The 138,802-nt window shown below is 41.3% G+C and overlaps 2 protein-coding genes across 23 annotated transcripts; both read left to right on the forward strand.

The window, feature by feature from the left end:
* The first annotated feature begins 24,374 nt into the window (after positions 1-24,374).
* On the forward strand, positions 24,375-91,127 carry CFLAR (CASP8 and FADD like apoptosis regulator). 16 transcript variants are annotated; one of them, XM_007190510.3, is made up of 11 exons: positions 26,260-26,911; positions 27,108-27,170; positions 43,133-43,544; positions 45,661-45,766; positions 47,337-47,472; positions 48,339-48,424; positions 51,372-51,429; positions 54,740-54,789; positions 55,475-55,556; positions 70,602-71,112; positions 73,136-83,376. In XM_007190510.3, exons 3-11 carry the CDS (start codon positions 43,183-43,185, stop codon positions 73,272-73,274), a joined length of 1,530 nt encoding a protein of 509 aa, XP_007190572.2. In that variant the 5' UTR covers positions 26,260-26,911; positions 27,108-27,170; positions 43,133-43,182; the 3' UTR covers positions 73,275-83,376. The 16 variants fall into 16 exon arrangements, with proteins under 16 accessions (XP_057407115.1, XP_007190578.1, XP_007190579.1 ...); XM_007190515.2 differs by lacking the exon at positions 26,260-26,911 and adding an exon at positions 90,980-91,127 and having other exon boundaries at positions 26,929-27,170; positions 73,136-73,216; XM_057551132.1 differs by lacking the exons at positions 26,260-26,911; positions 27,108-27,170 and adding an exon at positions 24,375-24,442.
* CASP10 (caspase 10) lies at positions 90,994-120,949 on the forward strand. 7 transcript variants are annotated; one of them, XM_007190504.3, is made up of 11 exons: positions 90,994-91,132; positions 92,422-92,775; positions 94,133-94,226; positions 99,501-99,636; positions 102,503-102,520; positions 103,318-103,427; positions 109,642-109,681; positions 111,471-111,547; positions 112,382-112,490; positions 113,354-113,846; positions 116,083-120,949. In XM_007190504.3, exons 2-11 carry the CDS (start codon positions 92,429-92,431, stop codon positions 116,234-116,236), a joined length of 1,578 nt encoding a protein of 525 aa, XP_007190566.2. In that variant the 5' UTR covers positions 90,994-91,132; positions 92,422-92,428; the 3' UTR covers positions 116,237-120,949. The 7 variants fall into 7 exon arrangements, with proteins under 7 accessions (XP_007190566.2, XP_007190567.2, XP_007190568.2 ...); XM_007190505.3 differs by having other exon boundaries at positions 109,645-109,681; XM_007190506.3 differs by lacking the exon at positions 102,503-102,520.
* Positions 120,950-138,802: the final 17,853 nt, after the last annotated feature.

Below are 138,802 nucleotides of genomic sequence, written 5' to 3' on the forward strand. Positions count from 1 at the left end.
GATTAAACTCAAGGTATTAATTCCTTCATTCATGGCTTATAAATGCTCCCTTATATTTGGCCTGGGTTTATCAGCAATTATAATTCTAATAAGTCAATTTCTACATTTATAAGTAAATGAAAGAAATTTTTTACAGCCTTAAACCCTAAACATATTTCTATTATAGCACTAATCGTAATGCGTCTTAATTATTCACTCAGTGTCTGACTCCCTCATTAAATCATGGCCTCCTTGAAGACAGGGACTGTACCTTTGTGATGGGTATTTAGGCAGTGTCTGTTGAATGAATGAATTCAAAATTAGAGATCTAGGGCTTCCCTGGTGGCACAGTGGTTAAGAATCCGCCTGCCAATTCAGGGGACACGGGTTCCAGCCCTGGTCCAGGAAGATACCACATGCCGGGAAGCAACTAAGCCTGTGCGCCACAGCTACTGAGCCTGTACTCTAGAGCCTGACTGCCACAACTACTGAGCCCACGTGCCACAACTACTGAAACCCACGTGCCTAGAGCCTGTGCTCCGCAACAAGAGAAGCCACTGCAATGAGAAGCCCGTGCACCGCAACAAAGAGTAGGCCCCACTCACTGCAACTAGAGAAAGCAACGAAGACCCAACGCAGCCAAAAATAAATAAATAAAATAAATAAATGTATTAAAAAAAGTTCATATTAAAAAAACAAAATTAGAGATCTAAATATACAAGTGAGGTAATAGAGATGATTAGTCACAGATTAACACCTCATCTATGAATCAATAAAGGGTTAGTGGGAATGAAGGATTGGAGAGGGTCACATATTTTCCAATGTCTAAGAGGCTTCATTGGTTCCAATTGCCTACAAGAAAACTGAGATCATTTACAAAAGGCCTGTGATGGTAACCTGGGCACATATTCCAGGACTGGGAGGCATTTCCCCAATCCCTTGGCAAGGATGTTAGAACTGAGCTATGCCTAAGCTTTCTGACACATGCTATGTAACCTTCCCCTACTTGCTGATGAGTTGGTAATAAAAATACTAACCATCAGAGGTCAAGACTAATTTCTGCTAAATGCAACCAAACAATTACCCTATGGCTGCATGCAATAAATATTTCTCATTCAATACATTGGTCATTTTTTGTTTTGTTTTCTCAAGATTACAAGGAACATAACCCCTGCATGCAAATAAGGCATGCTTGCCCAACCTTCCTCCAAAGTTCAAGTCAAGAAGCTTCAGGGAGTTACAACTAGAAAAGAGACATCTCAGCTCCTTTTCTTCGAATTTTATTCATTCACTTAAATATTTAGTGAGCACCTCCTAGGTACCAGGGATCTTTATGGCACAAAGTATACATCAATGAACAAAACAGACGAATTTCTCTCCTCTTGGTACTTACATACGGGTGCAGGATTATCATTACTAATAGTGGGTCTATTCTCTACCTGGCAGGCATGAGAGACATTTTGTCCACATGCAGTATATTTTGTCAACCAAACTTTTTTTTTTCCTAATACTATAAAGCTGATATTGCAGTTTGTCAGTGAGTCTTGATTCTTGATAATGATCTTTCCCTCCTATAAATTGCTCAGAACTTTGTACCCTCCTAGTAAAATATATCTTGCCTTACCTTGTAACTCAGTTACTTTTATACTTGCTTTATTCTCTAGCAGATTTTAAATTCTTGAAAATCTTACCTTATTTATTCTTTTATCTGCTACACAGTGCCTTACACATGATAAATGTTCAACAAATGTTTAATCTGGACTTAATTCTGGTTTTTAGAATGGAGGCATAGTTAACATACAACATTACATTAGTTTCAGATGTACAACACAATGATTTGATATTTGTATATATTGTGAAGTGATCACCACAATGTCTAGTTCATATCCATCATCATACATAGACACAGAATTTTTTTTCTTATGATGAGAACGTTTAAGATTTACTCTCTTGCGGACTTCCCTGGTGGCGCAGTGGTTAAGACTCTGTGTTCCCTATGCAGGAGCCTGGGTTTGATCCCTGGTCAGGGAACTAGATTCTACATGCATGCTGCAACTAAAAATTCGCATGCCACAATTAAGGGGCTGGCGAGCTGCAATTAAGGAGCCTGCCTGCCTCAACTAAGACCCAGTGCAACTTAATTAATTAATTGATTAATTAATTAATTAAATATTAAAAAAAAGATTTACTCTCTTAGCAGCTTTCAGATATACAATACAGTATTGCTAACTATAGTCACCATGCTGTACACCACATCCCCATGACTTATTTATTTGATAACTGGAAGTTTGTATTTTTGACTCCCTTCACCCATTTCCCCCCATCCTCCCACCCTTTGCCTCTGGCAACCACCAATCTCTTCTCTGTACCTATGAGCTTGGCTGGTTTGTTTTTCTTTTTTTTTCCTTTTTGAATTGCACATATAAGTGAGATCACATGGTATTTGTCTTCCTCTGTCTGACTTATTTCACTTAGCATAAAACCCTCAAGATCCATTTCTATTGTCACAAATGGCAAGATTTTGTTCTTTTTTATGACTGAATAATGTTCCATTGTACATATACATACCACATTGTCTTTATTTATTCATCTGTCAATGGACACATATTGTTTCTATATCTTGGCTCCTGCAAATAATGCTGCAATGAACATGGGGGTGCAGATATCTTTTCAAGTTAGTGTTTTTGTTTTCTTTGGATAAATACCCAGAAGTAGACTTGCTAGATGATACAGTATTTCTATTTAAAAATTTTTGAGAAACCTCCACACTGTTCTCCATAGTGGCTGCACCGATTTACATTCCCACCATCTGTGTACGAGGGTTCCCTTTTCTCTCCATCCTTGACAACACTTGTTATTTCTTGGTTTTTTTGTTTGTTTGTTTGTTTGTTTTTGATAATAGCCATTCTAACAAGTGTGAGGTGATATCTCATTGTCTGATTTTCATTCCCCTGATGATTAGTGATGTTGAGTATCTTTTCATGAACCTGTGGGCCATCTGTATGACTTCTTTGAAAAAACGTCTATTCATTACTTCTGTTTTTTAACAAAGACTTTATCACAATTCTTATAATGAGTATAATTCTCATTTACGCTATTTATACACAATTAGACTACTTTTCTTTCACAGTGCTTTGTGAAAAGGAAACTCTCAATAAATATTTGCTGAACAGAATTGAACATGCTTCAAGTAATTTTACTTACTTAAAATTTTTTAAAATCAGTTCTTATGAGGACTATAAATTCCTCTTTTGCCTAACCACCTAAAATCAATCCTTTAAAAAGGAAAGAAATAAATAACTGAGGAAATAAAAACATAACCATCAGATTTTTTTTTTTAATTGGGGTATGGTTGCTTTATAATGTTGTGTTAGTTTCTCCTGTACAACAAAGTGAATCAGCTATATGTATGCATATATCTCCTCCTTCTTGGACCTCCCTGCCACCCGCCTAGGTCACCACAGAGCATGGAGCTGAGCTCCCTGGGCTATACAGCAGGTTCCCACTAGCTATCTGTTTTACACATGGTAGTGTATATATGTCAATCCCAATCTCCCAATTCATCCCAATTCCCCTTCCCCCCTCCCCACTCTGTGTCCACACATCCGTTCTCTATGTCTGCGTCTCTATTCCTGCCCTGCAAATAGGTTCATCTGTACCATTTTTCTAGATTCCACATATATGCATCAATATATATTTGTTTTTCTCTTTCTGACTTACTTCACTCTGTATGACAGACTCTAGGTCCATCCACATCTCTACAAATGACCCGATTTCATTCCTTTTTATGGCTGAGTAATATTCCATCGTATATATGTGCAACATCTTCTTTATCCATTCATCTGTCGATGGACACTTAAGTTGCTTCCATGTTCTAGCTATTGTAAATAGAACTGCAATGAGCATTGTGGTACATGACTCTTTTTGAATTATGGTTTTCTCAGGGTATATGCCCAGTAGTGGGATTGCTGGGTCATATGGTAGTTCTATTTTTAGTTTTTAAGGAACCTCCATACTGTTCTCCATAGTGGCTGTATCAATTTACATTCCCACCAACAGTGCAAGAGGGTTCCCTTTTCTCCACACCCTCTCCAGCATTTGTTGTTTGTAGATTTTTTTGAAGATGGCCATTCCGACCGGTGTGTGGTGATACCTCATTGTAGTTTTGATTTGCATTTCTCTAATAATTAGTGATGTTGAGCATCTTTTCATGTACCTCTTGGCCATCTGTATGTCTTCTTTGGAGAAATGTCTATTTAGGTCTTCTGCCCATTTTTTGATTGGGTTATTTTTTTTTTTGATATTGAGCTGCATGAGCTGTTTGTGTATTTTGGAGATTAATCCTTTGTCAGTTTCTTCGTTTGCAAATATTTTCTCCCATTCTGAGTGTTGTCTTTTTGTCTTATTTACAGTTTTCTTTGCTGTGCAAAAGCTTTTAAGTTTAATTAGGTCCTATTTGTTTATTTTTGTTTTTATTTTCATTACTCTAGGAGATTGGTCAAAAAAGATATTGCTGTGATTTATGTCAAAGTGTGTTCTTCCTATGTTTTCCTCTGAGAGTTTTATAGTGTCTGGACTTACATTTAGGTCTTTAATCCATTTTGAGTTTATTTTTGTGTATGGTGTTAGGGAGTGTTCTAATTTCATTCTTTTATATGTAGCTGTCCAATTTTCCCAGCACCACTTATTGAAGAGACTGTCTTTTCTCCATTGTATATCCTTGCCTCCTTTGTCATAGATTAGGTGACCATAGGTGCATGGGTTTATCTCTGGGCTTTCTATCCTGTTCCATTGATCTATATTTCTGTTTTTGTGCCACTACCATATTGTCTTGATTACTGTAGCTTTGTAGTATAGTCTGAAGTCAGGGAGCCTGATTACTCCAGCTCTGTTTTTCTTTCTCAAGATTGCTTTAGGTATTCGGGGTCTTTTGTGTTTCCATATAAATTGTAAAATCTTGTGTTGTAATTTTGTGAAAAATGCCATTGGTAATTTGATAGGGATTGCATTGAATCTGTAGATTGCTTTGGGTAGTAAAGTCATTTTCACAATATTGATTCTTCCAGTCCAAGAACATGGTATATCTCTCCATCTGTTTGTGTCATCTTTGATTTCTTTCATCAGTGCTTTATAGTTTTCTGAGTACAGGTCTTTTGCCTCCTTAGGTAGGTTTATTCCTAGGTATTTTATTTTTTTGTTGTGATGGTAAATGGGATTGTTTCCTTAATTTCTCTTTCTGATCTTTTGTTGTTAGTGTATAGGAATGCAAAAGATTTCTGCACATTAATTTTGTATCCTGCAATTTTACCAAATTCATTGATTAGCTCTAGTAGTTTTCTGGTGGCATTTTTAGGATTTTCTATGTATAGTATCATGTCATCTGCAAACAGTGACGATTTGGGGTTTTTTTTAAAGTTTAGGAAAGTAAGTTTTTGTTTTTTGGGTTTTTTTGGCTGTGTTGGGTCTTCATTGCTGCATGCGGGCTTGTTCTAGTTGCAGCGAGCGGGGGCTACTCTTCGTTGTGGTGCACAGGCTTCTCATTGTCGTGGCTTCTCTTGTTGCGGAGCATAGGCTCTAGGCACTTGGGCTTCAGTAGTTGTGGCACACAGGCTCAGTAGTTGTGGCTCGCAGGCTCTAGAGCTCAGGCTCAGTAGTTGTGGAGCACGGGTTTAGTTGCTCCGCGGCATGTGGGATCTTCCCAGACCAGGGATTGAACCCATGGCTCCTGCATTGGCAGGCAGATTCTTAACCACTGTGCCACCAGGGAAGTCCCAACAGTGACAGTTTTACTTCTTCTTTTCCAATTTGTATTCCTTTTATTTCTTTTTCTTCTCTGATTGCTGTGGCTACGACTTCCAAAACTACGTTGAATAATAGTGGTGAGAGTGGACATCCTTGTCTTGTTCCTGATCTTAGAGGAAATGCTTTCAGTTTTTCACCATTGAGAATGATGTTTGCTGTGGGTTTGTCATATATGGCCTTTATTATGTTGAGGTAGGTTGCCTCTATGCCTAATTTATGGAGAGTTTTTATCATAAATGGGTGTTGAATTTTATCAAAAGCTTTTAACCATCAGATTTTGAAAGTTTCATAATATGTCAGAAATCTTCATCTTGATCAAACTAGAGAATTTCACCCAATTTATACATTGATCTCCTCTCTATTTTTAAAATCTACTTAAGCATTTACCATACTTGTTGCATATATTACATCATTTCTTTCCCCTTTCCATTATCCTTCAAAGTCAATTGATTATTCTTGCTAAAGGTAATAAAGACCATAATAAAATGTATAATTCCGAAGAGTTACAAAAGCTAAAATAATGAAGTGGCCTACATTTGCAGATATGTAGTGGGTTTGCGTGGCAGTCTGGGCTACGTGAGAGGTGGCCTGAGTATGTCAATCATAGAGTGGGGCTGACCTGGTCATGTAGATTAATAGGAAGCACTCTTGTCTGTGCTCAAGGTCCTATGGTCACCATAGGCCACAGGAGACAGTGAGACATCTGTTTGCTAAGCCATGAGTCACATAGATTTAGCTGCAGTGCCACAATCATTCCAAAGCTCAACATCTAGCAACTGTTTGAAGCCCCAGGCTGTTTTCTCTGATGTCCCACATTCCTTTTCACTCCCTGTCTTACTTACTGGAACCTAATTCCTGCCATAAATGTAATAAGTCCCATTTCTTCAAGCCCTCAGCACAATGCTTATACTCAATTTACAATTTATCTCATTCTACTTTGTATGACTCTTATCTTGCCTCTAGATTGTTAACTCCTTGAGACTAAGACTAGGTATTTTCATCTTTATCATCTCACTACTCCCCTGTCATCCCATTGTAGGTCCAGATGGTCCAGATGTTCACCAAAATAAAAATAAAGTTGTGTTCTAGAACTTCTTTGGTTTTAGCCTCCTTTGGTACCACTAGAGCTGCACCACCCATTCTGGTTTATTTTAGGGTTGAGCACATAAGCCACATATGACTACATAGACATGTAAGCATTGTTTATTCAGCAGAAGGGTGCCCAAGTGTTTTTTGTTTGTTTGTTTGTTTCCCAACAGTGAATATTTATTTCTCACTCAGGTAAAGCACAAATGGACTTTTTTTTTGGTAGAGTTGGGAAAATTTCTGCTCTCCATAATCATAATCAATTTTTTCTGTCTTAAGTCATGGTTGCCATCTCCACCCAATGGCTCCCAAGGCAAACTGGGGTGGGGGTGTGGGGAACAGATTTGCACTTCAGAACCACAGGGCATAAAAAGTCAGCAGGAATGCATGGAAGGTTTTTTTTTTTTTTTTTCTTGTGGCCTGGCCTGGAATTAATGTTTATTGCTTGTGTTCAAATTCTCCTGGCCACAGGTCAGTTATATGGTCCCACCCACAGTAAAGGAAGGCTGAAAAATGCAGGTTAACTGTGTGCCCCAAAGAAAAAGAAAGTGAGTTTGGGTGTACATATAGCCAGTCTCTTCCATACATGATTTCTTCTCTGTGTGAGTCCTCTGATGTTTGCTGAGGTGTGATTTCTTGTCCAAGTGTTTTTAATGAAGAGCAACATGATTAGAAATCCATGTGTGTAGAAGGCTAATTTTTTAATGACAACTATAGAAGTCAACAATTCCAAAAATTAATTTTTTCAGTAGTATAAAAGATGTCCAAAAATACTTTCTTCAACTTTATTTATACAAAAGTGCCCTGCTGTAGAGTTAGCATTTGTGCCAATAGCATTAGCAGTTATTGCTCAATTGTGACTGAGGCAGCAAGAATACAGTTATTTCTCATAAGGCATATTTGATGTGAGGATATATTTCAATTCAGGTTCCAAATTTATATGGCAAATTCTACTGAAATTCTCAACTTTCAGCTTGATGAAACTTTCACAGCAACCGGGTGGATCCCAACATTGCCTGCTTAGAGTTTGGTCACACGGTTAGAAAGTTTAAATTAATTCTGTAAATCGTTTTATTGAGATATAATTGACATGTAACATTGTATTTGTTTTAGGTGTACAACGTAATGATTTGGTATATGTATATATTACAAAATGATTACCAGAATAAGTTTAGTTAACATCCATCATCTCACATAGTTACACTTTTTTTTCCTTGCGATGAGAACTTTTAAGACCTATTCCCTTAAAATTTCCTGGAAATTTTTCACAGGAAAACTGGTAGGAATGGTGTGTGGCCTATCTGGTATAGCTCCTGAGGACTGGGGTACAGGGCATTTACCAAGTCAGGTCTGAAGAGAGTGCTGAAAGCCAGAGGCAGAAAATCCTGTCCAAATGGATTGTGCAATTACAAAGAATGTGTGCATAAATTAAAATTCAAGGGGATTGTCAAGCCAGGCAGGCAAAGAAAATAAATGGGACAATTCTGGACAATAAATGACAGGCCATCTGAATGAAAGCTGGTGACAGCTGGTATTGCCTGAGGCTGGATCTCACATTTTAGGGCTGATCTGATTCATTTAAAGAGCCTGGGATGGAGCAGACACTAAACTTCATATTCTGGCGAAGTTCCAGCAATACTGTGTCTGTAGTTCGGTTAGTTCCAGTCCAAAGGAAAGTTATGGGACAGATTGATCGCTCAGTCATTTCATGTCACTGGTTTAAAGCAATTTATCATGTTATTTGGTATCATTTTATCCATCTTTCTTGTACTTGGGTTTCATTGAGTTTCTTTGATCTATGGGTTATAGTTTTTATCTAATTTGAAGTTTTCAGTCATTTTTTCTTCAAGTATTTTTTTCTGTCTCCCACACCCTTTTTTCAGAGACTCCAGTTACATGTATGTTAGGTTGCTTAAAGTTATATTACAGCTTCCCTGACACTGTTGTTTTTTTTTAATCTGTGTGTTTCGTTTTGGATAGTTTCTGTTGTTATGCCTTCAGAGTCACTAATCTTTTCTTCTTGAGTATTTCATCTGCTGCTAACTTCATGCAATATATTTTTCACCTCAGACATTGTAGTTTGCATCTAGGACTTTAATGTGGGTCTTTTAATCTTTCATATATTGACTTAACATGCTCAATTTTTCCTCTGTCTTCTTGAACATATGGAATAGTATCTGTTTTAATATCCCTGTCTACTACTTCTATGATCTGTGGCATTTCTGAGTCTAATTCTAGTAATTGATTGTTGTCTTCATTATAGATTGTATTTTCCTGGTTCCTTGCATTTTTGTAATTCTCTGATTAAGTGCCAGACATTGTGAACTTTACCTTGTTGGGGCTGGGTATTTTTGTATTCCTATAAATATTTTTGAGCTTTGTTCTAGAAATACAGTTAAATTATTTATAAACAGTTAAATCTTGTTGAGGCTTGCTCTTCAGCTTTGTTATGTGGGGCTAGAGTTGCCTTTAGTCTAGGGCTAATTTTCCTCCACTACTCAGAACCATGAATTATAAGATTTTCCATTCTGTCTGGTATGAACTTGAACTATTCTTGTCCTTGTATGAGCTTCGAGAATTGTTTCCTTTGCTCCTTTCAGGTAGTTCTTCCCCAGACTTGGATGGTTTCCTTCCTTGTATGCACTGATTAGTATTCAGCTGAAAACTTGAGGGAGACTATCTGAAATTCCCTAGAGCAGTCTCTCTGTGCAGGTCTCTCACCTCTGAGACTTCGCCCTGTGAACTCTAGCCACTGTGGCTCCCTGGACTCTGTCTCGTCAATTTAAAGAGACTACCAGGCTCTGCTTGAGTTCTCTCTCCCTGTGTCATGACCTGGAAACTCTTTCTAGGCAGCATGCTAGGGTAATCATAGGGCTCACCTCTCTGGAGGATCACTGTCCTGCACTGCTTGATGCCCAATGTCTGAAAATTATTGTTTTTTACATTTTGTCCATCTGGTTTTTTAGTTGTCTCAGGCAGGAGGGTACTCCAGGCCTTGTTACTACATTTTGCCAGAGAACTTATAAAGTCAACAAAACCACCAGTGGTTGCATGGACTGCATCTGAGCTCCTCCACATCCTGAGATTTACATGGTATTACATTTGCAAAGAGTACAGCAGACCTAGAAACTTTATCCATTCATTCAGCAAATATTTAAACACTGATAGAGATGGCTAGCTGTCCACTACAGTCTGCCCCCTTTCTATATTACAGAATTGTCTTTGGGAAGTGGCTGCCAGGCCAGGGACTATGGTTTTCCAGACACCCTCCCCCACCACACACACACCTTGCTTTCTCAGTGGCCATATGTCTAGTTTTCACCAATGAAATGTGAGTGGAAATGAGGTGTGTCATTTTTAGGGCAAGGATTTTAAGAAGCAGATATGTTTCTTCACACTCTTTCCCCTTCTGCTGACTGAATGCTGAGGATAACAAGTACCCTTGGAATGGTGAGGCCAAAACATGAAAGGAGTCTCAGTCCCTGAAATCACTGCATGGAGGGAAGCTGCCTGCCGGAAACACCTGTATTGATCAGCTAGGTGATGATGAAACAAACTTCCATTGTGTTAAGCTACTGCTATTTTGGGGTTACTTTGTTGAAGCAGTGAGTGTTATCCGACTAATACAGGGACCTACTGTGCACCAAGCAGTGTGTTAAATGCTGGATGTTCAATGAGAAACAAAAATGTAATGATCCCTAGCTCATGGATCTTAAAGGTTAGTCAAGAAAGATAAACAAGGAAAGAAACATATATATAGTCACACCCTGCAAAGCACCTCCCTAGTTCATGTCTTCCTAGTAGAATACATCTTGCTTTTAATACCCAAACTTCAAAGAATATATTTTCCTTTATACAGTGTTTTTGACTAACATTTGTATAGGAAATGTTTATACTTGTATCCTCCCCAAAGTCAATACAACATTTTAAAACAAAATGATGTGTGTGAAAAATCTTGTATTGCATTTTGAATACAATTGGTAGGATATCAGAATCACAAATAGATATTTTTCCAATTTTTTATTTTCAAGCATTTCAAATATGTAAATCAGAAAGGTTTAAAGAATACACATATATCTTTCACCTAGAGTCACCAATTGATAACATTTAGCCACTTTGTTTCATTTTTCTTGAGACACACACACACACAAACTTTGCTAAACCATTTGAAAGTAACTTGCAGGCACTGTGATACTTTACCTCTAAATATTTCAGTATTTATCTCCTGTGAACAAGGACATTCTCCTACATAATAAAATTACCACTATTACACCCAAGAAATTTAAAATAAATACACGGTATTATCTAACACAGTCTATGCTAAAATCTCCCTTTGCCTGTAGCTGATTTTAATTAACTTATTATCCTTTTATCTCCTACTCCTATAACTCCTACTCCCCAATAGGTATAGGTCCTCTCCAGAACTAAACCAATCCCAACTTGATCTATAGATTCAGTGGATTCCCAATCAAAATACCAGAAAATTATTTTATGAATATCAGCAAACTGATTCTAAATTTCATGTGGAGAGGCAAAAGACCCAGAATACTCAACATAATATTGCAGAAGAACAAAGCTGGGGGACTGATGCTACCTGACTTCAAGACTTACTGTAAAGCTCCAGTAATGAAGACAGTGTGGTATTGGCAAAAGAGTAGACAAATAGATCAATGGGATGGAATAGAGATCCCAGAAATAGACCCCCATAAACATAGTCAACTAATCTTTGACAAAGGGACAAAGATAATACAATGGAGCAAAAAATAGTCTCTTTAGCAGGTGCTGCTGGAAGAATTGGACATACACATGCCAAAAATTAATACAGACACAGACCTTACACCTTTCACAAAAATTAACTCAAAGGATCACAGACTTAAATATAAAATGTAAAACCATAAAACTCCTGGAAGATAACATCAGACAAAACCTAAGTGACCTTGGATTTGGCAGTCACTTTTTACATACAACACTAAAGGCACATCTATGAAAGAAATAATTGATAAGCTGGACTTCATTAACATTTAAAGACTTCTGCTCTATAAAAGACAATATTGGGCTTCCCTGGTGGCGCAGTGGTTGGGAATCTGCCTGCCAATGCAGGGGACACGGGTTCGAGCCCCAGTCTGGAAGGATCCCATATGCCGCGGAGCAACTAGGCCCGTGAGCCACAATTACTGAGCCTGTGCGTCTGGAGCCTGTGCTCGGCAACAAGAGAGGCCGCGATGGTGAGAGGCCCGCGCACCGCGATGAGGAGTGGCCCCCGCTTGCCGCAACTAGAGACAGCCCTCGCACAGAAACGAAGACCCAACACACCCATAAATAATAAAAAAAAAAAAAAAAAAAAAAAAAAGACAATATTAAGAGAATAAGAAGAGAAGTCACAGACTGGGAGAAAATATTTGCAAAAGACGCATATGATAAAGAACTATTATTCAAAATATAAAAAGAAATCTTAAAACCTAACAACAAGGAAACAATCTGATTTTAAAAAGGGCCAAAGATCTTTTTAAAAAAAATACTTAATTTATTTTGGCCATGCGGTTTGCAAGATATTAATTCCCCAGCCAGGGATTGAGCTCGGGCCACAGCAGTGAAAACACGAAAGCACCAAGTCCTAACCGCTGGACCGCCAGAGAATTCCCATAAAAAGGGCCAAAGATCTTAGCAGACATCTCACCAAAGAAGACATACAGATGGCAAATAAGCATATGAAAAGATGCTCCAATATATACAATGGAATAATAAAAAAGAATGAGATAATGCTATTTGCAGCAACATGGATGGACCTAGAGATTATCATACTAAGTGAAGTAAGTCAGAAAGAGAATGACAAATATCATATGATATCATTAATATGTGGAATCTAAAATGTGATACAAATGAACTTATGTACAAAACAAAAACAGATTCACCGACACAGAAAACAAACTTATGTTTACCAAACGGGGAAAGGGGTGGGGGAGGATAAATTAGGAGTTTGGGATTAGCAGATACAAACTACTATATATAAAATAGATAAGCAGGGACTTCCTTGGTGGCGTAGTGGTTAAGAATCCGCCTGCCAATGCAGGGGACATGGGTTCCATCCCTGGTCCAGGAGGATCCCACATGCCAAGGAACAACTAAGTCCGGGCACCACAGCTACTGAGCCTGTGCTCCAGAGCCCATGAGCCACAACTACTGAGCCCACGTGTCACAAATACGGAAGCCCGAGTGCCTAGAGCCAGTGCTCTGCAACAAGAGAAGCCACCGCAATGAGAAGCCCACACACCTCAACGAAGAATATCCCCTGCTCGCTGCACTAGAGAAAGCCCATGTGCAGCAACGAAGACCCAACGCAGCCAAAAATAAAATAAATAAATAGATAAATTTATAAAAAAATAAAATAGATAAACAACAAGGTCCTACTATATAGCACAGGGAACTATATTCAATATCCTGTGATAAACCATAATGGAAAAGACTTTTTAAAAAAGGAAAAAAAGAAAACCTGCTCCACATCATATGTTGGGGAAAATGCAAATTGAAACAATAATACGATACCACTACACACCTATTAGAATGGCCAAAATCTGGGACATTGACAACACCAAATGCTGGTAAGGATGTGGAGCAACAGGAATTCTCATACATTGCTGGTGAAAATGCAAAATGGTACTGATACTTTGAAAGACAGTTTAGGGGTTTCTTAAAAAATTCAACATACTCTTGCCATACCATCCGGCAATTGTGCTCCTTGGTAGTTACCCAAAGAAGTTGAAAACTATGTCCATGCAAAAACCTGCATATAGATGCTTATAGCAGCTTTCATAATTGCCAAAACTTGGAAGCAGCCAAGATGTCCTTCAGTAGGTGAATGGATAAACTGTGGTACAACCAGATAATGGAATATTATTCAGTGCTAAAAAGAAATGATCTATTAAGTCATGAAAAGACATGGAAGAACCTTAGATGTAAATTACTAAGTGAAAGAAGCCAATCTGAAAAGGCTACATACTATATGATTCTAACTGTGTGGCATCATAGAGAAGACAATGGAGACAATAAAAAGATCAGTGGTAGCAGTATCTCTGTATGAGGTGGGAGTAGGTGGTACCTGCATTCCCAACATGGCCATCTCTTTGGTTAAGAGCAGGCAATAGACCTCTCCTACAGCCTGGGCTCGAGAGTTACACTCCCTGCTTGTGAACCCTAGCTCTGCCAATTATTACCTGTATGACTTTAAACTCTGGTTACCTAATTAATTAGCCTCTCTAAGCCTAAGTTTCCCCATTAGTAAAGTGGACACAATGGTCCCTACCAGGGAATTATATGAGTTGATGTACATAAAAAGCATGTTAATAGGTCTAGGATAAAATAATAGCTACCACTTACTGCATGCCTACTTTCTTTTTTTTAAAAATAAATTTATTTATTTGTTTTTATTTTTGGCTGAGTTGGATCTTCGTTGCTGTGCGCGGGCTTCCTCTAGTTGCGGCGAGCAGGTGCTACTCTTCGTTGCGGTGCGCAGGCTTCTCATTGCGGTGGCTTCTGTTGTTGCGGAGCGCGGGCTCTAGGTGTACGAGCTTCAGTAGTTGTGGCTCACGGGCTCTAGAGCGCAGGCTCAGTAGCTGTGGCGCCCGGGCTTAGTTGCTCCGTGGCACGTGGGATCCTCCCGGGCCAGGGCTCGAACCCTTGTCGCCTGCATTGGCAGGCGGATTCTTAACCATTGCACTACCAGGGAAGCTCCTGCATGCCTACTTTCAAACGATGGCTCTCCTTGTCAATGTCTCCTTGCAGGCCCCAGGAGGGCATATGTGTGTGACAGATTCTCCCCTGGAGTCTGTGCCCTGAGCTACACTTCAGTTTAGGTATTGAAACAGTATGTATTCTTTGGTGTCTGACTTCTTGCACTTAGCCCAATGTTTTAACATTTTATTATAAAATGTTCAGTCATCAGGAAGGGAAAACCAGGGTGCCCGAGCATTTATTTTGTGTTGGGAAAGGGCTCCTTGCTGTGGAGCAACAGCATGGAAATAGCTCATCACAAGTAAGGAACAGCAGCAGGATGACACAGAAATGATACATCTGTACCGAGGCTTGGCCTCCATCTGTGTTAGCATCTTCCTCCAAGCCTGGGACATTGCTGAACCAGCTGGTGGCCTTTGGGCTCTGATGATTTTTCTCTCCTCTGACCTTGATTGTCTCTCTCTGTCACATTCTGTACTCAACACATTTCTTTAGTGCTTCACAAAGGCAGATGACAGATAGAAACTCCAACAGACCATGGAGGAAATCAGATGTACATGGAAACTAGAAAAACAGTAGAGGGATGCATGATCATTAAAACAAAAGATAATTAAATCCTGGTTGACAAAAAGAAGAGAGTCAAAGACAGAACCAATATTTAAGGGGCAAAAAAATGAAAGGAAGTCTGTAAAGAGACTGAGAAGGAAAGATCAGAGAAGTGGGAGATAAATCTGGAGAGAGTTGGATCCTAGAAGCAAAGGAAGTAAGGGTTTCAATAAGAGGGACATGTCAAGAGTATCCAACTAAGATGAAGTATGCCTATTGGATTACCTCATCAATCTTCTCTCACTCCACTCTAGAAGCTCTCGCAACCAGGCCTTACCTCTGCAGGCAGGAGATTAGAAGAGTCACCTCTGCTAAATCTGACCAACTGAAAAGGAAAACTTTGAAAATACTGACAATGGGGGTTCCCCAAGGACATAGCCATATCATCCACTGAGATGCTCAGAATGGATTAGACCCACTTAGGAGCTCAGTGCTTCCAATTCATTTTTGTCTGTTTTATTTATTTATTTATTTAACAACATTTGTCTTTTTTTAAAGATTTATTTATTATTTATTTATTTTTGGCTCTGTCGGGTCTTAGTTGTGGTGCATGGGCTTCTCTCTAGTTGTGGCTTATGGGTTTTCTCTTCTCTAGTTGTGACGTGCAGGCTCCAGGGTGCATGGGCTCTGTAGTCTGCGCATGCAGGCTCTCTAGTTGAGGCGGGTGGGCTTAGTTGCCCCACGGCATGTGGGATCTTAGTTCCCTGACCAGGGATCAAACCCACATCCCCGGCATTCTAAGGCGGATTCTTTACCACTGGACCACCAGGGAAGTCCTTGTCTTTTGTTTTAAAATGAACTTTATCAGGATTCCCTGGTGGTCCAGTGGTTAGGACTCTGTGCTTTCCCTGCTGAGGGCCCAGGTTTGATCCCTGCTTGGGGAACTAAGATTCCCGCAAGCTGCACCATGTGGCAAAAAAAAAAAAAAAAAAAAAAAAAAAAATCAAATTTATCAATGTGTAATTTATATAAATAAATACATTTTAAGTGTACAGTTTTTTGACAAATATATATTTTCCATGTAACTATCATACAATCAATCTACAGAATATTTCCATTACTCCAAAATTTCCTCATGACTTTGTACAATCAACACTTCTCCCAGGCAACCACTGATGAACTTTCTGTCACTATAGATTTGTTTTGTTTGTTCTAAAATTTTTTTTACAAATAAACCATACAGTGTGTACTTTTTGTGTACCTGGATTCTTTCACTCACACAGTGTTTTCTTCACAAGCTTTTTGTTATAAATTGGTCAATCACAAAGCAAAGCTGCGAGAATTTTACAGTGACATATGTCTACAGTTACATATATCTACCACTAGATTATACCATTACATTCTACAACACTTGCTTTAACACATCCATTTTTCCATTTGTCTGTCAATCCATCTTATTTTTGATGTATTTTAAAGACATCAGCACAATTCCCTTAAATACTTTAGCATGTATGTTGGGCATAATTATCCATGTTGTTGCATGCATCAGTTGTTTCTTCCTTTTTACTGCTGACTACTATTCCGTTATATGAATATATTTAACATGGTTTATCCATTTGCCTGTTGTTTTTTAAAAATATTTATTTATTTATTTGGTTGCGCACAGTCTTAGTTGTACAGGCAGGCTCCTTAGTTGTGGCATGCAAACTCTTAGTTGCAGCATGCATGTGGGATCTGGTACCCTGACCAGGGATTGAAGCCAGGCCCCCTGCATCGGGAGTGAGGAGTCTTAATCACTGCGCCACCAGGGAAGTCCTTATCCATTTGCCTGTTGATGAATATTTAAGTTATTCCCAGTTTGGGGTTATTATTAGCAAAGCTGCTATAAACATTCATATGCAAGTCTTTGTATAGATATATGCTTTTATTTCTCTTGAGTAAGGACTTAAAAGTGCTTTTGCTTGGTTATATGCTAAGTGTACTTTATAGCAAATAGCCAAACTGGTTTCCAAGTTGTATTATGTTACATTTCTGCCAGCAATGTATTAGAGTTGTTATTTCACATTCTCACTGATTCTTTGTATTGTCAGCTGTTTTGATTTTAGCCATTCCTGTAGGCTTTTAATTTTTATTTCCCTGATAACTAATGATATTGAATAGCTTTTCATGTACTTATTGGCCATTGTGTATCCTATTTTGTGAGGTGTCTGTTCAGATCGTTTGCCCATTTATTTTATTTTATTATTTTTAAATATTTATTTATTTATTTATTGGCTGCGCCAGGTCTTAGTTGCAGCACGCAGGATCTTCGTTCAGCATGTTTAGTTGTGGCATGTGGGCTTCTTAGTTGCGGCATGCATGTGGGGTCTAGTTCCCCAACCAGGGATCGAACCTGGGCCCCCTGCATTGGGAGCGTGGAGTCTTACCCACTGGACCACCAGAGAAGTCCCCTCTTTTGCCCATTTTAAAAATGGGTCATTTGTTTTATTTTTCAGAGTAAGAATTCTTCATATATTCAAGCTTTATGTCCTTTGAGAGATATATATTGAAAATATATTCCCCTAGTCTATGGTTTGCCTTTTCATTTTCTTAATGAGAGTCTTTTTTTTTATGGACAGGAATTTTATTTTTTATTTTTAAATTTTTATTTCTTTTTATTTTTTGGCTGCACTGAGCAGCATGTGGGATCTTAGTTTCCCAACAAGGGATGGAACCCACAACCTCTGCAGTGGAAGCGCAGAGTCGTAAACACTGGACCACCAGGGAAGTCCAATCTTTATCTCTTTAATGAGGGTCTTTTGAAGAACAGATTTTTGATGGATACCAATTTGTAAGTGTTTTCTTTTATGATTTGTGCTTTTTTATGTCTTGTCTAACAAACCTCTGCCTACCCCAAAATTTCAAAGATGTTCTAAGAATTTTGTAGTATACAGCAATGAAAATCAATTAACTATACAGACATACAACACAATAAATCTCAATGAACATAATATTGAGCATAAAAAGGAAGGCACAAAAGAATACAGTTTATTTTCATTCATATAGAGTGCAAAAATAGCCAAAACTAAGCTATACTGTTTAGAGATGCATATGTAAGTGGTAAAACTTATAAAGTCAAGAAAATCATTATCTCCAAAGTTGGGATAGTGGTTACCTCTAGGGGGAGGAAGTGGGTTATGATCAGGGAGGGACACACAGGGGACCTCTGAGATGTTTCTGTTTTGTGCCTTGGGTGGTGGTTACATGGATGTTTGATTTATAATTCTTTATTAATGTGTGTATTTATGTTTCATACACTTTTTTGAATTCTTTTACATTTCACAGTTTTTAAAAATTCAAGGAGCCCTAACTTCATTATAATTCTTAACTCTGGGATTAAAAAAAGAAAAGAAAACCTCAATAGAAGGGTTAGAAAATAGAAGTGTCCCAAAAAGTAGAGGTAAAAGACAAAGAAAAAAGGAGAAAATAGAACAAAAAATACAGAGCAAGTTAAGGAGGGACAAAGAAAGAAAGAAAGAAAGAAAGAAGGAAAGAAGGAAAGAAGGAAAGAAAGAAAGAAAGAAAGAAAGAAAGAAAGAAAGAAAGAAAGAACGAAAGAAAGAAAGAAAGAAAGAGAAAAGAAACAGAGAAGGAAGAGGGAACGGGAAAAGAAACAGAGAAAAATGGGTAGGACAAATCACCAGCTAAATGCTTAAAGTCTTCTAGAACTGAAGGATGTATTTCCAGATTGAAGACTCTGAGTGCCCAGCACAGTGAATGCAAATTGTGGATGTACAGCATATACTGTGAAATTTCAGAATACTAAGAACAGTGAGAAGATGCTACACACTTCTTATATTAGTCAGGGTTCTCCAGAGAAATAGAACCAATAGGGTATAAAGAAATTTAAAGAAAGAGGTTTATTATGAGGGATTGGCTCATTGGTTATGGAATCTTCGTCCCACGATCTGCAAGCTAGAGGCCCAGGAAAGCCGGTGGTGTAAGTCCCAGTCCAAGTCTGAAAGTCCAAGAACTGGGAACACCAATGTTTGAGGGCAGGAGAAGATGGACATCCCAGCTAAGGAAGAGATAGAATTCATGCTTCCTCTGCCTTTTTTTTCTATTCAGGTCCTCAAAAGATTGGATGATGCCCACCACTCTTCTTTCCTGAATCTACCAATTCAAATGCTTATCTCTTTCAGAAACATTCTCACAGACACACCCAGAAATAATGTTTTGCCAGCTATCTGGGCTTCCCTTAGCCCAGTGAAATTGACACACAAATTAAGGATCACACTTCCAGAGAGGGGAGTGGGGGAAAAGTTCACATATAAAATAGGAATGAAAATGTCTTTGGATGATTCAATAGCAAAACTGATAGAAGACAATGGGAGAAATGCTTTTCTCATTCTGAAAAAAACTTATTCCCAATCTAGAATGTCTATGCCCAGAATGAAGATAATAAAGACATTTACAGACTGTAAATTCTCACCCATTTTCAGGAAACTACAGTGGGATGCTGCTGAAGCATAATGAGGGAACAAACCAAGAAAGAGAAAGACATGGAGTCCATGATACAGAAGATACACATAAAAAGGAGATAAAAGGAATTTCCAGGCTGATGGTTAAGGGAGATCCCAGGATGACAGCTGGGTACTCTTTGTAGAGGAAAACCAGCACAGACTGGAGCATGTCCAACAGCTTTGGAAGTCACTTCTCCAGGAACCTGACATTAATTATATACCTTATGTGTCAATAAATTGAAGCAAACTTTGGATAAGTGACAAAGAGTCTAGGTTTGAATTACTTAGAAAACCAAACAAAACAAGACAATTATTAACTCCAGGGAAAACTAAAAGTAATGCAGGGAAGGAAAAGTAATCATAGGTTCTCACATGACTTTGCTGTGACTATCATTTGTATGATTATAATAGCGTACTAAAATTGATCTAATCAAAATCAGAATATAACTATCTTAGGAACATGGTGATATTAGAAAGGTTGGAGGGAACATCGAGTGGAGTTTATGGAAAAAGAGAGCTATAGTCTCATCTTGTATAATACGAAGTCAATAGGAAATACCCAAACCTAAAAAAATCGAGAAGTAACAATGTAAGCATGTTATTTAGAAACACAAATAAAATAATAATCTAAAAGAAGTGAAAGGTTGCCTCTGGAGAAGGGCTAACTAGATGCAGGAAAAGCACTTTATTAAATTCAGCATTCATTCATGGTTAAAAAAATAAATTCTGTTCCTTCTTTCCTTCCCCTCTTCCTTCCTGATAATCCAGCCTTAAAGCCCCACTATGTGGGGCAGAGAAGAATAGTCATCCAAGCAGAGTGGCTGTCTGGTGTGCAGTATTAGAGCCCAAACAAGCTGTGGGGGTATCTATGGGGGGATAGAGGGGAGGCAGGGGTGGTTATCTCAAATGTATTTTAGCCATTTATACTTCCTCTTCTGGGAATTGTCTATTTATATATCTTTTCCACAGCCTCCATAATAAGCATTTCTCTTTTTAATTGTAAGAGTTTATATAAACTATACACACACACACACACACACACACACACACACACACACACACAATTAGCAGGATTTTTCAAGGTTCATCCATATTATGCCATGTATCAGTACTTTATTATTTTTCATGACTGAGTAATATTCCATTGTATGAACATAACACGTTTTGTTTAAATATTCATTAGTTGATGGACATTTGGGTTGTTCTTGGCTATAATACTACTATAAGCATTTGTGTATAAGTATTTGCATGGACATATGTCTATTTCTTTTGAGTTTATACCTAGAAGTAGAATTGCTGGTACATATAGTAACTCTATGTTTAATCATTTGTGGAACTGCCTGGCTGTTTTCCAAAGTGATTGCTCCATTTCACATCCCCACTAGCAGTATATGAGGGTTCCAATTTCTCCACATCCTTACCAACACTTGTTATTACCTGACTTTTTGATTCTAGCCATCCTAGTGAGTATTAAATGGTATCTCATTGTGGGTTTGACTTGCATTTCCTTGATGACTAATGATGTTGAACATCTTTTCATGTGCTTATTGGCTATTTGTATATTTTCCTTGGAGAAATATCTATTCAGATCCTTTGCCCATTTAAAAATTCTTTTATTTATCTCTTTATTATTGAGTTGTAAGAGTTCTTTGTATATTCTGGATATAAGTCCCTTATTGATACAGAGTTTGCAAATATTTTCTCCCATTCTGTAGGTTGTATTTTCATTTTCTTGATTGTGTCATTTGAAGCACAAAAGGTTTTGATTTTGAGGAAGTCAAATTTATCTATTTTTTCCCTTGTTGCTGAGGCTTTGGGGGGTCATATCTAAGAATCCTTTGCCAAATCCAATGTCATTAAGTTTTACTACTATATTTTCTTCTAAGAATGTTATAGTTTTAGCTCTTACATTTAGGTCTTTGATTCATCTCAAATTGATTTTTATATATGGTATGAAGTAGTGGTCCAACTTTATCCTTTGGCATGTGGAAATCCATTTGTCCCAGCACCATTTGTTGAAAAGACTATTATCCCCACTGGATAATCTCAGTACTCTTGTCTAAAATCAGTTGACCATACATATATGGGTTTATTTCTGGGCTCTTACTTCTGTTTCATTGATCTATATATCTATCCTTGTGCCAGTACCACACTACTTTATACTTTTTATGTTAAACTTATTCCTAAGTTTAGATGCCCTTTCTAAAGTTGTGGAGTCCCCTTCTATCTCTAGTTTGTTGAGTGTTTTTATCATGAAACCATGCTGGAATTTGTCAGATGCTTTTTCTGTGTCTATTGCAATGGTCATGTGAATTCTATTTTTTATTCTATTGATATAATGTATTACATTAATTGATTTTCAGACGTTAAACCAATCTTGCAGTCCTGGGATAAATCCCACTTGGTTATGGTGGATAATTATTTTTACATGTTGCTGGATTCAGTTTGCTAGTATTTTGTTGAGGGCTTTTGCATCCACATGCACAAGATATTGGTCTGCACATTCCTTTGCCTGTGAGGTCTTTGTCTGGTTTTGGTATCATAGTAATAATGGCCTCATGAGTTGGGGAGTGTTCCTTTCTTGTTATGGGCTGAATTGTGTCCTACCCCTCTACCCCTACCCCCAGTTCATATGTTAAAGTCCTAACTCCTAGTACCTCACAATGTTACTGTAGTCATAGATAAGGTCTTTAAAGAGGCAAAGTTAAAATGAGGCTATTAGGGTCGTCCCTAATCCAATATGACTGGTGTTCTTATAAGAAGAGAACACATAGAAGGACACTAAGGATGTGTGCATACAGAGGAAAGACCATGTGAGGACACAGCAAGAAGACTGCTATCTAAAGTCCAGGGTATAGGCCTCAGAAGAAACCAAACTCACTGATGTCTTGACTTCAAACTTCTAGCCTCCAGAACGGTGAGAAATAAATTTCTGTTGTTTAAGTCACCTAGTCTGTGGTATTTTGTTATGGCAACCCTAGCAAACTAACACACTCCTCTTCTGTTTTTTGATAGTTTGTGAAGAATATTCTTCCTTAAAAGTTTGGTAGAATTTACAAATGAAGCTGTCTGGGCCTGGGCTTTTCTTTGTGGGTAGATTTATAAATTTCTTCACTTTGTATAGGTCTACTCAAATTGTCTATTTCTTCTTGAGTCAGTTTTGATAGTTTGTGTCTTTCTAGGGATTTGTCCATCTAGGTTATCTAATTTGTTGTAGTACAATTATTCATAGTGTTCCTTTATAGTCCTTTTTATTTCTGTAGGGTCAGTGGTAATGTACCCGCTTTCTTTTTCTTCTTTTTTGAAAAATATAATTAATTTTTTATTTAATTTTTAATAAAATTATATTTTATTTATTTATTTTTTATACAGTAGGTTCTTATTAGTTATCTATTTTATACATATTAGTGTATATATGTCAGTCCCAATCTCCCAATTCATTCATTCTCTCTCTTTCATTTCTTATTCTAGTAATTTTGAGCCTTCTTTTTCTCTTGGTCAATGTAGCAAAAGGTTTGCAATTTTGTTCACCTTTTCAAAAAATCAGCTTTTGGTTTAATTGATTTTCTCTATTGTTTTTCTATTCTATATTTTATTAATTTCCACTTTAATCCTTTTTAAAAATTTTATTTATTTTATTTATTTATTTTTCGCTGCATTGGGTTTTCGGTTGCTGTGAGCGGGTTTTCTCTAGTTGCAGTGAGTGGGGGCTACTCTTCGTGCGGTGTGCCGGCTTCTCATCCTGGTGGCTTCTCTTGTTGCAGAGCACGGGCTCCAGGTGCGGGGGCTCAGTATTTGTGGCTCGCGGGCTCTAGAGCACAGGCTCAAGTTGTGGCGCACAGGCTGATCTTCCCGGACCAGGGCTCGAAACCATATCCCCTGCATTGGCAGGCGGATTCTTAACCACTGTGCCACCAGGGAAGCCCCTTCCACTTTAATGTTTATTATTTTCTTCCTTCTGGCTGCTTTAGGTTTAGTTTGCTCTCCTTTTACCAGTACACATATATTAATTTCTATATGTTATAGGCACAACAATCCATTATATTATTTTATACAATTGCTTTTAAAATCAGTTAAGAGTAGGAAAAATGTTCATTTATACTGTCTCATAATTATATAATTGCCTTTTCTTTTTTTTTATTAATCTTTATTGGAGTATGGTTGCTTTACAACGTTGTGTTAGCCTCCACTGCACAACAAAATGAATCAGCCATACCCATACAGATATCCCCTCCCTTTTGGACTTCGCTCCCATTTAAGTTACCATAGTGCATTAGGTACAGTTCCCTGTGCTATACAGTATGTTCCCATCAGTTATCTATTTTATATATAGTACCAATAATGTATATGTGTCAATCCCAGTCTATAACTGCCTTTTCTGATGGTTTTTTTTTTTTTTTTTGGTATGAATTTGAATTACTGTCTGGGGTTATTTGCTTTCAACCTGAGAAACTTCCTTTAGTGTTTCTTGTAAGGCAGGTCTGCTAGCACAAATTCACTCAGTTTTTGTTTATTTGGGAAAATTTCACCTTATTTCACCAACTTATTTTCATAAGATTGTTTCTTGGATGGAGCACTTTGAATATGTTATCTCATTGCCTTCTGGTTTCTCTTGTTTTTCCTGAGAAGTCAGTTATTAATCTTACTGGAATTTATTTGTAAGTAATGAGTCATTTTTCTTTTGCTGCTTTCAAGATTTCTTCCTTGTCTTTGACTTTCAGCATTTTTGGTCTATTGTGTCTGTAGATCTCTTGGAATCCTATTTGGAATATTTGGAATTTGTTGAACTTCCTGGATATGTAAGTTATAGTTTTTCAATAAATTTGGAAAGTTTTTAGCCATTATTTCTTTGGATTTTTTTCTGCTCCTTCTTCACTTTCCTCTCCTTCTAGCGCTCCTATTATGCACATGTTCGTGTGCTTACTGATGTCCCACATTTCTCTGAGGCTCTTTACATTTTTCTCTGTTCTTTGGCTTGCATAATCCCTATCTATCTACCTTCAAGACAGCTTATTCTTTCTTCTGCCAGTTCAAGTCTCCTGTTAAGCCCCTAATGAAATTATTTCAGTTATTGTACTTTTCAACTCCAGAGTTTCTATTTAGTTCATTTTAATGATTTCTGAGTCACATCCCTGTTCTAGGGGCTGAATATCTATTGATATTTTCTATTTGGTATGACGTTGTCATCATACTCTAACCATGTTTTTCTTTAGTTCTGTGACCATGTTTATATTAGCTATAATACTTTGAATTTTTTTTTCTGATAAATCCAACATCCTGTTGCTCTTAAAGCAGTTTCTGTTGCCTGCTATTTTTCCAATGTATGGGTCATACTTTCCTGTTTGCTTGAATGCCTCATAATTTTTTGTTGGAAACTGGACATTTTAGATAATGTATTGTAGCAACTCTGGGTACTTGTTTCCTCCCCACTCCCCACCCTCTCCACCCTCCCCACCCTCCCCAACCTTCTTATTGTTATTTGCTTGTACATATATTGTTCTACAAATAAATCCAATCAAAATCTGGCCCCTTTGAAGCAAAAGTTTATGAGGTCAGTGTTTAATATTTGTCTTACCCCAGGAGGGCTTCTCTCAGCTGTCTTTATCTTTGTTTCTTTCCTGCAAACTAGCCAGTTTACAATTTAGCTCATATCTTGAATCTCCTCCCAATTGCCTATCACCACAACCTCCAGGTTTTTGAGAGCGCCCCTTGGCTTGTATTTCTCCACATTCTGTTGCAAATGAAGTCAGTTTCTATGGGAAGAGATTAAGAGCTATCTGTTTTATGGACCCACCCATAAAACATCGGGGGGGGGGGGCACAATCACTAAGTCTGGGCTTTGGAGCAGGAGGTGGAACAATGGCAAGCCTCTCTCAGACTCACATCCCTGTTCTAGAGGCTGAATTCTAGGTGAGGATGCGGTAGCGGCCCGAGGTTCTCTTGGCTTTTTTCTTCTGGCTTGAACCACTACTACAGCAGCTGAGGTAAGGGTGATTAGGACCCCAGTATTCTCAGCGCTCCAGCCCGAGGTAGAGCCTCTGTTGCATGAGTGGGGCTGGATGGAAGAAAGAATCCTCCATCTCTCAACCACATTTATACAGGACTTAGGCTCGGTATCAGGTAGCCAGGGGCAGGCAGGGTGAGAATTGTTGACATCTGCCCCTCCCACTGGGAGCCTGGGAAGAGGAGGCCCAGTGCTCCCGGTTTAAAGACAGAGTGGGGACTCTGCTTTGCAGTTGGGAGGGCAAAGAGAGGAAGAGTGCTTGGTTAAAATACCACAGATTCTCGCCTTTCTTACCAATTTTTCCTAGATTTTCTTGAATAGATATTTATTTGCTCTTTTAGGAATATTTCCAAGGTTTTAAATGGTTGTTTTTGCTTGTCTTAAAATAATTTTCATCAGTTTCATTAGGGAGTGGGTCAGCAGAGCTCCTCATGCTGTCATGCGGTGGTGAATTTTTCTTGGTATTATTTTTGCAACTTTCCTGTAAGTTTAAATATATTTAAGAAAAGTTTAGAAACTTTAAAAAAATCACAAGAAAGTAGTTACGAGGAATAAAGCATAAAGCGCTTTTACATATGCTCTTTATTATCTTTCCAAGACATTAGTAACAAACACTAGAAGTGCTGTTAAGGAGCAGGACCCCATGGGGGCCTTCCCGTGGAACAGGCCTCCCTCCCCATTTCCTCTGCTTTAGCTCCTCTCTGAAGTACCTCGATAATAGTATTTGACGCACATTTCCTGAGTTGTTTTGCAGATGTAAAAACCCCCCCTCTTCAACAAACGTAAGATGTTAACTATTTGACGACCATGAGCACAGAGCCCCAGGCCTCCTGAAGCCTAAGGACTGATCATGTTCACCCCTGTGACACCACCCCCCTACCTCACCATCAGCCAATCAGAGAATTGTGTACGAGCTGATCACGTATCCTGCGACACCTCCACCCCCTACTTGGCTTTTAAAAGTGCCGAAACCCTTTGGGGAGCTCCAGGCTTTTTAGGGCACGGGCCACCTCCTCTTCTTGCATGGCCTTGCAAAAAACCTTTCTCTGCTCCAAACTCTAAAGTTTCCGTTTGTTTGGCCTCACTGTGCTCTTGGACACAAGAGCTTGTGTTCACAGTTTGTTCTGTCCATAGTGACAAGTAGTCAGCGTACTTAGGCAACCACCCAGAGTTCACAGCAAGCCCAGTCAGAGCGGGTGTAAACAGGAAACAGCAGGCAGGCGGGTTGTTGAACAGCACGGCAGTGTTTCAACTCAAAGGGCTGGTGAGTGGGGGGGGGGGGTTCTCTGGGTCTAACACAGTGAATGTCAGACCATCAACCTTTTAGAGGGTTAAAGCTTTTGTACGATGCGAGAGAAGTCCAGGGTGAGCAAGGCGAGCGCATGCGGGACGGGGCAGGAAAGCCACATCCGCTTTCAGGCTTTCGGTTTCTTTGCCTCCATCTTGCCTGCGATTTTCAGGTATCAGAGGAGTGAAGTCTTGGCGGGTCGCAGCCAAAGGACAGCCTAGCCGCGGGCAGGACGGTACGTGCCCGCGCGGGACCCCGCAGCTCCCAACCCTCCCCAGCTCCCCGCCGGACGCCAGGCCCCGCATCTTCTCGCGTTCCCGGACTCGCGCTTCCTCGCACTCGGCCTGGGCGGGGGGGTGCCTGGCAGGGGCCAGGGGAGGGGTGGTCCTTCTGGCAGGTGACTCAGTCCCGCCGATCTCTTATCTCCGATTTGCCCCGCGGGCACCAGGCGGGCCGGAGCGCCCCCGCCCTCGATTCTCTGGAGGGGCGCTTGAGTCTTCCGGGATTCTGGTGCGGTCGGAGCGGCGGATCGCCCAGACCCAGTGACTCTCGCCCCAAACTGAAGCACCAGAAAACGGGCCGTGAGCTTTGTGGCAGGTCCCCGGTGTCCTGCCTAAGGACACCGGGGACCTGCCTAAGAACATCCTGAGGGTTGCTCAATTCTGGGGGTGACCTGCTCAAAAGATCTGGCAGTCTTCCTTTGGCAAAGTTGATGAGAACTAGGACTTTTTGTGCAGTAGTGTGTGTCTTGGCGGAAGCAACAGGAGAGACAAGAATACTTACTCTCTCTGGTGAAGTAGGTCAGGGTTGCTATTTCTTATACCAGTGAGATGCGCATTTTGGCAAACAGGAGGAATAGCTTGCCTTGGGAAGGTTCGGAATGACTGACAAAAGATTTTTTTGTAAAGCCTTGAAATAAACTTGTCCTCCCCCCCGCCCCCCTTTTTCTCTTAAGGGTCTGGGGAATGTCTGGTCAGGGCATATTCTTTTTAAATATTAACAGTGGAATGCAATAGAACAAAGACCATTGAAATTCAGAACAAATTTTTGGTTCAAATAACAGGAAGTAAGTTCAAGGACGCTAAAGCTCTCGAATATTTTCATTTGTTGACATTTGAAATTTATTTACGAAACGAGAGGTAGTGCCAATAGGGAATCTAAAAACTAACACCAGACCGGTCTCTGGCAGGCTTGACCTTCTTCAGATGAGAGATTTCAGATAAGAGAAACTGAATTTTTGGTAATTTCCCTCCGGTGGTTCCCCTAAATAATCTTTAAAAAGTTTCATGGGGAGAGGCTAAAAATTTGGACCAACTCCAAAATTAAAAAAAAAAAAAAAAAAAAGAGAGAGAGGCTCGGGTTTGGAAGGGACTTTTGAATGTGTCTGCCATACAGAAGTTGCATTTTTAATATTAATACTTATTTTACTTACAGCTTCTGAGTTGGACGTCCTGATTAAAATGGCTTTTCCTAACGACTTCTTGTTTTACATTTGTTTGTAACTGCCATTTACACTTCATTTAACAGTATTACTACCTGGCACCCGCTCTCGAAGGTGAATCCACCTGCAGGCCCGCAGGGGCTGGGTGCCCCTCGCCCCCTGCCCGCTGGGAATCTTGCGCGACTGGAGTGTCGGGAGGGTAGTCGGCGGCAGTTTTTTTTGAGCGGTGGCCGAGGGCCGATTGACAGCTGAAACGGAAGCAGGTTTGATCCCTGGGGGCAGGCGGGTCCCAGCCCGGCTCTCAGTGGGGTGGTGGAGCGCAGCGGCCACGCCCACTGGTTCTTGACCTGACGCAAGTAATTCCCCGCAATGCCAGGTGGGCTCTTTGCCCACACAAGGGAGAGTTTACTTTCTAGAGGGACACCCGTGTGTTCCTGTGGAGTTTTTAAGGTGTAGGGGCGGAGGGTTCTGGAGCAGGAAGTTTCGTTTGGGCTGTGCGTTCCTGGCGGGCTGCTGGGAGGAAGCGCACAGAGGCTTTATGCCTGACTTGGAAGCCACCTCTTGGCGCCTGCGATGCTCTCCTCCAGTTCCTGGTCCTGTCTGGAGTACAAGTAAGTCCCCTACATACAAACCGGAGCACGTTGGTAAGTCCAGCGTTAGCCTAGGTACCCAACTAACACAATTGGCTATATAGTACTGTACTGTAATAGGTTTATAATACTTTTCACATAAATAATACATACAAAACAAACACAAAAAATAAAACATTTTTAATCTTACAGTACAGTACCTCGAAAAGTTTAGTAGTACAGTACAACAGCTGGCACAGGGGCTTGCATCGAGTGAACTTCCTGGGCTTGAAATAAAGATACTGTACTACTGTACTCTATACAGTACTGTACCATAAAGTATACAAAAGTATAACCACTTATCGAAGTGCACGCATGTATGCCAGACACCTGAACTAACTTACGTGATTGGACACGCCAACGCACGTTCGCACCTTTGAAAGTTTTCAACTTGAAGGTTCGTATGTAGGGGACTTACTGGAAATATTTCCAACTCTGGTTTTCCGGAGCGTCAGGTCTGTCGTGTCCGGCAAGGGTGGGCGAGGTTCCCGGCGGAAGTCATCGGGAAGAGCAGGCGGCTGCCCGGGGGTGAATAGACGGAGAACCCTTTCTCCCGACCTGCGCCCCCTGCTGGCGTCGCCCTCAGCTCTGGGAGCGTCGGGGCACTGTCCTCTGATCCCGGCAAAAAAAGCTTGAGTCTCCCGCTTTCAGCCCTTCCTTGAGCCTCCTTGGGACTCACCCACAGCACTCCAAGTCGCCAGGAGTGTCTTTCGCTTTTTACAATTTCAGGAATGAATTCTTTTTGGTTATTTCTTCCTTACAGGACTCCAAAGGCTAATTAAACTCGTGTTTATGGACTGAAATGCCTCCTTTCCTTTAATTCAGTATAAATATATATTGTACTCTTCAAGGCCAGGCAGAGTTCTGGGTGCTGGGAACATAGAGATGGATCTGAACTTGTTTTCTTTTCCCCACAGAGAAAAAAATCACTGAGTGGTTGGGGAGACCCAGCAAAATTACCTGCAAAGTTAATTTGGATTCAAAGCAGCCTAGAAAAGGGTCTAGAATCAACAGCAGCCTAGAAAAGGGTCTAGAATCAAATGGGAGGAGGCCGGTTGGGCCAGGTTGGGGAAGTGATAACAAGTTACAGAGTAAATCAGTTATGTAAGAAACACTATGATTGAAATGACCTATTTCTCCTTTATATTCGGCTACTGCCACCTCCTCGAGAAAGACTTCACAACCATCCATAGAGGAAGTAAGGATTCCCTTCCTCTGTACTTTCCTATACTCAGGGACTATCTTTGCACTTACCATAGGATTGCATTTAACACTCTGTGTTGTAATATTTTTTCTCAAAAAATTTTCAGTCAAATTGTATTATAATTATCTGGGTTAAAATACATGCAAAGTAAATAGAGAAAGTCTGCAGGGGTCCATTCCCTAAGATAACCAAAAGTTGCAGTTTATTGTCTTTTCCAGACATTTATGCACTTAAATACAGTCTAAGTATTTTTTAAAAAATATGTAGTTTGCTCTCTTTTATTTTTCTTATTTTGTATGATGCTATCAGTAATCATGGGGATGTCAGAGGACTGTCCTACTTGAGGAAAAACTAGTTTAAATTTTAGGCACTTTTGAGTCCATACTACACACAGAGGACTGGTCTGGAGGTTTGGCAAAATGAAAACTCTCACCCATAAATCTTAGAGTTTTAGAACTTGTGATAAGTGCAAAGGATAAATTTTTAGCCAAATGTACTGGGGAGATGTACGTTTTGCTAAAAGGCCAGGGGATGTCTGGTGAGCTTGGCTGGAGACATTGTATTCTGTCTGTTCATGATGAGGTCCTGTCTGCTCCCAGGAAGCCCTGCATGGTACGTCACCCAGCTCTTAAACAACACCATTGTTACCCCCATAGAATTGCAAAAACTTCCTTTCATGAGCTCTGTCTCCTGGATCTAACAACCAGTTTCCAAGTATGGTTCTTACTCCACCACCAGCTCCATATTCATTGTAGATTATGAAAGGATGAGTAGGCATTACACAAGTACAGGCCTGCTGGAGCTCTGTAATGATGACCAGTCTGTTCAAGGCCTAGGAGGGTGAGCTTGGTGATTGTGGTCAGCACCCACTACAGCCTAATGCAGATGAGTGGGAGCTTATCATATATGATAGTACTCAAGAAGAAAGTAAAAACAGTGCTATGAAGCAGGAGGAGATGACCTGATTTAGGAATCAAGACAACTTTAGGAAGAGATGCCTTGAAAGATGGGATAGAATTTCAATAGGCAGAGACTGAAAAGAGGGAAGGGGCTTTCCAACTGGAGGCAAGTGCTTGAGCAAAGATGTTGGGACAGAAAAGCACTGTCCAGGGAACACTGAGATAAGTGTCTTGAATTAGATTACGGGTCGGGCAGAGGAGGGGTGGTACTCTGAGGTGCTTGGGCTCTGTATGAGAAGTTTGCCCTAGTGAAAACAACTTTGATTCAGGAGTAGTGGACCACTGCATGAAATGGATTTCTCTAGTGACTCTGCTCGTGCTTCTGTATCCAACTAGATGATTCATGATCTCCTTTCAATCTTGATCTTTTCCCCTTCTGGGGTTCTTCCTTCATTTTCTGCAGCCCATATGCAGCTGTTACGAACCAGGGAAGTTATTTGAGGTAATGTTATGTTGAAATTTGCGGGAGTTTCCCTGAGAGTCATGGGGCTGAGCCTCATCAAAGAACTTTATAAAATATACCTTCTAATTTTATGCCATTTTATAATTCGGATTATCTATAGTTTGTGGGCAATTTGCTATAACTGAAATGCAGTGCTTGGGAAGCCAAATAATTTTTTAATGCATACTTTTAGCTGTTGATACATTATGTATCAGTAGCTAAAAGTGTGCATTAAAATTATTAAATATTAAATTTTAAAAAGAGAAAAATATTAAATTTAAAACTACACATTAAATAATCTCAAATTGGAATGTGTTTATGCTTCAGCCTCAGTCCATGGTTTCCTAGACTGTTTCTGCAGCATTGCAGAAATCAGAACCCACGTGATGATATATTACTAAATACCTCATTTTAAATACTGGGGGAAAAGTGCACAAAGTGGCACTTTGTGCACTATCTTAGGGTTAAAATGCCTACAGATGTAGTAAAGATGGGTTCAGTATATTAGCTGCTCGAATTGCTACACACAGAGCCCACACCCACAGGTTCCGTATGCAGATGGACGAGGAGGAAGGTGGGTCCTGTTATGTTCAGGGATGCGCTGAACTCCTATGAGGTGGTCACATTCTTTTTGCCCAGGATCATGTAACCCCTTCTCCTTTATCTTTTTAGAAGCTTCTGGGTGACTCCCTCAGGGCCTTCAATTTCATATCTCAGTGGGGATTTCCGGACACCTGAACGTTCCAGGTTTGCATGCTGCTTTCTGCAGCTGGCAAGGCAGGCTTCTCCCCACTGCGGCTCAGTTTTGTAACGTTACTGGGAAATTACATTTGCTTGCAGACTGTGGCTCAGTGAACGTGACCTTGCTTTCAGGCATGCCATGACCAGAGCAGTACAAAGAATGGAATATTAAGTATGTCTGTCCTTGGATAGGTTTAAGTATGATGGGAACCAGTCATGCTGGCAGCTATCTACTGGGAACGTTATGTGCTTTCAATACCAGATGGTTGGAGGCAAAGTTGACATTCTGTGAGAAAGGCTGAAAAGCCTGATTTAACCACATTTTACTGTCACCTATTGGAGGTATGCTGGGTGCCATGGAGCTAGGTACACAATATGGTGGTGGAACAAAGGAGCTACTAACCAAGTCTAGATGAGTTCTTCCCAGGAAAGCTTTACACTTAGGAGACACTTCAGCTGGCCCTGCAAACCGAATAGGGTTTTGCCAGGCAGGTAAGTGGAAGCGAGTAATCCAGGCAAATGTGCAGAGGCGCAGGAAAGAACTCCTTGTTGAGGTTTGTTTGAATCCGAAAGTGCAAGGTGTGTGTTAATGAGAGATGAATGCAGATGCTAGACCAGGAGGGGCCTTGAATACAAAGAAAATCGGAACCTGCAATGGGAGATGAGGAATCATTGAAAGGTCTGAATTTAGGAAAGTGATTTGGTTCAAGCAAGAACTTCAGGAAGTTCATTCTGATAAGATCTGTTTGGAGAGGGTGAGGCCACAGGCAGAAGGAACAGAAAGGCCAGGGTGAGAGATGGATGCTAGGGCACACCCTCATTTAAGTAGCAGGTGCAGGGGCTTCCCTGGTGGTGCAGTGGTTAAGAATCTACCTGCCAACACAAGGGACATGGGTTTGAGCCCTGGTCCGGGAAGATCCCACATGCCGCGGAGCAACTAAGGCTGTGAGCCACAACTACTGAGCCCGCGTGCTACAACTACTGAAGCCTGCGCGCCTAGAGCCTGTACTTTGCAACAAGAGAAGCCACAGCAATGAGAAGCCCGCACACTGCAACAAAGAGTAGCCCCCGCTCGCCGCAACTAGAGAAAGCCCGCGCACAGCAACAAAGACCAAACGCAGCCAAAAATAAATAAATAAATAAATTTATTTAAAAAGAAGCAGGTGCAGAAAGGGTGCTGAGGAGTCAGGGAAGGTTAGAGGGGGACCGTGTAGAATATAGTGGTGTGAGATCAGCTAAGGGAGAAGAGTTTCAAGGAACAGGTCGGAATGCTTGGGTAAAAGAAGGCTTCCATGTGACCTTGGATGTGGCCACTAGGAGGTCACCAAGGCCTCTAGAAGAACACTGTCAGGTGGGGACACTAGGGTGAGGAGAGTGAGGCACTCACCTCAGGCACAATATTTAAGGGGGTGCGAAAATCAAGATAAATAATATTTTAATGCAAGATTTTGAAAAAATTGACATGAATGCGAAAGACCCATGATGAACAAAATATCAAAATTTAAAATAAAGACAGTATCCGCATTACTGATTCTTCCTTTGCTTCATGTTCCAATATGGCACTGAGTGTCACTGTGTAGAGGATGTGGGGCAGGGAGGATGCAGGTGGAGCCTGAAGTGAGGAGTGAACTGAGAAGTTGAAGGAGCTGAAGTACACTTTACAGTCTGCCTTTCTGAAATCCTAGCTTCACATGAAAGAAAGAGAGTGAAAGGCTGGTTGGTCAAGGGGATCTCAGGCTGAAGGGGTTTTTTGTTTTCTTTATTTTTAAGATGGAAGAGACTGAACATGTTTACAAGCTGAGGGGAGGAGTCCCTGAAGGTGGAGAGAGGTTGACGGAAGGGTAAGCGCAGGGGCTTATGGAGACAGGAGGGCACAGGGGAAGTGGATGGCCCTGGAGGACGAGGGACAGCAGGGGAAGGTAGCAGACTGCCAGAGCTCACTCTTGATGAGTGGCGAGCTCATTGATGAAAAGTGGCCCCAGTGCATGGTGTTAGGATGGAAGAAAGCTGTGCGAGGGTGTTGAAAGGAGCTGACCGCAGTCCTGGAATAGCATGGCGAACAGCAGGAAGGGGCCAGCTGAGGTTGAAGACTACAAGCATGTGGGGTGATCTTTCCCCTCCGTTCAGCACGACTTCTCCTCTAGGTGTATGAGTGGTGGAGGCTTACCATCTGAGGATGGGATATTGAGGTGATCATCCCAGTTTGCCCGGGACTGAGGAGTTTCCTGGAACATGGGACTTTCAGTGCTCAAACTGGAAAGTTCTGGCACACCAAGGTGTTGCAGAGCTGGCAGTCAGGGGGCAAAAGGGCAAAAAAGAATTGAGGTGCTGGCCAGAAGAGGGTTTGTAGCACATGCTCTAGGTCCCATCTGGGGAGCAAAGGAAGTGAGGCCGTTACCTGGTAGCGACTTAACAAAACTCCATTTATTCGTTCATTCAAATACTCATTGAGTGCTTACTAGGAGTCAGGCACTGGGGTCTGTGCAGAGGATCTAACCACAAAGAAGATAAAAATATTCTCATGGAATATCCTTCTCTGGTGGCTAAGGTCAGTTGGTGCCCAGGACCCACTCCCACCTCCATCTAGAGGGTAGAAAACTACAAACTGCCTTTCCCAGACTCCTTTACAACCAGGATGTGAATTAAGGTGCATTTGGGCAAGATTTGTAAACAAGTGGGGTAGAGGCCAATAGCTGGCTGCTTTTGTTTATTTCTCTGCTGGCAAGCGTGGTGGTGGTGACGTGGGGATTTGGGCAGCAGCATTATGAAGTCCAGTCACCAGCTTTGGAGGAGTGGAGGCAGATGGGGTGGCAGTTGGCCCTCTGATCTCGGGGTCACTGCCCGAGGTGTTCTTGAGCTCTGTGCTACCGGTGATGGCCTCCTGCTTCCTTGCTGCCTTGGCTGAGACAAGGTCTTTCTGGGAGCCCTGGGAGTCTTTCTCAGAAGCTCGCTCAAGGGCCCATTTCTCCAGCCCTTACAGCAGTTTTGTAAGCACCTACTTCAATGTATTTCTACTCAAAATAACAAGTGGTTTCTGCTTCTAGCACCTGACACCCTTTCCATTAGCCAGTGGAAATGAACCCTGGTGACTTACATCTGCTTTGTTTGGTGTTTTCAGTGATCACTGGCAACTACTAGAGAAATGAAACTGGAACTGCTCTGGCTCTGAAGGTGGGGGACAGTTTGTACCATTGTGGAAATTCTGCGTGGGTGTGGAAAAGGAGAGACAGTCATTAAATTACAATTTGCCAGTGAGGGGGTACAAGAACAGGGGAATTCCTTAAACTTTCTAAACACACATAGCTGCCAGTTTCCCCCAGTTAGGGAAGACAGTGGGAGTGAAAGGACACTAACAGAAATAGTGGTCAATCTGGAGGACTGGGTGTTTGAAAGCAGGAAAGAGAAAGAATTGGGCTTGGACAGCTCCTTTGTCCCTGAGTGATGTGAAGCCGTTGACTTCAGAGGAGGTGTGTGGTGCTGAACTAGGAAGTTCAGGCAGAATGGGGCTGGTAAGTGGTGGGCACTATGCTTTCACCAGACTCTAAAGAACTTATTCTACCTGCCATCCCCCTCCCCACTCCTTCTACCCTATCTTTTGAACCACGTTAAATAAAATCTGACTTGTTCTTTTTGACGATAACTTTGGGATGCCTCTAGGCTTTCTTGTTCTAAGGGTTGTCTATATATACATCAAAAAACTCTAAAAGCATCTTGAATGCTGTGAGATAGTTTCTATATGGCATACTCCAGTTGTTTTTTTTATGTAGTACTTGTTAACTGGACTGTAAATGCTGAGTGCAGAAGAGAGAGAGAGAAATGCCTTTTTCAGTTCAAAAACTTACAGGGTTTCCTTTTGGCTAATTATCGTTTTCTAATTTTATTGTACTGTGGTCAGAAAATGTGGTCAGAGGTATATTTATTTTACTATCTATATACCTGTTGCCGAGTTTATGAAGTAAAATGTTACAAATTCAGTCATTTCCCCTCTGTATTTTTATCTAGTCACATTCTGTTAATCCCTTTTAATATTTTCAGTATACACACACACACACACACACACACACACACACACACATATCCCTAAATAATATATGGTGTTATTATTAACATTTAGGACCTTAATGTAAATTAATTATATGGTATGCATGCTTTAGCAACTTTTTGCCTTAGCAAAAATATTTGTTTTGTTGTTTTGTTTTTTGTTTGTTTGTGAGATTCATTCATGGTTTTTCCTTTTCAGGGCTGTATAGTATTTCATCAAAGGACTGATATTTTATTCAATCTCCTCTTGGTAGACTTTTAAGTGGTTTCCATTATTTTGCTATACCATTCACTGCTGCTTGGAACATTATGTACATGTCTTGGTATATCTGTCTAAGAGTTTTAAAAGGATATTCACTTAGGAATGAAATTTTCATGTCATGGAGTAATGAGTGCTTTCATCTTTACCAGGTATTGCCAAATTGTTCTTCAAAGTGGCTATATCAGTTTATAATTCCTCCAGCAATGTAAAAGGTTTCATATTTCACTGTATTTTCTCTGACATTTGGTAACAGATACTAGCATTTGGCCAATGTGAAATAATATCTCACTGTAGTTTAAATTTGCATTTCTCTGAATACTGTTTTGGTTTGAATATCTTTTCATATGGTTTATGGCTGTTTGGAGTTTTCTTTTTTTCTGGGAACTACCTATTGCCTATTCTTCCCTTGAGTTGCTTGTCTTACGCTTATTGATCTGCAGAAATGCTTTCTACATTGTAGACACTAGTTCTTTGTTAATTAAGTATGATGCGTTTGTCTTCTGAGTCTGCTCTTTATCTTTTTTTCATTTTTAAAAGAATGTATGCTTTTTATGTCTTACAAAATCATTTTTGTAATTGTAGGTTATAATAATATTCTTGGAGAATCTCTTCTAGAAATTTTATGTCCAGGACATTAGTACATGTGGAACTGACTTGTAAATGGTGTGAGGAAAGGATCCCAGTTTATCCTCTCTATATGTATGGATAACCAGTTGTCTCAGCACTATTTCTGGACATTAATGTCCTTTCCCTGTTGATTTACAGGACCACCCTAGACATCTGTGTGTGGATTAATTTCTGAGCTCTCATCTGTGTATTGGTTGTTTTATTATCTATTCCTTGTCATATTACTATACATTTGTATGAAATCTTGATATCTGCTAAGGCAACTTCCTCCAACTGGTTGTTCTTAAAGCTTATACTGGTTATTCTTGGCCTTTCTCCTTCATATCAGTTCAAAATTAGCTTGCCACAGTCCATGGCAAAAGTTTTTGGATTTGGATTTTTGATTGGGCTTAAATTTATAAATTCATTTGAGAATTGATATCTTGATGATACTGAGTCTTCTGTCCATGATTATTGTACATTTCTTCAATTATCTGTCTTAACTGAAGTCTTCAGTAGAGTTTTATAATTTATTCTTTAATGTCTCGTGTATCTTTTGTTAGGTTTATTCTGTATACCTTACAGGTTTTGTTGCTGTTGTAAATAGTATCTTTTTTCTTTGAAATACACATTTTCTTCCTGTTTTTTGCTAATGTACAGAGATGTAATTGACTTTTTTTATTAATCATATATCTCAAAACCTTAACCTCTTATGAATTCTAACATTTTGTCTGTTGGTATACTTGGATTTCCTATCCAAGTAGAAAATCTTATTGCATGTGAAGAATGATAGTTGTTTCTTTGGTTCCGATGCTTATACTCTAACTAACCTTTTTATCTTATTTTAGTGCTAAGCTCTGTCCTCTAGTACAATGTTGAATAGAAGGGATGATCATACACATACTTGTCTTGAGCCTCAGTTTTAAAGGAATGCTTCTAACATGTCACCATTAAGTATAATATTTGCAGTGGACTTTTCTCTTTTTCTCATAATTACTATTGAACTATTTATAAATTGCTGCCTCATAAGTCCCTTGCTTTTAATCCATAGAGCATTGTTTTTAGAGAACTCATGTCTTTATCATATTGAATTTCTCTATTCATGAGCAAGCTAAAGCTCTCCATTTATCTAGATCTTTATTAATGTCTTTCCAATAATATTTTATAGTTTTTTTTCCTGTTAATGTCTTGCATATCTTTGTTAGAATCATTCCTACATGTTTTCTGTTTTAATGCTATTGTATATGGCAAATCTTAAAGAACCAATACTGTGGTTTTGAGCTGTTTTTTCTTTTTGCCCTCCTTACTTACTTTCTTAAATGCTCAACTATATATTTGAGCAAATGTTTTTTATGTTTTATTTAGCATTTCAGTGTGTATTATAGCCATTTTTCTTTTTTAGATTGTCTAGCGCAGGGTTTCTCAATTTTGGCACTATTGCCATTTAGGGTTGGATAATTCTTTGTTGAGGGGAATATGCATTGTGTAATGTTCAGCAGCATACCTAGCTTCTGTTCTCTAGATGCCAGTAGCACCACCTGGTTATGATGACCAAAAATATCTCAAATTTAACCAAAAATTGTCAAATGTCCCCTGAGGGGCAAAATTGCCCCTGATTAAGAACCATTGATTTGGGCTGTCACATTTCAGAAATTGCCCTTATCTTCTTGAAATTTCTTTTTTTCTTTTTCTTAATAAATTTATTTATTTTTGGCTGCATTGGGTCTTCGTTGCTGCGTGTGGGCTTTTCTCTTGTTGCGTCGAGGGGGGCTACTTTTTGTTGTGGTGTGTGGGCTTCTCATTGTGGTGGCTTCTCTTGTTGTGGAGCACAGGCTCTAGGCGCGTAGTCTTCAGTAATTGTGGCACAGGGCTCCCCTTTGCGGGCTCTAGAGCGCAGGCTCAGTAGTTGTGGCGCACAGGCCTAGTTGTTCCGCGGCATGTGGAATCTTCCCGGACCAGGGTTCGAACCCATGTCTCCAGCATTGGCGGGCGGATTCTTAACCACTGCGCCACCAGGGAAGTCCTGAAATTTTTTTTTTTTTAGTTTATTTTTTTGGCTGCATTGGGTCTTTGTTGCTGCACGTGGGCTTTCTCTAGCTGTGGCAAGCGGGGGCTACTCTTTGTTGTGGTGCACGGGCTTCTCATTGCGGTGATTTCTCTTGTTGGGAGCATGGGCTCTAGGTGCGTGGGCTTCAGTAGTTGTGGCACACGGGCTCAGTAGTTGTGGCTCACAGGCTCTAGAGCGCAGTCTCAGTTGTTGTGGTGCATGGGCTCAGTTGCTCTGCAGCACGTGGGATCTTCCCGGACCAGGGATTGAACCCGTGTCCCCTGTATTGGCAGGCAGATTCTTAACCACTGTGCCACCAGGGAAGTCCCTTGAAACTTTTAAGATGCTTATTTTAAACTCTTTCAGATGTAGGTTCCTAGGATGTGAGTTTTGTTTTGTCTACTGTCGTGGTGATTTTTATGTTTATGCATGGTGATTTTTAATCATGAGCTCACCTCCAGCAGAATGGATGTTTCATATCCCCTGGGTTGGGAAGTTGACCTTATAGGGTGGTTTGGAGTTTGCCTCTCAAGACCTTATGGGCTTGACTTCTAGTAAAAATATTGCAAGGCTTTTATAAAGGATATAACATATTACTGGAACCATAACAGATAATAAAATAAAGCTATAAACAAAATTATGAATAAAATGTATGTAACGAAGACATATACTTACATGATGGTTATATGTAAATTATATATTTTAAATCTTTTTGTATTGTTTTTGCAATATTTATTTTTTGCTATTTATGGTGTCTGAAATGTTAAAAAGCACCCCCCAAAAAAATTTGTATTCAAAAAAAAAAAAAAAAGACCCCTATGGGCTTCCTAGTCTGAGAATAATTTTTATGTTAATTTCTTGGTTTGGGCTTAAAAGAAACCCCAACAAAGTAGTGATTATTTGGACTGTAACCCTACTTCTTCCTTTCATGCTCCCCTCTCTCAAGTGCCTATCACCTCTAGTCCCAATTAACTGTCTCCAACACCACCCCAACATATAAGCACTGGTATTTTGCTGCATCTGGTTGGCCTGGGTCAACACAGGATCTGTAGTTTTCCTTTTGATATTTTCTTTGACTATGCCAGATGCTACCACCAAGTAATTTGGATTTTACTGCCAAACTATACCTCTGTTAGTACAGAGGGAAGACAGCATGCCTGTCCTCTTGCTGACTGATTGTGTGTGACTGGCAGAAAGCAGCCCTGGGTGTAATGGCTGGAGGAAATGAACTGAGCAGATAATATTTTTTAAAACATTATCTAATTTTGTTAACTCTTGATGGCATGATTATATCACTGATAATTATGAATTACAAAAGTTTGTTACTGTTTTTAAAAAGAGGGAATTGAACATTTCATTTCTAGTAGCTCTAGTTCTTTTTCAGGTATGTTTGGTGAATGTAGATAACATCTCATTTCTTCCTGTGTTTACTTATTTTATACTTTCTAGTGTGTATAAATATTTTACAGGTTAATTTATAATAATAGCAACTAACAAAATTGTGACTTTTAGTGAATAGAAAAATAACTTGACCTTCTTTTTTGGAAACTAGTGGTTAGGTTAAAGTCCTGTTAGCCTGTGAGTGGAGTACAGATTTAGGCTCTGCAGAACACATAAAATTAGTATTGAGCTTTCAGATTAAAAAAATAATAATAAAGTAGTCTGAGTACCAGTTCTTCTACTTTCAGTAAACAATCATTTATTAAATTTCATTTCTCCAGTTATTTAGAATGGCCGTGTTTAAGTGAGGCTTGGTTGAATGGGCATGGGATTGGCATAGACACGCCAATACTTTTTAACAAGTCTACATTAACTAAAATGTCTGTTTTTATTAAGAACTCACCCATTTAGACTATTGGGGGGGAAGACCAGTGTGAAAGGTATGAATGAATGGATTTATTTTAAAGTCAAATATTTAAAATTTTTAAAAACCAAAATTTAAAATAAATGTAATTTTGTTAACTTCAGACACTAAAGTAGTCACTAATATTTTCATTGATGGGGAAATCTGGAACTCTAGGGAAGTTATGCTTCCTCTAAGAATCTTTCAATTTTTCTTTTTTATAAAAATTAATTAATTAATTAATTTATTTATTGGCTGCATTGGGTCTTTGTTGCTGTGCACGGGCTTTCTCTAGCTGCGGCAAGCGGGGGCTACTCTTCGTTGCGGTGCGCGGGCTTCTCATTGCGGTGGCCTCTCTTGTTGCAGAGCGCGGGCTCTAGGCGTGCGGGCTTCAGCAGTTGTGGCTCGCTGACTCTAAAGCACAGGCTCAGTAGTTGTGGTGCACGGTCTTAGTTGCTCCGCGGCATGTGGGATCTTCCCAGACCAGGGCTCGAACCCGTGTCTCCTGCATTGGCAGGCGGATTCTTAACCACTGCACCACCAGGGAATCCCAATTTTTCTTATTTTTGACAGCAAGAGCTGTTTAACATCCCCTATATCCCTTTCTGCTTTGACTGCCAGGAAGCTCGGGACAAATTCAAGGTCTACTAAAATCTGTTTAGGTCTTTCTGGCCTGCATATTTGCATTGTATTCTTTATCCCTCCACCTCATTTTGACTTTCTAACCTAATTCTTTTCCCCCTTGTTCTCATATAAATTTTTTTCTACTTACATGTTTTTATTGTAAGATGCCTCATCTTTTGTGAATTGAGATTGTATATAAATAAATAAAATAGATTCAGTGTTCCTTTGAGTAAATCCTGCTAGATAAATACATAAATATGCTTGTACACAAATATGTAGCAACAGTTAGCAACTTACAGTTAGGTTGTTTTCCAGTTATCTTTTGCTAAGATTAGCTTTTAAACTGAATGCTGTCTGATAGAAACAGATAGGGTACTCTCCTAGAACATAAGAGCTTATTTAACATAAATATAGCTATGAAACTTTAGAGTAGACAGTGACCCCCATTTGCAACTTAAATTTTGAAAGAAAATAGGTTGAATTCCAATGCAAGAAGTTAAGAATACACCCATGGCATGAATTCCCCACCGTTCCCACCCAATTCCCAGATCTTTCTGCAGATCTGCTCAACCTCCTTCCTTCCACTGATACCATCAGGAACTCTAGTGATAATTGCTGCCTAGCAGGGTGTTGTGAGTGCAGACTTCTGACTCTTCCAAGGGGCTCAAGGTCCAAAGAGGTGATCAAAACTTGACAAGGCCTAAGTTCAGCCATGGTGGCAGGTCCTATGAGCATTCATGATGATGCTGTGTAAAGGGCCTGGGTTTTGGGAGGATGGCAGCAGGTGTGAATGAAGGGTTTCAAAGTAGGAGAACAACTAGAAAAAAGGGATGGGAAAAAAGGGACAGAAACCTGTTTTCTCCCATCATTTTTGACACTTTGCAGAAGGTCCCCTTTGCTAAGACTTGTATTTGTTCAAGCCTACCGGGAGGTCACCGAAAAGGAGTTAACCCCTGTGACGTCAGTTTCTCTTATCCAGAAAGCAGCTTAGTCATTGGGCTTTTCCTCTGCCCCCAACCAAGGTCAATCATTTGCCACTTCGTCATTAAATCCCTAGCAGTGATTTCCCCCTTACCACACTTTACATTCTGATAAGTTCTGATAAAGCACATGGGATTTTTTGGAAATAATTTGTCTCTGGTCTCATTTCCTTTAAAATGTAGGTTATCTTCTTTGTCCGTCTTGAATTTTGGGTCAGTCTCTTTGTCTACTGAGAGGATCGCTTTCTATAGACTTAACAATATGAATTTAGTCTGCTAGATTAGAGAGATCAGCAAGAAAGGAAGGGCCTATACCTAGAATTTTAGGCATAAGTTACTTTGATAGGAGGATTTTAAAAAATTCCCTTTTAACCACAGAACTCCTCCATTGGAAAGGATTCTGAAAGAAATGAAGAAAACCATCAGAAATGCAATCGGTAGCTTCATGGCCTTCTGTTGACTGGACTAGACTTTTCTTACTGCTGTTCCTTGGAATGACACTGTACAGGATGTCTGCTGAGGTCATCCATCAGGTGGAAGAAGCACTTGATGAAGATGAGAAGGAGATGCTGCTTTTTCTGTGCCGAGACGTTGCTGCAGATGTGGTTCCACTTAATGTCAGGGACCTTCTGGATGTTTTAAGCGAGAGAGGAAAGCTGTCTTCTGTAAGCTTGGCTGAGCTGCTCTACAGGGTAAGGCGGTTTGACTTGCTCAAGAGGGTCTTGAAGATGGACAGACTGACAGCGGAGGCCCTCCTGCACAGGCACCCACATCTTATTTCGGACTATAGGTAATTCATCAGCCCCTCCTGAGGCTGGACTGGTGGGAGGGAGGGAGGAGGTCTAGACTTCAGAATCACAGAAATGAGGACAGTAAGAAAAGCAGCCTCATTACTTTCTCTACCCACTGATCCTCTTGCCATATCGATGTTACTTCATTCCTCTGAACTCTGAATTCTTAGGACATGTCTGCGTAAAGTAATTGGGTAGAAGATCAGAATGAAAGTGGAAGGGATGGATGGCATGTGTTTGCCTGATGGGTAGAATGAGAGAGAGACGAGTGACTAAGAGCTAGTACTCTTGCAGGCCTCTCTGATTGTGAGACCTGCTGTGTTCTTTGCTAGCCTGTGATGTCAGAACCTGGTAATTTCCGGTTACTGAGAAAGGAAATAACAAGCCTGACAGCAATCTTCCTGACCTTTGTAGAGCTCTGTGATCCTTCCTGAACCCCCTCCGATCTTTCCCCTGCTGAGGAAATTAGTGGGGTGGGCTTGCTTTCTGTGAGGTCCCTGCTCCCGAAGGCTCTGGGGAGCCCAGATTGGACATTTCTTCAATTAACCGTCTCTAGACCCCCTTCGGTTCAGAGAGGAATGGCCACTGGAGTCCCCTCTGGTTCAGACAGCCTTTGAGTTGTTCCTTCCTCCTGTTCACATAATATTCTCTTGGAGGTTCAGAGGAGCACAGAAACCAGCGGAAAGGCTGCGTTTCTGGGGAAAGAAAGATAATTTGTAACCTTAAATCAGTGATTCCTTTTTCTCCAGACCACCAGCCTTTAGTTATATCGATAATATATATTTGGAGGTGATGTACATGATTAAAAACTATATTAAAGAGAGTTGCAAGCAGTGTGGCCCTTGGAACGTATATGAGATTTGAGGTCTAAAGGCCTGTTTGAAGCCTCAGAACTGTCAGTTACAAGCCACGTAGGCTGAGCCAGCCACTGACATCAGTTGGGCCTTCGTTTTTCTACTTGTGAAGCTAAAAATAATAATATCTGATTTCACAAGTGTGTTTGTAAGGATCGATTGTGATAATTTAGTATGTGAAGTACTTTTTAAAAATTATTATTATTATTTTAAATTATGTGAAGTACTTTTTAAAACTGGGCAGCACTCTACAAATATAAGGGTTTATTATTATTGTTGCTGTTATTCTTGATCATCTTCCACCTCTCCAACCATCGCGATGTCATAATCTTAAAACTTTTCGGGAGGCACTGACTGGGTTTTTGTGAATAAGTCAGGGGAGTCTCTCCCTCTCTTGTTTCCTTGCTGTGGTGAATGGAGGTGGTTCCTTTGGGCCTCTGAGTAGAGAGGCCCGGGAGTGCTAGATTCATTTATTCTTCTGTTGAGTGGGCTTTATTGCGGGTTGACTTATGCCAGGTGTTTGGTAAGCACTAAAGCAAAACGAATGAAGACTCTTCCATCCTCAAGAATATTAGAGTCTAATTGGGAAAACAGGCTTCTAAGTAATGATGACAATGTTAAGGTAGTAATGACAATCATGAGGTGTCCTTGGGAACCCTGATAAAGCATGATGGTAACTCCAGCTGGAACAGAGGTGGCTAAGTCAGGAGGGGCTTTCTAGACAGAGATATTTACAGTCACAATCCCCGGGATCTAGATGCCTTTTAACCTTTGAGTTCGGGTGCGGGCCAGGATAGCCCAGGTGTTACTTTGCTTCACAATCTTGTGACTCAAAGTATTGTCCCTGGATTAGCAGCGTCAGTATCACTGGGGGTTTGTTAAACAGAGAAGACAAGATCACTTTGAATTCTATTTACGTCTTTCGTCTTAGTCATTTAGGTTCTTCATTTATTTCATTATAACTTCTGGGGGAGCTAGGGGATTCTTTGGGGAAGTTTTTATTCTCTTGTTCTTTTCATAGCAGTTGTAAAAAGAGGTACCATCTCCTATTGAAAACTGGGGAAAGGATAAATTTGCTTTTTGACTTCCCTTAAGATCTCCTCCTGGGGTGATCTAAGCTTTCTGTTTTCTTGGGGGCGCATTCAAATGGGGGCAAGAATTAGTCTTTTAACCAATTATTGGCATAGAGGAGGCCTAGGCTCTTGGTGTTCTCACTAGGACTGGTCTCTGAATTTACTAAAGAAACTTGTCTGGTTTACAGGGTGCTGTTGATGGAGATCGGTGAGGGTTTGGATAAATCTGATGTTTCCTCATTAATATTCCTCATGAGAGATTATATGGGCCGAGGCAAGATAGCCAAGGATAAGGTGAGTTTTCTTTCTTTTTCTTGGTTCATGTTTCCAAGAGCCTATCGGAAGTTGGAGGGGTGCTCTCTATGGTGTGAAGAGAGGGAAACAGGCACTTAAGCAGGGAGGACCAAGTCGGGGGTGAAGGTGGGAAGGGAGAAGAGTATGGGTTTTTTTTTTCATAGTAACATTGATGGGAAGAAAATTGGTTCATAAATTGAGAGGCAGTAGAGTGATATCGGCTGGTGTGGCCCTGGGTGTTTCTTTCATCCTTGTATTTTATCCTTTATTTGCGTAAAATTCATAGGCCTGGCTTATATATCAGCTTCTCTCCCTGGTTTGACAGATCATCTGGGAGGGTTAGGGAGTCCCTTCTGCTCATGCTGAGTAGAAACAGGAGGAAATGCCGGTCCACTCCCATCTTGCTCTCTGACTGTCATCTATTTCTCCTCAGCCACCTCAGGATCAGTGTGGAGTCATTAGGCTGCAGGGGAGCTGGGCAGGGGAAGGTCCTTGAGACTGATGTATCCAGAGAATGGCCAAAGTACAGATTTGGGGTTGAAAATGAGGTAGGGGTGAAGATCTCAGGGATGCTGTGATTGCTGGAAAAGTATATAAATTCCAGCTGGCCTTATATGGTACTTCTGACCTATGGACAGGCCAGGAAAAGCTCGGGTCTCTAGTATGTGACAGTATGTCCACCAAGGACCTGCTTCTGAGGACTCTGGTAAATCATTGCTTAAGAATTTCCTCATGTTCCTTAATGATTGTTGTTTCATTTCTGAAATTTGGGAATATAGGGTGACTGTATGCCCCCACCATCAAATGCAAAATGGGAAGGAAAATGAAAAAATACAAGTCCTTTTTTGGTGTCCCCTAATCAACTTATTTCCCAATCATTTATGTAGATTTAATTATCGTTATTAATTTAAAAATAAAGATAGCACATTAGTAACCAAATGTTAAACAGAAAGGAAATAACACCAAAAGCAGTGCCTATTTCTGAAATATAGTTCTTTCACAATCCCTTTGGTCCAGGGTGAATGAGTAGCAAAATACCCTAACCCTGTAATTTTGCCACCTCATGTCTGCTGTGTCAGAATGAGTTGGAATTTCCAGCATTGATTAAAATATTTTAGGCACTTCAAAACTGTATCATTAGAATTTTTCTAGTAAAAACGTTTCCCCAGCTACCTTCTCACTTCCTTTTTTCAGTAAAGCCCTCAAGAGTTTTTCAGTATAACACCAGCCTGGCTTTTGGGAAGAGAATGAACTTGGGAGGATTTTATTTTCAGGCCTGCTCTCTCAATCCTTCATGACACAAATGGCCCATGTATCTATCCCCAACCTAGGTACAGGTTGGCCCCCCGAAGACTTACCTCTTTTCTGAGTAAATTCCAGGAGTGTAATTTGCTCATGGCTTTGGAGGGACTATAAAACAGAGAGGTCTGGTTTAGGATCACTGAAGGTCACTGAAAGGGCTCCTCTGGTCACATTTTCTTGCTCTAATAAATTACACAGCCTGAGGTTTGCATATGAGGCCTAATAGTCAGCCCTACTGACATTTGTTTCTTGTTGGTGGTTCTCTTAGAGTTTCTTGGATCTTGTGATTGAACTGGAGAAGCTAAACCTGGTTGCTCCAGATCACTTGGATTTATTAGAAAAATGCCTAAGGAACATCCACAGAATAGACCTGAAGACAAAAATCCAGAAATACAAGCAGTCTGGTGAGCAGCATTTTGGCCTCTCTGTGGCCTAAGGAAGTATCTGTGCATAGTGGGTTTCATTGGTAGAGATCCGTGTGTTGGATGGGTGGATGGAACAGAACCCGAAGGTCCACAGCTCCCACCAGCCTGTGGCTAGAGATCAGAACCCTTTATATCCTCCATACCCCCTATCTGCTAACTTCATCACCCAGCACACCTGACCACAGAGTCTTGGCCCTCTGCAAAATGCCGCCAAGCAGCTCTTAACATTCTGGTCTTCAGGAAAGTGTCTGCACCCCCATTTTCTGTACTGGCTGGTGGCGCTGTTGGCACTCAGGGCTTTTGAGTCTATGCTGAGCCCTGCTGCCTTGCTCCAGAGTTTGGCCTGACTTGGGATGATATCCTATCACTGGGGTCCTATAACTGCCCTGCATATGTCTCCAGTTGCACAAAACCTCCTCATGCAAAAGGGCATCTTTTCTGCTGAGAACCCCTCCTCCCATAAAGGGGACCAGCTCACCCTGGCCTTCTCTCTCATGGCATCCCTACCTGTTGTCTTTTAGACTCACAGTCAGCGTGGGCTCTGCTAGCAGTCTACTACCACCACAGGGCATGGCTGATACTCAGGGATCTACACACAGCCCTGCCCCCCGCCCCCCCCCCCCACAATGGCTGATTCAAGATCAAGAACAGGAGTAGCATTTTTAGTCTGTTCTTAATGACATTGATAGAAGAGTCATCTGATCTGATATTTTGAATTCAGTAAGGTGGCTGGAAAGTTTAGGGTATTTTGAAAGATCATGATTGACCCTGAACTGAGCCACTGTTGAGGATTCATTTGATGATAATTTGTAAATCTTAACTCAGAGCCTGTCTTCTGCTTGCAGCTCAAGGAGTGGAAACGAATTACGTAAATGCTCTCCAGGCATCTCTGCCAAACTTGAGTATTAAGGATCCTTCATATAACCTAAGGGTGAGTCTGGAGCAAATGTGTGGAATCCCAGCATGAAACAGTTTCAGAACTTTGATAAAAATGTACATATTCTCCTAGCATGTACTTTGTTTAATAGCTGAAAAAAATTGTGACAGAAATGTGCATTTGTTTTAAAATATGTATAAATTCTTATAATTTCAAAGCTAACATGTGTTCATGGAAATAATTTGGAAAATACAGAGAAATATATATAAAGGGAAGAAAATAAATCACCTCCATGTTAACAGTTATTCCCTTCTAGTCTTTTTGTTTTTCTGTGTGTGTATCTACATATACAAACATTTTTTTCATTGTTCACTTGTTCCTTTGAAAATTTAGCTTCTTAAGTAAAAATAGGTAGGACATGCCCATGGACAAAGAATTCAAAATGTGCTAAAAGAATTTTTAAAGTATATTTCCTCTTACCCCAGTTCCTTTCCCCAGAGGCAGCTATTGGTAACCATTTTCTTCTATCCAGAGATAGTCTTTGCAAATATCATATTTAATTTGTATTTTTTTCTTCTGTACAAATGGTAGCACACTATGCCCACTTCCTGATCTGAGAATTCTTGGAAATTGTTTCACATGAATCATACGGGACTGCCTTTATTTAATCATTGTTTTTAATGATTGAACGTAGTTTCACTTTCTAGATGTATCAATATGTTTAGCCTTTTCTTGTATATGTGGACTTTTAGATTATTCCCAATATTTTGTTATAAAACAATACTTCAAAATAAATATCCTTGTATTTACCTCTCTGTGCCTTTGCTTTTCATTGAGCTTATTTTAATGATTTCAACAGAAGTGTTTTTGTTATTGAGTGATGTTACTGAGTGATTGATTTGTGACCGTAAATAATATGTAGTCACTTCTGGGTGTTGTGTTAGTCAGTGGTGCAAGGTTATCATGAGGATTGTGCTTTGGTTAATCTTTTATCTTGAGAAGTTAACCTTAGTGTAATCTCATCCTCATCCTCATTCCATATAAGGATATGTGGAATTTGTAGTCAGGATTTAGACCACAGTTTATAATCTGTGATTAAATCGTAAGCACTTTCATAAAAGTATGTGATGAACATATTGACTATACTTGTAATAAAAATAGTTTTGTGGAGAATATAATCTGTAAGAGATACCACTAAGCAATAGAATTTCAGAGCTCAGATGGATGGTAAGCATTATACTGTCCAACACCCTCATTAAATAAGTAAGGACATTTAGGCCTAAGGAACATTAAGTGACTGCCCACCTCTACCTACCGCCAGACCTGGGCCAGTCCATACTCCTTTCTCTACACCATGGTGTGTTTAATAAACTACATGGTATCGTGTCATAGCTTAGATATATCTGTCATTTTTGTCAAGAATTAAATATGCTTTTCTTGTTCTTCTGAATCTCTATGATACCAGATCATGAGAGAAAACTGATTTAGGATTCAGATCCAGATTTTCTGGGCTTTCTCTGCTATTGTCTATCTAACATAAATTATACTGTCATTCTTAGTTAAAAGCCTGCCATATTTTTGTTATTCTTTCTATTTTGTTAATGCAAGTAACTGTATTCACTGTCCATATAGCCTATTAGGAACCCACATGCTCTGTGTGTAAATTTTTCTTTAAATTTGCTATATTAATCTGTGACCCTGATCGTTCATTCATTTAGTTAGCAGGCACTGTGGCATATGGATTCAGTGAATTCCTCACAAGATTTGGGAACTGAATACCTGGATGTTAACTCATACAAGGCTGCAAAATAACACATGATACCAACATACTATAGAATAAAGAAGTTGTGGGAATTCCTTGGCGGTCCAGTGGTTAGGACTCCATGCTTCCACTGCAGAGGGCACGGGCTTGATCCCTGGTTGGGGAACTAAGGTCCCTCAAGCTGTGCTGTGCAGCCAAAAAAAAAGTTGTGACTCTGTAATATAATGCTTTTTATATTTATCTGCAATAAATCTAGCTTTGATTTGATGTTATATCTCTTTAATAGTATGTAAAAGTGAATGCACACCTATGTGGGGTTCCAAATTCTATCTAATATCATTATCCTCTGGCTAAGTCATTGGTTATTAGTGATAAAAGCAACTTATATGTTTTTCTTTCATTTAGATGCACAGACTTAGCTACAGACACAGCTTAATAAATAGTGTACTTCTCTCTTTTGGCTAGGATAGCTTCAGAGGAGAACTGTCATTTGAAAGCTGAGCGTATCAGATGGTTGACAGTGTGTGCTATGTGTACCTTACACAGGACCTGTCATCTGAGAAGAGAAAGGGTCTGTTCAATCTTTCATTCTCTGATTCATCCCATTCTGGCCCTCAGAAAGGGTAGCTAACTTTCAAGAACCACTCCCACATGTGGCTTGTGTGTAGCTAGGCATTATAGAAAAATAATAACTGGACATTTATTAAGCACTTCCGTGTGCTTAAAAGGCACTGTGCTGAGTGCTTTGTGTACATTTAATCTTCAAAAAAATTATAAGGTAAGTACTATTATTATCCTCATTTTGAAGATAAAGAAACAGACATACAGTTAAAGAACTTGCTCAAAGTTACATAGCTAGTAAGTGGCAGAATCCCTCTCCCACTCTTAACCATACTGTACCTTGCCTCTGTGTTAAAGATCAGGTTGAATGTCAATTGCATGTTCCAACAGCTTGTTCTAACTTGGAGCTATTGTAGCAACTCTCCTATACCATATTCTAAATGCTAGTTGAGCATATTTACACATTCATTGTATTTTCACTTTGAATTGCTACTTTGGCCATAGAATATGGATTCATGGAGTTAATGGCTCTTGCTAGCCTTCTTTAGATAATTTAACAGTGAATGTGATATTTTTATTTTTTCCTGGGTAAGAATCCTATCGAGATATTTAAAGAGGTGTAATATAATGTCTCTGAAAAATGAACAGGGAGTGTGACCTTATTTTTTATATTTGAAGCTCCAGAATGGGAGGAGTAAAGAACACAGACTCATGATGGGACAACCTGACATTCAGAGTAAGACCAGCTTTTCTTTATATTCATTCTTTATAAATGATTGCTAATTCAAGTACAGAATGTTGCATTTTTAGAGTTGCCTTTCTTTTATCTACATATTTTAATTAAGTTCTCAAAATAAAAAACAGTTAAACTCTTAAAATGTATTCATTGGCATTTCTAGTTATCCATCAAATTAGCTTATTTGAGTTTAAACACCTCTTACTTCATCAGCTTCATCGTCTTGACTATATTTTTTAAGAGATATAACATTTATACCTGAAATAGAACTATAACCAGGTCATGTTAAACATTAATCTAGCCATGTTAATGAGCCACGTTAACCAAATATCTAGCAGCAGGAAGAAGAAAGGTTACTAAGATATTGTTTTATAGCCCATTTAATAAATCTAGATACTGTACAGATGACATTCCCCACCCCTACAAAGAAAGGAAGAAAAAAAAAAACACCTAGTCATTTCAACCATAAGATTTAAGGGATTTAAGATCCCTCTCATCACTCTTAAAACATCAGCACTTGATCCCATCATTTTCAAGAAGTGTATTTTTTGCTTGTCTTGAGTCCTCCTTGAAGTGAGGGCTGAGACTCAGTCTCTTACTCTAGTACTTAAGAACTCCCGGAGGTGGGGCTGCATAGACAGGTAAGGAGGACTCAGTCTTCCCTGAGGAGCTTGGAATTTGTGTGCAGGGGCGATCCTGAATGTAGAGAGCAGGGCAGTGGCCTGATGGAAACCTCCTCTATATGGCAACACCTCATGACTCAGCCGACATGCTGTCTGTGTGCACCTGCAAGCCTTCTGCCCAGCTCAGCCAGATGGAGCAGCTCATGCCCAGCATTCCCTTTGTAAAAGTCAGCTCTCCAGCAAAAGCTGTTGAGGAGCAAATTAATTTCTGAGGTGACAGTATGTTTCTTAAAACACTGGTGAGGTGGTGAGAATTAGCTGTTTAAAATGGGAGACCCGGTAGATTTGGATAGGAATTTAAAATAATCAGTGTTGGGCTTCCCTGGTGGCGCAGTGGTTGAGAATCTGCCTGCCAATGCAGGGGACACGGGTTCGAGCCCTGGTCTGGGAAGATCCCACATGCCGCGGAGCAACTAGGCCCGTGAGCCACAACTACCGAGCCTGCGCGTCTGGAGCCTGTGCTCCGCAACAAGAGAGGCCACGATAGTTAGAGGCCCGCGCACCGCGTTGAAGAGTGGCCCCCGCTTGCCACAACTAGAGAAAGCCCTCGCACAGAAACGAAGACCCAACACAGCCAAAAATAATAATAATAAAAAATAATAATAATAATCAGTGTTTTTTCCATTGGGCTCCCTGATGGCAGGTTTATCCTTGATGGTAATTCAACAGGTGAGGTAGGTGAGGGTCCCAACAGCCCTGCAGATCCTTAGGAGAGCTAGTTGCCTGCTTTTGCCTGGATGTGGTTCATTTGCTAGTAAAAGAGAAAAGCATCCTGATAACTTGACCTTAATCTAATAGAAGTTTAAAATAATCAAACCAAGTATTCATATTATTTTGGACTTCCAAATAGATTTCAATTGGATGATGATGATGATAACTACAATTTATTAAGCACTCTTAGTAAGTGCTAAGTGCCCTGAACTGAGATGGACATATTACTATATTATTTTGTGTGTTTTTTTAATTCTGTTAAGCCATGATTGCTGAAATACAAAAAGATAAAGTGAAATTTCCTCTTAATTCTGAGTATCAGACATAACCTCTATTAATGTTTGATCTGTGTACCTCTAGTAAGTATATGTAGGTATACGCACACAAACACATGTAAAATTTTTAAGTATGTTGGCTCCATATTATAATATTATTCAGTAATCTATTTTTCACTTAATACATCCTGCATATCTTTTCATGTCAAATACATAAAGATTTCTCGTATCCTTTTTAACATTGTGTAGTATTCCATTGTAGGTATCATAATTTATTTAACCAGTTTCGTGTTGGTAGGCTTTTAGTTTCTTTCTAGCTTAGGGCCATTACAAACAGTCCTTCAGTACATCTCCTTGACATTTTTGCACACGTGCTCTATTATTTCCTTAGGATAAACTTCTAGAAGCAGAATGTTGGTTTAAAGGGTATTGCTAATTGTCCTTTAAAAAGACTGTTTCGGGCTTCCCTGGTGGCACAGTGGTTGAGAGTCTGCCTGTCAATGCAGGGCACATGGGTTCGAGCCCTGGTCTGGGAAGATCCCACATGTCGCGGAGCGGCTAGGCCTGTGAGCCACAATTACTGAGCCTGCGCATCTGGAGCCTGTGCTCCACAGCAAGAGAGGCCGCGATAGTGAGAGGCCCGCACACCGCAATGAAGAGTGGCCCCCACTTGCCGCAACTAGAGAAAGCCCTCGAACAGAAACGAAGACCCAACAAAGCCATAAATAAATAAATAAATAAATTAATTAAATTTAAAAAGACTGTTTCAACTTATACAGCATTACCATTTGAAAGTGCTCATTTCCCCCAAACCTTACCAAATATTGGCATTTTCTTTGCCTGTCTTTAGACATTATTTCTCATTTTTGCAGCAGTCATAAATTAGATGCTCATCTCTGAGATTAAAAAACAAAACAAGACAAAACAAAACCCAACACACCCTGAGACTTCAGAAACTTGCCCAGGATCACAGGACTTGTTAGTGATGGTGCTAGGGTTTCAGCCAGCCCTTTATGGCTTCAAAACTGGTGGTTTTTCCACCTCCCTGGGACTAGTAAAGTCATTTTTTATCTACAGAGGTTGCTCTAGGTTCATCTATATTTGCTAAGCCCACTGTCCCCTATCTTACCATTGACATTTTATTTTATGATCTCCCAATATCACTGGACTAAGAAAACATGGCCATCTGTTCTATAAGTGGCAAACCCACAAGAGCTTTCCCTTCTCTGTGTCTCTAAGGTTGTTCCCTTGAGGCATTGTGCACAATTTCAGCACATGCAGTAAAGCTATTGATACTGTTGGGTGGTTAATTTATTAAATTCTCCCTATCAGGTTAAAACCTCACCAGTCACTGGGTCCTTACCTGGAGAAGGGCAAGGGAGAGCCTTCTTATACTTCTATTTAAGCAGTTTTTCTACATAACCCCTGTTTAGCGTGGGGACTTGTGTTTTCTTATCAGTTAGGTTTTTCGGTGTGAGGTTAGAAGCTTGGGGCTGAGTATAGCTGGGGAAAGAAAAGACAGTAGGCGGAAGAAAATAGGGAAAGAAAAATGGTGTGACATAAAGAAACGCAGCCTGCAGGAACTAGGATTAGGGCTAGTTCTCCTTCAGCTTTGTAAATGATTTCTCTCTCATCCCCCAGGAGAACCAGTGAAGACATCCATTCAGGAATCAGAAGCATTTTTACCTCAGGTACAGAATAAATGATCTGATTTGGTATTGTATTGCAAGCACAGTATCTGTGGAGAACACTGATGGCTTTAAAAATATCTGTCCATTAAGAATTCTTTGTAACAATAGGATGCTGAGGGTGTGCTATTCTGAGAACTCTTCTGTTCTAAAGGGGAACCTTGGATGTAGCAAAGAGAAAGATGTTCAAGTGGATTGCATTAGTGAACTTTGGAATGCAGGAAAATTCCAAAGTGGCATTTCTTTTCTCAGCTGAGTGATTGCTGAATATATAAGCAAGCAGTGACACTGAACCTTGACTTGGTCTGACTTTTTCTATGCTGATACCTTTTCTCCATAATAGAAAGGCCTCCTTTTGTATTGGTTTGGAAAGATATCACTTGTACAATCTCAGATTACTGTGGAAACATATGACCCATCTTTTCTCTGTGTTTTAAATTATCTTTATCCCACAAAGCTATGACATGCGTAAAGAGACTGCAATTTTTATTAAAATTAAATAGAAACTGAAGTAGCTTGTTGATATTGAAGGGAAATGTCAGCTGTGATGACTTCAGCCTGTGTCTATTGAGTGACTCACCTGCCAAAAGGAAATGTAAGGAAATCCAAAAGAAAAGATCATATGGGTGGAACCTTGAGGAAAAGAACAATGTTTAGGGTCTTTAACAATCCCTGCTTTCCTTTCCAGCACGTACTGGAAGAGAGATATAAGATGCAGAGCAAGCCCCTGGGCATCTGCCTGATAATTGATTGCATTGGCAATGACACAGGTAGGTGTGAATTTTCCAGATGAACTGATGCTCCCACAGTGAGATCACAGTGAGATCACGGCACACACAAGCTGTATTCATCGAGTGATCCACACTAGCTGCTGTAACAAACCGATGCCAAAATGTGGTTTCACACATGAAGGGTAGTTTCTCACTCATGTTGCAGTCTGGTGTGGGTGGTACTGTAGTGCTTTGTTGCATGTGCTCATCATCGGAGGGCTTGGAGTTTTCCTCAGGATCCTCTATATCTGGCTGGTGGATGAAGGAAGCGAGTGGAAGATCTCACAAGAGACTTTAGGGACAGGCCTGAAAGTGATATGCATCATTTCCACCCTCATTCCTTTGGTTAGAACTCATGTGCCCCATCCAACCACAGTAGACAAGTTGTGTGTCAGGAGGAAAATGAAAGGAGGTTGGGGGAACACATAGCATTGTCTCTGGCACAAAGGCAAACTTTGTGAAAGTTGGTGAGCTTCAGTCTTGTCTTTCCATGCTGGCTACTGTGGCAGGGAGGAGTCCTGGGATCCAAAGGGGGGTTTAAAATGGAAAGTGTTCCGGGCTTCAGTATTATCAGATACCCCATCATTTCACCTAGATAGACTCTGAAAGCTTTTCTGGGGAACATTAAAAATAGGATAAATTTGTGTTCCCTTAGAGGCAATGTGTCCCTTAGTTCTGTCACCCTGGACTTTGGTTATTGGCCTGAGTGTGTACTACCTGTGTGTCACCTTTCTTTGGATCTGAATCGATTCTTTTGCTCAGTTGTTGGATGTCTGACTCGAACTGAATTAGTCACTGATGGTGCATCAAAAGAGAACGAGAAGAGCCTAGATAAGTACAATAACATTTGGTTTAATTATCTCTTTCTTTTTTAAAAAAAATTTATTTATTTATTTTAAATGAATTTATTTGTTTATTTTTGGCTGCGTTGGGTCTTCGTTGCTGCACGCAGGCTTTCTCTAGTCGCGGCCAGCGGGGGCTACTCTTTGTTGTGGTGCGTGGGCTTCTCATTGTGGTGGCTTCTCTTGTTGCGGAGCACGGGCTCTAGGAGCACAGGCTTCAGTAGTTGTGGCTCGTGGGCTCTAGAGCGCAGGCTCAGTAGCTGTGGCGCACGGGCCCAATTGCTCTGCGGCATGTGGGATCCTCCCGGACCAGGGCTTGAACCCGTGCCGCCCGGCACTGGCAGGCGGATTCTCAACCGCAGCGCCACCAGGGAAATCCCTATCTCTTTTTTGAAAGGATTGCTCGTTCTATTTCCACAGTTGTCCAGCTTCTCAACATTCTCTTAGAATGAGTCAGAACTGTCTTCTAGGCTCACTTAGAATGTTACCATGGTGAGTTTTATGGGAAGAGAATCCAAGAGAAGATCAAATTGGCAAATATTAGGCTGAATTTCCCAGGATTTCGGGTATGATCTCACTTTCTCATGTCCTATATTTGGTTGGATGTGAGAAATGTTATCTCCTGAGCTATAGATGTGTCCTTTATTTATTTACTTAATTTTATTTTTCTTAAATTGAGGTGTGGTTGATGTACAAGATGTGTTCTTTCTGTTTTAGCCATTAGTATTCACATAAGAATGAGAAAATATTTTCTCATTGAGTAACTTCCTGCTTTAAAAGAGATTGTGTAATTGTCCTCCTCTTTTGGTTGTAATCAGTTCTGCTTCATGCGTTAGCAGGAAGTTCCCAACTGGACTTGGTGCAGGATGTGTATCTGTTGTATGAGGGGAATCACAAAGATAAAGCCATGACTTGTGAATTTGTGGCTATAATCCATTGTCTGCTTCCCTTGCTGAGTTAGAGGCCTCTTTTAGGCAGGGACTGAGTGTATATTTGTATTTTTCTGTGTTATAAGATTGTGATCAGAGTTGAGCCCTGGAATATGACTGTGTGGGTTTGAATCATGGCTCTGCCATGGCCTAGCTTGTTACCTGTGGCAGTTTTTCTAGCCTCTCTGTAGCTCAGTTTTTCTTCTGTAAAATGAGTTAATAACAGGACCCACCTCATAGGGAGGTTGGGAGGAGTGAGTGAGTCCTACCTGTAAAGAACTTAGGGCAGTGCCTGACACACACACTGTAAGCACGTACTAAATGCCAGTTAATGCTATTTGTACCTTTTGTTTGTTTAATTTTAGTTGCAAACCACTGAGCTAGAACTTGCCATGGCTTTGTGCTTGGTACATGGAGCCTGACCCAGACAAGTGAGGGACCAGAGAACTGGGGTCCTGAGGCCTGCTCTGGGCTCATGGGGGAGTGGGGCAGGTCCCCATAACCTGGGGCTAACTGGAATAGAAGGGGTAACCCCAAGAGGGGGTAACTTCTGGGGACATACGCAGGTGGATAGCTGGGGAGACTATTCCTACTAGTCATGGTATGAGCGGGCCTGACAGAGAAAGAGAATCTGAACACAAATGCCAGGGGGAGGGAGGGCAGAGAGTGGTAAGGCCTGATGGGAGAGAAAAATGGAAAGGAGCGTAGAATCAGAATCTCTAGGAGCTGGAGCAGGGGCATCTTTGATGAGGTAAGAACAGGTGTTGGCCTGAGGTGCATTTGCACGTCTGCTTCCTTGACTCAAGCTCTCCCTGCCTCTGGGAACAATACAAATAACTGGGCTTGAGGCCACATCTACAACGCCCTTGGGCTCAGGTGGCTAACTGACAGGTAAAGAAACCAGATAGCACGCTCTTACTCCTGTTGTGTTGTGGCTTTTATCAGCTGACGGGTCCTGAATCCATTTATACACCCAGCTGAGACTCAGAACAGCAGGAGGGTATTAATTAACGTGAAGCGGAAGACACAGTTTCTTCTCACACTCCCGCTCTAGGCCTCCAGTACTTCATTTGCCAATTCCCCTCCCAGCGATTTTTCTCTGAGGACTCCAGGCTGGCAATCCTGCTTGGATTGACAGTAGTCTTAATTATGTGCAACACTTTTCATTTCTTCATTTCCTAACAGCCCAGTTCGTCTGGATGATTCTGTGGGGTTTCCTTTGTCTCTTCCCTAGTTAACTTTCTCACTTGGTTAATGCTGAACATTTGGGAGGAGTGCAGGAGTCTGGCAATAAACATTATTACAGGGCTTCCCTGGTGGCGCAGTGGTTGAGAATCTGCCTGCTAATGCAGGGGACACGGGTTCGAGCCCTGGTCCGGGAAGATCCCACATGCCGCTCAGCAACTAGGCCCGTGAGCCACAACTACTGAGCCTGAGTATCTGGAGCCTGTGCTCCGCAACAAGAGAGGCCACGACAATGAGAGGCCCGTGCACTGCCATGAAGAGTGGCCCCCGCTCGCCGCAACTAGAGAAAGCCCTCGCACAGAAACGAAGACCCAACACAGCTAAAAATAAATAAATAAATTAAAAAAAAAGAAACTGCTTTCTTCTTAAAAAAAACAACAAAAAACATTATTACTAGAAACGAGGGCTCTCACTTCCTGTAATAAATCTCTTATACATATCACTGTATTATCTTATTGGTTCTTTTCTCTGGAGAACCCTGACTAATACAAGTTTTTGTGTGGACATATATTTTCAATTCTCCTGAGTGGGATTGCTGGTAAATACCGCCCCCCTCACCACCTTTTTTTAAAACTGTCTCAAATTCTCTTCCTCTTCATAGCTTCTTGCTCAGGGCCATTTCAGCAGCCCACTAATTGTTCTCTCTTCCTAAGGATCTAACTGTGTCAAACCCATAAAAAAAAAGAAACTAATAATAATATGATAAGACTAACTTGAGGGTGGTAGTGATCAGGGTGTAAATTTTTTTTTTTTTTTTTTTTTGCTGTGTTGGGTCTTCGTTGCGTGCGGGCTTTCTCTAGTTGTGGTGAGTGGGGGCTACTCTTCGTTGCGGTGTGTGGGCTTCTTATTGAGGTGGCTTCTCTTGTTGCGGAGCACAGGCTCTAGGGCACGCCGTCTTCAGTAGTTGTGGTGCTCGGGCTCAGTAGTTGTAGGTCTCGGGCTCTAGAGCGCAGGCTCAGTAGTTGTGGCGCACGGGTTTAGTTGCTCCACAGCATGTGGGATCTTCCCGGACCAGGGATCAAACCCATGTCCCTTGCATTGGCAGGCAGATTCTTAACCATTGCGCCACCAGGGAAGTCCCAGGGTGTAAAATTTATTAAAAATATACTATGTGTCAGGTGCTTTGCTAATTCCTTTACAGGGATTCTCACTTAATTTTCATAAATATTACTGCAAGATAGGTACTATTATCCCCATTTTCAAGGTGAGCAAGCAGAGCACAATAAACTTCCTTTCTAACTTCTCTAGTTAAGTAATAGAGCTGGGATTTGAAAGCTTGACTGCAAAGCCTCTGCTTTTAGCTACTTTGCTGTAAGTTCCATGCAGGTGGGGAGCTTTCCCTATGTGTCTCCAGAACCTGGAACCGTGCCTGGTACGTGGGAGCTCAGTAAATATTTGTTGGGTGAATGAATGAAGGAGTAAGCTCTACTGGTCTTGGTGTGTTTCTAAAACCATTCCTTTGTACCTGTAGAATTTAGAAGACTCTCTTATACCTATCTTCTCCTGTCCTCAAAAACAAAATCAGACTTTTATCCAAAGAGTATGTAATTTCCCCAAACCTTTACAGATTTATTCTTCCTTTATCCCATAAATGTTTATTGCACCCCTACTATTGCAGAACACCATGCTTGGGACTTCCCTGGTTGCCCAGTGGTAAAGAATCTGCCTTCCAATGCAGGGGATGTGGGTTTGATCCCTGGTCGGGGAACTAAGAAAAACAAATACTGTATGCTAACACATATATATGGAATCGAAAAAAAAAAAACATAGTTCTGAAGAACCTAGGGGCAGGACAGGAATAAAGACGCAGACGTAGAGAATGGACTTGAGGACATAGGAAGGGGGAAGGGTAAGCTGGGACTAAGTGAGAGAGTAGCATTGACATATATACACTACCAAATGTAAAATAGATCGCTAGTGGGAAGCAGCTGCATAGCACAGGGAGATCAGCTTGGTGCTTTGAGACCACCTAGAGGGGTGGGATAGGGAGGGTAGGAGGGAGACGCAAGAGGGAGGGGATATGGGGATATATGTATACGTATAGCTGATTCACTTTGTTATACAGCAGAAACTAACACAAAAATGTAAAGCAATTATACTCCAATAAAGAGGTTAAAAAAAATAACTTAAATATAAAAAGCAGTGAATGGTATGATTGATACACCAAATCATGTTACTGCAGTAAAAGATAAGTTTGGTAGAGTACTGAAGCAAAAAGAAATAAGTTCATATTAAAGTTTGGACACATTAGTTATTCAAATTCAAAACAAAAACAAAAAAACCCACCTTGCTTGGCCCTTTGTGAAGCAGGTATGGAGGCCATGAAGTAGAGTCTGGCCTCAGAGCCACATTGTGAACAAAGATAAGGTTATAAGGTTATTGTTTGGTGGCTCATTCTTGAGAAGAATCCTTGGAGAAGTCAGTAACCTCTTCTTGGAGCAGACATGGAGACGTAAGGTTTTGAGGCTAATTAGTTCAGTGGCTTTGTGCTTGGTGTCCTCGGTGTTGCGTCACCCGTGTCAGAGACCTAGCAAAGCTAGACCTGTGCGGGGCCCTGCTTCGAGGTGCCCTGACATAGCACTGGACTTTTGCTCTTGTGTTTGGAGCCGAGAAGCGAAAGCCTCACATCACAGACACTTGGACTCTGGACCTTGACCTAGCACTCTGGTTGGTTTTTAGGCTGCTGAATGAAAGCTGGTGTTTGCAGATTTTAAGAGGACGTGTTTATTCCTCTCTTTTCTCCCTGCTCTTTCTGAAAAGCTTGAAGATTTTTCTGTACTTTTAACCAGGCTAAGGCTTAGATTCTTCTAGCAGATGCTGCACATTTCCCTGGGAAATCTTGCGTAAGTAAACTTCCTCTTCTAACAGAGCAGCAGTAGTCCTGAAAGCCCGAAGTTGATCGGAAAGAGCTTTGCAGTGGTGTTGATTGGAGCTTGGCTGCTCCTTGGGGTTACCCAGCCTCCTTTCCTCATTTTCCCTTAATGGAATGGGCAACAACCCAAATCAGTAGCATTTTCCTGCACTGATAGATGTAAACAAATCTCAGCAAGGGGAATCGAAGCAGCCACTGTGGCCTCTGCTCCTGAGCTTTGAAGACACGTGGTAAGTGACACATGAGATGGTAGATGGAGGCTTTGTTCCCATGGAGCGGCTACTGCTGCCTGCCAGCTTGAGTGCCAAGGAAGTGGAGTCTCCCCTCTTAACTCCTGTGGGAATAGCAGACTATTAACGATAGCTTCCCTGGGGGCAAAAGACCAGGAAGTCTGTGGTGGTATGCTTTTTTTTCTGGGCATTCTTATCCTCTGAGATCAAGCAGCCATTCAGTTGGAAAACTAGCATCACTAATGAAATTTCCCTTTAAATCAGTGCTACATAGCAAACCCTTTTTTCACAGACAGCATAAAGCTAGGGTATAAAGAATTATAGGTCCACGATCCCTTATTGGGGACCCTTGCATTTCAAAATTTTAAAGTTTTAGGAGTTTAGAAAGATGACATGGTCCATATACTGTAATTTATAGAACATTCCAGTGGGGTCTAAGGCAGTACCCCATAATCAAATATGTGACTATTTCTACAACAAAAGGAATGGATATTTACACTAAGTGGAATAAAGACTGTAAATAGCTTCTCATCAGTTCAGGAAAGGTTTTGCCACAAAATGAGTCAGGGAAAAGAACCTAAGTTTTTCAGAGCTTTTAGGGTCTTGGAATTGTGGATAAGGAGTGGTGGGTATGTGGAAAAGCAGAGGACTTTTAGGCCACCTGAGGGACCACAGAAGCCTCTCTTGACATGTTTATTATTGATATTGTTTTCTCCTAAGAAAAGCTAGTCCAGAAGGAATTACTAGTGATCATTTGTGCTTAAAAAAAAAAAAAGACATCTATAAAGTAGTTTATAATTTCAAGTGTATATGGATTGTCCAGTAACACCCCCGATTGTTGGTGTCCCTGAACAAATGGAAAGTCAGATTTATACAAGCCCCACTCCCTCCAACCCCGCTTCCTCCCTCACTCTTTCTTCTGTCTTTATTCACCATCATCCTTCCACTTGGGGGCCTTTCCTTTGCCCTGGTTTTTTTTGGAGCCGCAGCTGAATTACACCTTTCCCGTAATCTCCTCTCCAGGTGTCTCAGACCACACTGATCTTTCCTACTCTGATCTCCTATTTTACCTAAAATCCTACTGTTCTATGTGACATGTCATTCATTGTTTTGTGCACATTTATACACTTTGCTTCTCTAGCAAGATTATGGGCTCCTTGAAGAACAGGAACTACATTGTACACTTCATCTGTATCCCCTCATCACAGTGTTTCTGTAACACAGGAAGAGGAACTTTGTAAAACATGAGTTTTGGGGTCAATTGAGTTTAAGAAATAATTTGTTCCTCTTTAGGAGATTTGCAGTGAATGTTGGCCTTAAAGTTTCCGAGCAGTGTTCCTATAACGAAACCTGGTTAAGTCTTGTCAACCTTGCATTTCTCATTCACATTTGACTTCAAAACTCCCCTTTCCACTAAGAATATCCTGCCCACTTGTGTTCCATTCATGTGCTTTATAGTAATTTGAGCTGGGCTTATTAAAGGTACTCAATGAGTGATCGTGAATAGACTGATGAAGCATCCCCTCTTTCTTATTTATTCTATACATTTATGTAATGAATCCCTTTTTTTAGATAGTGTCAAGATAAATGTGAGCTCATTTTTGGTCAAAACACATTCTAAATGAATGAGGTCATGACATTTTATTTAATTCTTTGGATTTCATCTCAGTAATCCCCAAACAGGTGGGTAATGCTGATCCTAGCCCTTCACGAACAGCCCTGTACTAACTTCAAGGCCAGAAGAAATCCCTTATCATTTCAGGAAGTTAATAAAGGAGCAGGTGAATTTTACAGAGATAGGGCTGGGTCAGGAGTGGGGTTTCCCAGGTGGGTAGAAGGAGAAGTGGGACTAATGCGGTTGGTTGAAGCTTTATTTTCCAAACTCAACACCCACGTTTTTCTTCCCCTATTTGCAAGTAAGGACAAGGAAGTTACTGTTGATACGTGGGACACAGAATCTGGCTGCTCTGAGTCCATTTTAGTTTAGGCTGTAGAGACCTCCCTCTGGGTTCTAAGGAGGTATATGCCATGCAAGAGAGGTATCACAGGCAGGCTGCATGATTTGTGGTGCAGTGGCTGCCTTTATATTCTTTAAAACTAATATATTTGAATAAACACTCACAGTTTGCAAAGCATCTTGACAGAAATCTCAGTGGGTCCTCTCAGCCACCTTCTGGAGGACACAGTATAGGCATTGGTATTGATCCATTTTATATATGAATAAACTACAGATGTAATTTGTTCAAAGTCACACTGTCACAACCCCCTTGATCCTGTAAATTAGACTGGGCTATATCTGTGTTCTTGCTGGCCCAAGAAAGAACAACAGCTGGCATCAGTCCTCACCAACTGATAGAGGAAAGATGTGCTGTTAATGGGAAATGCCAGCTGTGATGACTTCAGGCTGTGTCCATTGAGTGACTATTGCCACAGGGATATTTAAGGGATGTTCCGTCTTGGTCTGAGGCCCATCCAGATTTGGTGCTCTGATTGGCCTTATACTTGGCCTTGGGGACCTGTATGGCTTTTGGGTTCACCTCCAGCTTTTAGCCCTTTTCCTTCTGTTCTATTAGGTAAGGACTTCCTGCCCTAGACCTCAGATTCCCATCTCCTTCTTAGCTCTTCTGCTAGTGTAAGTTAGTTTTATTTCAGGACCAGTTAGTTTTTTTTCAGGACCAGGCAAGGTCCAGACCAGTAAGTGGGTGGAAGAGCCAGGACTGAAACTCAGATCTTGTGATTCCAAGACTGTTCCTCTTTCACCCGGATCACGCAGCTGCCTGCTGACTGCCTTGCGACAGCCCAGCGGCTACTCCAGCCAGAACCTGCGGGGAGCCCAGATAAAGAAAAGAGATTAAGGCACAGGACAGCATGTGTTCTGTCCAGACCTCTGCATATCAGGATGGAAAGGGAGACTGTGGCTTTCTTTCAAGGACTTTGATAAGGGAGTAAGTCTATCAGCGAAAAGAGGCTTTTGAGGGGAGCAAGCCAGTCTGAGATAACAAGTAAACAAAAGAGCTTTGCGTCTGGTGTTTCTCTGGTTGCTTCTGCCCCCTAGAGGAGAGAATGCTCCATGACTGGAGAGTGTGACTCCTGAAAGGGAGAGTTTGGACTAAAGCAGTGGGGATGGCGCTGGGGTCCTAGTCCAGGTTCTCTCACATGGTACAGCACTTTGTTTCATCCTGAGCGCAGAACTGGGTACTGAAGCCTTGCCTACACCCTCAGAAGCCATGCCTAGTGGGCGGTGCTGCTACGCCTTTTCTACCACTCTGAGATCCTATGTGGACAAGTGAGGTATTTAATAGGTTTTCAGCAACTGTCATTTCCTGATAATACTTACTTATCACAGGGTTTTAAGGAGGTTGGCACCTTCTTTATATCTCTTCATTGTGACGTGACATATATATATATATATATACACATACACAAATTCATTTTTTTCACCCTTACCTACGGGCCAGGCAGAAGGAGAAAAGTAAGTAGCCTAACTACATACTTAGGGAATGGTTATTATCATTCCCTTTTGTTGACTTACCTGGTGAATTATTTATCTGATAATGTGTACAGATCACTCCAAAATTTAGTAGCTTAAAACAACAATATGAATTTATTTATATCTCTCACAGTTTCTGTGGGTCTGGAATTTAGGAGTGGCTTAGCCAGGTTGTTCTGGCCCTGAGTCTCTTGGGAGGTTGTGGTCAGATGTCAGCTGGGGTCATCTGAAGGCTTGATTGGCTTTGGAGGGGCTTCTCGGGTACTCAGTCACGTGGCTGGTTGGTGCGAGGCCTAAGTTCTTCTCCATGGAGGCCTCTCCACATGGCATTGGGGACCTGTATTGAGTGTTCTCAAGACATGGCAACTGGCTTCCCCCGGAGTGAGTTGTTCCACAGTGACCTGGCTTTGGAAGTCACGTTGTATCTCTTCGGCCACATTCCATTCATTAGAAACGAGTTACCAAGTTGGTCCACATTCAAGGGGAGGGGAATTATACTCTATCTTTTTAAGGGAGGAGTGTCAAAGAATCATGGACTTATTTAAAACCGCCATATCTGGCAGGATGTGGGTCTCCTGAGTGGAATGTTCTACAAGGCTCTATGTGATTGTGTCCAGATACTGCTCATAGGCTGGGTGAATTAAATTAAGAGCACACAAGCCAGCTCTTATTTGTCCAGTGGCTGCTTAGATTCCAGATTTTTGTTAACCCAAGGCTGTGTTTCTTTTCCAACTTTTAATCTTTTTCCTGTTTCCTGCTGAGAAGCCAGAAGAGAAATTGTGATTGCTTACTTTTACTTTTATAGTTTATTAGTGGTTGGTAAAGTTGGCAAGACAAGACAGTTGAAACTATTGGTTGAAGCTGTGAGTCTCTGAATTATTTGTCTATCCATACTTCATATTGTTCCCATTTAGTGTCGAGAATTGAGAATTTGTAGTAAACTGTTATATGTACCTTCAGTTATTTATCTTGCCTTGACCCCTTTGAGTGATGCCTAAACTGGTATGAGATAGGACCCCTCTGTTCCTTGGTAGAAGTTATAGGTACTCTGATTACTACCATGTTGTTTGGTTTGGGGTGAATGCAGTCATAGACTTCTGGAAGGTCAGACCCCAGGGGAGGAAGAGAAGTGGGTACATAGTCATGAGACAGGGAAGCAAATCCAGAGAAGTGGCTAATAGTTTGGATGACAACCTGAATTAGGAGATTCTTGTTTAGCCTCTGGGCTTAGGACAGAATGGTTTTTCTGCTCTGAAAATGGACTAAGAACTGAAGGCATCCCTCAGACAAGGAATAGAAACTTAAAGGGTAGCTCAAAAGGATGTGGACTTTTTGAATGAGGAGGAGAAAGATGTCTCTCTTTGCTATTAGAAAGATGAAACAATTGGGTACCTACTTCTCCAATGAAGGCAAACTGAGCAGGTGGGAACAAAGTAGATGGGTAGGATTTCTAGGGTTCCAAGGCCATAGAAACTTCTAGAAGATGAACAAAAAGATTTTTAAAAAGAGAACAGGGAATATTTTTATTGAGCACCAGGAGCTTTATTTGTATTATCTCATTTAATCTTCACAGCATCCTCATAGGGTGGGTATCCACTTCCACTTAAAGCTAGGGAGACCCACTTCCTTAAAGCAATGCAGCCCATAGATGTGGTGAGGTCAGTGTTAGAAGGCAGGCTTGTCTGCTTTTTCCACTGCCTTACACTGCTTCTCGAGGCAAAGTCAACCCAGGATTCCTGGAAACTAGGAGAAGAATCTCTGGGGGCCCTGTAGGGCAGGGGTCCCCAACCCTCCAACCACTGACTGGTACCGGTCTGGGGCCTCACAGCAGGAGGTGAGCGGCGGGCGAGCGAGTGAAGCGAGCGAGTGAAGCTTTATCTGTATTTACAGCTGCTCCCCATCGCTCACATTACTGCCTGAGCTCCGCCTCCTGTCAGATCAGTGGCGGCATTAGATTTTCATAGGAGCACGAACTCTACTGTGAACTCTGCATGCGAGGGATCTAGGTTGTGGGCTCCTTATGAGAATCTAATGCCTGATGCTCTGAGGTGAAGCTTAGGCAGTGATGCTAGCACCGGGGAGTGGCTGCAAATACAGATTATCATTAGCAGAGAGGTTTGACTGCACAGAGACCATAATAAAGCAATTGCTTGCAGACTCATATCAAAACCCTATCAGTGAGGGGAAAGTGACAGTTAAGCTGCATCTGGTGGCAGGCTTTATAGTGGCAAATGAGTTGATGTACTTCAGTTGTACAGCAGCTGCATCTGGTGGCAGGCTTTAAGTCAGAATCCAACACTTACTTTAGTCCATGCGTGGCCCACCCATTATTTTATTTACCATTTCCGTCCACACCTCTTTCCCACACTGCGCACTTGTCTCAGTCACAGTTTTGGTAAGCCCGCAAGCTAACCCTAGCCAAAATAGGTAAAAAACAAACAGTGCTGGAGAGCTTCTTTGAAAAGAGGGAAAGACCCAATGATGAGACAGCAGAAGACTCTAAGACTGCCAACAAAAAGAAAGCTACATTTTAAAGGAAATACCAAGAGTCCTACTTAAATTATGGGTTCATTGCAACAGGTGATTCACATTCTCCAAGCCTGCTTTGTATAATTTGTGGCGACCGGCTATCCAACGGAGCCATGAAACCTTCAAAACTGCTTCGCTACATGGAGACCAAGCACCCTGCATTAAAAGACAAGCCTTTGGGGACTACCCTGGTGGTGCAGTGGTTAAGAATCCGCCTACCAATGCAGGGGACACGGGTTCGAGCCCTGGCCTGGGAAGATCCCACATGCCGTGGAGCAACTAAGCCCGTCTGCCACAACTACTGAGCCTGCGCTCTAGAGCCCGCGAGCCACAACTACTGAGCCCGCGTGCCTAGAGCCCCTGCTCTGTAACAAGAGAAGCCCGCACACCAAAATGAAGAGTAGCCGCCTCTCGCTGCAACTAGAGAAAGCCCGTGCGCAGCAACGAAGACCCAACGCAGCCAAAAATAAATAAATAAATAAATTTATAAAAAAAAAGAACGACAAGCCTTTGGAGTTTTTCAAAAGAAAAAATCGTGAACACGAAGAACAGAAACAATCATTGAAGGCCACCACTTCATCAAATGTGTCTGCACTGAGAGCATCATTCTTAGTGGCTAACTGCATTGCTAAAGCTACGAAGTCCTTTACTATTGGTGAAGAGTTGATCCTGCCTGCTGCTAAGGACATGTGTCGTGAACTTATAGGAGAGGCTGCAGTTCAAAAGGTGGCACGTGTTCCTCTTTCGGCTAGCACCATAACTAGACAAATTGATGAAATAGCAGAGGATATTGAGGCACAGTTGTTAGAGAGGATTAATGAGTCACCGTGGTACTCAATCCAGGTTGACAAGTCTACCGATCTTGACAAGGCAACAATGCTTGTTTTTGTGCAATATATTTTTCAGGAGGGTGTGCATGAGTATATGTTATGTGCACTTTTGTTGCCAACCAACACCACAACTGCAGAACTATTCAAGTCTTTGAATGATTACATATCAGGAAAACTGAATTGGTCTTTTTGTGTTGGTATATGCACAGACGGAGAGGCTGCCATGACTGGACGGCTTTCTGGTTTCACTACGGATCAAAGAGGTCGCTTCTGAATGTGAGTCTACACACTGTGTCATCCCTAGCAAAATGCTGGCTAGCCGAAAAATGGCACCTGAACTTAACAATGTTTTGCAGGACATGGTTAAAATTATCAACGACATTAAAGTACATGCCCTTAACTCACATCTGTTCGTGCCCCTCTGTGAGGAGATGGACACAGAGCACACGTCTTCTCTTATACACAGAAGTGAGATGGCTTTCTAAAGGTAGATCACTGGCCAGAGTTTTTGAGTTATGAGAGCCACTCCAGAGATTTCTTGTAGAAAAACAGTCACCACTGGCAGCACATTTCGGTGACACAGAATGGGTCGCAAAACTTGCTTACTCGTATGACATATTCAACCTGCTCACCGAACTCAGTCTGTCACTTCGGGGGAGAATGACAGCTGTGTTCAAGTTGGCAGATAAAGTGACTGCATTCAAAGCCAAACTGGAATTATGGGGGTGACGAGTGAACATTGGGATTTTTGACATGTTTCAAACATTAGCAGAGATTTTGAAAGAGACTGAACTAGGGCCTTCTTTCTCCCAGCTGATGCATGATCACCTATCTCAGCTTCCAAAAGAGTTTGAGCATTACTTCCCAACCACAAAAGACCCCCAAACTGGGAAGGAATGGATCTGCAACCCATTTGTGAATAAGCTGGGTGAATCGACTTTGTCCGTGCTAGAAGAGGATCAATTGCTTGAGATCGCAAATGATGGTTGCCTTAAAATTATGTTTGAGACAACTTCAAATCTCCATACCTTCTGGATTAAAGTCAAGGCGGAATATCCTGAGATTGCCACAAAAGCACGGAAAAGCCTGCTTTCATTTCCAACATCCTATCTTTGTGAAGCAGGGTTTTCTGCAGTGACAGCAACCAAAATGAGATTACGGAGTAGACTGGACATAAGCAACACACTTTGGGTGTCACTGTCTCCCATCACCCCCAGATGGGACCATCTAGTTGCAGGAAAACAAGCTCAGGGCTCCCACTGATTCCGCATTATGGTGAGTTGTAGAATTATTTCATTATATATTACAATGTAATAATAATAGAAATAAAGTGCACAATAAATGTAACGCGCTTGAATCGTCCCGAAACTTCACGCCACCCCACCCCCAGTCTGTGGAAAAACTGTCTTCCACAAAACCGTTCCCTGGTGCCAAAAAATTTGGGGACCGCTGCTGTAGGGCGTCTTGGCCAGGGGCCCCCCCTTGCTCAATCAAAGGCTACACTGGGAAGTAGGTCATGAGAGGAGCTGGGGAGTCTGGGAATGGTCCCAGCTTAGATCCAGGGGCCTCCGGATCAGCTCACAGCAGGTGGAGGTGAGGGAACTCATGACCTGGGTCACCCTTTCTGCGGCCATTGGATCTAGGTTTGGATCTGCATGCTGCAAATGCACCCATTCCTATGAACTTGTGAGTTATTGTAAGAAAGAGCCCTTTGAACAATCCCCAACTTTGTTTTGGTTGAAAGGAAAAAGTATTTTTCCTCTCTTGGTTCGTTTAGACTAGAGGTGGGCTCAGTCTGTGCCCGTGGCCAGATGCGGTGGTGGCCTCAGGCAGGGGAAGTGGTATAACAGGGGACAGACCATAACTGGGAGCCTGGGACATGAAAGTCACATATTTCATGTTTTAGGCTGATTCTATCCCTCCTGTCCCGTTCTTAGGTCCTTTAAATCCTCAAACTATGACACAAAAGCAGAAACAGACAAGTAATGGAGATTAGACCATGTTTAGGATTGCTACCCAGTGTCTCTTGAGCTTTTCTTACTCCTGTGTTGTTTTTCATGTTTGTTTGTTTTTTCCAGACATTCTTCAGGAAACCTTCACTTCCCTGGGCTATGAAGTCAAGCGTTTCTTACATCTCACTGTGGAAAATATAATGCACATTCTTGGCCAAGTTGCGCACATGCCCCAACACCAAGACTACGACAGCTTTGTGTGTATCCTGGTGAGCCGAGGGGGCTCCCAGAGCGTGTTTGGCGTGGATCAGACTCACTCAGGGGTCCCTTTGGATCATATCAGAAGGATGTTCATGGCAGATGCATGCCCCTCTCTCTCAGGGAAGCCAAAGGTCTTTTTTATCCAGAACTATGTGACGTCAGAGGGCCAGCTAGAGGACAGCAGCTTCCTGGAGGTGGATAGGCCATCAGTGAAAAGTGCAGAATTCAAGGTCAGGCAGCCCGGGGCCTGCATGATTCACCGAGAAGCTGACTTCTTCTGGAGCCTATGCAAAGCGGACGTGTCCCTGCTGGAGCGGTCCTCCCCTTCACCGTCATTGTACCTGAAGTGCCTCTCCCAGAAACTGGGGAAAGAAAGGTGAGCCACCCAAGCTGTGGCTGATCCTGGACGACCCAGTTGTTTATTTTCTGCTACCAGGATGGAAGTGCCACTGTGCCATATTTGATGCCCTTTTCTTCAGGGGGAGGGATTTTTCATTCCTTGTTGGGGTTGCCTTGGGAGTATGATATAGACTCTGCACAGCTTATGAATGCTTTGTACTTCAGAAGGTCATATAGTAGTCAGCTTGTGGTTTGGATATTTTTCTTCAAAATTAAGAAATGTTTTTGTTTTGTTTTTTCTTATTACAAACGCAATACATACTCCTTACTGAACATAAACCATGAGATATAGATGCTGAAAGCAGAACATAACAAGCAGTTATAATCCTACTTATTAGAACTAATCTGTTAACCAAATCTTGGTGTGTTGTCTTCCAGATCTTTTTTGGATACCGATACAATCATATATAAAGATGTTTTTTAAGCCAAAATGAAATCATAATCTACTGTTACTTTATAACCTGCTTTTAGTTTGTGCAACAGTATATTTTTACATGTCAGGAATCACATTTTTATGGCATCATTTTATTTTATTTATTTGTTTAAAAATTTATTTGATTATTTATTTATTTTTGGCTGAGTTGGGTCTTCGTTGCCGCGTGCAGGCTTTTTCTCTATTGCAGCGAGCAGGGGCTACTCATTGTGCAGGTTTCTCTTGTTGTGGAGTACCGGCTCTAGGCACGCAGACTTCAGTCGTTGTGGCACGCGGGCTCAGTAGCTGTGGCTCGCGGGCTCTAGAGCGCAGGCGCAGTAGTTGTGGTGCACGGGCTTTGTTGCTCCACGGCATGTGGGATCGTCCCGGACCGGGGCTCGAACCCATGTGCCCTGCATTGGCAGGCAGATTCTTAACCACTGCGCCACCAGGGAAGTCCCTATAGTATCATTTTAATGTCTGCAGAGCAGTCCCTAATATGGCTATAGCATAATTTACTTGGCCAGCCTTTAGTTGTTGGGCAATGTTTTGCTTTCACAAAAAGGAAAGTGTTCAACATCTTTGTAGCTCAATATTTGTGCTTATTCTTAATTGTTTTCTTGAAAGGAAAATTCCCAGAAGTGGAATTACGCTGTTGAATGACAAGCATTTTTAAAGCCTCTGATGCATCTCGTCAGATTGTCCTCTAGGACAGTTAGACCAGCTTTTTGTTTTTTGACCACACCACGCAGCTTGCAGGACTTTAGTTCCCGGACCAAGAATTGAGCCCAGGCCCCTGGGAGTGAGAGCGCCGAGTCCTAACCACTGGACCCCAGGGAATTCCCATAGATCAGCTTTTATGAGAGAGTCTGCATCCCTGAATTCTCACTGATACCGTGTGCTCGTTTATTTCCCCAAGTCTTGACAGGTTGATAGCTGAAAAATGGTACCTGGCTCTACAGGTCTGCAAGTCTTTGTAACTTAGACATTTTTGATGTTTATTGGCAAGGATACTTTTCTAAGGGAAACGTTGGTGACCTGGTGTCCATTTAGGATGAGGGAAGCCTCACTGTACCTCAAATGTAAGATTAGCAGTCCCTTTTCTGTTGCCCCCTAATCACAATTTGGAATTTCTCTGAGTCGCCTGTGAAAGGCATCTGTTGTAGCTTGGGGGACCCCAGGAATAACTCTCAGGGCCTGGGACCCCAGCCCCTCAGGGATGGCACAGCGGTAAAGGGAGGGCTAGAGCAGGGGCAACTCAGCCTTCCAAGGTAGATACGCCACGGGCCAACGGTATTATTGGCCTTTTACATCCATCCTGTATTTGCATAGATGATCCAGATGGGTTATCATCTGGCTGGTGTGTACCCAGACTAAAACTCAGTTGCCCCTGTGGGTGGGGACTGTGGTCATTGGGTCAGAGTGCTGCAAACCTGTTTGGATCACTTGCTAAGCAGCTTGTAGAATATTTAGAAAGGAACAATTTTAAAGCACTTTCATATCTGTTGGCTGATTTCACCCTAATGCTAATCTGTCTCCTCGTTGATATTTGCGTGGGATTAATTTTTGCCTTTCTCATTCCCTCCAGAAAACACTCACTCCTGGAACTCCACATTGAACTCAACAGCAAGGTGTATGATTGGAACAGCAGAGTGTCTGCTAAGGAGAGGTACTGTGTCTGGCTGCAGCACACTCTGAGAAAGAAACTCATCCTCTCTTGCAAATGAAAAGCCAAAGGCCCCTCTTAGCTTTGCGGTCTCCATCGCTAGCCAGAAAGACAAACATTTATTTCTCACAGTTCTAGAGACTGGGAAGTCCAAGATCAAGGTGCTTGTAGATCAGGTGTCTGGTGAGAACCCGCCTCCAGGTTGGCAGATGACCCCCTTGTTGTATCTTCACATGGCAAAGAGAACAGAGAGAAAGCAGGCTGTCTTGTGTCTCTTCTTATAAGGGCACTGATCTTATTCATAAGGGCTGCCCTGTCATGACCTAATCTAGGACTCACATGGCATTCTACAGTAATCAGTATACCTTTCCTCTTTGGATTTGAAAGCATGACCTAAAAGAATATTATTGTTTAAAATATTATTTAAAGGGACTTCCCTGGTGGACCAGTGGTTAAGACTCCGTGCTTCCACTGCAGGGGGAATGAGTTCAATCCCTGATTGGGGAACTAAGATCCCACATGCTGAGGCACGGCCAAAAAAAAATCACTTGAAGTTAAGGAAAAACTTATTTATATATTTTTAAGTTGGTTTTAAGTGGTATGTGTCTGTGTGGGTATGTTTATATGTGTTTTGACATGATCACTCAACAAAGGCTGAAAAGTATGAAAGGAACAGTTTTCAGACACTTCATACACTTATTTCTACTTTAAAGGTAATTTTCTATCCTTGTATTAATGAATGTGGGACTCCTGAGGGTGTCTTTGAATTTCACATTGCTCGGGGCACCAGCAGGAACAATGTATGTCCTTGGACTCATGAACCAGAACCCTGTGTTAATTATTACAGAGGGAAACTGAGAGGGATCTTAATGACCTGGCAGCTTTTGCATCCTCCTCTGTCCCATCCTGACCGGGTGACAAGCATTTTCCATATTCTTGTCCATATGAATATGGACAAGCATTTTCCATATTCATACAACCACAAGCATAGTATTTATTTATATTACTTTTTAGTTTTATATATTTTTATATATTATTAAGATAACTTATATTTGCATTAAATATAAAAATAAGAGGGGCCTTGAAGTCATTATGCTAAGTGAAATAAAAGACAAATACCAAGCATTATATGCTCTCATTTATATGTGGAATCTACAAAACAAAAGCATAAACAAAACAAGCCAGACTCATAGAAAAAGAGATCAGGCAGTGGTTACCGGAGGTGGGGGAAGGGAGTAATTGGAGGAAGGTGGTCAAAAGGCACAAACTTCCAAAATAAAGAAAAAAAAAAAGACTGCTCTAAGCACGGGTAAGCACCTGCAGTGCATTGTCCAATGTTAGGCTGAAATATCAGATTCTTGATGTAGGCCCTGATTTCTCCCACACCTAAGCTATGTTTCACAAAAACTGAACATGATGAATATGAGATTTTTAGTTAGAGAGGGTTTAGGAGCAGCTACAGTCTGTAATCCCATGAGCTATAACTTATGAGATTGATAGAGAATATGGTAGAGGTAAACCAGAGATGGAAGAAAGGTTTTAGAAATGGAATGAGAGAGAACAAAAGACAGTCAGCTATGTGATATACAATAATAAGACCTACAAGACGGGTGTGATGGATGGAATGCAAGCAGGTTTAGTGTATAAGTGTGATTGACAGTGAAGAATTAAAGTTTAGGATATAGCATATTGTGACATTAGGTTTTCAATAAATAATATAATGACACCTGACAGCTATAATCTCTCGAAAATTCACATCAATGATGTTCATTCCAATAATTAAAAATAAATTAAAAATTTACAAAAAGAAAAGGGGACAAACTTCCAGTTGTAAGATAAATAAGTACTAGGGGTATAATGTACAACATGATGACTAGAGGTAACACTGCCGTGTGATACATAGGGAATTTGTTAAGAGAGTAAGTCCTAAGCGTTCTCATTACAAGGAGAAGAATTTTTTTTCCTTTTTTCTTTTCTTTTTAGTGTATACATATGAGACAGTGAATGTTAGCTGACCCTATTGTGGTAATCATTTCACAATATATGTGATCATCACCTTGTATACCTTAAACTCATACAGTGATGTATATCAATTATTTCTCAGTAAAATGGTGAAAAAAAGATTTGAAAAACACAATCATATCATTCAAAATGTTTTAGATGCAAGTAGCAGAAGACCTAACTTAAAAAGTTTTTAAAAAATTTGTTTACTCTTATTAAGCAACAGGTTCAGAGGTAGGGGGGTAGTTGCTAGCTTGGTTAATTCATTGGCTCAACAATCTCCTCAAGGGTTTGATGCTTTCCACCTTTCCTCTCTGTAATCTCAGGGTTTGGGCTTTTATTTTCAAATTTGTCATCTAAAAGTCACAAGAGGGCCACAGGTCCAAGTATCATACCCAAACACAGAAGAGAAAACATCTCTTCCTTGTGTGGCTTCTTAAGATCAAAGGAAAATTTTCCCAGAAGCTCTCCTCCCCAAGAGTTCCCTTCCCTCACTTCTCATTGGCTAGAATCACATGATATGTTCTTCCTTAAACCAACCATTGGCAGAGGGAATGGGATTACCATGGATGGTTTATACCAGCCCAGACTCAGTCCCCTGGGAATGGGGTTCAGTGGCTTCAGCTCCCTTGGGCACATGGTCTCCAAAAGCTGGGGTTCTTTTAGGGAAAACTGGGGCATGGAGCTTCCCTGGGGAGTAGATAACCATAATGTATGCCAAAAAGAATGAGAACATCCATTTTATGATTGAAGAAACTGAGGCACACAGCTTTTAAGTGAGCTGTTCCCAAATCTCAGAGAAAATCATTGGTAGCGCCGGATCAAGAATGTTAACGACCAGCCTTACGATCTGGTGTCCTTCAGAAATTAGAACAAACTTTGGAAGATGTGTAGCATGCATTCCAGGGAAGGCGTCATACTCCTGTCTTAGCTGTTTGTGAGTCATTACCCTACCTTCCCAGCCCCACCCTTTTCCCCCCCCGCAGAGAGGCAGCATGGCCACATAGCTTTCCGTATCCCATCTGATGGACACGGTGAAAATACAGAGCCTGTTAAATCACCATCTATTCTTTCCTTCCCTTTTAAAAAGCAATTATTTATTGGGACTTCCCTGGCGGTCCAGTAGTTAAGACTCTGCGCTTCCACCACAGGGGGTTCAGGTGCAATCTCTGGTCCCTGGTCAGAGAACTAAGATCCCACATGCAGCCAAAAAAAAAAAAAAAAAACCAGACAAAAACAAAAAATATATATTTATTAAATTATATTGTGCTGTCTGTTTACTTTTGTCACTTTTCTGTCTTTAGATTACATTATTTTTATTCATACCATTCATCAGTCAACCCGCAGGTGCCAAGGAAAAAGAGTGCTAAGGGTTTGCTTGTGTGTTTTGCTCACTGGCAAGGGGTATGGGGTGGAGTAAAGAGGGACTTTGATTCCAGGAGCAGGCCAACAAGATGGGAGGAATAAAGCCTTGCCTTCCCTTGCCTACTTCGCAGAATTGTTCTGAGGATGAAATGAGAGAGCCTTTATGATCATACCCAATGAGAGAGTTTTTATGACTGCATTGGTGATGCCATGCGAACATAGCTGTTATTATTATAGCACACAGCACACTGTGGAGGAGTTATTTTGAAAAGGTTGAATCAAACCTTGAAAATTGGTAGGATTTTGGCAGGTTGAGGTGGAGAAGAGAATACATTGCAGGAGAAGAAACAAAGCAAACGAAGGGTCAGATAAGGGAAACGTAAGGCATGTTTTAAAAACCATGAGTGTAACTTTTAGCTGGAGCAGAGAGAATGTGAGCAATGGTGAGTGGTAAGCCAGGAGGTGCCTGTTGTTTGGCATGTGAAGAGCTGTAAAAACCCCCATCTCTGTCTTTTAGTCAGCTCTCACGTAAGTTATTTTGTGACTTATTTTTCTCACTTTAATAGTGGGGTCTACAACTACTTTGACACTTTTGTGTATATGAGCAATTTGATTACTAAATGCCTTATTCTTTTTCATTGAGTATAGTTTTTAAATGAAATATTTAAGGCATGCTGAAGGAGAATTATATTAGGTAACAATATAATGAATACATACCCACAGCCCAGCTTAAATGAAATGTTCTAAAATCTATATGAAGACTCTGAAGATACTGCTTTAAGTAATAGCCCTAAATATAAAAGAGATAAATATATTAAAATATTTAAAACTTTATAATAGCCCCCAACTGAAAATTCGTCAAGTGTTTAGTAACAGGAGCATGGTTATGATAAAATGTCCACTGGTTGGAATTTTATGTAACCGCTAAACTTATATATACAAATAATAAAGGCTTACAAAAGCTGTTCTTAGCTCATTACATGAATTATCTCATTTAATCCTCAAAACAGCTCTTTGAGGTAGGTATTATTGTCCTCATTATTATTTCTTCCCATTTTATAGATGAGGAAAGTGAGCAAAGGGATGCTAAGTAGCTTGTCCTTGGTCACCCCAGCCTAGGATATAAACTCAAGCCATAAACAGAGCCTTTATTTTTATAGCTAAGTACGTTTAAAGCAAAACAGGACTTCCCCAGAGCTCCATTGGTTAAGGCTGTGCGCTTACAATGCAGGGGACATGGGTTCGATCCCTGGTTGCGGAAGATCCCACATGCTGTGTGGTGTGGCCAAAAAAAAAAAAAAAAAAAAAAAAGCAAAAACTAACAAAAAATATGTCTCACAGGAAAACAAAAGGCCGGCAAGAAATATTCCAAAAGTGGTGTATGGATGACAGAACGATGGCTGGTATCTTTTCTTTCTGTTTTCCAAATCCTCTTTTCTATCTCTGTATATTTAAGCATACTGGTTTTTAAAGTAAAGTCTAGGTAATTCCTCCAACTTTTTTAAAAAACGTTTATTTATTTATTTATTTATTTATGTATTTGGCTGTGCCAGGTCTTAGTTGCGGCAATGAGGGATGTTTAGTTGTGGCATGCATGCAGGATCTAGTTCCCTGACCAGGGATCAAACCCAGGTCCCCTGCATTGGGAGTGCGGAGTCTTAACCACAGGACCACCAGGGAAGTCCCTCTGTCAACTTTTGAGTAGCTGGTTCTTTGATGCTAAAGAGACTACTCTTCCCTATAGCTCTGCCTTCACTTCTCTGTCTCACCTCTAGCCCTTCTTTTCAGTAGCAGGACCCCTGGTCTCAGGGCTGCTTTTTTGGGCCACTGGTTAGGAGGACTGTCTCGTCAACCCCAGTTCCATTCCAGTCCCCAACACCTTCCATCCTCTTCCATGAATAGGCCATGGTAGGGGTCACTTGACAGCTTCTTCTGTCTGCAGTGTTTGAAATGGGAATCTCTTCTCCCCTATTCTAGGATCAAGTTTTCAGGATTAAGCATGTTACTTATGCCACCAAGAGGTCACAATTTGAGGTCAGCCTTGTCAATTTGTCTGTGTGGCAGACCCTGCTCACTGTCCCAAATATCCATTCTCTTTTTCCTTAGTAATAGAAGTCTTAATTTGAAACTGGGCACAAAGCCTCACAGAATACAGGTCTAGTTGTCCAAGCCTCAACTTGTAGCAAGATGTGGTCATGTGTCTAGTCCTGGAAAATAATATGTAAGCAGTGGTATTGTTTGGCAGTTGCTGAGAATTTTTCTTAAAAGGCAGCTGTTTTTTGCCTTTTGCCCCTTTGTCCCTTTCTCTGTCTTAGTGACTAGACTGCATATGTGATGGCTGGAGCTCTAGCTGCCAACTTGAATTGTGAGGACAAGAGCCACACTGTAGGGATGACCGAGTGGTGAACAGGAAGGAGCTTTGTTGGGTGAAGACATTAAGGAGCAGAGTCACCATACCAGCCCTAGATTACCTACCTCTGGACATTTATGTGAGAGAAAAAAATGTGGGGTTTATATTTCTTTTAACCTAACCTAGTCTGACTGGTACATTGTTATTTGATTAAAGTGTTTTTTTTTATGTTTATTCATGTTATAAGTTTAAAATAAATATTTGCCTAGGCAATCATTTTAATTTTTTAATTATTGTTTAAAAATGTATGTATGTATTGTTAAAAAATGTAGTGTTAACCCCTGAGCTGACCTAAGTTTTTAATATGTATGATGCTCTCATTTATTTCCTTTTATATTTTTGTGGTTTCTGTTGGAGAGATGGAGATGCTTTATTAAGACATTAGTAGGATTTGGACACTGTCCTCATAAGAGATATAATCCACAAGGAAAAATTCTGACTGAATCATCAGTATAGACCAGCTTTTGGACCTGGTTTACAGTGAATAAGAGCTTGAAAGATCCATACACAAAACTGAATGTAAAGAAGAAACAGTAGGACTTCCCTGGTGGCGCAGTGGTTAAGAATCCACCTGCCAATGCAGGGGACACGGGTTCGATCTCTGGTCCGGGAAGATCCCACATGCCGCGGAGCAACTGAGCCTGTGAGCCACAACTACTGAGCCTGTGCTCTAGAGCTTGCGAGCCACAGCTACTGAGCCCACATGCCACAACTACTGAAGACTGTGCACCTAGAGTCTGTGCTCCACAACAGGAGAAGCCACCGCAATGAGAAGCCCATGCACTGCAACTAGAGAAAGCCTGCGCACAGCAACGAAGACCCAACACAGCCAAAACTAAATAAATAAATAAATATTTAAAAAAACCAACAACAACAAAAAAAGAAGAAACAGTAACTCTGCACATGTGTTTAGGATCGCCACAGATAATGACTCCAAAGGACTCACTACTTGTAAATCCACAATTTCTTGTTTCCCAGCCAGACCCTTCCTTGCCTACAGTAGCCCCAGAGATGGAAATGTAGGACTCAGTCAAGGCCATTAAACGTAATGACTGATTTTTCAAGAACCTGCCCTCTCTATTCCAAGAAACACTTCCTCTGCTTCTCCTTCTTGTGCCATACCAAAGCTGCAAGAGCCATGGGTCCAGGCTTTTCCACTTTGGCTCTATCACACACTTAATAAGCAAACATTCAAGAAATACAAATTCTTTTCAATAAATCCCTCTGCAATATCGGCTGGTATACACTAAGTACCACAGATTAATCCAACTCCCCACGAGGGTCACCTAAAAGGTAGATTACAGGTGAACAAGTACTCGTATATACATGCTCATAGCCGTAGGCACAGCAGACAAAAAGTGGAAACAACTCAAATGTCCATCAGCAGATGAATGGATAAACCAAATGTGGTATATCTGTACAATGGAAAGTTATTTATCTATAAGAAGGAATTAAGTACTGATATAGGCTACAATGCAGATGAACCTTGAAAACGCTATGCTAAGTGAAAGAAGTCAGACACAAAAGGTCACATATTGTATGATGGTATTTATATGAAGTATCCAGAATAGGTAAATCCATAGAGACAAATAGCAGATTGGTGGTTACCAGGGACTGGGGTGAGAGGGGACTGGGGAGAGACTGCTTAAGGGGGACAAGGTCTCCTTTGAGGTTCTTGAAATGTTTTGGAACTAGATAGAGGTAATGGTTGCACAACATTGTAAATGTACTAAAAGCCACTGAATTGTACACTTTAAAATAGTACATTTTATGTGGATTTCACCTCAGTTTTTAAAAAAAAAGGGAAAAAAGAGAAGATTAAGATCATTTATTAATTGTTCCACAAACATTTCTCCCCAACCTTTTTTCTTTTTAATAAACATTATTTTTAAGAGTAACTTTAGGTTTGCAGAAAATTTGTGCAGAAAGTACAGAGTTTCCATATACTCCCCCATGCCCCACAATTCTCCTCCTATTAACACCTTGCATTAGTGTGGTACATTTTTACAATTGATGAACAATATTGATACATTAGTATTAAACGAAAGTCTACTAGGGTTTACATTAGGGTTCATTCTGTGTTGTATAGTTCCTGGTTTTGACAACTGCATAATGCCATGTATGCACCGTTACTGTATCATACAGAATAGTTTCACTGCCCTAAAAATGCTTTGTGCTCCTCATATTCATTCTTCTCTCTCCCTAAGCCCCTGGCAACTGCAGATCTTTTTATTTTCTCTATAGTTTTGCCTTTTCCAGAATGCCATACAGTATATAGCCTTTTCAGACTGACTTCTTTCATTTAGTGATATGTGTTTAAAATTCCTCCATGTCGTGTTTCCCTGGTGGCACAGTGGTTAAGAATCCGCCTGCCAATGCAGGGGACACGGGTTCGAAAAGGGACACCGGTCCGGAAAGATCTCACATGCCGTGGAGCAACCAAGCCCTTGCGCCACAACTACTGAGCCTGCACTCTAGAGCCCGTGAGGCACAACTACTGAAGCCCGCGCACCTAGAGCCTGTGCTCTGCAGCAAGAGAAGCCACCGCAACGAAGAGTAGCCCCCGCTCACCGCAACTAGAGGAAGTCTGTGGGCAGCAATGGAGACCCAATACAGCCAAAAATAAATAAATAAAATTAATTAATTAAAAAAAATTCCTCCATGTCTTTTCATAGCTTGATAACTCATTTCTTTTTATTGCTGAATAATACTTCATTATATAGATATACCAGAGATTGTTCATTCACCTACTGAAGGACATCTTGGTGGTTTCCAAGTTTTGGCATTACGAATAAAGCTGTTATAAACACATTTGTGTGCTGATTTTTGTGTAGATATGTGTTCAACTCATTTGAGTGAATACCTAGGAGAGCAATTTCTATATTGTATGGTAAGCCTATGTTTAACTTTGGAAAAAACTGAAAGACTGTATTCTTAAGTGGCTGTACCATTTTGTAGAGTTCCTTTGCTCCACATCCTTGCCAACATTTGGTGGTGTTAGTGGTTTGTATTTCAGCTATTTTAGTAGCTATGTAGTGATATCATATATTTTTTAAATTGAAGTATAGTTGATTTACAATGTTGTGTTCATATTGTTGTTTTAATTTGCAATTATTTAATGACATGATGATGAGCAACTTTTATATCTTTATTTGCCATCCATACGTCTTCTTCCGACCAGGGATTGAACCTGGGCCCTTGGCAGTGAAAGCACGGAGTCCTAACCACTGGACCACCAGGGATTTCCCCGTATATCTTCTTTGTTGAGATATATGTTCAAATCTGTTGCTCATTTTCTTTTTTAAAAAATTATTTATTTATTTATTTTTGGCTGTGTTGGGTCTTCGTTTCTGTGTGAGGGCTTTCTCTAGTGGTGGCAAGCGGGGGACACTCTTCATCGCGGTGCGCGGGCCTCTCACTATCGCGGCCTCTTGTTGCGGAGCACAGGCTCCAGACGCGCAAGCTCAGTAATTGTGGCTCACGGGCCCAGCTGCTCCGCGTCATGTGGGATCTTCCCAGACCAGGGCTCGAACCCGTGTCCCCTAGCATTGGCAGGCGGATTCTCAACCACTGCGCCACCAGGGAAGCCCTGTTGCTTATTTTAAAATCGAGTCGCTTTCTTACTGTTGCGTTTTAAGAGTTCTTTGTATCTTTTGGATACAAGTCTTTTATCAGATGTATGTTTTACAAATATTTTCTCCCAGTCTGTGGTTTGTCTTCATTTTCTTAATAGTGTCTTTCACAGAGAGAAGTTTTAAATTTTATTGAAGTCCAGCTTACCAAATATTCTTTCATTGATTGAGCTTTTGGTGTTGTATATAAGAAATCACCAAACCTAAGGTCACCTCGGTTTTCTCCTATGTTAACTTCTAGAAGTTGTAGAGTTCTGCATTCTACATTTAAGTCTATGATCCAATTTGAGTTAATTTTTGTGAAAGGTGTAAGACCTGTATATTAATTTTTTTTGCATGTCCAGTTGTTCCAGTACCATTTGTTGAAAACACTTTTCTCCATTGACTTACCTTTGTTCCTTTGTCAAAGATTGGTTGATTATATTTGTATGGGTCTGTTTCTGGGCTGTCTATTGTGTTCCATTGATCTATTTGTCTATTGTTTCACTAATATGACTATTGTAGCTCTATATTAAGTCTTGATGTGCCCAATGTTGGTGGAAAGTCAGGGATTTTTGTTTTTAACTTTTTATTTTATATTGGAGTATAGCCGATTAACAATGCTGTGATAGTTTCAGGTGCACAGCAAAGCAACTTAGCCATATGGAAAGTCAGTGATTTTGAATAAACACATCTGTATTCTTTGTTTCATTTTATACAGAGCACATATTATTGTAACTTTAAAACATAAAATAAAATTTACTTATTGTTAAAAATGTTCATTCTCTTTTAATATATATAAACACAATATATTCATTTTAAACATAAATGGCATAATATTTTAACACTGTTCTCTCTCTTTTCATTTATGTGGTCATGCCTATACCTATATGTCTCTGTATGATAGTTAAGTCATTCCCAGTTTTTCACTATTTGAATGATGATACAAGAAACATCTTTTCTTCCTTATTTGATAAGGACTTCCTGCCCCAGACCTCCGATTCTTAGTCCCTCACCTCGGATTCTTAGTCCCTCTGTTGGCATAGGTCAGTCCTCTTCCAAGACTGAGCATTATTTCAAGTCTCTTGTATCTTTAATCTCTTCCTCTCTCTTTGATCCCTCAGTCTGAAAACAAGCTCTGCTTCCTCCTTCAAATAAAGTCCCTCTCTTTCAAGCCACTGTCTTATGTGAATTTTAGGCTAGTCTACACCCTCTCCATTTCACCTTTCCCATTTACTCCATACTTCCCTGCCATCTGGATTTCACCTTAATCATTTTACCAAATCTACAAGATCCACGGGTCACATTAACCATAGTTACCAAACCAGTGGTCCTTGGACCCTGGCGTCATTGTTTTCTTACTTTTCCAGGGTGTTCCACTATAGAAGTTCTATCAAGGACTTCCTGGCCAAGTCTTCTTGGTGTCTTTCTCCTCCTGATCCTTAAATGTGGATATCCCCAAGGATCACTCTATTGTTTTTTTCTCTTTATATACTTTTCTTCTGACAATTTGTAGCTTCAATTACTACTTCTATGCCAATAACAAGAGGGATATTCAAGCACAGACTCTTCAAGTTCAAATCTCACCCTGCAACCTCCTGGTATACTTTTCCACTTGATTTTCCCTCTGGTACCTCAAACTCAGTATACTGCAAACATAAAAAAACCTCCATTCCCAATCTGTTCTTTTACCTGCGTCTCCAGTTTTAGGTAACAGCATCACCCCCAACATCACTTTCATCCTGGTCTCCCCTCTCCTGTGTTTCTATATCTGGCAAATCTAAATCAGGTTGGTTCTGCATCTACAATGTCTTTTCCATCTATCCCCATCATTACACTTCCTCTGTGTTCATTACTCCTCCACTGAACTATGACGACAGCTTTCTCACTGATATTGCCCCCAGCCTCTCAATCCTATGATCATGTCATACACAGCAACCCAAAGAATTTTTCTCAACATATCTTTATCATTTTCCTCCTTAGAAACCTTCAAGATTCTCCAATGCATACACAATAAGATTGTGGCTGGAGGTTGGGATGAGGGACAGGATGGGGGAGTGGGGTGTTGCTGGTGGAAGTCCTGGAGTCCAAAGGCCCAGAGAACCAGGAACTCCAAAGTCTGAGAGCAGAAGAGGATGTCCCAGCTCAAGAAGAGAGAGAGAGAAAATTCACCCTTTCTCCTCCTTTTTTGTTCTATTCAGACCCTAATGGCTTGGATGATGCCCACTCACTTTGGTGAGGGCAGATCTTCTTTACTTAGTCTACTGATTCAAATGCTAATCTCTTTTAAAAAACATCCTTACAGACGCACCCCAAAATAAGGTTCACTTGATCTCTGGTCATCCTTTAGCCTAATCAAGTTGACACATGAAACTAAACATCAGAAAGTTGTTTGTGACATAGCCTACATCTTCCTTTTTTTTTTTCCTATTGAGCTATAATTCACATTTCATAAAACTTCATCCTTTTAAAGTGTACAATTCTTTGGTTTTTAATGTATGCACGGTTGTGCAGTCATCATCATGACCTAATTTCAGAACATTTTCATCTACCTACAAAAGAAATTCTAGGACTTCCCTGGTGGTCCATGGGTAAGACTCCGCGCTCCCAATGCAGGGATCCCGGGTTCAAACCCTGGTCAGGGAACAAGATCCTGCATGCGTGCTGTGACTAAGAGATCACATGCTGCAACTTAGAAGCCGGCATGCCGCAACTATGAGCCCACATGCCGCAACGAAGATCCCATGTGCCGCAACTAAGACCCAGTGCAGCCTAAATAAATAAATAATAATAAAAAAAGAAATCCCATACCTATTAGCCATCGTTCCTTATTCCTCCCTGCCTCCTAGCCCCTGGATTACCACTCCCTGTTTCTATACATTTTCCTATTCTGGATATTTCATATAAACAGATCATTCAATACATGGCCTTCTGACTTCTTCCATTTAGCATAATGTTTTCAAGGTTCATCTATGTTGTAGAATACGTAAGTACTTCATTTTGTTTTATGCCTGAATAATGTTTCGTTGTATGGATATACCACATTTTGTGTATCCATCAATTGATGGACATTTAGATGGTTTCCACTTTTTGTCTATTATGAATGATGCTGCTATGAGTATTCATGTATAAGTTTTTGTGTGGATATATGTTTTCAATTCTCTTGGGTATAGACGTAAAAGTGGAGTTGTTGGGTCATAAAGTCAGAGTTGAATTGCTGGTAACTCTATGTTTACCTTTTTGAGGACTGCCAAACTATTTTTCACAGTGGCTATACCACTTTACATTCCCACCAGCAGGGTATGAGGGTTCCAATTTCTCTACATCCTCTCCAACACTTGTTATTGTTTGTCTTTTTTATTATAAACATCCTAGTGGGCATGAATTAGTATCTCATTGTGGTTATGATTTGTATTTTCCTACTGACTAATGATATTGAGCAACTTTTCATGTGTGTATTGGCCATTTTTACATTGTTTTTGAAGAAACATCTATTCAGTACTTTCCCATTTAAAAATTGTCTTTTGGGACTTCCCTGTCAGTTCAGTGGTTAAGACTTCACCTTCCAATGCAGGGGGTGCGGGTTTAATCCCTGGTCGGGGAGATAAGATCCCACATGCCTCATAGCCAAAAAAATAAACCAAAACATAAAACAGAAGCAATATTGTAACAAATTCAATAAAGACTTTAAGAATAGTCCACATCCAAAAAAAAATCTTTAAAAATTGTCTTTCTATTGTTGAATTTTATGTTTATATATCCTGGATACTAGTCTCTTATCGGATAACGATCTGCAAAATTTGTCACCTATTCTGTGGGTTGTCTTCATTTTTTGGATAGTATCCTTTCCAGCACAAAACTTCATATTTTGTTAAAGTCCAATTGATCTGTTTTCTTCTTTGTTGCTTATGCTTTTGGCATCATATGTAAGAAACCATTGCCTAATCCAAGGTTATGAAGAGTTACACCTATATTTTCTTATAAGATTTTATGATTTTAACTCTTACATTTCAGTCTTTGATCAATTTTGAGTAATTTTTTGTATATGGTATGAACTATGGGTTCAACCTCATTCTTTTGCTAGTGGATATCCAGCACCATTTGTTGAAAAGACTATTTTTCCCCCATTGAATTGTTTGTCATCCTTGGTGAAAATCAACTGACCGTGAATGTGAGGGTTTATTTCTGGACTCTCAATTCTATTCCACGGATCTGTCTATCCTTATGGCAGTACCATATTGTCTTGATTATTGTACTTTGTAGTAAGTTTTAAAATTGGGGAGTGTGAGTGTTCCAACTTTGCTGTTCTTTCTCAAGATTATTTTGGCTCTCCCAAGTCCCTTACATGTCCATGACTTTTAGGATCAGCTTGTCAATTTCTGTAACAAGGGCAGTGAGGGGACTTCCCTGGTGATCCAGTGGTTAAGACTCTGTGCTTCCACTGCAGTGGGCGAGGGTTCAATCGGTGGTCAGGGAACTAAGATCCCACATGCCGCGGGGCACAGCCAGAAAAATAAATAAATAAATATTTTTAAAAAAAAGGGCAGTAAGGACTTTGATAGTGATTGCACTGAATATGAAGATCAATTTGGGGAATACTGCCATCTTAACTGGACTCTTTTTGCACACATTGATATCAGGGACATTTTATGTCACTTGCCTCCTTGTAAATTTTTATAAACATGGCTGTCTTATGCTGCCTTTTCGAAAAATTATTGAATCAAAGGCCAAAGCAGCTTTCTCTCTATTTTTCTTCTTTCAAACGACAAACTCTCCTCTAAATGGAAGACCTTTCAGCCTCTTGATTCTTTCTTTTTTCTTTTTTGCAGCACTAAAACTATTTTACCCCTTGAGCCACATCTGCCTAGTTCCCTAGCCAATCTAATGCTAGTTTGTTGGACTCTTTTAGGAAATATCACCACCTTGTGGAACTTTGAGGTTTTATCACCCCCGAATTCCCTGGCTTCTTGCTTCAAACCCAACTGGATAAGAAAGTGGGATGGAAGACCTCTGGGGTTCACAGTGTGGGGAAGGGTGAATTTAAAGATTAGCTTGCTAATTCTACATTGGGTTTCATCCTAAGGAAATCATTATAAATACGTTCAGAGATTTATTTGTAAGAATCTTCAATGCAGCACTGCTCACAGTAGTAAAAAATTGGAAATGAATTAAATGTCCAATAACTATAAATTAGTTAAATAAATATGGTATATCCAGGGAAGAGAATATCATCTAACCACTAAGCATCATGTTGTCAAAGACTATTTAATGATATGAAAAAAAAGGTATATGTGTTGTTAAGTGAAAAAAGCAAACTGTACAGCTTATTTCAATTTTTGAAAATTAATTACACAGAGAAAAGTGAAAGGATATACACTAAAATTTTAAAAATTGAGATATAATTGACATATATACAACATTGTGTAAGTTTAAGGTGTACAACATATTGATTTGATAAAAATTTAACAGTAGTTATAGGTTATAAATGACTCTGTGTGTGTTTCCCTATTTTCCAGCCTTTCTACATTAAATATTGGAAGTTTTTCACCTCTTTTTTTTTTTTTTTTTTACTGCTTTTTTATTAAGAAAAGAGACATGTTAAAATAGATCAGTCTGGGGACTTCGCTGGTGGTCCAGTGGTTGAGACTCCATGCTTCCACTTCAGGGGGCATGGGTTTGATCCCTGGTCAGGGAACTAAATCCCACATGCCGTGCAGCAAGGCCAAAAAATGTCTTAAAATAGATCAGTCTGTAGTATAATGAATACAAAATGGGTCACATTTTACTCATCTAGCTATAGTCTCCTGCCAGTGCACCATTTGGAGACCTCTGCTGGGATCCTTACCGCAAAAAGCATTCTCCTTTAGAACTTAGTTTCATCATGCTCCCGTATACCCAGAGTAATACTAGTTCTGAGAAGGTCTGAAGTGTGTGAATAAAAGTATGGGGTGAGGAAGGGAGGAAGTCCTAGAAGTTGGGGATGGGATAGCTAATCAAAAGAACCTGCTACCTTAGGACCAGGAGTTGGAATGAAAGTTTCAGGGCACCAAGGTTTTTTCCTTAGCTACTACATCTATCTTCCCCATCACTTGTGTCCATTCTTTAGTTCACGAGTTTTTACTTTGGCGGGGTGGGTGGGGGGGGAACTTGGACCAGACCCTGGATGTAAAGGAAAGCCAATTACTGACACCACCGCCCCCCTCCCAAGGCAGAACTAAATAGGAACCATCTGGTATTTCCCCTTTGTCACCAGGGCCGTGGTAGGTTTTGATTGGCTCTTCATATGGACCAAGTCGACTGCAACCAATCAGGAAAGAGGCTGTAAGAAATGTTTATTCTTTCCACTACTACCAACTCACCATCAGCATTCCCTCAGTAATTGTGTTCTGAATGGGAAGTATGAAATGCCAAATGCAAATAACATAGCACACAATCTCCCCCCTTTAACTTGATTCAAGTGTTTCCCTTGAGTACTGGGAGTCCTAGGATAAAGGTTTAAGTTTTACTTCAGGTGTCTCTATTCTACTTCTGCCTTTCAGGCTTAGCTCAAATACCTCCAAGGCAACACCATCTGGATTCCTGCCTTGCTCTGTGGGGCTCCTGTGGCACTTAGGTGAGCCCCACTGCAGCATCACCCTGCCCAGTAGTTACAGAAATTACATTACCTCATATGGAGTTAGTGGCAGTAGTAGCCTTGGGATCAAGAGCATAGGATTTGGAATTAGAGAGACCTAGGTGTCAGTCCTGAATTCCCAACTCTTCCTAGGGTTGGGATGATGGCAAAATACTTTTCCTCTCTGAACTTTGATTTCCTCATCTATTGAATATGGATAATAACACTGACCTTAGAGGGTTCATGCTTTACACATAGGAAGAGCTTGCTAAATATTTAATATTATTGAACAAAAGTTGAAAAAGTTAATGTATTTTATGAACAAGGTGAGAAGCGATAGTTTCATCAAATTGGCTTCCCAGATGGTCCAGGGAGTGAAATATGTATAATTGAAGAAATGAATAGAAGACCAACACTTAGAGCTTGTCTGTCTTATCGTTATCTTTTTTAAAAAAATTTCTGGTAAAATATATATAACATAAAATTTACTGTCTTAACCATTTTCAAGTGTACAATTCAGTGGCATTAATATAGTCACATTGTTGTGCAACCATCACCACTCGGGCTTGTCTTTCTTAAACACAGAATTTCATGCCTAGGATATGGAAATGGCACTGTAATACATTTGTTAATAAGGCATCATAAATCTTTTTTTTTTTTAGAAATGACTTTTTCCATGACCAAATTTATGTATGTATGTATGTATGTATGTATGCATGTATGTATGTATGTATGTATGTATTTGGTTGCGCTGGGTCTTAGCTGTGGCAGCCAGGCTCCTTAGCAACTCTTAGTTGCAGCATGCATGTGGGATCTAGTTCCCTGACCAGGGATCTAAACTGGGCCCCCTGCATTGGGAGCGTGAGTCACCAGGGAAGTCCCCCATAAATCTTTTTTTTTCAGAGATAAAATATCTTTCTAAGAGTCTGTACTTCTTTCAGCGCTGTGCATTTGAATTAGCTGAATTATAGTGTAGTGACTTAAAGCCAAACTTATTGGTTTAAATCTTGGCTCTCCCACCAGCTCCCTGTGTGATCTTTGGCAAATTACTTAACCTTTTGTGTTTTAATTTTCACGTCTTAAAAGAGGGGTCATAGTAATAGTATTTTTTTAGAGAGTTGTTGGGATGATTAAATGAGTAAATAGTACCTGGCACATGGTACTTGGAATACAAGTGTTAGGTATTGTTTTTATTACGTGAAATAACGTCTTCGAAGTCTTTTTCCTGCTGGACTGAATGTTCCGGAAGGGCAGAGACTTCACCAGTTTTGCCTACTGTTAACTCAGTTCCTTGCAAATACTTCCAAATGGGCTTAGAGTCCAGCCCCCTTCTTTATTTTTTTTTGCCTTAAATTTTTTTATTGTTTATTTGCACATGTACTTACTTGAGAAAGGGTTAAGATGGCTGACTACTATTTCATGAACATTTTGAGTTTTATTTTAAAGGTTAGTGTGTTTGGGGAAGGAGATGGTCAGGAAATAATCGACACTTCCCTTTTTAACTTCCGAGGGGAGTGACCCCAGGGAAACACTAGAGCACTTAGTGCCTGCCAGGAATTCCTCTGTTAGGTGCCCTCGGCTTTACCTGGGAAAGTCCCGAGCTCTACAGTGGGAAGGTTGTGCATCTGCCTTTAGGAGACGCTGTTTGTCAGCACTGTCCTAACCCCAGGAAAGGGGAGGAGGCAAGGCGAGTGAGTCAATGATGACATCAGCAATTAGCATAAGTTTCCCAAATCCGCTGACCGGGTTTTCACTTGTTCGGCCAGGCAAATTGAGTTCTTTTAACCGCGCAAACGGGAGCTTCCTTGGAACTTGGATTTGGAGCACGAAGAGGATTCTAATTTCTTTAAAGCTCTGTTTTCAGGAAATTTTTCTGAGAACTTTTTATCTCCAGAGGATCAGTGGAATTTGATCTGAAGGTATGTAATTAAGACCTTTTCTCTGCTGGGGTCTCAGGCGCCAGCCTTTTTTTCCCCTTGCTTTACTTCCTGGAAACTTGCAAAATCTCACATTGTCAGCAGTGGCACTGTTTCTGCCTGGATTTACTAGCCGTACCAGGGAAAAAGAAAGCTTAGAAAGCCCCAGGAAGGCTCCAACACAGTCCTTTCCTGGTAGAAATATGCTAGCCCATAAATGGAGACAAAGTCTGACAGACTTGCCAGAGCTAGAGATCAGAATTTTCAGGAAACTGCAAGACAAATGTACGGCGTTAGAATAAGATGTCTCCAGGAATCCAGTCATACTGTTTCTAGTATCACAGAGCTACTAGAAGGGAAGACCCCATGGATGCTCACATTAAAAATGACATTTTTTTTTCTTTTTCTAACTATAAGAGTAATATATGTTCATTGCATAAAATTTGAGAAACTCAGACAGGAGCCCAGAATAAAATTTATAGTATCTGTAATTATACCACTTATATATAACCACTCTTTGTTATTTTTTTGTTGTTGGTATGTTCGCCTTCCCTTAGAAAGTAGTTTCTTGTTTCTAAATAGTTAAGTGTTGCATAGTGAATATATACCTCAAGTCCGTAAAGAATGAATAATTACATTGAAAAAATTTTATCGATTCATTGCTCCTCTGATTAGAATGAAATTTAGTGTGGAAATACATTTAGTGTGGAAATACTGACTTCGGTAATTTGTCACTTCCTACATTGATTTGAGCAAATGTTGTCTGAAACCACTCTTTCTGGGGTCTGGGATTATGACTTTTCTTTCTATAAGATAAAGAAAGGCCTGCCCTGGTATGGTTAGCAATGTTACCTTGTTGTCCTTGGGTTGGTAGATACTTCAGAAATGTACCCCCCCACCATCACTTTATTTCTAAAATGTAAAAGTGTTACTTCTGCCATTTGGTGGGAATGACTTAAGAGCTCCAGATGGGAGAAATTGTGCTGTGTCGTCCTCCCTCGTGACTAGCTCCCAATGGGGACATTTTGATTTGGGGGAACTCGGGGTCAATTGAGTTTCAATAGAAGCTCTCTCCAGACCTCCTAAAAGATTAACATGCCAGTGTTGGGGTCACGTTTTCTGAGCTATAGGTTTTTGAAGTGACCTCGCAGTGAATTTCATTTTTCAGCATTTCTAGAAAAGTCTAAGGCCTGGAACACAGGAGGCTGGAACTGGGGGAGGGCCTGGGAAGTTGGGGTGCCATGTTGTCCTCACTCTCTAAGCTGCGGCCCCCAAATCCTTATCTCTTTCAGGCTGGCCATGACATCGCAAGGCCAAAGTTTGAATTCCACTTTAGATGATAACTGTCAAGAGAACTTCCGAGGGACGCTTCTGACTATTGATTCGTACTTGGGGGATCAAGATGTGGAGCGCCTGAAGTTTCTCTGCCGAGACTCCATCGCCCTCAAGAACCTGGAGAAATGCGGCTCAGCCTTGGATATCTTTGATTACCTGATGGCAGAGGAGCAGCTGAGTGAGGAAGACCCCTCCTTCCTCGCGGAGCTCCTCTACATCATCAAGCAGAAGGTCCTGCTTCGGCACCTGCGCTACACCAAGGAACAGGTGGAGCACTGGCTGCCTGGCCGCCGGAAGGTCTCTCCGTTCAGGTGATCGACACGGCAGGGCCACTGGGCTTTGAAAAGAGGCTGGGATTAATGATGAATTAATTTTTAAGATTGTTTTTTTTTTACCCCCCCCCCACCCCCACCCCATCTACCTCCTTGGATGGTATGGTGATTCTAAAGCAGGAGATTTCTTAACTTCGGGTGCTAATGAGAAGGGAGGCTGGGAGGTCAGCAAAGTTTCAAAACCCAGCCCCGTGCCTGGGGGTGGCTTCCCTTTGTTTTGCTTCTCGCTGAGGAAGGAGGCCCTGCTCCGTGTGCAGCAGGCCAGCGCCTTCCTCTTTGCCAGCCTCCACGCTCTCAGCCTCCTGCCTCCAGTGAGTCCCTGGTGTGTCAGCCTATACCTAGCCATTTGAGAAGAGAGAAATGAATACTTGGACCCAAATGAGCAAAATAAAAAAGGAGATGTGTCTTTGGGGTAGGGAGGGACATCATTTATGCCATGTCCAGTTGGTCCAATTTTGGGGTGAAACCCAGACAGGTAAAATATAGGCATTTTGCCCAAAGAGGTAGAATAAAGGCATCAGACCTTAAGCAACGCTGTTTTAAACGATCCACTAACATAGTATCTACATCGAACAGCCTCACGAAGTGGAGCCTTCGTAATACTATTTTACGGCCTGGACGGTTAGAATCCTTCAGGCCTTAACACTTGAACTGGTTCCTACAACCTGAGATGCCCTTGGGTCAGTGAGGGAATTCTGGAGATCATTTTTTCCACTCTGCTGGTTAGACAGCTGAGGAATGGTCTCAGGCATGCAGGGCTGTTAACCTGTGAATGAAGTATTCAGTTTTTCTTTTCTCTTTTTTTTGGCTGTGCCGCACGGCATGTGGGATCTTAGTTCCCCAACCAGGGATCGAACCCGCGCCCAACCACTGGACCGCCAGGGAAGTCCCCATATTCAGTTCTTCTAATTGTCGACTGTATGACTCTCCAGAAGTCGGGATAGTTTCCTTTCTTTTTCAACAGTGAACTTTATACTCACCGGCATTCGGTCCTCCCTGATGAGGGCCTATAAAGTAAGCCTGATTTCTAGAATGGAGTCCGGAGGAGGGCAGGCATGCCAAAATGGTGTTTTACGCCTTCTTAGTGGAATTTGAAACAGCACTGGACTTGGAATCAGAAGGCCTGCTCCTACTGCGTACTGCGTTGCTGTTGTTTAATAGGTCACTTTGAAGCTCAAAGTTTCTGTTTTTAAATCTATAAAATGGGATTAATAATTGTTTACTCACAGGGTTGTGGTCGTTCAAATGAGAGATAACGTACGATAAAAGCACTCAATTTCCTGCCCATCCTCTGCAAGTGCGAGGCTTTAATTTGTCTCTTGGGTGTGTGTCTTAGAAACCTGCTCTATGAACTGTCAGAAGACATCAGCTCAGAGAACTTAAAGAGCATGATCTTCCTTCTGAGGGAGTCGATTCCAAAAGTCCAGATGGTGAGTGGGCCCTATAGGATGGGGTCTTTGTGAACATCGCCGTAATCAGTGTTTGGGAAGACGCTAGAAAGGGATTTCAGGAGGGCTCATTTTTTTTGCAGGAGACAGTATCAGACAAGGGTTAGTAACATTGCCTTTTGATGGGCCTGGAGTCTAGTCCTAGACTAACTCCTGGATGTGGGGCAAGTGATTGAATGTTTCTGAGCCTCTATTTTCTAATGTGTCGTATTATAGACAATTATACTACTTCCTTCCAGGACTGTTAAGAGGATTAGATGAAATAATGTACATAAACTATTAGCTGGGGCCTGTATTTTGCACATACTAACCATGCAGTAAATGATTGCTATTGGCATCCACTGTGTTTTATGATATAGAAATGTGCAGGGCGCCACAAAGAAATGAGGAGGTGGTAGCTAATGGCAGAGTGGGAATTAGTTGTTCCTCACCTCCATTAGCTGAGATTTCTGAGGGAGCCGTGTCCTTTTCAGTGGACGTTGCAGTGTCTCCCACGTAGGGTTTTGTGAAAATCAAATGAGACAGATGTTTGAGGATGTGCTTTCTAAAGGGCTATACAATTGCTTGGAACTAACAGTAATGTTTTTAATATTAACATAATGCTGTCGGCTGATATTCTTGCTAGATTGGTCACAATTAAGGGCAGGAAAGTAGCTGCACATCTCTCTTCCAGGCCTCAAAACTTTATATTTTTTCTTTTGATTCTCATAACAGCTTGTGACAAGCAAGTTAGTTAATTTGGGAAGGGGCCAATTTTCAAATTTTACCCTATAACATTAATTTTGTTATTCGACTGCTATCTTTATTAGGTTTTAAGTTATATAATGTTTGATAACACCAAAAAAGGCATGTAACATGTATGGAAGTTATAAATGTAGAACTAAGTGAACAGCCATGGATCCCCTGTCCAACTTACAGATGAGCACATCACCAATGCAAAGAGCCTACATGTGTAGCCCTCCCATATCACATTCTCCCCAGACTAACTGATATTATTGACAAATAAATTCTTTTTGAAAGAAAAATCACTGGGGAGTAGGAAGCTGTTTTACATGTGGTAGGTCTTATGAGGACCATGTTTAATAATTCATTAAACATGTTTCCTGGTGTCAGACCTGTAGGTTAATTAACCTGCAGGTTAATTCTCTGTTTTGGTTGCAATCTTTGAGTCCTTTTTTTCTCCTTTTCAGAGCCCTCAGGGATTTTAGCCTCTTGCGTCTTTCCATTGGTTCTCTCTCCAGGCTCCTTTATCATAAGGATTGGCTGTGGGACCCTTGGGAATGGGGACTGAGTCTTACTTATCATTATAGCCCCAAAACAATGCAGAATTACAAAATGGTGCTCTGAGTGAAAGCATGAATGAATGGGATGATGCAATCTCGAGTTTATGTTGGTGCAAAGTGGTTACGTACTCAAATGACAACATTTTGCTTTAAATGTAGAATTTCTCAACATCAGAAGAGATTCTTGTAGTTTGAAAAACCCTCCAGGATATTTGGATAAAATTATCTCCCAGCTTTGGGCATCCTCTCATAATTTTTCCAGTCTCTGGGTTTATAAATAAAAAGAGACCACTTTCTATTGTTACACCTATTGTCATGCACAGAAGTCCTTACTCCCCACAATGAGGTGGAGGATGAGAAGGGCATTTGATATGCTCAACACCGAGCAATGATTTCCCACTAAGAAAAGCTGGGGAATGTATTTCTTCCTCTGGGCCTTTCCACAGGTCCTAGACCTCTGCTTAAAGGCATCTGTGGCTTCAGAAACATTTTCATTGTTCAGGATCATTCCAAACATTTCTCCCTCCTGCTAAGTTAGCTTTTAAATCATCAAAGGCCCGTGCCCAAGTAGCCAAATGATTTTATGCTTTTCTCACTCCGTACAACGGTAAATTAGAAGTTACTGTGTTGAGCTGTGGCATAAAACTGGGGAATTTCCTGGACAAGTTCATGAAAACTGCACTTCCTTCTTGGATTCCAAATGATCTCACTGTATTCTGAAGGAGATCTAACTATTCACGCCAGAACTGAGGCTGAGTTACACACCTGATAATCCAGGTTGATCTCTATTGGGCTTTGTGATCAGGCCAGCCTTCTCAAGTGCGTAAAGGACAAACTCTAAGCAACCCAGATGTGTTTCCATACCAGGGCTTAATGGGACTGCATTATCTGCAATTGCAATTGCAAAAGACTTTATCACAGAAATAAATTCTTTACCAGCCAGTGGAGGAGGGGCTGAATACCTCTCAGCCAAAAAAAGGAAGAATTGTGAATTCACGTGGTCTCTCTGGATGAACAGAAACGACCTTTGCAGGGTGTTCTAGGTTTCCTCTTTGATGGCTTTCACACAAACTTAGAGCAAACTTAGCTGCCTTCACACATCCTGAGTGACCCAAACAACTGTCAGGATATCCGTTCTCAATGTAGCAATCAACATAGGACGTTAGATGTAAAGGAAACCACACCCAAACCTATCTTTTTAACAAAGATGCCGAGCAAGAGAGTTTCAGAATTTCTGCTAATATTTGCCAGGGTGGTGTTCTTAAACTAATGTGCAGACTCCATTTATATTGTGGGTGTTCGTGTGTGTGTGTGTGTGTGTGTGTGTGTGTATGGAGGGTGTCATTTACTCAACATCTAATACACTTTGTACAAAGTATAATGGATTTCCATCATTGCTTCTGGAAGCATGTTTTAGCCCCTTTTCTTCCTCCTGGTAGGATGAAGTCAAGATAGGAGTTTCTGTTTTGAGCTTCAGCGGAAGTTCATTTGCACATAAACCGACTGTAGAACCTTGTTCGGGGATTCCCTCTGACCCCTTTGCCCAGCTGATCAGCTCTGGATGAATCTTCCTTTACCCCCTCCTCCCTCCTACTTTATTTCCTGGGCAGGTTGTTGGTGTGCTGGCGCTGCAGATGAGGACACGCACATTTCTTTGCCTTTTTGGTTCTCCTATGTGTCTCTGGAATGTCTTGAAAATTTATAATCTCTTTTTTGATCAGATTAGGACAGAACTCAGTTAAGACTTTGTAACTCTGGCCTTTCCCTTGGCTGTTGGCATTTTGAGTACCTTGTTTGAAAACACACATTTCGTGCACACACACACACACACACACACACACACACACACACTCTTCCATTAACCCTTTTTCATCCTTCTGTTACTGCTCTATCTTCTTTCCCTTTACTGCCAGACTTCTTTTTTTTAAAATTTTATTTACTTGTCTTTATTTTATTTATTTATTTATTTATTTATTTATTTATTTATGGCTGCGTTGGACCCTCGTTGCTGCGCGGGCTTTCTCTGGTTGTGGTGAGCGGGGGCTAGTCTTCGTTGCAGTGCGTGGGCTTCTCATTGCGGTGGCTTCTTTTGTTGCGGAGCACGGGCTCTAGGCGCGTGGGCTTCAGTAGTTATGGCATGTGGGCTCAGTAGTTGTGGCTCGCAGGCTCTAGAGCGCAGGCTCAGTAGTTGTGATGCACGGGCTTAGCTGCTCCGCGGCATGTGGGATCTTCCTGGACCAGGGCTCGAACCCGTGTCCCTTGCGTTGGCAGGCGGATTCTTAACCACTGCGCCACCAGGGAAGTCCTACCGCCAGACTTCTTGAAAGAATAGTCCACACACACTCTCTCTCCACTGACGCGACTCTCAGTCACACTCCAACGCATTCCAAGATGGCTTCAGCCTCCTTCCCTCCCACGAAACTATTCTTGCCGAAACCACCACGAGCCTGCTCACAACCAGATTTTTAGTTTCTCATTTTCCCTATCTGATTTTCTTTGCTTGGAAGGCCCTTTTGCATGTCGGAAGTGAAGGCGTGGTGATCCCTCGAGATGCGATTCACGTATCACCTCCCACGTGCAGCTTGTGTGGCGCCTGCTCTGTGGAGCAGGTGAGTCGTGCAGAAACGAGGGGCATCACCATTTGAGGTCGTCTTCGACTCTTCCTTCCTTTCTTCACCCGCTGCAATTGCCCTCCCAGCTCACCAAATGATACCTCAGAAAAGTCGCTCAAATCCAGCGCCTCCTCTGCGTTTCCACCACTAGCTTTAGACCAGGCCGTGTTGATCTCTTCACCGGAGCATTTAATCTTCCTGCTGATATTTTCTCTCTAGCCCACTTCCTCCTCCAACATTCCCCAAGACTTCTATTTAAAAACAAACCTGTTCATGTCACTGTTCTCCTTAAAAATTCCTGCTGGAACCCCTTCATCCATGGGATACTTGCCCAAACCCCTCGGTGTTCCTTCATGGCCTGATACCAGCCTGCTGTTGCAGCTGTGGCCTAGCTTTCACTCGGAGTTTGTACTCAGGCCTCCTCCTCAATATTCCTGACCATACGGTCCCTTTTCAACTGGCCAGCATGTCTGGAGACTCCCTGGCCCCCTGTTCCCATCCTGCTGATGCTTATGTATGCAGTTAGCGAGTGTTTAGCTGTTCACTTTCTGATTAGTTATTTTATTTATTTATTTTTTGGCCGCTCTGTGCAGCATGTGGGATCTTAGTTCCTCGACCAGGGATCGAACCCGTGCCCCCTGCAGTGGAAGCATGGGGGTCTTAACCACTGGACCTCCAGGGAAGTCCCTCTGATTAGTTATTCTTTTCTGTGGGCTCTAACACAATTTTATTCATATATATATTTTCATAACCAGATTAATACATTGGTTGAGAAGACCTTATCACTGAAAAGATTATGGTACCTTCCACCTCATATGTAATTCAATATTAAAATAATACTAACCAATTTGCAGTTTTTCCCAGGAGTGCTTAAGATATTTTTTTCTTTTAAAATACCAAATATAAAATTCTTCCAAAACATTTTCTTCTCTTTTCTTTGGTACCCCTGTTTTGCTGCTGCCCTAATCTTTTATATCATTTACAGCTGAAAGTTAGAGGCAGTATTGCTCAATGGTTAATGAGACAGACTTTGGCATCAGGCTGCCAGGACTCAAATACCAGCTCTGCCACTTATTGGCTCTGTGACCTTGGACGACTTACTGAACCTCTCTGTGCCTCAGTTATTTCATCTTTAAAATGGGGATATAATAGCATCTGCTCATCGGATTGTTTCTGAGTAGTTAGTGAGTGATGTGTGTTTGGTATCTGGTATTAATATAGATTGTATAGAGATTTACAATCTCTATAATGCCTCTTCCCCCCTACTATTGAAGTCTTCCTGCATGGACTCTCCACCTAATTTATTACTGCAATGGGTAATCAGTAGGCAAGTAAATGTGACTCCATTGATTCTCTTGCAGACCTCTCTAAGTTTCCTGGCATATCTGGAGAAACAAGATAAAATAAGTGAAGATAATCTGACATTACTGGAGGATCTCTGCAAAAAAATTGTACCTAATCTTATGAGAAAGATAGACAAATATAAAAGAGAGAAAGGTAACTAGCTTACGCTTGCTTGCTTGCTCGAATCAGACCATGGGAATTCTTAAACCAATTGGCCATGTATGATGTTTACTTATCACTCTGATAATATTCTTTTGAAATCTCCCCATTTGTTCATTCAACACATGTTTATTGAATGCATACTTTGTACTAGGCACAGTTTTAGAAGTTGGAGCTACAGCAAGGTATAGGGCAAAGCTTCTACCTTCTTGGAGCTTGTATTCTAGTGAGGGAAAGTGGTTTTAGACAAATGTCTTCCGATTCTTACATGGAAGTGATTGTAAAAGAAATTGTTTTGAATGAAATAACATCAAAAAGAAGGAGGCAGGATGGCACAGGAATTAGGAGTGGGATCCATGGAGTCAGATTGCCAGCACTCCACTTATTAATGGTGCAGTGGCCCTTTCCTCAGCTGTTCTATGTCTCACTTTTCCCATCTTTAAAGTGGGGCTAATCGTAGTACCTACTTCATAATTTTTTTGAGGATTGAATGAGGTAATTCCTATAAAATGCATGTCTGGTATAGAGTAAGCATTCAATACACATTCCTATGAATACGTTTGTTAGAGGGGAAAGTCATGAAAACTTTCATATTCTCATAAAGTACTATCAGAGAAGAATATTCTTTCTTTCTCTTTTGTTTTTAATCAGGCTTGTAAAGGTAGTATTGCCGTGGTATTACGTAGAAGTAGCTGCATAGGGCAGAAATCAAATTTGGCTGCCTTACCATGTGTCAATATGCTGAATATTTGTGGTTTATTGAGTCCATTTCTCCACTATTAAACAAAAGCTAAAAGTATTGTATTCATGAAGCTTGTATGCCACACCCATATTTTAGTTCAGAGACTCAACATAGTGTGCAAATTTATCTGGTTGAAAACAAAACTAGCCAAAAGGAAACTTCTCTCTAAGAATTCTATTAACACAAAATGAGTCAAGGAACAAAATATACTGTTGTTAATTTGATAAAATCTCAAACAATAACCAAATCAATGGATAATTTAATGTATACTTTAAGTAAAAATTATGAAGAATAAAAACAGCTCTTCTAACCATCAAGTCATCAAGTGAGAAATAAAAACAGGGAGTTGATATTGAAAGTATATTTGAAATCCTCACTTGAACTCTGAATGCTGAGATTTTTTTTTTTTTTCTGATCACATCATCGTTTTCCTGTAATGCAGTACTCCACACAGAGTAAACATAGGGCAGGTGGCCAGATTATTTGACTATTTGGACTCTGGAGAAGGCTCTCTAGTTTCTATGCAGTAAATGTTTACGTTTGCCTCAGTGAGTCTTGAGGACTGAGCTTTATTATCAGAAGAATTCTTTTTTTTTTTGATTTACAATATTGTATTAGTTTCAGGTGTACAACAAAGTGATTCAGTTACACACGCACGCACATTCTTTTCAATTATAGATTATTACAAGATATTGAATATAGTTCCCTGTCAGAAGAATTCTAATTTTGATTTTTCTTTTCTATAATCTACATGCTGTATGATCATTTTTTGGATGTTGAAAGAAAAAACTTGTTTTCCTTTACTAATACTCACAACAACATTCTGGAACACTTCTGACCCCAGGGGTGTGAGTTTTTCCACACCAAGCAATTCTCCAACTCTGCAGACACCAACTGGGTGTCCTGTGTTTTAATTCAGTTCTGACACTCATCAGTTTTCGCAGATCCCACAGGTTAAGAGTTCAGTCCCCCAAGACTCCCCCCACCACTTCAGCCACCAATCTCAGGTCGTGGGTCCCCAGATTACCCACAGCTTCTGTTCAACTTGGTTGCAAACCAGGGGTTCCCATGACCCCTTCCTCAGGTTTGATAATTTGCTAGAACTGTTCACAGAACTTAGGAACATAGTTTACTTACTAGGTTACTGATTTATTACAAAAGTATACAACTCAGGAACAGCCAAGTGGAAGAGATGCATAGGGCAAGGCGTGGGGGAAGGAGCATGGAAGTTCCATGCCCCCTCCAGGTGGATCACTCTCCCAATACCTCCACTTGTTCTCCAACCCAGAAGCTCTCTGAACCCCCTCAGTTAGGGTGTTTTTTTTTTTTTTTGGCCACACTGCACGGCAGCGGGATCCCAATTCCCTGACCAGGGATGGAACCCATGCCCCCCCTGCAGTGGAAGTGCAGAGTCTTAACCACTGGACCTCCAGGGAAGTCCCTCAGTTAGGGTTTTTAATGGAGGCTTTGTTACATAGGCATGATTGATTAAATCATTGGCCATTGTAATTAATTCAACCTCTAGCCCCTGTCCCCTTTCCAGAGTTCTGGGAGTAAAGCTGAAAGTTCCAACCCTCTGATCATTTGATTGGGTCCCCTAGCAACCAGCCTCCATCCTGAGGCTATCAGGATGTCCCCAACCACCAGTCATGTCATTAGCATACAAAAAGACACTTAATCACTTAAGAGAGTGTAGGGTTTTAGGAACTGTGTGCCAGGAAAAGGGGCAGAGACCACATGGATATTTATTATTATATCATAGGTCTCAGTATTTTAATATTGACTTTCTACAGTCCTCTGAGAGTTTGGGCTTAATTCTGCCATTTAGGATGAAGGACTAAAGGACTGAAAAGATAGTAGGTATGCAGATTTTAGGCTTCTGTAAGTGAGGTGAGTGGAAAGACTAAGCCCACTGTATCTGATTAGGACACAAGCTCTATTTAAGGACCACCTGGATATCTTTCTGAGTTTTCCTGAGCCTTGGTGTTTGTTTTAATATTTTAAATTCATTATTAAAAATAATGTATAATAATTATAATAAAATTAAATAGAAATTCAAATAATGACAACAATACAGAGTGTAGGAGGTAAAGTCTCTCTCTTCTTTTTCTTCCACAGCTAGTCCATTCCCCAGAGGTAACCCCGGTTTGGAGTATATTTTTGTAGCTTTTCTTCTATATAGAGATAAGTGCATGTGTGTATGCATGTATGGATAGATAGATACCTATAATTCATATTTAGCTAAGATCATGCTAATCATATTCCGTAACTTGCTTTTTCCCACCTAATATATCTGGCATTTTCCCATGTATATAACACAGATATAGCTTATTTTTTTTAATGGTTCCATAGAGACATATTTTTTGTATATAACATATGTATTTAATCAACACTTTTTTTTTTTTTTAATCAACACTTTTAAATGGTTTTTCTTTTCCTTTCCTTCCCTTCCTACCTTCTTTTGCTTCTTTCTTTCGTTTTCTTTTTGCTATTACAGTCTTGAGTTCTGGTTTTATTTCTTGAGGTAATGCCTTTGTAATCTTTATTTGCTAGTGAAGTCTGAGTTCTGGTTTTATTTCTTGAGGTAGTGCTTTTGTAATCTTTATTTGGCAGTTACCTGACACATTGAGCACCATAAGTTCTGAAATGGTATTTAGTAAAGTATATAGTAATTTTAAGGAACTAATTAAATTACAAAAGTAATAGAAATAGTAAGGAACCAAATATCATAATACAAGGAATGAAAATATAATGATAAAAATAATTTATAAATTCACATTTTTTTCTGGGTATATACATGTAGGCCTCTTTAAGCAAATGCCACTACAAATCTACAGGTCCCTATAACATAATTTCTTATGATGATGGGTTATTTCGGATTGCCACTAGTCAGAAGGTGATTTTTTTGTTTTTCTATCTGATTCTCTTCCCAGCCCCCCAGGTAGGGGCACCTCCTGTAGCCAAGGAAACTGAGTCATTGCATCAAGGAGAGAAAGAACTATTTCCCCACTCGGACATTAACCAATTGCTTGAAGCCTTGCCGGTAGGTTCATTGGTATGTTGGTAAATGTGTAACCACCAGCTTCACTGCAAATGAGAGAGAGAGAGAGAGAGAATGATTTGTAGCATTTGGTGTAAATACTCCTACCATGGCTGATTTCAAGTTACCAACTTGATATTAACTGTATTGCAGAATTTCTGAAAATCTAATGATTGGCTCTCACTAGCTGGTTAGAGCTGACTCCAGTACACCACTGGGTTGCTTTGAAATGGTTCTGTTCTTATCTGTGGGATTCGATCACGGCTGGCTTCATGGGCATACAGCCTGTACAATCGCACAGGGCCCATACTTTTTGAATGCTCAGCTGTCATTGTTTTGAAATTCTTGATAATGTGTGAACAAGGGGCCTCACGGTTTTACTTTGCACTGGGTCCCAGAGGGCAAGAACTGGGTTCCTGTAGTACCCAGCAAAGGTAGGGTAGGTAGAGGGGGAAACATTGGGAGAATTTGCAATCCATTCTTCACAACATCATCATGGTCCTTGGAAGACACATGACATTCTTCCCTGGGATTTACGTTTATTCCCATCTTGCTTGGCAGTTCTATTTTGCTGACATCTGTCAGCATCGATGAAGTTAGGTTGTCCCTGGAATTTTTTGTTTTTGGTTTTGTTTTCTAATTGTGGTAAAATACACATAACATAAAATTTACCATCTTAACCATACAAAAAAATTTTTTTAAGTTGTTGTAAAATACAAATAACATAAAATGTACCATGTTCGCCATTTTTAAGTGTATAGTTTAATATTGTTAAGTACAGTCACATTGTTGTATAAACAATTTCCAGAGCTCATTTCATCTTGAAAACTGAAACTATATCCGTTAAACACTAACTCCCCATTCTCCCTCCCACCAGACCCTGGCAGACACCATTCTACTTCCTGTCTATGAATTTGACTCTTCTGGGTACCTCATATAAGTGGAATCATACAGTATTTGTCTTTTTGTGGCTGGCTTATTTCACTTAGCATAATGTCCTTAAGGTTCATCCATGTCAGAATTTTCTTCATTTTTAAGGCTCAGTAATATTCCATTGTGTGTATATACCACATCTTGTTTATCCATTCATCCATGGATGGACACTTGAATGACTTCTATCTTTTGGCTATTGTGAATAATACTGCTTATGAACATGGGTGTACAAATATCTCTTTGAGACTCTGCTTTCAATTCTTTTGGAGTGTACCCAGAAGTGGAATTGCTGGACCATATATCATTCTATATTCCTTTTCTTTTTTCTTTTTCTTTTTTGGCAGTGCCTCGGAGCTTGAGGGATCTTAGTTCCCCGACCAGGGTTTGAACCTGGGCCTGGGCAGTGAAAGCACTGAGTCCTAACCACTGGACTGCCAGGGAATTCCCTATATTTCATTTTTTGAGAAACCACCATACTGTTTTCCATAGCAGCTGCATCATTTTGCATTTTCACAAACAAGGCACAAGGGTTCTCCACACCCTTGCTAACACTTGTTATTTTCTTGGTTTTTGATAGTAGCCAACCTAATGGGTGTGAGGTGGTATTTCACTGTAGTTTTGACTTGCATTTCCCTAATGATTAGTGATGTTGATCTTTTCATGTGCTTGTTGGCTATTTGTATATCTTCTTTGGAGAAATGTTTATTCAAGTCCTTTGCCCATTTTTTAATTGGGTTGTTTTGGAAGTTTTTTATTTTTATTTATTTTTATTTTTTTAAACATCTTTATTGGAGTATAATTGCTTTACAATGTTGTGCTAGTTTCTGCTGTACAACAAAGTGAATCAGCTATATGTATACATATATCTCCATATACCCTCCCTCTTGCATCTCCCTCCCACCCTGGAAGTTTCATTTTTTAATTCTTAAAAAATTCTTTCATAGCTTCTTTACTATTTTCATGCTGTCATATTTTTACAGTTATAATTATTATTTAAAAATTTGGAAGTATGTTTAACCTTATAGAAAAGTTGAAAAAAATGTGAATAATACAAAATTTGTTTACCCAGATTCACCTACCTGTTGTGACTTTTGTCCCATTTGCTTTATCATTTGTGTGCTCTCTCTTTATCTATTTGTATACGCACACACATAATTTTTTCTGAACTTTTTAAGAGTAACTTGCATACATCATGGCTCTTTACCCCTAAATACTTCAGTGTATATTTCATAATAATAAGGATATTGTTTTACAGATTATAGTACAGTTAAATTAAATTATACAATAGTTTCACCAAGTCAGTTGTCCATATTTCAATTTTATCTATTAACCCAATAATATCTTTTACAGGTTTTATAGCTTTTTTCCCTCCAGTACATAATTCAGTCTAGGATCATATATTGTATTTAGTTGTCATGTCTCTTTAGTCTCCTTAAATCTTTTCATTTCCACAACTTTCTTCCTCTTTTATGACATGGACACTTTTGAAGAATATAGTCACCACCACCACCACCTTTTATTAAAAAAATAGAATTTTCCTCTTTGTGTGTGTGCATGCGTGCGTGTGTGTGTGGTGTTACCTCATGATTAGATTCAAGCTATCTATTCTGGCCAGAATATTACATCAATGATACCATATCTTCCTCAGGGCATCCCATCTGCAGGCATGTGGTGTTCATTGGCTCCCTACTCATGATTTAAATTTTGATTATTTGGTCCAGATGTTGTCTGATTTCTTTACTATATAGTTAATTTTATGTAGTTACTATTTTTTCCCTTGAAATGAATTAAAATGTCACCTTAGATTGAGCATCCATTGATGATTCTTGCATGATTGAAAAGCAATGATTTTCAAACTCCAGTATTCTCTCCACATTTGTGTTACTCCTCAGCATTTTACTGTAAGCAAGAGCCCTCTTTTCTCCCTCAAAAGTTGTTTTGCCTACTCAGCTTAATTCCATCCCTCACCCACATTTTTACCTGGTTTTGTGCTCAGAGACTGATTTGCAAGTGGAAAACACACGTGGGCGCACACACACGCACACATGCACACACGCGTGCACACACACACGCACACGCACACACACACACAGGACTTTCCCCTTTGCCTCCTAGAACCTGAGTAGTTTCTAAGGCGTGTGGCTCAGCCTTAACCTCTGAAGTGCTGCTGTTTTGTTGCTGTTGGGTGATTCTGGTCATGGCCAGATGAAGATGGAGAATAGCCGTGGTGGTGCTGGGAGTGCAGGAGGCTTTGGAGGGCAGCACCTCATGTTACACACATGCTCATAGGCTCTCAGGGTTGGAAGGTGTCTTAAAAGTTATCTAGGCCACCAGTCTCTCTCCATGAAGTGACAGATAAACTAAAACTTGGTAAATTATCTCATGTTTCATATGTACCTGAAAGGTTTTCTTATATAAAAGAGTACTGCCAACAATTGCATTTAATGAGAAGAAACTATTGACCAAAAAAAAAATCAATAAACAGTCTATAACAGGAATAGAAAAGGGTTTTATTTGATCCAAACTGAGGACTATAGCCTGGAAGACAGTTTCTCAGATAGCTCTGAGAAACTGTTCCAGAGAAGCATGGTTTTCAGCAGTTTTATGTCTTGTCAGAGCAAAGAACATCAAAAAAGTCAGGGAAACGTTCCTTCAAGATTTCAAAACTAAAACCAAAAACAGATCAGCACGTACACAGCGAGTCGGTATGGCCTTGGCACCTAAGTCGGTACGGTCTTATCCTCAAAGGAGGACCAGCATTGGTGCCCCAGGAAGGGAGGCATTTAATCTTTTTAACTATGGACATTTTTTACTTCTGGTCAGTGCACCCTTTTCTTTAATAATTAAAGCAGATGTACAGTGTATGCTTGATAGGCCACAAACAGGCTGTTTTAGTTAGCATAAAATTCAAGTTAACTCATATATAAGCCAGGATGACTTCCCTGTTCCTCAATATGTGAAAATTTCTTTTATCAAAACTGTATTTCACTCCAATAAAGATGTTAAAAAAAAAAAGATCCACCCTCTTAACAAGTGTCAAGTATACAATACACTGTTAACTACAGTCACCATGTTGTACATTAGATCCCCAGAACTTATTCATCCCGTATAGCTAAGCTTTGTACACTTTGACCAATATCTCTCCACTTTTTCACCTGCACCCCTCCACCCCACCAAACCTCTGACAACCCCATTCTACCCTGTGAGTTCAACTAGTTTAGATTCCACATGTAAGTGAGATCATACATTTTTTTCTTTCTGTGTCTGGATTATTTCGCTTGGCCTAACATCCGCCAGGTTCATCCACGTTTTTGCAAATGGCAGGATTTCCTTCTTTCTTGGGGCTGAATGATATTCCTTTGTACAAATATATACTCCATTTTTTGGTCCATTCATCTGTCGATGGACAGTTAGGTTGTAAAACAAAACAAAACAAAACAAAACAAAACTGTATTTCAAGCAGCATCCCCTAATTTGTTTAAAAACCAAATCAATATTTCTTAGTGTGTCCTAGCCTTTTCTTAAAGACATGCATGCCCTCTAACGAGGAGACATAACAACAGCTGCTTTTTAAGGCCTTACTGGACCCATCTGGAAAACACTGGAAAGAAGACCAAGTGTGGCCAGGCAATGGGTCATTCATTCATTCCTCTCTGACACAGCTACTTGGGTGGTATCAACAGGGGATGCAACATTCTCAGACAAAGAGAGCCAGACAGACCCTAAAGCTTATTCCTAGTCCTTTTTCTGGCTGATTTTATCAGCACAAGGGAAGAGACAAACCAAAGAAACCTGGGGCCTGGAGATGCCTGGGCTGAGCCCACTGCTGTATCTGTGATGCCCTTAATTCCAGAAAATTCACTCAGCTGCTTTCAAAACCAACTGTGCAAACCCAGAAAACAGCCTGCCTGGCCCTTGGATCCTGTTGAGGAGGACTCTGGTGCAGAAGAAAGGGAAATGTGTCTCGCAAAAAGAAAGGCAGGAAGTCTTCTGGAAAGTGAAACTAAACTTCTTGCCTTTGTTCCCTCAGAGCCGGGAACAGCCGCACTTCGGAGATTACGGCTGAGCCACACCCCTTAGAAACGACTTCCATTTCTCACAGGCAGCTAGGGAGTGAGGCAGTGCAGCTCCGGTCTGGCTCGAAGAGAAATCACCCTCCTGCAGCCAGAAGCCTGGTGGGCTCCACGAGGGAGGCGCCCCCAGTGACTTGGGGGTGACTTGCCTGTCACGCCAAACAGATGTCCTGGTACTGCCCACCACACAGCCAGTGGCAGAGTCAGTCCTTCCCCAAAACATCGTGGCCACGTCCCCTCTGGGGCTTTCAGCTGCAGGCTAACGGCTGGGGGTGGTGGGAGTGGAGTCGATGCAGAAAACACAAAGGCCCTAAACTGTGTTTCAATTTTGTATTTAATTTTATAAAACTAAAAGGAAAAACTATTGAGTACACTCAGAGAAGTCTGCATTGCATCCCTGCCCTGCTTTTCCTCCCCCCATAGGTTACCATTTTTATTAGTTTTTTGATTTATCCCATTGAAAAAAACCCACTCGTATCTCTCCTTTATTTATTTTTTTTTTTAAATTTTTATTTATTCATTTATTTATTCATTCATTTATGGCTGTGTTGGGTCTTCGTTTCTGTGCGAGGGCTTTCTCTAGTTGCGGCAAGTGGGGGCCACTCTTCATCGCGGTGCGCGGGCCTCTCACCATCGCGGCCCCCCCTGTTGCGGAGCACAGGCTCCAGACGCGCAGGCTCAGCAATTGTGGCTCACGGGCGTAGTTGCTCCGCGGCATGTGGGATCTTCCCAGACCAGGGCTCGAACCCGCGTCCCCTGCATTGGCAGGCAGACTCTCAACCACTGCGCCACCAGGGAAGCCCTCTCCTTTATTATACAAGAGGAAGCACACTAAATACCAATCTTCACATTACTTCTTTCATGTCACAGTATCTCCTGGGGAGATGGTCTTCCGCCTTCTACCACACTGTGTGACGAACTGGTTGTTCTTTCGACCGCTCCCTGTTGGTCAACATTAGGGTTATTTCCAGTCTTCAGTTTTTCCAAATAATGCTGCAGTGAATAAATATCTTTGTGTATGTGTCATATACTTTTGCCGCTGTGTCTTTGTGAACCTTCCTGTTTGCTCTGGTCTTTTCTTGTTACCTGCTAGTGACTTTTTCTATGGCTGGGGATCAGGTATTTTTTCTTCTCTGAATCAAGCCTAGATTTTCAGCCCTTACCCTAAGTGTGTGAATTTCCTGCAATTCATGAATTTCCTCTTGCCTCAGCAGGAGGTGTCCTGGCAAGATGAGCATGTACAGAGAAATGGTAGGTGTTTCTAATACACTTTTTTTTTTTTTTTTTTTTTTGCAGCGCTGCACGGCTTGCAGGATCTTAGTTCCCTGACCAGGGATTGAATCTGGGTTCCCCCGCAGTGCAAGTGCCGAGTCCTAACCACTGGACAGCCAGGGAATTCCCTCTAATACACTTTTTATAACTTGGATCAGTACGGCAGTAATAGATATATTTGATACATACCAAGCAATTTGGGGTGACTTGGGAGAAGGCTTACAAATTAGTGGAGGATTCAGTTTTTATTCTAATTCAGGGCAAGCCACTGAATGCGTGGATTATACCAGGCTTTTCCATGGGGGCGGATGGCGAGGGCTGGGTGGTTTCTGCTTGGAAAGCCTAGCCTACCAGCATCTGGGGAATGCAGTGCTGGTCTCCCTCCACCCTTCAGAATGAGGTCACCCTCTGTGGGGAGGGACGGAGCCCTTGGCGGGCGAAAGCCCTCTGCCAACAGCATCATCAGGAACAGAATGTGGACTCTGTAGAATAGTATTGCCTCCAGATGCTGCTTGTATTTTTCAGAGGGAAAGAGGCGGTCAGAGGGAGGGACTTGGCAACAGTGTGTTTAATGCTCTGAATCCTTGCCCAGAAATCATGACCTTGAAAAACCACTGGGCTAAACTGCTTACAAACAATCAGGGTTCTGGTGTTCTGTCTGTGATGTGTCCATTCCTCATTTCTTTTTTTTCCTGGAAATGTAAACTTCAGAGTCCAATACACTTTCCTAGGGACTTTTGTCTTTCTGCCTATCTGGGAGGCTGCATGATATGATGTGGATGAGAATTATTGTTACTGAGCTCTTGTCATGTGCCAGCCACTGTTCTAAGAGCTTTCTAGGACTTATCTCCTTTAATAATCCAGTCACCTGGAGATAGGTACCACTGTTATTCCCACTTAATGATGAGGAAACTGAGACCCAAGAGGTCTAGTGCTTTGCTGAAGGTCACGCAGCTAGAATGGAGTGCAGCTGGGATTTGAAACTGACGGTCTGACTTCAGAGCACACGCTCTGAGGACCTGGCTCTAACCCCTTGCAGCTACAAGAGCTCAGGCAATGGTTTCACTTCTCTGAAAAACAAGCACGTTTCCTTCCGTGCTGCAGTTCTGCCGTTTCAAAGTTGAGACCTGTCTTTGCTGGAGAGTTACCTTCTCCCACGTTGAGGGGGAATTTACAGGTGCGCAGGAGGACTGCAGCGGGGGTCCCATTTGGTAGGTCTCTGGTCTGGAGGATCCTGGACTTGCTCAGCCTGAGCTGAGTGCCCAGGACTAACCCTTAACCATGGTTAATAGCTAACTCAGGCCTCACAGACGAGGGCAGAGCTTCCGGATTCTACTGAAAACTTGCCAGGCATGTGTGGGAGAAGAAAAGCTTCAAGTCACATTTTCCCTTTACTGTCATCTGACAACTCATCTTTGGCTTCCTCTCTCTACGAAGGATTCTTATCCGGAGGAACCAGGGAGTTTGCAGGTGCACTTCAAAGCAGTGCAGTCCGCAGCCAATGCCAAAGCCATGACTAAATTGATCCCAGGGCTGTGGTGATTTTTGCTCTGCCCAAATTGGGTCGCTGGGCCTTTTTTTCCCCCCCGCCCCCTCTTTCTTTTTGGTGTCTGCCCAGCCTGTCTCTATCCAGTGACAGATAAACGTTGACTCAACCCAAGCAAACTTTTAACCAGAAACACTTGAGCTGATTCCAACCCATCCTCTGTAAGGAAATCTAAGTGTTTGGGGAAAGATATTTGAAGAGTCTGAGTACTTGTCTTTCCAGGTGACAGAGCAACCCCGGTCTCCGTGGAGATGTTGGGAGCATCTGTTGACACTCTAACTTCTGAAACCAGCACAAAGGTTTGCACTGTTTCCTCAGGTCTTCTCCAACTAGGGTCCAGCCCTTAATGACTCTGTGGGCTCAGATTTTTGTTTCTATCTTGGTTCGTCTTCCTGTCTCTGTGTGATTGTCTCTGTTCTTTTCGCCTTTTTCTGTAATAATCAGAAGTGTGTTGACCTTTGGCTATGGAGGTGATGTTATCGCCCTTTCAGTCATGCATATCCTTTGAAATATGCAGAGGGGGAATTTCTTTTTCATCCACTGAAGCCACTTCTTTTCTGCTTGGATCAAAGCTGTACCATGTTTTCAGGAGATCATTTTAGCCACAGAGAGGCCCTGCTGAAGCCAACTCAGCTAATTTGTAATCAAATGCTATTTACAATAATCTTCAAAAACAATTGCACATATTTTAAAATTCACACTGTGATCTCTACAAAAGAGATTTCTCTGTTTTTGGAGGAATCAGATCACTCCAGAATCTTACCATTTTAAAAAACAAATTACCATTTGATATTTTTGTTGTCTTGTTAGATCCTTACCTATGCTTTCTTCACTTTGCTAATCCAACAAGAAAGATGCTTTTGCATAAACCCTGGGTTTGCCAAAGTTAAAAATACATATTTTATTATTTAACACTGCGAATTCACATTCTGCAGTCAAGACAGGTGAAGTTTGAATTTTAATGAGGAATTCCTGGCATTTTACCTTGGAATTAATCATTAATTCCAGATCAGGACCAGGGTCTTGAGAACTCTCTGCCTTTGGTACTGATAAATGCAGTGGCTGGTTAGAAACATTAAACCTTTAAAATGAGGATTCCCTAATAAGTGGTTCCTGTCTCTTCTTCTTTCAAGGAGACAGCTGTGTACAGGATGGATCGGAAACACAGAGGGCTTTGTGTTGTTGTCAATAACCACAGTTTTACCTCACTGTCAAAAAGACCAGGGACCAATAAAGATGCTGGTAAGAGAGTCTGGAAGCACATGAAATGCAAGTTAGAAATCTTAAAATCACTTTTTATTTTCACATTTTCTTTCTGTAGTTTTTATCTTCCATGTAAATATAAGGATGATATCAGAAATGTTTCTAAGCTTCCTGTACATTCCTGGTGTCTTAGTCCATCCGATGGCGTCTAATACCATTAGATGCCTTTTAAACAGCAAACATTTATTTCTCACAGTTCTGGAGACTGGGAAGTCCAAGATCAAGGCTCTGGCATTTCGGTATCTGGTGAGAGCCCACTTCCCAGATGGCCGTCTTCTCTCTGTAACCTTACTCAGCGGCCAGGGCAAGATTGCTCTTTGGGGTCTTCTTAATGGGCTCCACCCTCATGACCTAAGCACCTCCCAAAGGCTCCGCTTCCTAATACCCTCACCTTGGGGGTTGAGGGGGAACACAGACTTTCAGACCATAGCTCCTGGGGTCACCAACCTGCTTAAGGAGTGACCAGAGTCCCTGACCATTTACGACTCTGGTTGGGAGAGAGCACCTGGGTCAGATGAGACAACCTGGGTTAAAGTTGTGCCCTCCACCACTAACCAGGTTTGTGATCGTGTGGGAGATTCACGGGGCCTCAGCTTCCTCCTCTGTGAAATAGGATAAAATTCTGGCCTCTGCTGACTCACAGGGTCATTGTGATAGCACTGTGGCTACTATAAAAAGGCAGGTTAATTGTAAAATTTTATTGCTATGAAAGTAGAAAAAAACGTCCAAAGCTTCAGCCTATTTGCTATGCAGATTTTTATAACTACTAGCATTGTTCCACCCCTTCGTTTCGTTGTGTTTCCCTCCATTTCCCTATTTCCCCTTTCTCTCCTTTTTCACAGAGTGCCTGAAGCGCGTGTTTCAGTGGCTTGGGTTCAGCGTGCGTATTTATGTCAATGTGACTAAAGGCCGCCTAGAGGAGGTTCTGCAGCAATTTCAGACTCATCCAGGCCATGCTGATGGAGACTGCTTTGTGTTCTGTGTTCTGACCCATGGGAAATTTGGAGCTGTCTACTCTTCTGATGGGGACCTCATTCCCATCCGGCAGATCATGTCTCACTTCACAGCTCAGCAGTGTCCTGCTCTGGCTCACAAACCCAAACTCTTTTTCATCCAGGCCTGTCAAGGTGAAGAAATACAACCTTCCGTATCCATTGAAGCAGATGCAGTAAATCCCGAGCACGTGCCCCCTTCCCTTCAGGACAGTGTTCCCGTTGAGGCGGATTTCCTTCTTGGCCTGGCCACTGTCCCCGGCTACGTGTCCTTTCGGCACGTGGAGGAAGGTAGCTGGTATATCCAATCTCTGTGTAATCATCTGAAGGACTTGGTCCCAAGGTGAGAGTTTTGAGTTGTTCCATTCACCTACCTGTTCATTCATTCATCTATCCACCTACCTGTTCATCCATCGATCCACCCACCCATGCATCCATCCATGCGTCCATTCATCCATCCGTCCACCCATCCAACACACCTGTATTGAGCACTGGCACATAACTGGAAAGGAAGATACAGAATTGAAAAAAAGACACAGTCCCTGTCCTCAAGTTGCTCACAATCTGGAAAGACAGAATATGGGGAAGATCATTCCCTATGGTAAATATACATTGTAAAGCATTATGGGAACATATAGAACTAGTACCTCACCCAGATATGGAGGATCAGGGGAAGCTTCTAGAGATGCCAAATAGATGTTAGGTGAATAATCAGGGTGAAAGACATTCTGGGGAGAGGGAACAGCATCAGTATAGGCAGGGAGGCCTTTTATTTGTTCCTTCATTTATTTATTATCAATCACTTATATTTACTGAATGCCCATGTGCTGCCTTTGGCATTATAATACCCTTGGTTTCCTGCCACTGCTCTGACAACTTTCCTCCTGTCTCTGTCACATGCTGTTTACCTGGTACAATGGAAATGGGCCTTCACCAAGGTTCTGCCCCAGCCCCTCTTCTTTGCTCTCTCTCTATAGCCCCTTTTGGCAGCTTTAGCTATACCTGGAGGCCACTGGCAACTCCATGAAAACATCTCCCAAATTGCCATCTCTGAGTTTCTGAAAGGCAGAGATGTTTCATTTAACCTTATATCCTCAGCACCCGACACAGTACCTGATACATTGTTGAGGTTGATTAGTATTTGCTGGACCAGTGAATGCCGGGTTGAGTCAACTTCATTCTTTGGGTCAGTCCTATGCATTTCTCACAGCCTGCCAGACATCCCACCTCTCTGTTGCCTTTGGACCTCACATTCAATATGCACAGTCCTGAATTCATCTTCTTAGCCCTCTCCAGGGGCTCCTACTCCTGAATCCCCATTTCTAGGAATGGTTCCAATTCTGGGAATTCAGGATTGGGAACCAGGATGGGAGCCTTGAGTCACCTTAGCTTTTCCTTCTTTACCAACCTTTCCATCAAATACCAATTCCTATGGCATCAGGGAAAATGCACTATTTATCAAGGGCCTGCTATGTGCCTACTGTACTGGGTACTGAGCTGGGGGCTCGGGGTATCGTTGTGAACAAGAGAGACAAAATCTCTTCTCCATGCGACTTACCGCTCAGTGACAGGAAGACAGATAATAAAAATGTAAGTAAATGAATATTTGAATTAGTGAGATAATCTTGGGAAGTAATACCTGCTATGAAAAGCAAAACAGAATAATGATATAGAGTGTGGAGCAGGGAGCTACTTGAGAAGGCTTCCTGGTAGAGGCGATATTTCAAGACTGAATGATGAGTCAGCCACAGGGAGATCTTTGGACAGAGAGAACAGCTAGTGTGATGCAGGATGCACTGCAGGTGCTGAGAACCAGTCATGAAGGCATGATTCAAACTTGAGTTCTGTCTCCAGAGCCTATGCTTTGCTTCCAGTGATATGTATTGCCCACCCCCAGAACATTCTGGTAAATGTACATAAGCCCTGGATCAAATGCTGCCTCCTCTATGGAGTCTTCTCTTCTTCTCCCAGCCAGAGGCACTGTCTTCTCCTCAGAATTTGCAGGGGAACTTTGACCTACTTTTCATGCGGTGTTGATCACATTCTGCCTTGTATTATGGAATTTGTCTCTGTGCTATCCTTGGTACATGTTTCATGTCTGTATTCTAAGTGTTTAAGTTCAGGAATTGTGTCATATTTGCCCTTTATCCCTCCCAAAACCTAGAATAGAGAGGGTATTATTAATAGTAGGCTCTCTCTCTCTATATATCTATCACCTCCTATTCTATCTATCTATCTATCTACCTATCTATCTACCTACCTACCTACCTACCAGCTTGAAGGAAGAACACAGAAAAATAATTATATGCAAAATGTCTTTGTGGACTAAGTGCATTAAAATGCAAGGTGTGATTATTATGATGTTCTTAAATACTGACTGTAGAATTGAAAAATTTTATATAATTTAGCATTTCTTTTTTAATTTCAGAAAAAATGTTTCTTTATATTTGGCAAACTTCCAGTTAGAATCTTGGCATGCTAGACTGGGAAGAAGCCACATATTTTAGAATCTGTTTTCTAAGACCTGGTATGTGATTTCTATCTCCTGGTTGAAAATATATTTTCTTTTCTGCCTGCAGACAGGAAGATATCTTATCCATTCTCACCGCTGTCAACGATGATGTGAGTCGACAAGCGGACAAACGCGGAAAAAAAAAACAGATGCCGCAGCCTGCTTTCACACTACGTAAAAAAGTAGTATTCCCTGTGCCACAGGAAGAACTTTTACTATAGTAGAAAGTTTTGATCGACGCTTAAACTTGAAAGGACCCTTTGGGCATCGCTTCCAACCTCCCACCCGTCATAGAAATCAGTGACAGGTAGTGAGCTGGCTTCCACCTGTCATTCTAGTAGAAGAACATACCCTATTTTCTGACACAACAAAATCTGTTTTTTTTTTGTTGTTTTTTTTTTGGATAAGTCTAAATGGTAGAAAACTTTCTTTATTGGAGCCTTGGACTGTAGTCTTGAATTTAGTTGGGCACCCCGAGAAAAAAGTGATTAGCCTCGGTTTGTGCATCTGTGTAAGTAAAAGGTGGGACCGGGTATATTTTAAGGTTCCTTTTAGCTCAGAACCACTGTTCGTGGCCTTGACTGAGCTTAGATTTCCCTTCTATATATGCTCACCCCTTGTTATAATTCTGTATCCCCTCTGCATGGTCTTGTTTTGGACACTGGATGATGATGAGATCATGGTTCAATGACCCTCTCCCTATTCTCCCCTAAAATTTGATCTATGCCACACCCATTTCCTGCTTTAGTGTAAGGAAGGTGTTTCTAGAAGCAGGCAATGTTTCTCCTGGGCCGGGAACAGGGTTGGCTCTTGGAAGATGACAGCTCAGCGTGAAGACAGACACATTCAGCTGCTCTGGGAGCACAGACTTTACAACCTTGTATTAAATTCCATGTTGGTCAGGACCTTTCAGACGTCGCTGACAGAGCACCCACCTCACACCAACTAAAGCAAAAAAGAAAATGGGTTGCTTCTTTCACCTGAAAACACGTGAACGCGGAGACTGGCTTCAGGTGAGGCTTGAATCAGGACTCAATCTGCACACAGCATCTGTCTCGGTCAGAGTCCTCAGGGTTGGCAGCTGACTGTAGTCAACAGCCCCTGCCTTTGCTCTAACACGCTCTGCTCCTCTGACCCAAAGTGAAGAGGAGAGAGGCGGCCTCAGGGACTGAAGGTGTTCACAGGGCTTGTTGCTCTCTCTAGCCAGGCAGTGTCTGGCTATGCCTTCTGGAGGGGGTGGCTCTGTATGGAAGCCTTGATACTTTAAAAATTAAGGTTGTGAACACTCCTATGTACTGAACTTTTTTTTTTTTTAATTTCAAGAGGAATTTTTAATTCTTGGAAGGAATTAAATGTTAGTTCCTGGAAGGAGGGAGATTGAAAGTCCTGTGGTTAATGACTTCATTTATAGATGAAGAAACTGAAGCCCAAGGAGACAGAGTGATTTGCTACAACGTCCAGCCAGCTATTGTTTACAGGATTTTATTTCCCACTTAACTGAACTGGAATGTCATGGGTCATAACAGGACTTTATGAACATTTCTTGGATATGTAGATGCTCATGAAAGATGTCAGGGAATGAAGAAAAAATAACTCAGTGATGCTTGATTTTATAATTATTTTTATGAAAGTCAAATTAATGTCTGGCAAATTTGCAATGAGAAATATTCATAAGAACCTTGTTATAATGTAGCTAGTAATTACATGGGTTTGAATGTAGGTTGACCAAGGAAACAAATCTCATATATATGTCAGGATGATCTTCCAAAATCATTGTTCATACAAGTCAAAGCTAACAGCTGGTGGGTACAGTCTTTGTCCAATTGGATATACACAGCTTTTGGCCCTTTAACTGTCCCTTGCTAGTTGAAGCATGATTTGGTACAAAGGAAAGAGTAAAGGGTCTGGAGAGAGAAGCCTTGGGTTTCTGTTGTATGCTGTGATTCCCTTGCTCTGAGACACTAAATCAAGCTAGTTTTTTGAGCCTTATCTATATAGCAGAGAAGTATTATCTGTTGGGAGGATTAAGGTTTAAATCTAATTGTGGCATGGTGCATATAAGGCCCATGGTAGCAGTATTCTGGTCGTAACCTTAATAGAAGTAGCAGGGTTTGAGTTCCTTTGCATCTAATTCCTGCTGACTTTTAGCTTCAAATCAACAGTAGCAACACCCGCTGATATTCTCTGACTGAGGAACAACGAGGCCAGCTCCTGGCTCTGAGTCCAGCTGGGCAACACAGGTGATGAATTCTCCTGCATCAGAAATATGTGGGGCTTGATGTTGAAGTCCTGGGCCTGTGGCCTATTTTATATTTCTGTTTCACTGGAACTTAGTGCATGTGCAGGGTTAAACTCTAGAATCAGGAAACTTTCCATGAACTTTCTTTACAGAGGCCTCCAGCAAGCACGTGAGGAATCACTAGACATTTATGCCTGTGAGTCATGGGTCTATACAGACAACAGGAGTGCAATCGTTCTTGGCTCATTTTTCCTAAATGGAGCATATACACACTTGTCTGTATTTGTGTGTGTGTGTGTGTATGTGAATTTAGAGTCCAGAGACAAAAGGAAATGATTGATCACAACCATTTGGCAGTGCCTACAGCCGTTGTCTTTCCAGACATTTATGATGAAAATGGCAGATGGAATAAGGTTTCTGTATATTTTGCCTAGTTTTGCTCAACCTACAAGAGCTGTAGTTAATTTTTTCTTTTCTTTTCTCTTTTATCGCTCAAAAGTTTGGCTTCTACCAAACAAAATGAAAGACATGAAAACTTTTGATAGAGTATTATGCAAATGTTAGTTATTTAATAATGATACTACCGATGTTTAGCATTATTAGGACTATTAGTCACTACAGCATCCTACTGGCGTCTGCTTCAGGGACTCACCATGTTGGTGGGCAGGTTTGATATCGTGGCATTTCCCTTCGCAATATAATTATTCCCCCAATACTCAGGTAATTTAAACATATACGCAACTAGTACATTGTGGTTACTGACCAATCAGACCAGACACTGATCAGTTTAACACAACAGTGAATGAGGCTGAATAGCAGCCAAAGATCAGTGATCAAGTCTCCGCTGAGGTGAACCAAATTAGACATTTACCTCATTTTATAGACGACTTGTGTGCCGTATCTGATTAACAGAATTTTCCAGGTCGGATACTTTCTGAGTGACCTAGTCAAGTTCTCAACCTGAAATTCTTGGGCCCTTAGGTTTTTGTGGATTTATCTTCAGGGTCTGAGAGTCCTCCACCTTCATTTTTAAATGTTGTCATTCCTTTTGGGGATAATCTTTAAAAATTAATACAAGTGCCCTTCATTTTTAAATGTTGTCATTTTTTAAATGTTGTCATTCCTTGTGGGGGTAATCTTTAAAAATTAATACAAGTGCCCTTCATTTTTAAATGTTGTCATTTTTAAATGTTGTCATTCCTTTTGGGGGTAATCTTTAAAAATTAACACAAGTGCCCTTCATTTTTAAATGTTGTCATTTTTAAATGTTGTCATTCCTTTTGGGGATAATCTTTACAAATTAATACAAGTGCCCTTCATTTTTAAATGTTGTCATTTTTAAATGTTGTCATTCCTTTTGGGGATAATCTTTACAAATTAATACAAGTGCCCTTCATTTTTAAATGTTGTCATTTTTAAATGTTGTCATTCCTTTTGGGGATAATCTTTACAAATTAATACAAGTGCCCTTCTCTTCCGTATGACCACCTCGTATTTGAGTACCGCCACATAACTTCTGTGCTCACATCCGGGTGCCCACAGAAAGTGATGAACTTTACACTGCACTTTTAAATGTAGCATAGATTAGGGTCCGTGGCTGGGGATTCTCAGGTTTATTGTCAAGTGTCAGTGGTTAATCTGTTTGAAACCTGCTCCAATCCATCCTCTCAACCCTATAGACTCTACTTCACCATCCCTCCCCTTAACTCTTCCAGCAGAGGGAACTCACACCACACACAGAGTCATGGATTTGAGAGACCCTGTGGTCCAGCTTTCAGAGTGTTAAACTTACCAAAGTCTCACAGCTGTTAGTGGAGGATTTGCAATCCTGTGTATCTCTTGCTTTGCAATCCTGCCATCTGGTTTCACCTGCAGACAGCTTTAATTATCTTTTTCTCTGTTGGACTTGAACCTACCCCCTTAGAACGTACTTAGAACCGTGGGTTCTCATTCTAAACTCTGGAGACATATCAAGCAAGGGTAACTATGGTCTGGTGAGGTATATATTGTATGTGACAATTTTTTTTTTTAACTTTTTTCTGGTAGGGTCTGAGTCTTGTCAAAAGTCTGCAGTTTGCTCTTAAAGATGTGGTAAGAATATAGTGACATATTTGTATCTTTAAACAGAAACTAAATTTCTGAAAGTAGAACCCTTTTAAAAAAACAATAAGGGAATTTCCTGTTTAAAGAAAGACCGATTTGGCAATACAGACATTGTATTTAACATAACTTTTGCATGTATGAAAATTTAAAAGAGGGTTTTTCTATTAAAATTTTATATTAAATTTTACTTTTAAATTTATTTTTGAATAGGTGCTATCTTTACATTGTTCGAAGATAAGAAAATATGAAAGGGTGTTCAAGAAAAGTCTTGCCCCCGTTTCTGTGCATTGCCTGCCCGGTCCTCTGTCCTCCTCATCCCATAGATAATTTCAGGGTTTCTTAGTGCAAATGCAAATACAACAAAGAAAAATATATGTGCATTTTAAAATAAGAATTTCTTGAAACAAAGTATATATTATACACTGTGAAACTCACATCTCTCATTTGGTCTTATTTAAAATGATGCTGTAAGATGCCTGGAAATACTGGTACAATTCTAGAATGGGAATAACTTTATGAGCTTTGTGGACTGAGTACTTGTAAATAGTAGTAATTGCCTTACCAATAAATAAAGACATTTTTTTCCTTTTTACCTCTGAGTAGTGTCTTTGGTTTTACTTAATGATTTTTTTCTGCTTATATAGTGATATATGTTCATTGTGGAATATTGGGGAAATACAAGAACACACAAAGAAGAAGAGTTCATTCACTTATAATTCTAATTTGGCATACACTTTCCCATTATTTCACTCTGCATTTGTCCCTGATCTTCCCCACCCCCTTTAAGTGAGCCTAACCTCCATGTCCGCTCAGTCACGAATCCAGTACACTTTGTCATTACCAATATCTGTACTTCCACCCAAGTCTCAACTTCAAGTGTGCCCCTCTCTGACAACCACCTCCTACAATTCCATCTCACTTCCTCTAGGACCCTCCCTTCAGCTGTCTTCAGAGCCACGGGGGCCTCTAGTTAGTCCACTGACACTATCTGCCATCTTTCCAATGTCAACATCACCCCTCACTCCCTTACTCCCTCTTTACCCAACTAGAGTCCGTGTGTCATCATTAAACTCACTCTCTTGCACCAACCCTCAACACCCTTGCCTTTCCTTCAGTCCTAGAATCCAAACTGGTTAATCGTATATGTCTGCTTACTCCACATTTGTACTGGAATTCTTGGTTATGGCTGGTGTAAAACCACAATGTTGCAGACTGGTCTCACTTAAAGCCGATGACCACAAACCTCAAATAGGTGTTCAGTGTTTCCTGGAAGTCGTGTGACATTTCCCTAGTTCTGTCACCCTTTTGCTTTCTCAGACTATTTTAAACCTTCTTTTGTCTGCTCAGACCTCTATTATCCTCCACGGCCCTCACTTTCATTTGATGGTCTGTCTCACTCATTTCTCTAAGCAAAGTGATCAGAAGAGACTTCCACCTCCCATCACCAAGTCTCCTCGCCCACAGGCACCTTAACCCTCATTCGCTGGTTTCTCTCCCATCAACAATGGGTGAGCTGCCCGTGTTACTCCCAAGAGTCAGTGCCTCGTGCAGGAAACATGCCATCCTGCTTACTCAAAGGTGTCACCTGGGGCTTCCCTGGTGGCGCAGTGGTTGAGAATCTGCCTGCTAATGCAGGGGACACGGGTTCGAGCCCTGGTCTGGGAAGATCCCACAGGCCGCAGAGCAACTAGGCCCGTGAGCCACAACTACTGAGCCTGCGCGTCTGGAGCCTGTGCTCCGCAACGAGAGGCGGCGACAGTGAGAGGCCCGCGCACCGCGATGAAGAGTGGCTCCCACTTGCCGCAACTAGAGAAAGCCCTCGCACAGAAACGAAGACCCAACACAGCCAAAAAATAAATAAATAAATAAATTAAAAAATAAATAAATAAATAAATAAATAAATAAATAAATAAAAGAGAGATTTAAAGACATACATTAAAAAAAACAGGCTTGAACTTAATGGCTAACCCAAAAAAAAAAAAAAAAAAAAAGGTGTCACCTCCACAGCCCTCCCTCTATCTCCTTTCTGCTCTGCTATCCTTCCCCTCTCTCCCATGTCATCCCCCTCAGCATACAAAACATGCTGTAATTTCTTCTTCCTTCAAAACAGAAAACAAAACAAAACTGAAACCCTCCAAAGCCTATCTTCCATCAGATCCTCAGAAGCAAACTCTGAGAGGAGGTCCTTGTGCCAGTGATTTGTTGAGGAGTGCTCTGGGGAGAAGCCAGCAGGGAGCGGGAAGCAGGACAGGGAAAGGTAGGAGACAGTCAAGGCTGAGGCCGTGCCAGTGCTATCTCAGCCTGGCCCGGTCAGAGCGCTCTACAGCAAAATCATCCATGGAGGGGCTTCCCTGGTGGCGCAGTGGTTAAGAATCCGCCTGCCAATGCAGGGGACACGGGTTCGAGCCCTGGTCGGGGAAGATCCCACGTGCCGCGGAGCAGCTAAGCCCGTGCATCACAACTACTGAGCCTGCGCTCTAGAGCCCGCGTGCCACAAGAGGAAAGCCACTGCAATGAGAAGCCCGCGCACCGCAACGAAGAGTAGCCCCCGCTCGCCACAACTAGAGAAAGCCCATGCGCAGCAATGAAGACCCAACGCAGCCAAAAATAAAAACAAACAAATTAATTAATTAATTTAAAAAAAATCTTCCTTGGAGCCCCTCTACCAGAGGCCAGGGAGCCAGGCTTTCTTCTTCCCTCAGCACCCCCATCCTTGGCTAAGAGCTGCCCAAGGTGGGGGAGCCTCCCAGCTGGCAAGCTGCTGGGGGTAGGGGTGGGGAGAGGCAGGGTGGGGGGCACAGGGGGATTTCAGAAGGTGGGAGGAGACCTGTGAGGAGCACTGACAGCACCCCCTGTGTTCCTCGTGACCCCACGTCATTGTGTCTTCCCATCCTCAGGTCTGTCAGATATTTGCATGGCCTGGGAAACAGTAAAATCTGAGGCCTATAAATCATATGCACGAATACAAATAGCCAATAAACTGTTCTCCTTGGGACTTCCCTGGTGGCGCAGTGGTTAAGAATCCACCTGCCAATGCAGGGGCCATGGGTTTGATCCCTGGTCCGGGAAGATCCCACATGCCGCGGAGCAACTAAGCCCATGCGCCACAACTACTGAGCCTGCACTCTAGAGCCCGTGAGCCACAACTACTGAGCCCGTGTGCTACAACTACTGTAGGCCGCTCTCCCTAGAGCCCGTGCTCCACAACAAGAGAAGCCACCACAATGAGAAGCCCGTGCACCACAACGAAGTGTAGCCCCCCAACTTGCTGCAACTAGAGAAAGCCCACGGGGCTTCCGTCGTGGAGCAGTGGTTAAGAATCCGCCTGCCAATGCAGGGGACACGGGTTTGAGCCCTGGTCGGGGAAGATCCCACATGCCGTGGAGCAGCTAAGCCCGTGCATCACAACTACTGAGCCTGTGCTCTAGAGCCCGTGAGCCACAACTACTGAGCCCGCATGCCACAACTACTGAAGCCCGTGCACCTAGAGCCTGTGCTCTGCAACAAGAGAAGCCACTGCAATGAGAAGCCTGCACACCACAACGAGGAGTAGCCCCCGCTCACCACAACTAGAGAAAGCCCGTGCGCAGCAACGAAGACAGAATGCAGACAAAAATAAATAAATAAATTTATAAAAATAAAAAAAAAAGGAAGAAGCTCAGTACTACATCTGATCACCCTACACTGCTGCTTATTTCACCACTTGAGAGACTCTTCACCACCCCCACCCCTTCACCACTCATGCCCTTCCCCACTCACACCTCAGCTCTGGCCACCATGCCAGGAGACAGTGAGTTGGTTTTGGCTAGAGGTTCCTTGTGCTGCCAAATTAGTAACTCCAGCCCTTGGGTCTAGCCACTTGCTGAGGCTGAAAATGATGACTCGGTGAGAGTGACAGAGAGGTGTTACTGTTCCCATTTTACAGATAAGAAAATCAAGGCTCAGAGATGCTAAGCAATGAACAAGGTCACACTGCTAGAAAGTGGGAAGGACCAGACTTGAACTCTATTTAGTTGAGCTCCAAGTCCACAATCCTGACCTTCCTGTCTTCACCACACTGCTCTTGTGAAAATATTCCCTGAGGGACAGAAGCCTACATAGGGTAATTTGCACCCCATCTCAGTTCCTGGAGATGGGAGTCTGACCTCTCCACTGGAGTTATCACCATGAAATGTCTAGGACAAGCCAATATAATCCACAGTTTCAGGCCTGTGAGAAATGGACTTCGCCCAGGTTAAAGATAGAATGAAACGGGCAGTTCTATTACTTACAAGAAACATGATTCATTCTGCCAGTAATTGGAAGCACAGCTGTCTAGTAGAAGAGTTAGGCTGATTCAACTCCTCCTCAGGCTCCGGCACTGCCTCCTTAGGTCCAAGATCCCTGCGGGTAATAAATCCATTTCCCCCTTTTTGCTCTTTGTGTTCAGTAGGAACTTATAGTTTCTGGGAAAGACAATGAAAATAATTCAGCGGCTGGAAGAGAACACATGTGAGGGCACTGAACAGGCTCTCAGATCTCAACAACCTCCCCTCCCAGCTCCACCCTGGCTCTGACAGCAGACATTCTGTGCACAGGCAGGTCAGCATTTAATAGTCCCGTCCAGAGCCCATGGTACCTGAGAGCCACCGTGCCCTGAAGCAAGATGACAGCCTGACCCCTTGCAGCAAGCCCCACTGTTCTATTTTGGAGCCATAGAGTTTAGAATTCTCAACGTATCACCCCTCTACACTCTATCTTATTGTTCCTAATTTTGTTACATGTGTATATGTGCTCATCTCTTTCCTTTCACCATAAACATCTTTTAGAAATTCCTATTTTCTTTATTTGGAAAATATGATACAAACAAGTAGTAAACAATTTAAACACTACAGAAGGATACACAGGAAAAAGTAAACTTCACACTGACCCCTGTCCCCCAAGCCCCCAGTTCCTTCCACAGAGGTAATTACTGTTTCCAATATTTTGAATATTCTTTCAGAGACGTTTTAGTCTTATAGAAGCATGTGTCTGTGTCCTTCCCTCATTTCCTTGCTTCCCAAATGTTAGCAGACTCTTTGCACCTTGGTTTTCTAGTTGAACATATCTCAGAGGCTGTTCTATATTAGAACATATAGGTCGCTCTGATCTTTTTTTTCTTTGAAAGGGCGAACAAGACTTTTTTTTAACTTTTTATTTTATATTAGAGTATAGTTGATTGACAATGTGTTGGTTTCAGGTATACAGCAAAGTGATTCAGTTATACATATACATGTATCTATTCTTTTTCAAATTCTTTTCCCATTTAGGTTGTTACAGAATGTTGAGCAGAGTTCCCTGTGCTACACAGTAGGTCCTTGTTGGTTATCCATTTTAAATATAGCAGTGTGTACATGTCGATCCCAAGCTCCCTGACTATCCCTTCCCCCCACCCTTCCCCCCTGGTAACCATAAGTTCCTTCTCTAAGTCTGTGAGTCTGTTTCTGTTTTGTAAATAAGTTTATTTGTGTCATTTTTTGGATTCTGCATATAAGTGATATCACACAATATTTCTCTTTCTCTGTCTGACTTACTTCACTCAGTATGACAATTTCTAAGTCCATCCATGTTGCTGCAAATGGCGTTATTACATTCTTTTTAATGGCTGAGTAATATTCTTGTATATATGTACCACATCTTCTTTATCCATTCCTCTGACACTGGACATTTAGGTTGCTTCCACGTCTTGGCTATTGTAAACAGCGCTGCAATGAACATTGGGGTATATGTATCTTTTTTTTTTTTTACTGTGACTATTCCATCCTGTTTATGATTTAATTAGCCCCCTATAGGGATTGCAAATTTCATAAGGGCAGAAATCAGATCTTATTTATCCTTTGTTTCCTATTCTCCAACCTAAGGCAGTGCTTTGCACAAAGGGATAAGCCAGAATTAACATAAACCACAAACACATCCATTCATGAAAATTGGGGAAACAGCTCTTATTTATTCCTAGTTCTGAGTTCTGACACCTGATGCTTTGCCGTACTTAAAATGGGCTAGTTCTCATTCAGCTTCCCTATCAGCCACACCACCATCCAACATGTACTAAGCTCTGCCATGTATCAGGCAGTTAGAAGATCTATGGATGCAAGAAATGTCCCTGCCCTCTAGGAAATAGGAAATTATCATCTGACTGGGGAGAGAAGAAAGGTGTATATATATATATCTATATATATATATATAGATATATATATATATCTATATATATATATATATTTACACATATTTTGGGGGGTGGATGGGGCAAAAGTGAAATAACAAAGTAATCAAAAAAGAATGGGTAAATTTAAAAAATGGTCTTGGGCTTCCCTGGTGGCTCAGTGGTTGAGAGTCTGCCTGCCAATGCAGGGGACACGGGTTCGAGCCCTGGTCTGGGAAGATCCTGCGTGCCGCGGAGCAACTGGGCCCGTGAGCCGCAGTTGCTGAGCCTGCGCGTCTGGAGCCTGTGCTCCGCAACAAGAGATGCCGCGATGGTGAGAGGCCCACGCACCGCGATGAAGAGTGGTCCCCACTTGCCACAACTAGAGAAAGCCCTCGCACAGAAACGAAGACCCAACACAGTCATAAATAAATAAATAAAAGAACGTGAATTTCTAAAAAAAAAAAAAAAAAAAAAATGGTCTTAGGACAACTGGCTCTCCTCCTGCAAGGAAACAAAATTAAATGCCTACCTCAGACCATGCACACATACACAAAAATTCCAAGGATATAAATGTTAAAGAAAAGTATAAAGGTATTAAAAGAAATATAGGAAATAAAAAATCAGAGAAAGTTTCACTAAGCAAGACATAAAAGCCAGAAATCATAAACGAAAAGATTGATACATTTGACTTCATAAAAATATAAAACTTCTTATAATCAAAGACACGAAGATTGCATTAAAAGATGGGCAATGGGAGAAGCTTCAAGATGGCGGAAGATTAAGACGTGGAGATCACCTTCCTCCCCACAAATACATCAGAAATACATCTACATGTGGAACAACTCCTATAGAACACCTACTGAAAGCTGGCAGAAGACCTCAGACCTCCCAAAAGGAGGTGTGTCAATAAAAGATCCCCCCCGCCAGTGTTCATTGCAGCACTGTTTACAATAGCCAGGTCATGGAAGCAACCCAAATGTCCACTGACAGATGAATGGATAAAGATGTGGTACATATATACAATGGAATATTACTCAGCTATAAAAAGGAATGAAATTGGGTCATTTGTAGAGATATGGATGGATCTAGAGTCTGTCATACAAAGTGAAGCAAGTCAAAAAGGGAAAAATAAATATCGTATATTAACACATGTATGTGGAATCTAGAAAAATAGTACAGATGAACCTATTTCCGGGGCAGGAATAGGGATGCAGATGTAGAGAACGGAAGTGTGGACACGGGGGAAAGGGGATGGTGGGATGAATTGGGAGATTAGATTTGACATAAATACACTACCATGTGTAAAACAGATAGCTAGTGGGAACCTGCTGTATAGCACAGGGAGCTCAGCTTGGTGCTCTGTGGTGACCTAGATGGGCAGGATGGGAGGGAGGTCCAAGAGGGAGGGGATATATGTGTACATACAGCTGATTCACTTCCTTGTACAGCAGAAACTAATACAACATTGTAAAGCAGCTATACTCCAATAAAAAATAGTTTTGTCCAAAAAAAAAAAAAAAAAAGATGGACAATGAAGTTTGGGAAGATGAAAAAGTTTGGAGATGGACAGTGCAAGGTTACACAAGTGTTAATGTACTTAAAGCCACTGAACTGTACATTTAAAAATGGTTTAAATGGTAAATTTTATGTTACATATATTTTACCACAATAAAAAAAAGACATGCAATAAATGAGGAGAAAATATTTGCTATGTAAGTAACTAAGGATGAAGGTCTCTAATAAAATTTGTAAAACTAAACATACTTTTAGGAATGAACTGAGGAGGAATTTCTATGAATCAGAAAGAAAGTGACAAAAAGTTCAACCGCATGTGATTAAAGGCTGGGATCCTGCCAATATATGTGGTTGTGATAAGAAAGATTTACCAAGCAGAAGTATACTTTTGTTAACATCTTTCTCCATGATCACAAGTTCTAAATTAGCTACAGCCAAAGTAATAGTTTTATGTTTAAGTTAAAATTCTATCTACAGATTTGATTTATCAATGAGATATTTTGGCAGTATTTTCTTTTTCATTATTAAAAATTCACCTGTATCATTATCATGAAAAAAAAAGTTCAACTGCAAAATGAATAAAGGATATGAACAAGTATTTCAGAGAAGAAATAAAAATGAACAATAAAGTTTTGAAAAGTTCAATCTTCCTAGTAATTGCACAAAACGAACTAAAACAATGAGATACTACCCCTCAGATTAATAAAAGTTAAAGAAAAAAAAAAGATTGGAAAGGGTGTAAGGAAATGGGCACTTTTATGTGTTGGAAATATAAATTGGTGCAGCCTTTTAGGGAAAGCAATTTCACCATATCTTTCAAAAATTTAATTGTACAATTCTAGGACAGAGCAATTCATTCCTCTTCCAGGAATTTTCCCAGAAACAGTCATGTTCACAAAAACACATGTTCAGTACAGCACCCTGTATAACAGCCCAAATTGGAAACTACCCACAAACTACCTAAACTGAAAACTATTCCTTACACAGAGCAATGGCTAAGTAAATTTTACAAGTATATGACGATATACTAGGCATGAATTAAAAGAATGAATTAGGATTATATGTACAGACCTGGAATGATGCCCATTATATCTTGATAAGTAAAAAGAAAGGAAGCTATAATATGTAGTATAACCCCTGACTGAATATATATACAATATATATATTATACATATATAATATATATACTATATATATATTATACATATATTATATATATATAATATATATATATTAGAGTCCAGTCAGAGATGGAAACCACATCTGTAATTTAATTTGAAAGGGAAAATTTAATTGGAAGAATGATTAACCAGTTAAAGAAGGTTAACTGCTCAAGGTAAAATATCTCCAGAGCCGAGGGCGAGTACCCAAGGAAGGAAGAAATTTGGAAGACTTCTCCCCAAGACCCCAAGGTTGGGAATCAGAGCTGGTAAAAGATGGGACTTCCCTGGCAGTCCAGTGGTTAAGACTCCATGCTTCCACTGTAGGGGGCATGGTTTGATCCCTGGTCGGGGGACTAAGATCCTGCAAGCTGAGGGGCAAAAAAAAAAAAAAAAAAGAACTGGTTGAAGATGTGACTGAGCCCACAGACGATAGAGAAGTTCCCGAGGGGGATCACGGGCCAGAGCTCGTCTGCAGTCCGCAAGCGGGGCTGGTGAGCGGGGCACTGCCCACTGGGGCCTGATACAGTTCTCAGCAGCGGGCACCATGAGGAGCAGCCCCAACCAGGAAGAGAAACCTCTCGCTCCGCTCTCGCTCACCCTGGTCCTCCAGTGCCCTCTGCCTACAAAGCCTAAGAGTGTGCCAGCTGGCAAAAGAGATATTTTACACGGTGTAGCTACAGTGTCACCACGCCAGACTAAGAAGAGTAGATTTGAGCTGAGAGGCGATACATTGATTGACTCTGGCATGGTATACTGACCCTGCTTCTGTAAACGAAATGGTATATATGGCATATATAGTGGTATAGCATCTATGGTATGTGCATAGATGCTATAATAATGTTTGTTCACACTTATTATGTATTTACTCAGTGTGCCAGGAACTGTTCTAAATATTTTGCAAGTATTTGATTTTCATAATCACCCTCAAATGCAGGAGTTGTTAATATCTCTACTCTATGAATGAGGAAACTGAAGCACCGAGCTGTTAAATAATTTGCCCAAGGTCACACAGCTAGCAAGTAGCAGAGCAAGAGTCACTATGGCTTTACAAACATGGAAAAGAGACTGAAAGAATCAAGATGTTAACAGTGGTGACCTCTCAAGGTGGCATCGAAGAGGCCATAGGAGAGGTTTTCACTTTTTTTTTTGGCCACGTGCATGGCTTGTGGGATCTCAGTTCCCCCACCAGGGATTGAACCCAGACCCTGCAGTGAAGGCACGGAGTCCTAACCACTGGACCGCCAGGGAATTCCTGGTTTTCACGTTTTTATCGGTGCTTTAAGTAAATAAATAAGTACAGTGATAAACTACTGCTTTTTATTTTGTTTTTGTATCTGTGGGAGGGCTTTTTCTGGGGGGGGGATGTTGTATTTTTCAAAGGAGTAACTTTGAAAGTAAAGTTGATAAAATCAATTATCAAGTAAATAATTGATAAATGACAACTCTCGGTGCCAGGCAGTAAGAAACAAGTAAACCAGCAGAACTGCAGGCAGCGTGGGAGGGAGGGGGTGGCAGTGGCCCGAGCGAAGGATGGGAAGAGGTTGAGTCACCGTGAGCGCTGGTTTCTGGTTCGCATTGTGTCTGGTGTGATCTGTGACTGGTTATCCGTGCTGAGCTTCCTGCCTGCCCTCCCGACCCCAAGAGCTTCAGAGCGTAGGTGACTGCGGCTGCCTGAGGGAATTAGCATTTATGGAGCTCTTGTAAGAGAACATCCGTAAGCACGGCTCCCCAGGGCAACCTTATCAGGTAGTCATTTTTTATCTCTATTTCCCACATGAAAAGACCAAGACTCAGGGGAGCAAAGGAAGGTGTCCAGATCCTCGGCGACAGGCAGAGCTGAAGGCAGCTCTGCCTGATTCCAGAGTCCAAGCTCACCCAGCTGCTTTCTACATGCATAGTAAAAGACTAGGCTTCTTTCCCCAACTGCCTGCTTCTGGAAGGCTGACCCTGGTGGCTAACATAACAAGTTCAGATCCTTCCCCAGAGACTGAGGGCTGCAGGTCAAGTTGTCAGTAGAGGAAGAGCCAGGCCGGAGGTGCTGACATTGGCTTTCAATGCACCATCCCCCCTCCTTCCTTCTAGGAGCAGCTCCTGGGCATGCCCATTATATCTTGATAAGTCCACGTTCAGGCTGTGTGGGGTTGGGCCTGGGCAGACTGCGTGCAGCTGGCCACTTGAACTTTGGGAGCGTTGACATGAGCCTGGAATTTCCAGAGGAAACTGTGGGGGATGCAAGTGGTGGACGCCGCTGCTGTGCTCAGTCCAGACATGGAGGCACTGACTAGAGTCGGTGCCGACTGGATCCCACCCACCCACTAGTAACTAGAGTGGTTATTAGTCCACTCTAGTTACCAGCCTGCTGTGTATGCATGGTGGAGGGTGGCGTTTAGCCAAGTTCTTGTAGGAACAGGTCCCCTGCAGCGTGGGACCCAACAACAGAAGAGGGACCACCAATGATACTGGGTGGTGCATAGTCATTATGCGTTAAACACCAGTGGATGGCACAGTGAAAAGTTATCCTCTTTATAATTCTCTTACGTCATCAGGAAAAAAATCCACTGTCACAGCCAATATATCTATTATGTCTCAAAATATGCTTCTTTCCCTTTTTGACCAAGGAGAGAGTAGGCAATAGTATCTAGCTAGAGCTTAGTAAACAGTGTTACATTTTCATTTTATTTATTTTTACAGCTCATTTTCTGTAGCAAATGTAATGTTTTTCCATTTATGGTAGTGACGTAAAATTTCCTTTTTTTTTTTTTTTTTAGATTTATTTATTTAGGCCACGCCACTTGGCATGCGGGATCTTACTTCCCTGACCAGGGATCGAACCCATGCCCCCTGCATTGGGAGTGTGGAGTCTCAACCACTGGACTGCCAGGGAAGTCCCCCAATTTCCTTTTTTAATAACATTTGTTTGTCAATTTTTATTTAAGTAAAGAAAGGGAACCAGTTAAAAATTAGATAAATAAAAGAATGAGTAAATGAGGAATATGAAAAAAATTGTTGAAGTCATTCAGGAATGACTGAAGTGGGCAACTTGGTGCCTGCCATTCATGATGAAGCCAGGCTGCTCTGAGAGGAAGCACCTAAATGGCCCAGCTGATGATTCAGCTGTGGAAGCCCAGAATCTTTAGGAGAAAGTTCTGGAATGAGCCTTGGTTAGAGATCAGTGATTTTAGGATAATATCAAGGAGTTCTTATTTTATATTTTTTGGCCACACTGCACAGCACGTGGGAATCTTAGTTCACCCCACCAGGGGTCAAACCCATGCCCTCTGCGGTGGAAGCATGGAGTCTTAACCACTGGGCTGCCAGGGAAGTCCCAAGGAGTTCTTTTATATCTGAGTTTCACTGCACATGTTCTTTTTCAGTCTGGGAGGCTGTGAAGTGTGGGAACAGAACAGACTGCCAACAATTGACAGGAAGTCTGGCTGATCTAGTTGAGTGCAAAGAAGTGGCTGGTAGCCAAGGAGGCATTTGTTTACCAGTGGGAGATCCCAAAGTCCCCACTTTACTGGTTCTTTTCCCCATGGTACCACCTGGGACATCTAAAGCTGTTTCTTCTGGTATAATTCTGCATTTACATCTAGCATGCTTATACTTCTATCTCTTAATTAATCAACTTTGTCACATAGGTCAAGATCATTGTGTTATTTGAATCTCCTATAGCTCTACTGCTTTTCCTCTCTGTCTTGTCAGTAACTGAGAGAGGTGCATAAATATCACATACTATGACTGTGGATTGTCTACTTCTCATTTTAGTTCTGATCACTTTTGCTTTGTGTCTACTTGTTTGATGTTAGTATAATACCATTGTGATATTTTCAATGTTCAGTGTCTTTACACTTGAACTGTCTGTTGTAAGCAGTGTATTGTGAGTTTTGTTTTTTTGTTTGTTTGTTTTTGTTTTGTTTTGTTTTACAAAATCCAGTCCCATAAGTCTTTTCTTAAAATTAGAATTTTAGTCCATCTTTGTTTAATGTAATTATTTATATAATTATTTAAATAGTGTATATAATTTTTATAATTTATATGTAGTTTTATAGTTTTACCTGTGTCTGATCCATAAACTTTTTTTGTTTATATCCATGTACAAGAGCTATAAGCGTAAAGCATTTATATGTAGCTTTATGTTTATATATACTTAAATAACATTATAATAAATGAAATAAAATTTGGAAAAAATACAGAAGCAATACAAAACAAACAAAGAAGAAGAATGGTGTGACATGATTTTTTCAATGAAAGAATAAATTGAGCTGAAAAAGTGTCAGTTATTTCTACCCTCCACTTAAATCTTCATAGTCTTTGACTTTCTTCATCAGATTCCTAACCATTTGGAGTCTTTTCAATGTGTCTCAGTTTCTTTTCTCTGGTAGGATCTTTTTCTCTATCTTTATGAAAACATCCAGCAAGGTCTAAGAGGAAAAACAGAAAATCAGGAGACCAGAAATGTCATATTTTTTTAAATGAAAACTTTTAATTGAAATATTATACAAATACTGAGGAATGCACAAGAATTATAAATGTACAGCTTAGATCATTTTCGTTTTTAGACAGTTTTTTTTTTACTTCCTTTTTTCTTTTCCAAACCAAGGGTTTCACTACTTTTTTTAAAAAATAAGTTTCAGGCGTACAGCATTATAATTCGACAACTGTATACACTACAAAGTGACCACCACCACAAGTCTAGTTGCCATCCATCCCCCTACACTTGACCCCTTTCATCTATTTCCCCCACCCCCTGACCCCCCTCCCTTCTGGTAACCACTAATCAGTTCACTGTATCTATGAGTTTGTTTTTGTTTCATTTTGTTTGTTCATTTGTTTTGTTTTTGTTTTTTTGCTTGTTTTAGATTCCACCTATGAGTGAAATCACATGGTATTTGTCTTTCTCTGTATGACTTCTTTCACTTAGCATAATACCTTCAAGGTCCATGCATTTTGTTGCAAAAGGCAGGATTTCATTTTTTTTAATATGGCTGAGTAGTATTCCATTTTCTTTATTCATCCATTGATGATAGGTTGCTTCCATACCTTGGGTATTGTAAATAAAGCCACAATGAACATATGGGTGTATACATCTTTTTAAATTAGTGTTTTCTTGTTCTTTGGATAAATACCCAGAAATGGAGTAGCTGAGTCATATGGTAGTTCTATTCTTAACCTTTTGAGACATCTCCATACTCTTTTCCATAGTGGCTGCACCAAGCTACAGTCCCACCAATGGTGTACAAAGATTCCCTTTTCTCCACATCCTCTCCAACATTTGTTATTTCTTGTTTTTTTGATCAGAGGCATCCTGACAGTTGTGAAGAGCTATCTCATTGTGGTTTTGATTTGCATTTCTCTAATAATTAGTGATGTTGAACAACTTTTCTTTTGTCTGTTTGCCATCTGTATGTCTTCGGAAAAATGTCTATCTAGAGCCTCTGTGCATTCTTCAATACGGTTGTTTTGCTGTTGTTGTTGAGTTGTATGAGATCTTTATATAGTATTGATATTACCTCCTTATCAGACATAAGATTTGCAAATATCTTCTCCTATTCAGTAGGTTGCCTTTTCATTTTGATGATGGTTTCCTTTGCTGTGCAGAATTTTTATTTTGATTCTGGCCTTTTCTTTCTCTCTTCTCCTTCTGGGACCCATACAACATGAATGTTATTCTGCTTGATGTTGTTCCAACAGTCCTTAAAGGTTTCTTTTTTTTTTTTTTTTCGCTGCGCTTTGTGGCTTGTGGGATCTCAGTTCCCCAACCAGGGATCGAGCCCGAGCCCTTGGCATTGAAGGCACAGAGTCCTAACCACTGGACCGCCAGGGAATTTCCAAAGGTATCCTTACTTTATAAAATTCCTTATTTGTTTTGCTGCTCTGAGTGAGTTCCATTGCTTTGTCTTCCAGCTCACTGATTCATTCTCCTACCTCACCCAGCCTGCTCTTGAACCCCTCTAGTGTATTTTCCAGTTCAGTTATAACTTCCATTTAGTACTTTCTTACACATCCTATCTCTTTGTTGAAGTTCTCACTGTGTTCATCCGTTATCCTCCCGAGTTTGGTGAACATTTGGATGGCAGGTGCACCACATGCCAGCCAGGTAGAAGTTAACCAGGAGGAGCCATCATGAACCAAGCCCCTGGGTGGTCCAAGAGGTCTTTATACCCGGGCCCCCATTGGGCTGGTGGAGGTGATGGCTCCTCCAGCAAGATGGCAGAAGGGCATTCCTGAGACCTTTTCAAGGAGTTGTGAGAGCCCAGCTGGGCAAGGTTTGTCCATTCCTGTATGTCTCCTGCCTGCCCACTCCTGTATCTCTATTTTACTATGGATGATCTTGAGTCACTCCCACCCAGGAATCTGAGGCCTCTGCTCAGCCCCACAACATGACTGGGATTTCTGGTCTCAAGATTACTTCACGGCCATGGATCGTACACTTAGTATCCACCAGTGCCCAATAACAGGCCAACAGTTGTCCCTCAAAGGGTGTGTACATTCCAGCTGACTCCAGGAGCTTATGTGTCCAAAAGCCCAACAGGAACCTATGACCTGTGGCACTGTCCTTCTGCCGTAGGCTCCAATTTGCAAACAGGGAGATTGCTGAGACTTGTAACTCAAATGGCAGATGTGGTTCTGTGTGGCCCAGGGGAAGGACGGCCTGGGTGGGCCATTGGAGGGTTTCCAGGACATCCTGTTTGTCGGAAGTCTCACTCACACGTAGTGACCTTTCTGTTAAACTGATAGGTGGGTGCTGTCAAGATCCCACAGGGGGAATGTGAGCGAGTGAGTAGCTGAATAGTCCCACCAGTCACTGGGCCTTCTTTCTATTTGTGGGGGGCAGAGGGGACCAAAAGCTTGGCAATTGTCTCCTCTGAAATGAGAAGCCACGCCCCTTCCCAGATTATGGTCAGGGATTTCAGTTAGGTATTAGGATTCTGAGATGTGTCTGTGTTCATAGCCTAGTTGTGTCGCTGCATGTGGGCCAACAGAGGGTCCAATCCTTGCTGGGTTGTGCCCTGGTCTGAGCCCACCAGGAGGAGGCGTTAACAGCCTCCAGGAGCAGAGCTTTTCCACAGTAAGTATCCACCTGATGGCAGATAGCTCAGGAACTTAGGTTGCCTTGTGGAAGGATGTTAAAGGTATGTTGTAACCCATTCCACATAGAAGAAAACCGATCCTGATGATCGAGTGAGAAGGATGCTGAAAAAGGCATTTGCAATGTGAACTGTCACATATCAAGTTCCCTCAGCTTGGGCAATAGCATCTGTGATAGTCTCAGTGTCAGGTACCACCAGCACAAGGACAGCAGCACAGCGTTGAGCCCCCTGTAATCAATGGTAATTTTCTAGGCACCCGAAGTTTTGTGCACAAGGCAGACAGGACTGCTGAATAGAGTCTCACACAGCACTTGGGCTTCCTTGGGCTCAGCAGTGAGGGCAGTTATTTCCTTTTCTTCCCTAGGCAGCTGATACTGTTTTGGGGGTACAATAGCACTAAGCACTTGTAGTCAGGCAGGTTCAAGGTCTTCCACGTGCCCCAGTAAGATGACCCTAACTGCAGCAGTTCCCATCAGAGGTAGAGGGTGAAGGTGATTGGGGGTCCACATAGACAAATCATCAATACCATGAGCACATTCAGTGGTGGGGGCCATAATAAGGGAGGTTTACAGGGACTTGAAGGGATCTATCCATAGTCAGGTTTGGGCAAAGGTCCTGGTAAGGGAGGTGGCCTCAGCCCCCAAACCAGAGCACATTGTCTGTTCGGTGCTCATCTTGGTGTCAGGGGTTGGAAGACCACAGTCACTGGTGCATCAATATCTAGAAAGGCCCAAGAAGTGCAATACTTCCCCCACCATTGAAATCTAACCTCAGCATCTGGCCTCTAGTCCCCACTGGGGACAGAGAGACCTCAGCCTAACCCCCAGTCCTGTTTACTTTTGAAAGCTGAGAGGTCTGGGTAAAAGTGTCTGGGGCTCTCTGATTTATCTCTAGTTCATCAGGAGGGGTGAAAAGAATAGCACCTGCATTAGCCAAAAATCAGTCACTGTGCAGACCCAGCGAGCCGCCGGTCAAACCCCCCATGGCCTGGTACCTGCATGAGTTCCTTGGTGGGGAGCCCATCAATTTCCTCTTCTGAGACCTACTCATTGAGTAACTGGACTCAGAGACCTCTTGGGGGAAGGCCCTTGTCCGATTGTCCAGGAGACCATTTTTGCCTCACACTGTCTGTTGATCTTTCTGTGATGCTCTTTGGTGGTAGCCACTTTTTTCTGTGCCTGGGGATTTGTTAGTTAAGAACTGGACCTCATGAGGAGCTTTACTTGCATTTAATAGCTAGCAGGAGAAGCATCAACAAACCTAGAATTCTGAGTCTGGTTAACAATCTCATCGTCAACTGTCCACAGTTCCTCAGTATAGACCCAAGGGACCACCAGGATATCCTGCCACAGCTCTGGGTTTGGAGTGAGGCATGAGTCCCAGGCTGGTCCTGCTGACGCAGCAGCTGCCCCAAGTGTTGGGTGGGGGATTCATCGCTGACACCTCCCTGTACTTGAATCAAGGGCTGTTCCCCCGCTAGCTTTCTGCTTGGCCACTCTCTTCCCAGTCCTGCTAGAGAGAGAGAGCAGGCTTTTCTTTTCTTGTTGTTTTCTTTTATTTTGTTCTTTTTAATCTTTGTTTTTTGGCAGCTCTAGTTGTAGACCTCTCTAGTTCTCAGTCTGGCATATATGAGAGATGAAAAGAAAGCCAAGGGGACAAAACAGGGTGTCTTTCCTCAAATCTTCAGATCCCTCCCCAGTCTGCTTCTTCTTGGCACCCCTGAGAGCCCTTGTGTGATTGTGGAATTATTTTCAGGGTATTTAGTTGTACTTAGAGGGGAGGAATGGTAAAAAGTGAATCTGTGACATTGTGTCTCAGGACTAAAAGTTCTCCCCTCATTTAAAAAATTTCATTTTTATTTTTTAATTTTTATTTTATATTGGAGTACAGTTGATTTACAATGTTGTGTTAGTTTCAAGTGTGCAGCAAAGTGATTTAGTTATACATGTACATGTATCTATTCTTTTTCAAATTCTTTTCCCATTTAGGTTACTACAGAATATTGAGCAGAGTTCCCTGTGCTATACAGTAGGTCCTTGTTGGTTATCTGTTTTAAATATAGTAGTGTGTATATGTCAATCTTAAACTCCCAATTTATCTCTCCCCCCGACTTTTCCCTTTGGTAACCATGTTTGCTTTTTTAAAAATTTTTATAAATTTATTTATTTTATTTATTTATTTTTGGCTGAGTTGGGTTTTCATTGTTGCACATGGGCTTTCTCTAGTTGTGGCGAGTGTGGGCTACTCTTCTTCATTGTGGTACATGGGCTTCTCATTGTGGTGCCTTCTCTTGTTGAGGAGCACAGGCTCTAGGTGCATGGGTTTCAGTAGTTGTGGCTCGCAGGCTCTAGAGTGCAGGCTCAGTAGTTGTGGAGCACAGGCTTAGTTGCTCCGAGGCATGTGGGATCTTCCCAGACCAGGGCTTGAACCTGTGTCCCCTGCATTGGCAGGGGGATTCTTAACCACTGTGCCACCAGGGAAGCCCAACCATGTTTGTTTTCTAAGTCTGTGAG

Source organism: Balaenoptera acutorostrata, chromosome 8, assembly GCF_949987535.1.
Source record: "Balaenoptera acutorostrata chromosome 8, mBalAcu1.1, whole genome shotgun sequence".
NCBI classification, from domain to species: domain Eukaryota; kingdom Metazoa; phylum Chordata; class Mammalia; order Artiodactyla; family Balaenopteridae; genus Balaenoptera; species Balaenoptera acutorostrata.

Bases quoted from the DNA above. Each gene is read 5' to 3' on its own strand.
- CFLAR (XM_057551132.1), top strand. From the start codon at position 43,183: ATGCAATCGGTAGCTTCATGGCCTTCTGTTGACTGGACTAGACTTTTC. The intron at 43,545-45,660 runs GTAATTCATCAG...TCTGGTTTACAG, and splicing joins CATCTTATTTCGGACTATAG to GGTGCTGTTGATGGAGATCG. The intron at 54,790-55,474 runs GTACAGAATAAA...TTTCCTTTCCAG, and splicing joins CAGAAGCATTTTTACCTCAG to CACGTACTGGAAGAGAGATA.
- CASP10 (XM_007190504.3), top strand. From the start codon at position 92,429: ATGACATCGCAAGGCCAAAGTTTGAATTCCACTTTAGATGATAACTGT. The intron at 103,428-109,641 runs GTAGGTTCATTG...CTCTTGCCTCAG, and splicing joins AATTGCTTGAAGCCTTGCCG to CAGGAGGTGTCCTGGCAAGA. The intron at 111,548-112,381 runs GTTTGCACTGTT...TCTTCTTTCAAG, and splicing joins CTTCTGAAACCAGCACAAAG to GAGACAGCTGTGTACAGGAT.